This window comes from Pseudophryne corroboree, chromosome 1, assembly GCF_028390025.1.
Source record: "Pseudophryne corroboree isolate aPseCor3 chromosome 1, aPseCor3.hap2, whole genome shotgun sequence".
NCBI classification, from domain to species: Eukaryota; Metazoa; Chordata; class Amphibia; order Anura; family Myobatrachidae; genus Pseudophryne; species Pseudophryne corroboree.
The window spans coordinates 1,079,072,463-1,079,216,641 of NC_086444.1; the positions used below are offsets into that span (position 1 = coordinate 1,079,072,463).

General features: G+C 45.2%; 1 long non-coding RNA gene across 1 annotated transcript; it reads left to right on the forward strand.

Annotated features, from left to right (window-relative positions):
- Window positions 1-35,635: 35,635 nt before the first annotated feature.
- LOC134990571 (uncharacterized) lies at window positions 35,636-104,108 on the forward strand. The gene is made up of 3 exons (XR_010195390.1): window positions 35,636-35,740; window positions 70,519-70,636; window positions 103,878-104,108. It is a non-coding gene; the product is annotated as an uncharacterized LOC134990571 (long non-coding RNA).
- Window positions 104,109-144,179: the final 40,071 nt, after the last annotated feature.

The window sequence follows — 144,179 nt, forward strand, 5'->3', positions numbered from 1 at the left end:
GAGCCAGCTGTAGGCAGACAGGTGGGTCAGAAACACTGCCCCGGGAGCCGTCTGCTGTCTAACTGGAGCAGCACAGCATTGCCGGTAAAAAAACCCCACCCTGCTCCTCTGTAATTCTTCAGCACCCCCATAAATCCTGCACCCGGGGCACATGCCCCCTTAGCCCCCCCCCCACCCCCACCCCTAGTTGCGGCCCTAGTTGCGGATGGCTGGTGTGGGAACCCCTAGGCACGATAGAATGGCCTCCCCCTTCCCCACCACCACAATTTTATTATTTTAATTGATTGGTTATAAGCCAATTTAATAGAATAATAAATAAAAGCCACTGGGTAACAGGGTGAAGCAGAGGGTAATGGGGAGAGAGTAATACCTTGGAGAGGTTGAGGCTGACAGGACAGGGTGATGGGGAGATAGTGACACAGGGGAGAAGCAAAGGGTGAGACAGTGAGTATGGGGAGATGCAGTGAGAGACGTAAAGGCAGAGGGTGACAGAGAGAGGCAGTGATTGATAGATAAATAGAATATGTTGGCAGATAAGAACCACTTGGCCTATATATTATGCCCATGTACACGTACTATTACAAACAATAGTTAATTTTTTCAGGAGCCAATTAATTTACAAATATATTTTTGGATTGTTGGAGGAAACCGAGTACACGGAGGAAACCCATGCAAGATCGCCAAGAATATACAAATGCCACACAGTTAGGTGCATGATGGGAATGGAACCCAAGTGCTCTGAGGCAGTAATGCTGACCACTACACCATCCGTACTGCCTGATGCAGCAAGCACATTACCATCCCCAGTGTGTCTAACCCCCTCAAGGAGTGCAGCAAGCACATACCCCCTAGTGGAGCAGTAAGTATGACCCCACTGAGAGCAGCACAGTGAGTACAAGTACATACCCTTAAACCATTAAAGGAGTGAATATTCCGCCTTTCAAGTGGTACAGCAAACACATATAACTTTCCTAATGGCACACAGTGAGTATGACCCCCTCAGGAGATGTAGTAAGCATGACCCACCCGTAGGCAACATAGTCAGCCCATACCCCTTCCACAAGTGGCACATTGAGTACAACCCCCCCCCCCCCCCCCCCCCTCAGGAGGTGCAGTGAGCATGTGTTTGTGTGTGTGAGTGTGTATATATAGATATATATAATATTATATAATATATATATATACACATATATACACACACACACACATATATATATATATATATCACGTGTCATGCAGGGGGAGCAAGCAGTAGTGAGATTGGAGACACATGATTACACAGATATGCTGACGTCAGCCGGCGGTGAGCTCTGGGAACAGAGGAGACTGTTAGCCGCTCTGACACTTGTGACTGCGCTGTGGTAGCCACTTTCACTGCACCATGTGAAGGTGCCCACCCACCGCCGCATCAAAAAATAAAGGGTGTACCCGCGGCTGTCCCGACAGTGAAAGTCGGAGCTTGGCCGTGGCCACAGAAACCACTGGACCACCACGGCACTGGTAGAAGAGGTCCGGGGGGCACTCAGAATCATCATTATAAATATAATTTAAAACATTTTTCAAACGACATTGGGGGCACGTGCCTTGGTGTCGCCCCTGAATCTGCCACTGTATTGTACAGTTCAGTGGACATATTTTGCAGTTACTGGTACATTTCAGCCTGACAGTACCAGCACAAGCATCTAAGTGCCGCTTCCCAAAAGGTGTCGTCCCTAGGCACATGCCTCATGTGCCTAATGGGAAATTCAGCACTGCTGGCCGGGACTCACTGGCAGTTAGTGTGGCTGCTCTATGTGAATTTTGGACTGTGCCGCAGCCCCACCTCTGGAACCGCCACTACTTGGAATTAACTATCCCATAACATGTAAGTGTCCTTGCCCCAGTTTTCAGCAATGTGAAACCTCTCCCTGCATTTTCTAACAGGCTAATGAGCTGGGATGTCCTCTAACTCTCTGTACCGCTTTCCTGGCAGAATGCACTTAGCAGCATCACCAGTACGATGACTTCCTCATGTAAAAGATGTCCCTGGATTATAAACTAACATACATACTTACAGGAGAGAAAAGGTTATAGAGGAACATAATTCACCCAATGATATGACAAAACTATTAATGCTATATATAATTGTCCACTTACGTGAATTATAGGAGAGTCCGCATAGTTGCATGGTGCGCTAATAGAAAACTGATTATAGCCAGTAGACAGCAGTCACATATCCTAAAAGTTAAATCTAGGCTTACAAAGTAGAAAAATATCAGTGTTATTGCATATACTCCATCCTGTACAAAAGCATGATAATAGCAGCAGTACTCATTCACAATATATTGGCTATAGAGAATAAAACTAGTGATGTGCACCGGACATTTTTCGGGTTTTGTGTTTTGGTTTTGGATTCGGTTCCACGGCCGTGTTTTGGATTCGGACGCGTTTTGGCAAAACCTCCCTGAAAAGTTTTTGTCGGATTCGGTTGTGTTTTGGATTCGGGTGTTTTTTTTACAAAAACCCCTCAAAAACAGCTTAAATCATAGAATTTGGGGGTCATTTTGATCCCATAGTATTATTAACCTCAATAACCATAATTTCCACTCATTTCCAGTCTATTCTGAACACCTCACACCTCACAATATTATTTTTAGTCCTAAAATTTGCACCAAGGTCGCTGGATGACTAAGCTAAGCGACCCAAGTGGCCGACACAAACACTTGGCCCATCTAGGAGTGGCACTGCAGTGTCAGACAGGATGTCAGATTAAAAAAATAGTCCCCAAACAGCACATGATGCAAAAAAAAAAAGAGGCGCAATGAGGTAGCTGTGTGACTAAGCTAAGCGACCCAAGTGGCCGACACAAACACCTGGCCCATCTAGGAGTGGCACTGCAGTGTCAGACAGGATGGCACTTCAAAAAATAGTCTCCAAACAGCACATGATGCAAAGAAAAAAAGAGGCGCAATGAGGTAGCTGTGTGACTAAGCTAAGCGACCCAAGTGGCCGACACAAACACCTGGCCCATCTAGGAGTGGCACTGCAGTGTCAGACAGGATGGCACTTCAAAAAATAGTCCCCAAACAGCACATGATGCAAAGAAAAAAAGAGGCGCAATGAGGTAGCTGTGTGACTAAGCTAAGTGACCCAAGTGGCCGACACAAACACCTGGCCCATCTAGGAGTGGCACTGCAGTGTCAGACAGGATGGCACTTCAAAAAATAGTCCCCAAACAGCACATGATGCAAAGAAAAAAAGAGGCGCAATGAGGTAGCTGTGTGACTAAGCTAAGCGACCCAAGTGGCCGACACAAACACCTGGCCCATCTAGGAGTGGCCCTGCAGTGTCAGACAGGATGACACTTCAAAAAATAGTCCCCAAACAGCACATGATGCAAAGAAAAATGAAAGAAAAAAGAGTGCAAGATGGAATTGTCCTTGGGCCCTCCCACCCACCCTTATGTTGTATAAACAGGACATGCACACTTTAACAAACCCATAATTTCAGCGACAGGGTCTGCCACACGACTGTGACTGAAATGACTGGTTGGTTTGGGCCCCCACCAAAAAAGAAGCAATCAATCTCTCCTTGCACAAACTGGCTCTACAGAGGCAAGATGTCCACCTCCTCCTCATCCTCCGATTCCTCACCCCTTTCACTGTGTACATCCCCCTCCTCACAGATTATTAATTCGTCCCCACTGGAATCCACCATCTCAGGTCCCTGTGTACGTTCTGGAGGCAATTGCCAGTGAATGTCTCCACGGAGGAATTGATTATAATTCATTTTGATGAACATCATCTTCTCCACATTTTCTGGAAGTAACCTCGTACGCCGATTGCTGACAAGGTGAGCGGCTGCACTAAACACTCTTTCGGAATACACACTGGAGGGGGGGGCAACTTAGGTAAAATAAAGCCAGTTTGTGCAAGGGCCTCCAAATTGCCTCTTTTTCCTGCCAGTATACGTACGGACTGTCTGACGTGCCTACTTGGATGCGGTCACTCATATAATCCTCCACCATTCTTTCAATGGTGACAGAATCATATGCAGTGACAGTAGACGACATGTCAGTAATTGTTGGCAGGTCCTTCAGTCCGGACCAGATGTCAGCACTCGCTCCAGACTGCCCTGCATCACCGCCAGTGGGTGGGCTCGGAATTCTTAGCCTTTTCCTCGCAGCCCCAGTTGCGGGCGAATGTGAAAGAGGAGCTGTTGAGGGGTCACGTTCCGCTTGACTTGACAATTTTCTCACCAGCAGGTCTTTGAACCTCTGCAGACTTGTGTCTGCCGGAAAGAGAGATACAACGTAGGTTTTAAATCTAGGATCGAGCACGGTGGCCAAAATGTAGTGCTCTGATTTCAACAGATTGACCACCCGTGAATCCTGGTTAAGCGAATTAAGGGCTCCATCCACAAGTCCCACATGCCTAGCGGAATCGCTCTATATTAGCTCCTCCTTCAATCTCTCCAGCTTATTCTGCAAAAGCCTGATGAGGGGAATGACCTGACTCAGGCTGGCAGTGTCTGAACTGACTTCACGTGTGGCAAGTTCAAAGGGTTGCAGAACCTTGCACAACATTGAAATCATTCTCCACTGCGCTTGAGTCAGGTGCATTCCCCCTCCTTTGCCTATATCATAGGTAGCTGTATAGGCTTGAATGGCCTTTTGCTTCTCCTCCATCCTCTGAAGCATATAGAGGGTACAATTCCACCTCGTTACCACCTCTTGCTTCAGATGATGGCAGGGCAGGTTCAGGAGTGTTTGCTGGTGCTCCAGTCTTCGGCACGCGGTGGCTGAATGCCGAAAGTGGCCCGCAATTCTTCGGGCCACCGACAGCATCTCTTGCATGCCCCTGTCGTTTTTTAAATAATTCTGCACCACCAAATTTAATGTATGTGCAAAACATGGGACGTGCTGGAATTTGCCCAGATGTAATGCACGCACAATATTGGTGGCGTTGTCCGATGTCACATATCCCCAGGATAGTCCAATTGGGGTAAGCCATTCTGCGATGATGTTCCTCAGTTTCTGTAAGAGGTTGTCAGCTGTGTGCCTCTTATGGAAAGCGGTGGTACAAAGCGTAGCCTGCCTAGGAACGAGTTGGCGTTTGCGAGATGCTGCTACTGGTGCCGCCGCTGCTGTTCTTGCTGCGGGAGGCAATACATCTACCCAGTGGGCTGTCACAGTCATATAGTCCTGAGTCTGCCCTGCTCCACTTGTCCACATGTCCGTGGTTAAGTGGACATTGGGTACAACTGCATTTTTTAGGACACTGGTGACTCTTTTTCTGACGTCTGTGTACATTTTCGGTATCTAGTGTTCATTCTAGCACCCTGCACCTTTCAAAACATGTGCAGTTCCTCTTTCCTGCCTGGGGTGTCGCTCTCTGCTCTGGTGCTTCTCAGCACACTCTGGTCTGTATTTCAGTGCTCAGATACAGACCAGAGTGTTCTGAGAAGCACCAGAGCAGAGAGCGACACCCCAGGCAGGAAAGAAGAACTGCATGGATTTTGAAAGGTGCAGGGTGCTAGAATGAACACTAGGTATCGCCTGCCTAGAGAAGTGGAACCTAGATGGTATTTGGTACCGGGGACACAGTACCTCAAGCAATTCTCTAGTTCCCTGTGAATTAACACGTTTTTCACCACCCAGGCTGCCAAGGCCTGAGTTATCCGTTTTGCAGCAGGATGACTGCTGTGATATTTCATCTTCCTCGCAAAGGACTGTTGGACAGTCAATTGCTTACTGGAAGTAGTACAAGTGGTCTTCCGACTTCCCCTCTGTGATGACGATCGACTCCCAGCAGCAACAACAGCAGCGCCAGCAGCAGTAGGTGTTACACTCAAGGATGCATCGGAGGAATCCCAGGCAGGAGAGGACTCGTCAGACTTGACAGTGACATGGCCTGCAGGACTATTGGCTTTCCTGTGTAAGGAGGAAATTGACACTGAGGGAGTTGGTGGTGTGGTTTGCAGGAGCTTGGTTACAAGAGGAAGGGATTTAGTTGGCAGTGGACTGCTTCCGCTGTCACCCAAAGTTTTTTAACTTGTCAATGACTTGTGATGAATGCGCTCCAGATGACGTATAAGGGAGGATGTTCCTAGGTGGTTAACGTCCTTACCCCTACTTATTACAGCTTGACAAAGGCAACACACGGCTTGACAGCAGTTGTCCGCATTTCTGTTTGTCACACTCGCGGCGCTGTGGCTGCCCCGCTTACCGCTCCGGGTGCGCTAGGTCTCCCGGCGGTCGCCGCCCCCGGTGGGCTCCGGGTTGTCGCGTCTTGCTGGTGCTGCCTTCGGCGGGTTCCCGGGGTGTGGGCGCCGCCATTGCGCCCGGCGTCCAAGGAAGCGTGGTGGGCGGGTGACGTCATCATCCCCTTCCGCCAATTGGGAGAGAGCGGGAAGTTCAAAGGAAGACGCCGTGCAGGGCTCCAGTGCCTGAGTATCGTCTCTACTATGATCATCAGTGCTAGCAACGTTCAGTGAGTTCTCTAACTGAACGTCTCCTGAGTTCCAGCGTTTGCAGAGTATCTCCCAGTGGAACATTTCCTGTGCTACCAGCATTTGCAGAGTATCACTCAGTGGAACATTTCCTGTGCTACCAGCGTTTGCAGAGTATCACTCAGTGGAACATTTCCTGTGCTATCAGCGTTTGCAGAGTATCCCTCAGTGGAACATTTCCTGTGCTATCAGCGTTTGCAGCGTATCACTCAGTGGAACAAACACTGTGCTACCAGCGTTTGCAGAGTATCACTCAGTGGAACAAACACTGTGCTACCAGCGTTTGCAGAGTATCACTCAGTGGAACAAACACTGTGCTACCAGCGTTTGCAGAGGATCACTCAGTGGAACATTTCCTGTGCTTCCAGTGTTTGCAGAGTATCACTCAATGGAACAATCACTGTGCTACCAGCATTACAGTGTATTACTCAGTGGAATATTCACTGTGCTACCAGCGTTACAGTGTATCACTCAGTGGGACATTCTCTAAGCTACAGTGTTTCTCTTAGAGGGACACCTCCTGTGTTTCCAGTATTACATGTTATCTCTAAGTGGTACTCCTCCCATACTTCCAGAGTTACACTGAATCTTAAATCCTCATTTATTTCTTCAACATCGCTCTCAAGTTCCTCATTCTTCAAACATCGCTCACAAGTTCTTCATTCTTCTGTGTGCTTCACCATCATTCTCAAATCCTCATTCATTTCTTCAGCATCGCCCACAAGTTCTTCATTCTTCTGTGTGCTTCACCATCGTTCTCAAATCCTCATTCATTTCTTCAGCATCGCCCACAAGTTCTTCATTCTTCTGTGTGCTTCACCATCGTTCTCAAATCCTCATTCATTTCTTCAGCATCGCCCACAAGTTCTTCATTCTTCTGTGTGCTTCACCATCATTCTCAAATCCTCATTCATTTCTTCAGCATCGCTCACAAGCTCTTCATTCTTCAGTGTGCTTCACCACCGTTCTCAAATCATCATTCAATTCTCTAGCATTACACGCCAGTTACTACGGCTAGTACTGCATGAGGAAAACCTACATCCGGCCCTCCCTGCTCCGGCCCAGCTGTGGTTACTCTTCCCAACCATCGGAAGAACCCCCGAGTTCTCAACACTCCGAACCCAGGTCAGTGACACTGTTGAAATAATTCCACACCGAAGAGGTGATTTTTTTTTGTAATTTGACCAGGCATGTCAATGGCCATATTCGTCCCACAGACAACAGGTGTCTCCCCGGGTGCCTGGCTTAAACAAACCACCTCACCATCAGAATCCTCCTTGTCAATTTCCTCCCCAGCGCCAGCAACACCCATATCCTCATCCTGGTGTACTTCAACAGTGACATCTTCAATTTGATTATCAGGAACTGGACTGCAGGTGCTCCTTCCAACACTTGCAGGGGGTGTGCAAATGGTGTAAGGCACCACCTCTTCCCGTCCAGTGTTGGGAAGGTCAGGCATCGCAACCGACACAATTGGACTCTCCTTGGGGATTTGTGATTTAGAAGAACGCACAGTTCTTTGCTTTTGCCATCTTAACTCTTTTAAGTGTTCTAGCAGGAGGATGAGTGCTTCCATCCTCATGTGAAGCTGAACCACTAGCCATGAACATAGGACAGGACCTCAGCCGTTCCTTGCCACTCCATGTCGTAAATGGCATATTGGCAAGTTTATGCTTCTCATCAGACGCTTTTAATTTTGATTTGTGGGTCATTTTACTGAAATTTTGTTCTTTGTATTTTACATGCTCTCTACTATGACATTGGGCATCGGCCTTGGCAGACGACGTTGATGGCATTTCATCGTCTCGGCCATGACTAGTGGCAGCAGCTTCAGCACGAGGTGGAAGTGGATCTTGATCTTTCCCTATTTTACCCTCCACATTTTTGTTCTCCATTTTTTAATGTGTGGAATTATATGCCAGTAATATATCAATAGCAATGGCCTACTACTATATATACTGCGCACAACTAAAATGCACCACAGTTATGGATGGACAGTATACTTGACGACACAGAGGTAGTAGAGCAGTGGCCTACTGTACCGTACTGCTATATATTATATACTGGCAGTCAGCAAAATTATGCACTGTCCTCCTACTATATATACACCGCACCACTTAAATGCACCACAGGGATGGATGGATAGTATACTTGACGACACAGAGGAAGGTAGAGCAGTGGCCTACTGTACCGTACTGCTATATATTATATACTGGTGGTCAGCAAAATTATGCACTGTCCTCCTACTATATATACACCACACAACAACTAAAATGCACCACAGGTATGTATGGATAGTATACTTGACGACACAGAGGTAGGTAGAGCAGTGGACTACTGTACCGTACTACTATATATATAGATATACTGGTGGTCAGCAAACTGTGCAAAACTGAAATGCACCACAGGTATGGATGGATAGTATACTTGACGACACAGAGGTAGGTAGAGCAGTGGACTACTGTACCATACTGCTATACTGGTGGTCACTGGTCAGCAAAATTCTGCACTGTCCTGTCCTCCTATACTACAATGCAGCACAGATATGGAGCGTTTTTCAGGCAGAGAACATAGATATTTTCAGCACACTCAGCACAGATATTTGCAAGCACACTGAGCACAGATACTTGCAGCACACTGAGCACAGATACTTGCAGCACACTGAGCACAGATACTTGCAGCACACTGAGTACAGATATTTGCAGCACACTGAACACAACTGATAGGACGCTGCACGTCCTCTCCCTATCATCTCCAATGCACGAGTGAAAATGGCGGCAACGCGCGGCTCCTTATATAGGATACGAATCTCGCGAGAATCCGACAGCGGGATGATGACATTCGGGCGCGCTCGGGTTAACCGAGCAAGTCGGGAGGATCCGAGTCTGCCTCAGACCCGTGTAAAATGGGTGAAGTTCGGGGGGGTTCGGATTCCGAGGAACCGAACCCGCTCATCACTAAATAAAACACAGTTATTTTTGTAGCGATGACTGAGGCACATTCAACACAAAGCCTGGCTGCCACCATGTGCCAGGAATATATATACAGTACCAGTGTTATGCTGAGCCAGATGAAAGTTGTGGGCAACTAAGTTGTGGGAAGGTCCTACCAATGACATTGTCATTAAGATACTGTATGCTGGCAATATTATAAAAAACGTATAATGTGTAGATACTCCCAGCACCACAAATGTGCTAACACACCGCAGTGCCCCCAGTTCACATAATACCACACAGAAACCCCAGTTCATATATGCCACAGGGCCCCTACACTGGTGATGTAGCTGTGTGTCTGGGCCCCTAATGACCTCCCCGGCTGCCCTGCTGTTTTTTCTCAGAATATTTGAAAGCCTATTGTTCCTCACAAGCTGCTTCAGACTGAAGAGGTTATATACTGTATACAGTACATAAACATGGGGAAATGCAGCCACACAGTACATCAAATTTGTACGTTAACCAATCCACTTTTATTATTATGGTCTGTGCAGGTACATTATGCAAACTTACTGACGTCATACAAAGTATATATAACAAATAGTAAAAATGTCACCTGAAAACACAAATTCCCATGTTCAGCACAGAAGCTGCCACTCTGAGTGACACACTGCTAAACAGTGGCTGGCTTTGACATGGGGATTAGCTGGCCCACTACAGTGTAATGGCTTGACTGTAGTGTCGCAAGCCATTGCTTTGCATAATTAAATAACATAAAAATATAAATTTGCTTGACTAGTATTGAAAGTATTTGTTCTCCAATACATAATTACACCGAAAATGAAAAAAAAAATACATTTTACACTAAATAAAACCAGATCTCACTGCCTGTCTGCAGAAAGACCAATGAGGGCAGTCTACCTCACTAAGGGGGACATTTACAAAGCAGTGATAAGAGTAAAGAAGTGAGCCAGTGGGGACATTTCCCCGTCAACCAATCAGCAGCTCTGTATCATTTTACAGTAAGCAAATTATAGATGTTACTTCAGTGCTGATTGGTTGCCATGGGCAACTTCTCCACTGGCTCACTTCTCCGCTCTTATCACTGCTCCGTAAATGTCCCCCTAAGGACCAGGAGTGAGCAGGAGGAACTTCAGAACACACAAGGCATGGGGTAAGCAACCTTTTGTGATACAGTTTTACTGAATTCTCAGGTCTAGGTGGAGTTATCCCTAATATACTTTTACTGAACTAAAACAACACAGACCTGATTGATTGCTGTTGACTGTGAACATTAAGCAATTTGTCCTCCTTATATACTGCGAGGTCCCCCTCTTACAACGTGCACTCTGTTATAAATCACCCCCTAGGTAGCATGTTGGATGGCAACGGAATCTCTAATGTTTGACATTAATTCTGATAGCTCCTTTGGTTCATTAGCTGCAGGATACTTGTCAATGTGCATAGTAAACCATCAATTATTTAGAAGGCTTTTTAACAGGCATTTAAGGTTATGATAATCTACAGTACACCCAGTGAAAACCAAAGCAACATTAATGCTCTGTCAAGTTGTTGTCGTTGTTGTTTTGCATCATGATTATGTTCATGTATTGCTTTGCATTGTGTAATGTATATTACCCATTTCTGGTGAACATAAACACAAGACCACTATTCCAAAACGGCACTAGAACGTCAGCAGAGTGTTCTTACTTAGTGGCTTTTCAATTTGCTGCTGGAAAAGTGCATCATGCACAGAGCACTCAAGGTCGATGAAGGGCATCATGCCAGTTACAGCTTCTCAGACCTGGTCAGACCCAGCAGTTTGGCCTATCGATGATTCACCAGATATGTGGCAGATCTGGCCACAATATTGGATGAGCTGCCAGATCTGAAATTATCATATTAAATTTCCTAGTTCAGGTTGGGAAATGATGCCATACTTACACTAATCTGCACCATTATGCAACCTGCTTTTCAAACCTGTATGGAGGGGGCGTGATCTTGGTTGAATGGGAGTGGCCTCACGAACGACTCTGTATTCAGCATTTTAGGGGCATGCCTAGTGCTCCCCGAGCAGCTGGACAGCTCCTGGCTCACCCACCTGCACTGAATAGATACCGTGCATATGCACACGGCATCTATTCAGGGATCATTCGCAGAGCAGCGGGTGATCAAAGACTCTCCCAACTGTCCCCCCCCCCTCTTCCCCCCCCGTCTGCCCGCGGGACGCTGCAGCCCACGGGTGGGACAGCGGGACAGTGTCCGATTAGCAGGACTGTCCCACTGGAATCAGGACAGTTGGCAGGTATGGTAATGTAAGAGACCCGGCGGGCCTTCTGGCGCAACGCTGTCGGCACTCGCGAGTGCCGTACTCACTCCGCGCCCGCTGCTAACTCTTACCTTCGGGTCAGTGATGATCCCGGATCCCTCGTCCCAGTCGGTGGCCCTTTCGTCTGTCCGTCTGAAAGAGAAAGGCAACTGCGCTAAGGCCCCAAAAGGGCACTGGGAAAAAGGGGGGGGGGGGGGGGGAAACAATCGGGAAAGCGCTCGCTGAGCTAAGAGATGGTCATCATCGGCACTTGTGGCCTCAGACTGGTTACACCCGCGTGCGAAGCACGGTGGGTGCAACCCGGACGGAAACGCCCTACGAAACCAGGGGGTGGGGGTGGGAGGGGTCACGTACGGTACACAAAACGGACTCGAGCAAGCTGTCCTCACCGGGTATATGTTGGTCCCCTTGCTGGCCCGATGTCTTCGGTCTCGGCACCTGGGACGAACTTCAAAACACAACAACAACAGCAACAACAACGACAGCAACAACAACAAACGGCACCTTACCTTTCCGAGGGACCTACCGGTGGAGTGCCCGTGCACAGTCACGGGTAGTACACCCCGCCCCGTAACTAGTATACGACGGCGCTCGATGCTAGCGCGTACGCAAGGCGGTGCGGACAGGGTATAGAAATATGAACAGTGTACAATGGTAACAAACACGATGCTGTAATGATAAACAGTGCACTACGGTAACAAACACGATGCTGTAATGGTAAACAGTGTACTACCACTGGTGCGGCACACCCAGGGTAGTAATGGGGCCTAGCGTCCGCTGCTGCTCAGGCCGTAGCCTGCCTGACTGTGGGGGCAATGTGGGGGCCTAGCGCCCAATGTGGCTCAGGCCGTAGCCTGCCTGACTGCAAGGGCAATGTGGGGGGGCCTAGCGCCCAATGTGGCTCAGGCCGTAACCTGCCTAACTGCGGGGGCAATGCGGGGGGGGCCTAGCGCCCAATGTGGCTCAGGCCGTAGCCTGCCTAACTGCGGGGGCAATGCGGGGGCCTAGCACCCAATGTGGCTCAGGCCGTAGCCTGCCTGACTGCAAGGGCAATGTGGGGGGCCTAGCGCCCAATGTGGCTCAGGCCGTAGCCTGCCTAACTGCGGGGGCAATGCGGGGGGGGCCTAGCGCCCAATGTGGCTCAGGCCGTAGCCTGCCTGACTGCAAGGGCAATGTGGGGGGCCTAGCGCCCAATGTGGCTCAGGCCGTAGCCTGCCTAACTGCGGGGGCAATGCGGGGGGCCTAGCGCCCAATGTGGCTCAGGCCGTAGCCTGCCTGACTGCAAGGGCAATGTGGGGGGGCCTCGGCCTAACGCCGGCGTTGGTGGTGCGGTGGGAGCAGACCCGGGGACGGTACCTGCGGGAGAAAAGGGCCTCACTGAGGGCTTACCTGCTCACCGACGTCCGGACCTCCGACTCCAAATCCTCCGCTGGGCCGCCTCCGCTCACCGCGCCGACGTCCTCCGTTCACCCGCCGTCCGAACACACACCCTCTTCCTGCCGCGTGCGGGCGTTTAAAACCCCTGCCGCGCGGCTCTCTGGGATGGGTGACGCGGCAGGTCCTCATTGGCCCGCCGCGTCGCCCAGTGATGACGCGCCACAACACGTGGGCGCGCCCGCTGCTGCGGCGGGCGGCAGCGGGGGAAGGAGGTTCCGGACCAGTGGTGGGGGGCGGAGTGGGACGCGCCCGCACTCCCACACTTCCCCCCGCCTTTTCCTTTGTGGTCCTCACAAAGACGGGGTTGTGTGACCACTCGAAGTCGGGGTCTGCGAAGCGTGGTGGGGGTACTCCCATGGTGGAACGGGCCGATCTCCGGACCGGTGTGGCTTGTGGCAGGGGGGTTGACGTGGGCTCCCTGGGCGACCCTCCCTGCCTTGCCGGGGACGAGTCAGTTGTCGGCTCCTCTGTGGGTGTAGGGCTGGTTGCCGTGGTTGCCCCCCCCCGTGGTGCCGATGATGACCATCTCTTAGCTCAGCGAGCGCTTTCCCGATTGTTTCCCCCCCCCCTTTTTCCCAGTGCCCTTTTGGGGCCTTAGCGCAGTTGCCTTTCTCTTTCAGACGGACAGACGAAAGGGCCACCGACTGGGACGAGGGATCCGGGATCATCACTGACCCGAAGGTAAGAGTTAGCAGCGGGCGCGGAGTGAGTACGGCACTCGCGAGTGCCGACAGCGTTGCGCCAGAAGGCCCGCCGGGTCTCTTACATTTGGCGTAGCTGGCAGGATCCGACATGTCGGTCCCAGCAACGTCCCCGGCGCCGGATTGGCCCGGTCTGCCCCTCGGGACGGCCATCCATTTTCTGTCTAGGTACGATGGGTGGAACATGCCCCTCGAGGAGTGGAAGAATCAGCTGGACTCTGTCATCCGGCTACACCGCCTGCCAGTTTCAGCGTACGTGGATCTGGCCCTACAGTTCCTCCAAGGAGAAGCCAGGGAGACCGTGCTGCTGTGACCGGAGGAGCAGAGGACGGACCTCGACGGGGTATACAAGATCCTCAAGGACGTCTACCGGGAGAGGTCCACGGCAGATGGGCTCCGGAGGCGCCTCTTCGCGCGATTCCAGACGGAGGATGAAACTATCTCCCAGTTTGCCAACGCCTTACAGAAGTGCGCGCAGAAGATCAAGGCGCGTCCCGACGAGAAGTGGTTGACCGGAGATGCGGACTCCGGCCTCCGGGACCGGTTCGTGGCCGGCCTGAGGAATAAACAACTGCGAAACCACCTCCTGGACAAGATTGAGGCTCAGCCCACCATGACCTTCCCCGACGCGCTGGAGAGGGCCTTGACCAAGGACCAGGATGCAGAATTTGGGTCCTGCGTCATAGCTCTTCAGCAGGCCCAACCCCTGGCGAAGGCCCAGCCACCACCACCGCCCCCCCAGCCAGAGGTCAGTCCCCTGGAAGGGTGCGTCAAGGACCTGACCAATGCCCTCCTACTAGTCCAGGAAGAGATGTCCAAACTGAAGCGACGGGTGGAACAATCGGAAAGCCGCAATGTAATTCCGGGAGGCAGCACCAGGGACGCCGAGGAGGAGATGGGAGACTCCTTTCAACGTCTACGCCGGCGGGAGGAGCCGCGCAGACGAGCGGAGGACACCCGACGGAGGGGACCCCGGGAGATGGCGTGTTGGGAGTGTGGACGCCCAGGGCACTTCGCGCGGGAGTGTCCAGAGGCCCGACGCCCCCGGAGCGATCGCAGGAGGGCTTTAAACTAACATCCCTCGCAGTTGCGGGCAAAACTGCGAGGAACAGAGACGACTGTGTGGATATCGCCCATTCCTCGGACCTAATTGGAGAATGCCCCACCGTGATAGCGCAGCTAGATGGTCAGAGCCAACGCTGCCTGCTGGACACCGGTTCCCAGGTGTCCACCATGTCCGAGAGATGCTTCCAACAAGACTACAGCCACTTGAAGAGGACGGACGTGGGAGACTGGATAACCCTCACGGCCGCCAACAACTTGCCCCTCCCAATCCTGGGGGTTGTGTGGCTCGAGGTGGAACTGTATGGACAATCCCTTGGAAAGAAAGGAATAATGGTAGTCGCCGGAGACGAGTTAAGGCATGGGCCCATCATCCTGGGGACCAACATATTGCGAGACTTAGATCAAGCCCTGGCCCAGGAGAACGGCCCCCGATATTGGAAATACCTGGGGATACAAAAGCCTGTACAACAGGCCCTACAGAGAGTGGTCCAGCTAGGCGAGGGGTTGTCTGCCCGAGGCCTGGGCCCCTTGGGGCGAATTAAGACCCACCACAACCAAAGGGTAAAGATACCCCCCCGACAGGAGGTAGTGTTGGACTTCCCCGTACGGACGCAGCACCGCCTGGAAGGTAAGGCGGTACTGATCGAGCCCTGCTGGTTCAGCCAGTCCGGTGCCGGGCTGGTTGTGGCCCGGGTCCTGGCCGTGGTCCGGAACGGCATGGTCCCCATCCGGATTTGTAACCTGGGGGACCTCCCCACCCATATTCCCCCCCGGACCATCCTCGCACAGGTGGATGCGATCCCGGCGGGAGGCGTGGAGACAGGACGAGGCCTAGTCCTGGATTCGGATGGCCGGAATCCGTGGACACTGGCCGTGAGCCTGGAAGAATCTGAGGAACCCACTGCCAGCTGGAACGGCCAAACCATACTGGCCCAGATGGACGTCTCTCTGGAACAGACCAGCCCCTCCGACGTCAAAAGACTAGAACGGATGCTATGGAAGAGGCAAAAGGCGTTCTCGCGGCACGAGGAAGATTTCGGCTACACCCGAGAATTGGAGCACGAGATCAACACGGGGGACAACGCCCCTGTCCGGGAGCGATACCGGCCGATCCCGCCCAAATTGTACCAGGAAGTAAAGAGCATGATCCGCCAGATGCTGGACAACCAGGTTATTCGAGAGAGCAAAAGCCCCTGGGCGGCCCCCATCGTACTGGTAAAGAAAAAGGATGGCGCGCTACGCTTCTGCGTGGACTACCGGAAGCTCAACCACTGCACCGTGCGGGACGCGTACCCGCTGCCCCGGATCGAAGAATCTTTGGCAGCACTAGGTAAATCTCGCTATTTTTCAACATTAGATCTGGCCAGTGGGTACTGGCAGGTGCCGGTAGCCGAGAAGGACCAGGCCAAGACCGCCTTCATCACCCCCATGGGACTGTTCGATTTTTGCAGGATGCCCTTCGGACTCTCCAATGCCCCGGCCACGTTCCAACGCCTCATGGAACGCTGCCTGGGGGACTTGAACTTCGATGCGATTCTGATCTACCTCGATGACATCATCGTGTTCGCCCCAACGTTGGAGGAACATTTGCGGAGACTGGACTTGGTCCTGCAAAGGTTGGAGCAGTTTGGGCTTAAACTAAAGCCAAGGAAATGTCACCTCCTCAAGCCCAGCCTTGAGTACTTGGGCCATGTGGTCTCCCAGCAGGGGGTCCAGCCGACCCCCGACAAACTTGCCGCAATCCGTGGGTGGAAAGCTCCAACCACTGTGACGGAGGTGAGGGCCTTCTTGGGACTGGTGGGTTACTACCGAAGATTCATCAAGGGCTTTGCCAAGATTGCCGGACCCTTGCATGACCTTCTTCGAGGGGTAGCGACAGACGCCCGGAGGAAGGCAGTGGAATGGGGGCGAGCCCAAGACGACGCGTTCAACCAGCTTAAAGACGCCCTCATGCAGGCCCCGGTCTTGGCTTATGCGGACTTCGACAAACCGTTCCTGGTCTATACCGACGGAAGCCACCAGGGGTTGGGGGCGGTGCTCTCCCAAGTACAGGACGGCCAGGAGCGGGTGATCGCCTACGGAAGCCGGAGCTTACGGGACTCCGAACGGAACCCCGATAACTACAGCTCGTTCAAGCTGGAGTTGCTGGCACTAGTGTGGGCGGTGACCGAAAAGTTTGCGGAGTACTTGACAGGCGTGGACTTCGAGGTCGTAACCGACAACAATCCCCTGGCCCACCTCAGCACAGCCAAACTAGGGGCTCTGGAGCAACGCTGGGTTGCCCGACTGGCAAAATTTCCCCACAAAATAAAGTATCGCCCAGGGAGGGACAACGCCAACGCGGACGCCCTGTCCCGGTTTCCAGTGGAAGGCCCCACAGGCCCCACCGACGAGGAGCAAGAGGGACTGGAGATTCCAGACCTCACCAGGGTCGGACCAGCCCCCCAGTCCCGGCAGGCCACCAGCTGCGGTCTCCTCCTGCAAAGAACCCCCAAGGATTGGGCCACCCAACAGGAGCAGGACCCCGTCCTGAGAGCTCTACGCGACTGGAAGAAGGGAGGGCACTGGCCCTCCAACCGAGAGAGGGAACAGCTTGGAGCAAACGGGCAGAAAATACTACACCAGTGGGATCGGCTGGCGATCCAGGAGGACGTATTATGTCGGCGCGCCTACCTGGAGCAGGAACTTCGCTATGTGTGGCAGATCGTCCTCCCCGAAACTACAGCCCGGGCCTTGGCGACAGAGGCCCATGAGGAGGGGGCCCACTTCGGGGTGGCCAAGACACTCCAGTGGATCCGCCGGCAGTACTTCCTACCCGGACTCAAGGGGGTGGTGGAGGGCGTATGCCGAACGTGCGAGAGGTGTGGGGTGACCAAGCCCAGCGAACAACGGGCCCCTGTCCAAACCATCAAGACAAGTAGGCCCCTGGAGCTACTGATGGTGGACTATGTCTCCCTAGGGGAGTCGGCGGCCGGATACCAGTATGCCTTGGTGATGACGGATCACTTCACCAAGTTCACCGTGGTGGCCCCCACCCGGGACCAGACAGCGGAGGGGGCCGCCAAAGCCATCGTGGAGCAGTTCATCCGGAAGTATGGGTGCCCCGAGCGCATTCACTCGGACCAGGGGGCGTGCTTCCAAGGCCGGGTGATGGAGCGACTCTGCCAGACCTATGGCATGCAGAAGTCCCGGACCACCCCATATCACCCTCAGGGGAATGGGGCCTGCGAGAGATTTAATCGGACCCTCTTACAGATGCTGAGGACGCTAGCACCCGAGAAGAGAAGGCGCTGGCCCGACTTCGTCCAGGAGTGCGTGTGGGCATATAACAACAGAATACACCGGACCACAGGCATTTCCCCCTATTTCATGTTGTTTGGCCGACCGGGGCGGGAGCTGCAGGACCTTGACTTGACCATACCGCCGGGGGACGACCAATGGACCGAAGGTGGATGGGTCGAGGAGCAGAGACGTCGCCTAAAGACGGTGGCAGAGATGGCTGAGTCCCACATCAGCTCCGCTGAGCACCCCCAACCTCCCCAGGCTCAGATGGAACCCCTCGAGGTGGGTCAACGGGTCCGGGTCCGGGAGAAACGGCCCAAGAACAAACTGAGCGAGAGGTGGGAAGTAGTGCCCTATGTGGTGCAGCGGCAGGCAGCTCCCGGCAGTCCAGTCTACCAGGTGCGAGCCGAGGACGACAGCGGTTGTACCCGCACCCTACATCGAGACATGCTGCGCCCTTGCGAGCCACAGGCCCCAAGGGGCGAAGCAGAGGAACCAGTGCGGTGCGACCCCCCAGTAGCCAGGGTGGCCCCAGAGGAACCAGCCGCCACCCTGGGGCCAACACTCTTCGACTTATGGGGACCCCCACCAACTCCAGCGCCACCAGTCAGCCCGACCACGGGGGGGGGCAACCACGGCAACCAGCCCTACACCCACAGAGGAGCCGACAACTGACTCGTCCCCGGCAAGGCAGGGAGGGTCGCCCAGGGAGCCCACGTCAACCCCCCTGCCACAAGCCACACCGGTCCGGAGATCGGCCCGTTCCACCATGGGAGTACCCCCACCACGCTTCGCAGACCCCGACTTCGAGTGGTCACACAACCCCGTCTTTGTGGGGACCACAAAGGAAAAGGCGGGGGGAAGTGTGGGAGTGCGGGCGCGTCCCACTCCGCCCCCCACCACTGGTCCGGAACCTCCTTCCCCCGCTGCCGCCCGCCTCCGCTCACCGCGCCGACGTCCTCCGTTCACCCGCCGTCCGAACACACACCCTCTTCCTGCCGCGTGCGGGCGTTTAAAACCCCTGCCGCGCGGCTCTCTGGGATGGGTGACGCGGCAGGTCCTCATTGGCCCGCCGCGTCGCCCAGTGATGACGCGCCACAACACGTGGGCGCGCCCGCTGCTGCGGCGGGCGGCAGCGGGGGAAGGAGGTTCCGGACCAGTGGTGGGGGGCGGAGTGGGACGCGCCCGCACTCCCACAGTAACATAAAGAATAATAAACTACTGTAATGTGTTATGGACAACACAGTGTTGTAGTGATTAATAATCCTGCATCATGAGTACAATTCCTTGGTGTTCATCCCACCTATCTAATCGTTCTTTCAGTGTTCATTTCTCTGAATCCATCTCCTCTTCGCTACCTCTGTCAGTTGGATTACGACAAGCAGGGGCATATTAAGAGAGGAGGGGCCCATGTGCAGTCTCCGTCCGGGCCCCTCTCCTCTGTAGCTGGCAGTACAGTGGACTCTGAGCACTAGGAGCACCAGAGTCCCAGGTTTCTGGGAAAATAAGACAATTCCTGGCGCTGTGATTACATAGATATGTAAGCTGCTCTCTCAGAGGCAATGGTTCTTTACCCCTATAATAAAAACTAAAAAACAAACAAACGAGAGAGCACTAATCACATCCAAGGTGGATTTTCATTTTTCCAATTCCAATAATTCAGAACTTATTGCCGGCCGGCAGTACATAAACACATATTAAAACATGAAATAATATAACCATAAAATCCTAAAAATCAATTAATCACTAATTATACCCAGAATTATTCAATACATGTGCACATGTAGGTATAGTTGCCCCACTTTGTTGAAATTACTTTCCTTATTTCTCAAGTGTCCAGGACTTAAAATATGTATCCAGTAAAACGGATAATATGTATACAACTTGTATCCAACAATGGGGTAAATTTACTAAGATTCGTAATTTCCGAAAAAAGGTCAAAGTTCAATCACGAATGACATCGACAGTGTAAAACTGCAACTTTTTGAATTGATTACGATGGATTTACTAAGCTGTCGTATTCGGGTTTTTCTTTGCTTCCGATGTCGATGTCATTCGTGGTTTTTTACCTATTTTTACGGCAGTGATTAGCAAAACACTGCCGACTTTTTTTACAATCAATCTCGGCCGGATCTGTGTGATCCGTGCTGGGGTTTATTTTTTTTTATTTTTTTTAATTAAACACTGTAAAATAATAAAAAAAAATGCGTGGGGTCCCCCCTCCTAAGCATAACCAGCCTCGGGCTCTTTGAGCCGATCCTGGTTGCAAAAATATGGGGGAAAAAATGACAGGGGTTCCCCCATATTTAAGCAACCAGCATCGGGCTCTGCGCCTGGTCCTGGTCCCAAAAATACGGGGGACAAAAAGAGTAGGGGTCCCCCGTATTTTTAAAACCAGCACCGGGCTCCACTAGCTGGACAGATAATGCCACAGCCGGGGGTCACTTTTATATAGTGCCCTGCGGCCGTGGCATCAAAAATCCAACTAGTCACCCCTGGCCGGGGTACCCTGGGGGAGTGAGGACCCCTTCAATCAAGGGGTCCCCCCCCCCAGCCACCCAAGGGCCAGGGGTGAAGCCCGAGGCTGTCCCCCCCCATCCAATGGGCTGCGGATGGGGAGGCTGATAGCCTTTGTTGTAAAAGAAAAGATATTGTTTTTAGTAGCAGTACTACAAGGCCCAGCAAGCCTCCCCCGCATGCTGGTACTTGGAGAACCACAAGTACCAGCATGCGACGGAAAAACGGGCCCGCTGGTACCTGTAGTACTACTACTAAAAAAATACCCAAAAAAAGACAAGACACACACACCGTGAAAGTAAAGATTTATTACATACATCCACACAAACATACATACATACTTACCTTATGTTCACACGCAGGTCGGTCCTCTTCTCCAGTAGAATCCAAGGGGTACCTGTTGAAGAAATTATACTCACGAGATCCAGGGGTCCAGGCTCCTCGGGAAATCCATGGGTAATCCACGTACTTGCATAAAATAAGAAAACGGAAAGCCGAGCCACGAACTGAAAGGGGCCCCATGTTTTCACATGGGACTCCTTTCCACGAATGCCAGAAACCCACTCTGACTGATGTCTAAGTGGGTTTCTTCAGCCAATCAGGGAGTGCCACGTTGTAGCACTCTCCTGATCGGCTGTGTGCTCTTGTCCTCACTGACAGGCAGCACACGGCAGTGTTACAATGTAGCGCCTATGCGCTACATTGTAACCAATGATGGGAACTTTCTGCCCTGCGGTTGACCTAAAGTGACGTCACCGCTGAGCTGAAAGTTCCCATCATTGGTTACAATGTAGCGCATAGGCGCTACATTGTAACACTGCCGTGTGCTGCCTGTCAGTGAGAACAGGACCACACAGCTGATCAGGAGAGTGCTACAACGTGGCGCTCCCTGATTGGCTGAAGAAACCCACTTAGCCAGAAGGCAAAGTGGGTTTCTTGCATTCGGGGAAAGGTGACCCATGTGCAAACATGGGTCCCCTTTCAGTTCGTGGTCGGGACACCGTTTTTTTATTTTTGGCAAGTACGTGGATTAACCCTGGATTTGCCGAGGAGCCTGGACCCCTGGATCTCGTGAGTATAATTTATTCAACAGGTACCCTTGGATTCTACTGGACAAGAGGACCGACCTGCGTGGGGCCATAGGTAAGTATGTATGTATGTGTGTATGTAAGTAATAAAATTATACTTTCACGGTGTGTGTGTCTTGTCTTTTTTTGGGTATTTTTTTAGTGGTAGTACTACAGGTACCAGCGGGCCCGTTTTTCCGCCGCATGCTGGTACTTGTGGTTCTCCAAGTACCAGCATGCGGGGGAGGCTTGCTGGGCCTTGTAGTACTGCTACTAAAAACAATATCTTTTATTTTACAACAAAGGCTATCAGCCCTCCCATCCGCAGCCCATTGGATGGGGGGGGGACAGCCTCGGGCTTCACCCCTGGCCCTTGGGTGGCTGGGGGGGGGGGGGACCCCTTGATTGAAGGGGTCCCCACTCCCCCAGGGTACCCCGGCCAGGGGTGACTAGTTGGATTTTTGATGCCACGGCCGCAGGGCGCTGTATAAAAGTGACCCCCGGCTGTGGCATTATCTGTCCAGCTAGTGGAGCCCGGTGCTGGTTTTAAAAATACGGGGGACCCCTACTCTTTTTGTCCCCCGTATTTTTGGGACCAGGACCAGGCGCAGAGCCCGATGCTGGTTGCTTAAATATGGGGGAACCCCTGTCATTTTTTTCCCCATATTTCTGCAACCAGGATCGGCTCAAAGAGCCCGAGGCTGGTTATGCTTAGGAGGGGGGACCCCACGCAATTTTTTTAGCAAAAATAAGCACTTTCACACCCCTTCCCACTGATATACATGCACGGATCTCATGGATCCCTGCATGCATCTCAAATCACGGATAAAAAAAGCAGGTCTGTTTTTTTTTAGGACTTTTTTACGAGTTGTAATTTTTCACGGCAGTGTTTTGTGTTTTTTTGCTTTGCACTTCTTAGTAAATGACCGAGATTCATACTTAAACAGCCGCGTTTTGACCGATGGTGTATTCATTCGTAATTTTTTACCTGAACTAGCAAAAAATTACGAATGCCCTCATCACTGCCGTGATTAGTGTTTAGTAAATGACCGAGATTTACCGAGATGACACTTTGATGAAAAAACGGCATCTCGGTCAAAATCGTGAGCTTAGTAAATATACCCCAATGTATCAATTATACTCAGATATACTGCTCAACAGCTTCCCAGACTCATACTGGAACATATGAATGAGTGTTAATTTTGTTATACTTCTGTCCATAAGTCCGTTAGTCTGATTGATGAGACATGTGTTAGTAATATTAAGTAAACTGCATCCTTACTCCCAGCTGGTTAGCGGTATTAAGGTAATTAATGCAAAGCTGATAAATAATAGTCACTGTGCTGCAGCAATCTCTAAATAAAAATGTAGGAATACCATACATGCGCCTCCGTTTAATCACGGTGCAGGTGATGTTCCTCCTGGCTACTTTCTCATAGATAGCCTTTTATGGAGTGGATTCAACCATATGCTTTAACCACGGAAAAAAAGCTTTACCCTCCTGGCCGGTGCTCGTTTCCTCGACCTTATCCGGAGTCCGTAAGCAGATGAATGAACCAGCGTTCCCCTCCTGCAGGGGTGCGATACAGCCGACCAGCTGATATGTTTCGGTCCGCTGTAGTCTGTGGTCTGTAACCGGAGGTGCTGACAGACGCGTTTCCCCACCTACTACCAAGCATCGGTGGCTTCCTCAGTGTCAATGGCCATTTTTCCAATGATTTTCCTACTGCACATGCACAAAATGCAGGGAAAAAATTGCCGAAGTCAAAAATATTACATACACACTCCAAACAGATGGGTCTCTGTTCATGCGTGTTGCGCATATACGGTAGCATACGCATTCACACAGAGTAGCCACAAAGACATATACAACATATTCATACAACACATAGACAAAACATGTTTTGCATCATTATGTATTAAATTATATAATAGAGTTTAACATCAGATATTTATGTATTATTGGAACGGAACAAGATAAACATGTCATGCTTGGTGTCAAAATGATCAGGGGAATGAGTGTGTTAATTTGACAGCTATGGGTAGATTGTAGCACATTGCAATGATTAGTTATGATTAAATGTATGAATATTAAGCCACAATTCTAAAGTGAACAAAGACAGCATGTGTGCAGAAAGAAACCAGTGGCTAACACCTATAATTACATCATCAAATCAGACATTGCTTGCATATGAACTGACCAATAACACATCATGAACAAGAGATCTCCCTCCCCTGGACCAATAACAGAAGACTCAGTCCCAGACATGTACTTCCCCCAATACACAGTATATAGGTATTTCCCCTCACCCAAGAAGTTCTGTTTTGTTTTTCATTGCTGTTGGTGCATAATCAAAGATGGAGCGGACTGTGCATTGAGGGACAGGGTGTAGTATGCTGGCTGTAATTGATCCTTATGTAACTACAACTGCTTCTTGTGTAATTGTAACACTGTAACCATATATATACTGTACATGTGTTATATTGTATGCATACCCTTTTAATATCAAATGTATACATCTCTGAGCGTTGGACCTCAGTAATACAATGTGTGCGTGTACTTGTTTTCTCTTAAGCGATGTAGTGTTTGCTATGTACTGCGCACTTTTATTGTATATGGTAATAAGATGCGCCATGCGTCCGCAGCATATATTAACACTGGCATTTTAAATGTTTATTTAGAAATAATCAGAAATTCACAGTTCTCAACAGTGATAGAGGTATCAGGTTGGTAACTTCTATTGGCCGGTGGAAATAAAAGTAGCACTGTTTTGGAAATATTAAGTTTGAGGTGGCGAGATGACATCCAAGATGAAACAGCAGAAAGGCATTTAGTGACCCTGACCAATACAGATGGTGACAAATCTGGGGAGGATAGGTAGATTTGAGTATCATCTGCGTACAGATGATGCTGAAATCCAAAAGAGGTGATTAGTTTCCCAAGAGTTGAGGTATAGATTAAGAAAAGCAGAGGACCTAAGACCGAGCCTTGTGGTACTCCAACTGAAAGAGGTAGCGAAGAGGAGGTGGATTCAGATAAGTGAACACGGAAGGAGCGATTAGATAGGTAGGATAGGAACCAAGAGAGGACTGTGACTTTAAGACCTAGGGATTGTAGTGTTTGTATGAGAAGAAAATGGTCAACAGTGTCAAAAGCAGCAGAGGGATCTAGAACAATAAGAAGTTAGTAATTGCCTTTGGACTTTGCAGTGACTAGATCATTCACTACTTTAGTCAGTGCTGTCTCTGTGGAGTGCTGGGAATGAAAGCCTGACTGAAGTGGGTCAAATAAATTGTGTGATTTAAGAAAGTGTGTGAGGTGAATGTAGGCAAGTCTCTCAAGTAGCTTGGAGGGGCATGGGAGCTGAGAGATAGGACGGTAGTTTGAGAGAGTGTTAGGGTCAGAATTTTTTTATCAGAATGGGAGTAATCAGTGCATGCTTGAACAGTGAAGGAAAGATACCAGTAGAGAGAGAGATTACAGATGTTAGTTAAGGTTGGGATGAGCACGTTAGTTAAGGTTGGGATGAGCACAGGAGACAAAGATTTACTTACTTGTGAGGGTATAGGCTCAAGAGGAGAGGTAGTAGAGTAGCAGGCTGAGAAGAGTGTTGACACTTCATCTACACTTGTGGGATCAAATGAGGAGAGAGTGCCAGAGGGTTCAGGAAGAGAATTGAGCAGGTCACTGGCTAAGGAAGAGCATACCATTTCATCTCGGATCTCATCAATCTTGTCCTTGAAGTAGGAAGCAAGATCTTGTGCCTTGATAGTGGCTGGTGGGTTGGGTGAGGGAGGGTTCAGAAGTGATTTAAATGTATTAAAAAGTCATTTGGGATTAGATGCTTGAGCAGAGATGCGAGTTTGGAAATATATTTGTTTGTTTGGCAGAGTCCAGGGCATTATGATAAGAGTGGTAGACAGTCTTATATGTGAGAAAGTCGCTAGGAAAGTTTGTAAACTCCACTAGGGCAATCACTAAATAGGGGGATACCCTGTGCCCCTGTGGGCCAGTTCAACCCTGCATAATTCCACATGGTAATGCCCATAATTTCACACAGTAATGCACCTTACACATACGCCCCACATTAGTAATGCCCATAATACACATAATGCCGCACAATAATGCACCTTACACATATGCCCCACATTAGGGGTGTAGTATGGTATACCGGCGCCGGGAGCCCGACCGCCAGCATACCGACAGTGTGGCGAGCGCAAAGGAGCCCCTTGCAGGCTCGTTGCGCTCCCCACGCTGCGGGCACGGTGGCGCGCTACGTGCGTCACGCTATTTATTCTCCCTCCAGGGGGGTCGTGGACCCCCACGAGGGAGAATATCTGTCGGTATGCCGGGTGTCAGGATTCCGGCACCGGTATACTGTGCACCGGGATCCCGGCATTCGGCATACAGAAGAGACCACCCCCAATTAGTAATGCTAGTAACTTTTTTTTATAAAACTTACTTTTGCTTGCTGGCAAGCTTGCAGTGTGCGTGCCCATGCAGCTCCCTTGATCCGTGACTGCATTTTGTGAGATGGGGTGTCAGGATGAGTGGGTGCGTGTTTGCACTCGCACTCGTTAAATGGCACTCGTGCAAGGGATGTGACCTCACAGGGTATGCCGTCCTTTGCAAGCCTCACCCTTTATTTTTGCTTACTAGTTGGACACAGATACTGCCAGATACTGCCATACCTGCTGGTTATACAAAAGACCAGTATCAAACATGTAGCAACTGTCCATTCTCTTCACTGTTCAGTGTGTTTGCTGGTGTCTGTTACTCCCACCAACAGCATGCCCTTTATTTTATACTGCGGGAGAGATATGCTCTGTTCTCCAATCTGACACATCCGAAAGTCACGCTGCACTGACCTTTCATATAGAAATAGCGCAACGCAACTTACTGACCATGTTACAGTGCTGGGGGCAGGGGAATTTTATGGCATGGACTGACTGAGAAATAAAGTGTTGGGAGAACACTGCCCATATTATGTCCCTGCAGACACCTGGGGTTTGCACAGGGATAAGGGACACACACAGGATGGCAGGGTCCCCCTCCCCCATGTGCACAAGCAGTACATAGTAACATAGTTTCTGAGGTTGAAAAGACAATTTGTCCATCGAATTCAACCTGTTAGGGATCTCCTACACTGTAATATTTTTAGGACTAATTTTAACTGTGGTAAATGTTTAGCCGTTATGTCTATTACTCTATTTTTTTTATTATTACTATGGTGCATGATTGACCCACCATAGCCCTGTATATCCTTATCCATTAGGAATTTATCTAGCCCATTCTAAAAACCAATGACTGAGGCCACCATTACTAATCTCTCAGGCAGGGAATTCCAAATACGTATTGTCCTTACTGTGAATAAATCTTTCCGTTTCTGTGTGCAAAATCTCCTCTCCTCTAACCTAAGTCGGTGTCTTCGTGTCCATTGTGATGATCTAACCAAAAACAAATCTCCTGCTACCTCTGTGTATTGTTCCCATAAGCTTGCAAGCAGGGCCTTCCTACCTCTATGTCTGTCTGTTTTTACCCAGTTTTGTTCTATTACTGTTGTTCTAATTGTAAAGCGCAATGGAATATGCTGCACTATATAAGAAACTGTTAATAAATAAATAAATAAATAAATAACAAGTCATGGGCATTCACGCATGTCGGAGGGAGTTTAAGGGACTGTCTGCATTCTATTTGACAAATGTAAACAGCAGTGTATACAAGTACTGATTGAATACATTTGGAAAGTAACAGATAGTTTGCAGACTGTCCCTCCCAGCATGAGATACTGCAGGGACATGCTTGGATGCCCATAGACATGCATGGATGCCCTAGTAAAATGCTTAGCCTGCCTATAGCTAAGGTCGGCTCTGCTTATTGACTTCAAGGAACTCCTGTATTCTATCCCTTAAAATACCTTCCAGTACTTTTCACACTATAGATGTAAGACTTACTGGTCTCTAATTACCCAGTTCATATTTACTTCCCTTTTTAAATACCGGCACTATTTATTATTAATTTCCTTTATTTATATGGCGCCACAAGGGTTGCGCAGCGCCCAATTACAGAGTACATAAACAAATAATCAAACAGGAAAACAGCAACTTACAGTTGATGACAGTATAGGACAAGTACAGGGTAAATAAACATAGTTACATCCACTGGAATAAGTATCAGGTGGCAGAATACTGCTGGATTTGGAGCAGTTGAAGATTATTAATGTAAGAAAGGATAAGCATATGAGGGAAGAGGGCCCTGCTCGTGAGAGCTTACATTCTAAAGGGGAAGGGTAGACAGACAGGGGTGACACAGATGGGGTACATAGAGAGCATAGAACAGAGGGGTAGGATGAGATTTGGCTGGGTTTGGTGAAGAAGTGGGTCTTGAGAGCCCGTTTGAAGTTTTGTAGAGAGGTGGAGAGTCTGAGGGGGAGAGGTAGGGAATTCCAGAGAAGTGGTGCAGCACGTGAAAAATCTTGGAGGAAGGAGTGGGAGGAAGTAATCCGTAGGCAGGAGAGTTGGCGTGCATTAGCAGAGTGGTGGGGGGAGTGTAAAGGGAGATAAGGTCAGAGATGTAGATGAGAGAGGAGTGGGTGAGGGCTTTGTAAGCACGTGTGAAGCTTGAAATGGTTTCTGAAAGGGAAGGGGAGCCAGTGAAGGTCTAGTAAGAGAGGAGAGGTGGACGTAGTGCGTTTGGTGAGGAAGATGAGCTGGGCAGCAGCATTGAGGATAGATTGGAGTGGAGAGAGGTATTTGTCAGGAATGCCAGTCACAAGGAGATTACAGTAGTCCAGTCTGGAGATGACCAGTGAGTGGATAAGAGTCTTAGTAGCATCCTGGGTCAGAAAGGGTCTGATCCTGGAAATATTTTTTAGATGAAAACGGCAGGTTTGTGAGAGGTGCTGAATGTGTGGTTTGAAGGAGAGGGAGGAGTCAAGGATTACTCCAAGACAGCGCACTTGGGGGCTAGAGGAGATAGTAGTGCCATCAATAGATAATGAGATTGTAGGAGGTGAGGTTATGCTGGAGGGAGGGAAGATGATCAGCTCGGTCTTAGACATGTTAAGTTTAAGAAAGCGCTGGGACTTCCAGGAAGAGGTAGCAGAGAGACAATTGGAGATACGAGTGAGGAGAGCAGGGGAGAGGTCTGGAGAGGAAAGATAGATTTGGGTGTCATCAGCATAGAGATGATATTGGAAACCAAAATAACTAATGAGCTTACCTAGTGAGGACGTGTAGAGAGAGAGAAGAGAAGAGGACCAAGGACAGAACCTTGGGGTACCCCTACAGTTAGTGGAAGTGAGGGGGAGGTGGAGTCATGAGAGGAGACAGAGAATGAACAGTCAGAAAGGTAGGAGGACAGCCAAGAGAGGGCAGTGTCACGCAGACCAATAGAGTGAAGGATTTGCAGTAGGAGAGGATGGTCCACAGTGTCAAAAGCAGCAGAGAGATCAAGTAGAATAAGTATAGAGAAGTCTCCCTTAGATTTAGCAGCATGGAGGTCATTGCATACTTTTGTAAGGGCAGTTTCAGTGGAGTGGAGAGGACGGAAGCCAGACTGGAATGGGTCAAGCAGTGAGTGTGAGGAAAGAAAGAAAGGAAGTAAGGCGGTTGTAGACAATACGCTGAAGGAGTTTGGAGGCAAAGGGAGGAGAGAGATGAGTCGGTAGTTGGAGAGAGCGTTTGGATCAAGGGTAAGTTTTTTATGAATAGGAGAGATGAGTGCATGCTTGAAGGCAGAGGGGATAGTGCCTGATGAGAGGGAGAGATTGTGAAGGTGTGAAAGATGGGAACAAGCAGGAGAGAGGTAGCAGAGGAGGTGGGAGGGGATAGGGTCAAGTGGGGAGGTGGTGAGGGGACAGGAACAAATGAGGGCCATGACTTCCTCTCCAGATGCATGGGAGAAAGATGTCAGAGTAGGTGCGAGGGATGGGGAGGGTTGGTAAGGGATGGGAGAAGGCTGGTTACTGATGGTCTGGTGTGATGTGATGTCCTGACTTATGGAGTCAATTTTGGATGTGAAGTAATTGCAAAGTCAAGAGCAGAGAGTGAGGAAGGGAGACGAGGTGGAGGTGGGCAGAGGAGTGAATTGAGAGTGGCAAAGAGGCGCCGGGGGTTGGAAGATGGGAGGAGATGAGGTTCTTGTAGTATGACTGTTTAGCAAGAGAAAGGGCAGCACTGAAGGATGAGAGCATAAGTTTGAAATGGAGGAAGTCAGCCTTAGAGCGTGATTTCCTCCAGTGTCGCTCAGCAGTACGTGAGCATTTTTGCAGATATCTGGTGCATTTGGTGTGCCAGGGTTGAGGTGTTAATTTGCGACGGTGAATAGTGGTTGGTGGAGCAACAGAGTCAAGAGCAGAAGTAAGGGATGCATTGTATGTGGAAGTGGCTTGGTCAGGGCATGAGAGAGAGAGAATAGGAGAGAGAAGTGAGTCAAACAGGGAGGAAAGGAATGTGGTGTCAATAGTTTCAATGTTACGCTTAGTGATGGTAGTCCTAGGAGGTAGAGATGGGGAAGTCGAGAGAGATAGGTTAAAGGAGAGCAGGTGGTGGTCAGAGAGGGGAAATGGGGAGTTGGAAAAATCTGAAATATCACAGCGGTGAGTGAAGACCAGATCCAGTGAGCTCCCATTCACATGGGAGGGTGAGGAGGTCCACTGGGAGAGACCAAGTGAAGAGGTGAGATTAAGCAGTTTAGAGGCAGGGGATTGTGTGGGGATGTCAACAGAGCCGGATTAAGGGAGGAGCCCTGGGGATATGCACCACATTAGGATTACATGATAGCAGTCAATCAGCCAGCACCGCGGGATAAGGAACGAAGCTGACTGACGATGACGAGATGCTGCTGGGCAGAGCTGCACACTTGTGCTCAGAGGCCGGGCCGACTGAAGAGGTGGGCGGCAGGTGGAGTTCGGAGAGGGACAGAGAATGAAGTGAACTACTGGAAGACTCAGGGGAGTATGCTACGTACAGGACGTACCAGTGACAGAGTGGCCCGCTGGTGCTGGTGATCATGGCTGCAGCCTGCTTCTTCTCACTAACTGGCAGTCTCAGATGGCTGCCTGGGCACACTGGAGCTGGGATCATCAGCACCAGATGGTCCCTCTGTGGTTTTCTCATTAGAACTAGGTTTAATATAGGGGTTGTATGCCTCCTCTCATGCTCAGTCCTGACTCCTCCACGAGTTGCCCCGCCCCCAGGTCTCCTGTAGCTCTTATTTTCTCTCCCGGCTGCCCTGCCTGTGCTAGACACAGGCACTCGGATGCAAAAAGTTCCTCAGCTGTGCCTCTGTTCCAAGCCCCCCCAGGCCTGTCTCTGCCCCCCTCCTACTCCATGTATGTCTTTGCCCCCCTCCTACTCCATGTGTGTCTCTTCCCCCCCACTCCATGTGTGTCTCTGCCCCTCTACTACTCCATGTGTGTCTCTGTCCCTCTCCTACTCCATGTGTGTCTCTGCCCCCCCCCCCACACTCCATGTGTGTCTCTGCCCCTCTACTACTCCATGTGTGTCTCTGCCCCTCTCCTACTCCATGTGTGTCTCTGTGCCCCCCCCCACTCCATGTGTGTCTCTGCCTCCCTACTACACCATGTGTGTCTCTGCCCATCTACTACATGTGTGTCTCTGCCCCCTTCCTAATCCATGTGTGTCTCTGCCCCCCTACTACACCATGTGTGTCTCTGCCCCCCTACTCCATGTGTGCCTGTGCTCACCTTCCTACTCCATGTGTCTCTCTGCCCACCTTCCTACTTCATGTGTGCCTCTGCTCACCTTCCTACTCCATGTGCCTCTCTGCTCGCCTTCCTACTCCATGTGTCTCTCTGCTCACCTTCCTACTCCATGTGTGCCTCTGCTCACCTTCCTACTCCATGTGTCTCTCTGCTCGCCTTCCTACTCCATGTGTGCCTCTGCTCACCTTCCTACTCCATGTGTCTCTCTGCTCGCCTTCCTACTCCATGCTCCTACTCTGCTCACCCACCTATCCACACCTTTGCCACATTTTTCACCAGGGCCTTTGTCCCCTCAATATGTGTTTCTGATACTTCCCCCCCTCTGTGCCTATGCCCCCTTTGCCATATGTACCTCTGCTACAATCTCCATTTACCCCTACTCCGTCTATGTATACCTCTGCCCCTTTCCCCATCTGTAGCTCTGCTACCTCCTCCTGTGCGTCTGCCATCTGCACCTCCCTATGGGTGGTGGCTGACATCAGAAGTGGCGAAGACCAACAGAAAAAGACTGTGCCGCGCCACATAAATTATCTTAAGGATGGCAGGTAAGCACAATTTCCACTGGTATTGGTTTTATATTTCTATTTTATATTTGTGTATGTGTGTGTATGCAGTGTGTATATGCGTGTGTATGTATATTATATATATAGAGAGAGAGAGAGAGAAATACCAGATGATCTCCCAGCCAGGGAAATGAAGACACGCCACTGCAGGACTTTATAGTAGATAAAGGTTTATTGTCAACGTTTCGGGATCCGCAATCCGGTCGTCACCTGACAACTGGATTGCGGATCCCGAAACATTGACAATAAACCTTTATCTACTATAAAGTCCTGCAGTGCCGTGTCTTCATTTCCCTGGCTGGGAGATCATCTGGTGTTTATACATTTCTACAAGGGCACGCAGACAGTTGCATCAGTATTGTGAGTGCCGATCTAGCTGCTTCTCTCTCTCTCTCTCTCTGTGTCTCTCTCTCTCTCTCTCTCTCTCTATCTCTCTCTCTCTATATATATATATATATATATATATGCAAAAGTCAGTGAATGGCACTCCAAACTCACTCCCAATCCTCAATGCCCGGGCGCCCGCAGGGATTTCAGATAGAACAGCAGGTGGGTATGCGGCACTCATAGGTCTTATATATTACAGCAAAGCCGTTGAAAAGATCAGCGGAATGCTGTTTGAGCTGGTCAACGTTTCATTTTAATCTCTTAAAATTTCGTCCGTTCGCACCACATTCACCATTGAATGATTTGTCTACTGTGTGCAGTGTGCGCAGCCCAGGACTTACTCCCCCAGGGCGATGAGAACATGCTGATGGGGCCAGAGCTGACGTCACACACCCTCCCTGAAAATGATTGGGAACGCCTGCGTTTACCCCGACACACCCAGAAAACGGCCAGTTACCACCCACAAATGGCCTCTTCCTGTCAATCAGCATGCAAATGGCTGTCGCTGACTGGCGAAGCCGGTTGTTGTTTGCCGACGCACGTGCGCATTGCGGTGCATATACATGCGCAGTCTATTGCTGATCACCCGCTGTGCGAAAACGCACAGCAGCGATCAGGTCTGAATCACCCCCATAGTGCAGTATCTTTTAAAACACATATAGCTTTACTTCAATTTTGCACGTACACATAAAGAGTTAAAGTGGGCTTCTCATAATGGAGGTTATTCATCCAGGGCACAATGGGTTAGCCTCAGTCATTAGTGGCAGCGGGCTTCTCCCGACACACGTCCGGCTCTTTGCACAGCCTGCGTATCTTGCGCTCGACTCCCAGCTTCCAACTTCCAATTCTCCACTGCTAATCGCTGTAACATAGAGGTCACTTTGCCTGTGTCTCTCCCCAAATGTGTTTCAGCCTTAGCCTTCATCAGTGGGAAGCCTGAAGAAGGCTAAATGTGAAATGCGTTGACGTCGGCAGCAGAAGGTGGTCATAATTTTGTGACTCGACTATATATATATATATATATATATACAGGGCCGGACTGGCCATCTGGCACTTCTGGCAAATGCCAGAAGGGCCGATGGCCACGTGGGCCGGTCCAGCGCTCACTGAGACACGCTGCCGCTCAGTCCGGCGGCAGCGTGTCTCAGCTGTCAGGGGAGGAGAGCGCGCCAGCGCGGCTATGTCTCTGGCGGCGTATACTGGACTTCAAACCAGCCGCCTGTTCGTGAGCCAATCAGAGCTCGCAGACCGGTAGCCAATCAGGAGCCGGCGCTGCCGGTCCGCGAGCTCTGATTGGCTGCCAGCAGAGAGAGCAGCAGGAGAAGTAGTGTCAGAGGGTGTAATCCAAGTTTCAGTAATGGCTAGTAGGTGTAGGGGGTTGGAAATGAAAAGGTCATGAGTGGGGACCAGTTTGTTACAAACAGATCTGGCATTCCAGAGGGCACAGGATAGAGGGTATGAGTTTGTGGGAGAGATGTGAATGAGATTATCAGGGTTGCTGTAGCGATGAGGTGAGATTAATTTTGAGGGCAGGGATGATGAGAGAGTAGTGATGGTACAGGTGCCTGAGCTAGGAGGGGAACTCCAGGAGGTGGGCAGGGAGGGAGGTCAGTGTGATGTGGATGTGGGGAGGTGACAGGGAAGGGAGAGAGGGAGCAGGGCTGAGTTGTGGAGTAGCAGAACCATGGGGCAGAGGTGAATGAAAGTGGGGTAACAGGAAAGTAGGGGGAAGGAAACAGAGGGATGGATGGGGTGACAGAGGAGGAGGTGTAGGAGACTAGGGTGGAAGGATAAAGATACTTTATTAGGTAGACACTGAGTGATGTGGGGAGTATAAGGAAGCCTTGACATAGTGTTAAGTAGGTAAATAGGTTGAGGGAAAGTGGAAGTAGGTGAGAAAAGCAGTGCAGGCTCAATGGGTGTAGATTTGGTATGAAATGAGTCAAAAGCATAGATAAAGTGGGTGCAGAAATGTATTTGGAATGTAAGAAATGAAAGGATTGTGAGAGGGTTAAGAAGCAATGGTAATTCTGTTTGATTTTTTTAAGTGTTTGTAGATGAGATGAACTCACAATTGTCCCAAAGAAGATCTTTGTGATCCTGATTATGGATGGAAACTTGATCTTACATATGTTCCTTTCTGCAAATGGGTTGCATAGTGTTCACAGAGTGAAAGTTGGAGGGTGATAATTTTGCATATACAGTTGATATTGATAAGTAGTTCATCTGTTGTTGTTTGTGTTGTTTGAGGTTTTCTTTCAGTTTTTCATCCAGTTGAAGTCCAGGCTAAGTCCAGGCTTTGATATTAAAATTATATATCTACTCCCTTTGAGCCTACTCCCTTTGAGTCCTACACCCTGGATCAATCAGCCAGGCTTACAGACCCTCCAACATGACCCGCCCCACTAGGTACAAAATGCTCTGTTCCTGGACTTCCCTCTTAATTTATGATTTCCATCACCTGTGGTGAACTAGTTAAATGATAAGAAAGCTGTTTCTTCACAGGTGATGGCAATAATAAATTAAGAGGGAAGTCCAGAAACAGAGCATTTTGTACCTAGTGGGGCGGGTCATGTTGGAGGGTCTGGGCTTAATCAGCCAACTATACTCTAATATGAACTAACATTAACATGTGTAAGGTATAGGTTCACTGATTAAAACCCCACCCATTGCCCAACACCCACTGGTGGGCAATAAAAGCTAAAACAAACAAATAATGATATGGAAGGAGGACATTCCAAATTCTCCAAATATCTAACAATTAAACAGCCTAAATTCTGCATATAACAATAACTCCAGATTACCTAAGCAAAACAGACACTGCAGTCTATAGTATCCTAGTTCAATGTGCAGCTGCTGAGAGTTGTAGTAATTGTTTTGATTACCTAAGCAAAACAGACACTGCAGGCTATAGTATCCTAGTTCACTGTGCAGCTGCTGAGAGTTGTTGTAATTGTTTTGATTACCTAAGCAAAACAGACACTGCAGGCTATAGTATCTTAGTTCACTGTGCAGCTGCTGAGAGTTATAGTAATTGTTTTGATTACCTGTAGGTGAGAGAATAAGATGTTAGGGGGAGATCGCAGTCCAGGCTTTGATATTAAAATTTATATCTACTTTCTTTGAGCCTACTACCTTTGAGTCCTACACCCTGGATCATTCAGCCAGGCTTAATCAGCCAACTATACTCTAATATGAACACTACTTCTGCTATATGCCAGTCTTTGGGAACCATGCTTGATGTAAGTGAGTAATTAAAAATCAAATATAGGGGTCTTGCTAGTTGGGAGTGTAGCACCATGAGAACCCTCGGGTGTATTCCGTTGGGACCAGGTGACATATTGAATAACGTCATAAATGCATGAGTGCTTGCTATATTGTACCACCATAAGGGGCATTTGTACCATGTTTTTGTGCAGAATTTACAAACATTTTGTGCTACTTTAAAAAAACTGCCCATGTTTACTTCTTCTGTATGACTCTTCATTTATCTGGAAGTGTATTTGAGACCAAAGAAAATAAAATGGAGTACACAGTAGAGACACATATAGTAAAAATAGTCCTGATGTAAATCTCATGATTCATTTAATACATAAATTAGGCTAAACAGAAGAATATGGAGAATTGGGCTGAGAGTGATTCAGCAGAGTCAGCTCCCATACCTGGAAGCAGGTATACACCTAAGATACGTAACATGAAGTGCGCAGAAGGAAGTATTTATGTTCATAAATTAACTTTAAATAACTAAAAACATCATACAGTCATTGGCCCTGATTCATGTTTGTAAGTAAAGTAAATTTGTGTCTGGAACAAACCATTTTGCCATGCAAGGGGAGCAATATATTAATATTTTTTCTGTGCAGGGTAAATACTGGCTGCTTTTCCATGTAGTCCACAAATGTTAGACAGCTTTATTTTCACACTGCTATATAGATTTCAGTTTGAACTCACCCCATCAATCTCTCTGCACATGTTACATCAGCCCCACCTGCAGTGTAACATGGTTTTGCCCAGTTACTTGCTTTTTTTGCTTTACTTACTGTAAAAACATGAATCAGGCCCATTGTTGACAAAGATGCTGCAAGGCAAAATAAAATAAACCCATTTCCCTCCAGTATATGTGATCAGTAATCCAATTTATTTTATACATTAAAAAAAAAACTCAAAGTGCTAAATAATAACAGTTAAAAAAAGGTCCTTTTCTCCTACACGTAAGAGAAGTGAGAGCAATTTTCATGAAAATAAAGCCTGTCGTGCCACTAGGAGGATGTGACGCTGTACTGTAGAGGATGAAGTTGTTTACCTTAAACCAATGGCTGACATTTGACAAACCTGATATTATTAGGGCATCAGGTAAAGATCTACTACACCTGCTGTGCAAATTGTAGAAGGTGCACTGTCTAAACCAGAGGTTCTCAAACTCGGTCTTCGGGAGCCCACACAGTGCATGTTTTGCAGGTAACCCAGCAGGTGCACAGGTGTATTAATTACTCACTGACACATTTTAAAAGGTCCACAGGCGGAGCTAATTATTTCACTTGCGATTCTGTGAGGAGACCTGCAAAACATGCACTGTGTGGGCCCCCGAGGACCGAGTTTGAGAACCTCTGGTCTAAACTCTATTAAGCTGATTCTGAGTGAGAACAAAGAAAAAAAAAAAAAAAAGCAAGGTTACTCACATAGGTAAAACCACGCTGCAGGGCAGAATTAAAATGTGCAGAGAGATTTGAGAGAGACGTATCCAAACTCAAATGTAACTTGTTGGGTAAAACTAAAGCTGCCCAGCATTGTGAGCTACATGCACAAGCAGCCAGTATTTTCCCTGCATGCAAAAAAATAATGATAATATGAATGTATTTGCAACACTTACAGTGCAACATGGTTTGATCCACATCCAGATGCAAAGTTCCTTTTTTTATTTGTTCACAACTCTAATCAGCCCCCATGTGTCCTGTTTTATGGCTCTACTACAGTTCCCAAACTCTGTCCTCAAGGCACCCTAATGCGCCCTACACACTGGGCGATAACACTGCAAGATATGAACGATCTCGTTCATTAATGAACGAGATACCGTTCATATCTTTCAGTGTGGAGGCACCAGCGATGAACGATGCACGGCCCCACGCTCGTTCATCGCTGGTGGCCCGTCGCCTGTGCATGCAGGCCAATATGGACAATCTCGTCCATATTTGCCTGCATTGCTATGGAGCCGTGTAACGGGGGGAGTGAAGAAACTTCACTCCCCCCGTCACTTCTCCCCCCGCCGCCGGGTCGCCCGTCTGCCGTATCGGCGGTCGGGCAGCTCGGCGGCGTATCGCCGTGTCTGTAGGGCCCATTACAGTCCAGGTTTTAAGAATATGCATGTCTGAGCACAGAAGGTTATATGAAAGTGAGTGGGGTACAATTAAATCACCAGTGCACAAGCATAGATATCCTTCAAACCTAGACTGTTGAGGTGCCTTGAGGACCCAGTGTGGGAAGGTGTAGTATGGTTTGTCATCAGTTATCAGGTCATCACTAGCATGTCGACATGGGCGTACTGTCAACATGCAGCATGTCAACAGTGACAATGTCAACATTAATTATGTCTGCCCGGAACTGTCAACAAACCGACCCTGGTAGTATAGCGGTGTCTTACCTTCTCTCAGCTCCAGCATCTCCTTGCAGGTCCTGGCAATCATGTGAGGATCATGTGAGAGGAGCAGCGTTTCGAAGAGTGTTTCTCCTCCTACCTCTAACCTTCCCTCTAGTCAGTGGCATCACTACGGGTGTGCGGGCCGCACCTGCCAAGGGGTGACACTAAAATGCTGGCTCCCCCTCGGTGACAGGAGCCAAGTACTACACTGTAACACTAAGTGCTGCACTCAGCTCCTGTCACAGTGTTGGAGCCGGCACTGCAGTCAGACAGTCTCTGGGGGCAACCCAGTATCTCCAGGACCCACGGAGTGATGAAAACGGGGTTCGGGCCACGAGGCCATGCCCCTTCTCGTTTGGCTATGCCCACAAAGCACAGTGACACCCCTGCCTTTAGTACCTAACCCTACCCCCCCTCCCATCCCCACAGTCTAACCCTAACCTCTCCCTGCTGTCCAACCCAAACCCTCCCGTCGGCGCCTAAACCTAATCGTCTACATTTCACATGGCAACATTTCAGATATTGACATTGGGGGTCATTCCGAGTTGTTCACTCGTTATTTTTTTGTCGCAATGGAGCGAATAGTTGCTAATGCGCATGCGCAATGTCCGCAGTGCAACTGCGCCAAGTAAATTTGCTATGCAGTTAGGAATTTTACTCACGGCATTACGAGGTTTTTTCTTCGTTCTGGTGATCGTAATGTGATTGACAGGAAGTGGGTGTTTCTGGGCGGAAACTGCCCGTTTTATGGGTGTGTGCGAAAAAACGCTACCGTTTCTGGGAAAAAAGCGGGAGTGGCTGGAGAAACGGAGGAGTGTCTGGGCGAACGCTGGGTGTGTTTGTGACGTCAAACCAGGAACGACAAGCACTGAACTGATCGCACTGGCAGAGTAAGTCTCAAGCTACTCAGAAACTGCACAGAGAAGTCTTTTCGCAATATTGCGAATCTTTCGTTCGCAATTTTGATAAGCTAAGATTCACTCCCAGTAGGCGGCGGCTTAGCGTGTGCAAAGCTGCTAAAAGCAGCTTGCGAGCGAACAACTCGGAATGACCACCATTGTGTACCTGCTGACAGTTTGAGGATGTCGATCTAGTGCCTGTTGACAGCTTGAACCATGTTAATGTTCTGATGTCGACATTGTGGTGTCGACATTATGGGGGTCATTCCGAGTTGTTCGCTCGCAAGCTGCTTTTAGCAGCTTTGCACACGCTAAGCCGCCGCCTACTGGGAGTGAATCTTAGCTTCTTAAAATTGCGAACGAAAGATTCGCAATGTTGCGATAAGACATCTCTGTGCAGTTTCTGAGTAACTCGAAACTTACTCTGCATCTGCGATCAGTTCAGTGCTTGTCGTTCCTGGTTTGACGTCACAAACACACCCAGCGTTCGCCCAGACACTCCTCTGTTTCTCCAGCCACTCCCGCGTTTTTCCCAGAAACGGTAGCGTTTTTTCACACACACCCATAAAACGGCCTGTTTCCGCCCAGAAACACCCACTTCCTGTCAATCACATTACGATCACCAGAACGAAGAAAAAGCCGTGAGTAAAATTCCTAACTGCATAGCAAATTTACTTGTCGCAGTGCGAACATTGCGCATGCGCACTAAGCGGAAAATCGCTGCGATGCGAAGAAATTTGCCGAGCGAACAACTCGGAATGACCCCCTATGAACGTCGGCATGGTTACTGTTGACCATTCAAACAGTTACCATTTAGAACCCACTGTTCTAAGCCCTAAAGATAAAAAATGAAGGAAGTGTAACTGTGCAGTGTTCTTCTAATTTATTAATGTACAATGACATCTGTCACAACCGCGGGTGGTCTTCAGTATGCCGAATGTCGGGATCCCGGCGCACAGTATACCGGCGCCGGAATCCCGGCACCCGGCATACCGACAGCCATTCTCCCTCGTGGGGGTCCTCGACCCCCCTGGAGGGAGAATAAAATAGTGTGGCGCGCGTAGCGCCACCGTGCCCGCAGCGTGGCAAGCGCAGCGAGCCTGCAAGGGGCTCCTTAGCGCTCGCCACGCTGTCGGTATGCCGGCAGTCGGGCGCCGGTATGCTGGTCGCCGGGAGCCCGAGCGCCGGCATACCATACTACACCCACAACCGCTAGGCACATTCCTCCAAGGCAAACATGCAGATTCAACATGTATAGTTGCCAAACCAAGGTTCCGCATGTATCAATTATCTAGGTGAGGTGGCATAAACACTAAACTGTCAGCCCATCAGTATGGTTCTAGGTGACCACACATCAAGTACTCAGTATCAGTTCTAGTCATATTTACAAGAGATATTTATTACCCTGTACAATGTGTTCATTTCATGTAGTGTTTCTGAGGATAATCTTATGACTGTTTATAAGCGCAGAACGTAGAAACAAAGACATGCAAGGACTGCATTGACTACGACTCACACAATGCAGAGGAGGCAATGCCCGTTACATTCAGGAGCCGCAGGGGTGAAATGTCCTGGTGGGGGCACTAAGTGCCAGTCACAACACTGAGATTATTCCATCCCCCTCTATGCCTTCTATGCCTTTCAGCTTCCCTGCAGGCAGCACTTTGGGGAGGCAGATCCCATAAAAGAACTGTATGAAAATTATAATATGAAGTCCATAGTATGTCCATGCAGCCGTGATTAGTCAGAGAGCGATGTTCAGCTCTAGCACCTTGTAATGGAGCAGGCATGTATTGTTGTATAATATGATTTTATGATATAGGGATGGATGTGCTAAGCCCTAAAAGCAATAAAGTGGCGGCCAATCAGCTCCTAACCGCCATGTCACAGGCCCTGGTTGAAAAATGACAGGAGCTGGTTGGTTAGTAGTTTATCACTCTCCACATTATCACTTTTCACGACTTAGGGGTCTATTTACTAAGCCTTGGATGGAGATAAAGTCGACAGAGATAAAGTACCAGCCAATTGGCTCCTCACTGACATGCCACAGGCTGTGTTAGGAGCTGGTTGGCTGGTACTTTATCTCCATCCCTTTTATCTCCGTCCAAGGCTTAGTAAATAGAACCTTTAGTACATCTGGCCCTCAGTCTTGAAAAACCCAGGCCTCTAGCTAACATGCAAGCTTCTGAATAGCATGGCGGCTCGCAGAGAAGCACTGGGACCCATGATGAAATCAGTACCCCAGTGTTCATGCATTCCAAATAGTAGGTTATCCTATGGAGGGCTAGTTACACATCTGTGCTAGGGACGTGCGGTGAGCTAAATGGCTCAGGAGGCACTGGCTAACCCCAGAGCCAGATTTACATGCAATATATGAGCCAAAGGGTACATCTGGGCATTATACACAGGTGCAGCATTATAAACTCCTGGAAATCTGGTGAGTTTGGATTAGAGATGTGTGGAAAGGATACACAGGTGAGGCACTGCCTCCCCTGACATATTCTGTGCATAGATGGTGTGAATGCAGTTGAGACAGAATGGTTATTCTGTTAATGATATGAGACCCCAGGCCACCTGTTGGCTACTACTGGTTAGGTGATATCATATATTTGGTTTTGCTGCTTGGTTTAAGTAGTCCAGCCATTTATTAACAGGTGTCAGGAGATAAGAGCATGCATCTATCCCCCACAGTATTATAATTTTCTCTGGAATATAATGCAAGGTAACTGTCAGTGAAGAAATGCAGAGGAGACACCAGTTGGGAAGTACCATTTTCTTGTGTTTCTGCTTGTACCAACAACAATATACACAACTCTGAGTGATGGTGGAAAGCAGGGTCAGACTGGCCTACAGGGGCACAGGGGGAAACCCCCAGTGGGCCCTACTCCTCTCTAGGGTTCAGGTTCCAGGCTATGCACTAATTCAGGCCTGGCCAACCTGTGGCTCTCCAGATGTTGTGAAACTACACATCCCAGCATGCCCTGCCACAGTTTTAGCATTCCCTCATAGCAAAACTGTGGCAAAGCATGATGGGACTTGTAGTTTTACAACAGCTGGAGAGCCACAGGTTGGCCAGGCCTGCACTAATTATACATATGTTACATTATACTGCACACGACTATGGTGTATTTTCTGCAGTGCATTTCTGGTATTAATCTGGTACATTATCGTGCAGGCACTATGAGTACTTACTATATATATTTATCAAGGGGCCTAATGGCTAGGAAAACCAATGTGGTGACTGACCACAGCCCCTCTGGAGACTGGCCACGCACCCTAGCATGGGCCCCTACCATTGCATTCCCCTGGTGGGCCCTTCATGCCCCAGTCTAACACTGGTGTAAAGTAAGTCATGACTGAAAAGCACAGAAGGAAGCCAAAAAGATGTATCTAGGAATAGACGTTGGAGACTGTGTCAAAACCAATACATTTAAGTTATTTGTAGGTAACCACATTTGATTGTGTTCATCATGAAGGTAATAACCCCCTCTTCTCTTGTAATGACATCATACGTGCCACTGCCGGCACTCTGACATCAACGTACATGCCTACCCTCTGACATCACCATTCATGCCTGCACTCTAACATCACTATACATGCATGTATTCTGACATCACTATACATGCCTGTCCTCTGACATCACCATACATACATGTATGTACTCTGACATCGCCATACATGCCTGCCCTTTGACATCACCATACATACCTGCGCTCTGACATCACCATACATGTCAGCGCTCTGACATCACCATACATGCCAGCACTCTGACATCACCATACATGCCTGCACTCTGACATCACCATACATGCATGTACTCTGACATAACCACACATGCTTGTGTTCTGACATCATCATTCATGCCTGCTGTCTGTATTCACTACACCTGCATGTGCTGTGACATTGCCATACATACATGCACTCTGACATCACCATTTTGCATGTGCTGTGATATTGCCATACATACAGTACATGCGTTTAGCTATGACAGAGTTGGGGGGGCTTTGAAATTGAAGTATTCGGAGTATGGAAACTGAACGTAGGAACATCTGATTTGATCAGTTTGTATTTGTGTGTATATATATATATATATATATATATATAAAACAAAAAGGCAGCGATAAACCAACGGTTCGGGGTCCTTGAACCCCTTTATCAAGGACCCCGAAACGTTGGTTTATCGTGACCATTGTTTGTAATGCTTTGATCTATTACACGTTTGATTTATTCATCGACGGAGTGCTGCTGCCTTTTTGTTTTCTATTGTAATGCACCTTTTGCTGCGGAGGGCACCCGGATTTATGAAGCACACTAGAGTGCCGGGCATTCCTGTATTGTATGTATATATGTATATATATATATATATACATACATATATATATAATATTTCTCGTTGCTGAAGGTTTCATTTAATAACCAACATATATTTTAAGTAGGTTTATTATTATTATTATTATTATTATTACAGCTTAGTTAATGTAATTAGTTATAGTGATTTTTGGTTTCAACCCAGTTATTTCTTTCATTTTATAGTTTATGGGTTTTTTTCATACTGCTCTTTAATCACATCCACACTTTAGCTGTATGTAGATAATATAAGGGGCCTATACAGACATTAATAATGCATACTGCTCACAGTGGAAAGGCTCTAGCCTCCTTTTCTGTAGTTAATTCTAAGTTTTCATGTGCATTAATCACCAGTGTACAGCTCCACAGAATATGACAGCACTTTATAATTAAGATGAATTTGGCCTTTAGTATGTAGCCCATCTCTACATTACTAACTGCATCCCACCAGACAGGGTCTCTAGCACTTGACCATAAAGAGCGTCTGACCTTGGAGCGATGGGGGGGTGGGGGGTCGGTAACTGGCAGGTGATCTGTATGTAGATGACCCTCTATGATATTCACGCAGCCTATTGTGGTGTTAATTATGTATAATTGAGGCTGGTGTATGACAATAATAATTTATATTAATAAATATGAGGCCCAGCCTTCTGCTTGGGCCTACTGTTCCTTGCAGGTGTTTGCCGGTCTCTTGAGTGTCTCTTATATAGTTAATGTAGTTGCTAAGCAGGTGCTTTGAAAATACAAGAAAATATAACAGACTGGAATAAAACAAAAGGTTGTGTTTGGGTTAAACTTGCAAGCATGGAGAATTGTTTGGTTGAAGCAAGGTCTGCTTCTGCTGGGATGTCACATTTCCTGTGGTGAAGCCTGCATCGGCTGCTAATAGAGGTCTAATTGATGGGTGAAGTCCCATTTCCTCGCTCTCTCCTTTATTGCTCCATCCAGTCTGTTGAAAAATATAACCTTAATCTGATTTAGCAATTCCTCCAGGATTCAGTGCAAGCCTGCAGCACAGGAAAATCGTTATTAAAAAAGTTACCGGGGAGGCGTGGATTCACTACGCTGCCTTTTAAAATCCTACCAGGGTCCTGACATCTAACACTTTCTTTTTTTTTTATAATCATTTAAGTTGCATTATTATTAATATCATATAATATCACCCATTGTCTCTGAATACAAATGGGATCTCCAGCCTGCCTAGAGGTACACAAAGCTCACTCAGCACGGCTAGCAGTGCAGTTCATATTACTCAGTCACCGGTATAACCTGATAACATGTACATCATATTACTCACCAGCGTTATAACCTCATCATACTGTATATACCTGCTGTGTTATAGAGACTCATTCACTATGTTGCTTAAAAGGATATAGTGTTAATTTGTGTATTACACAAAAAAAGATCTTATTGGATTGTGGATTCAGTGAATAGCATTGTTTGCAAAATTGTAAATTTAATACAAATGTTTTCAAATGTGCGCCCATCAGTTATATAATAAATAAATAAATCAGTCAATATCTCAAGTGTGTTATTCTACGTGGTTAGGGGTATAACTGGTTCCTGAGTCACAATTGGTAGTTCAGGCATGTTTTATAAATTGGGTTAGTTTATTCATCATATTATATAATGAACTTTACTCTGCAACTCTATTAATAACATAATGCTAAGTGCTCTTTCTTGACAAACGGTTCTATGTACCTGAAACTTAGTTTATAATGACTTTGCAGAAACAACCATGATCAGGTTGGAAAAATGGTGCATAATAAACAAGAACTGAACAGGTTGTGCTACCTTGGGCATGGGGGGTGAATACAATCTAAATTAGTGACTGTGTGCCCACTTACCCACAACACCATCCAGAACATTTTTAATGGACAAATGTGTAGATAATGACCAACTAGAAAGAAAGACAAATATAAATGGTATATATAATAATTTCTGTCCCCTGTTCAATTTTTCCTATATTTTTGATGTATCATAAATACATATGATAGAAATTGCTAAGTGTATAATATATATTGATATTATTATTATTATTATTATTATTATTATTACAGGTTGAGTATCCCTTATCCAAAATGCTTGGGACCAGAGGTATTTTGGATATCGGATTTTTCCGTATTTTGGAATAATTGCATACCATAATGAGATATCATGGTGATGGGACCTAAATCTAAGCACAGAATGCATTTATGTTTCATATACATCGTATACACACAGCCTGAAGGTCATTTTAGCCAATATTTTTTATAACTTTGTGCCTTAAACAAAGTGTGTGTAGTACATTCACACAATTCATTTATGTTTCATATACACATTGTACACACAGCCTGAAGGTCATTTAATACAATATTTTTAATAACTTTGTGTATTAAACAAAGTTTGTGTACATTGAGCCATTAGAAAACAAAGGTTTCACTATCTCACTCTCTCTCAAAAAAGTCTGTATTTCGGAATATTCCGTATTTCAGAATATTTGGATATGGGATACTCAACCTGTATTATTATAATAATAATAATAATAATAATAATAATAATAAAAATCACCTTTTATTTATATGGCGCAACGAGGGGTCCAGAGCACCTTACAAAATATATAAACAGGTAACAGTGCAAAGAAAATAATGAAAAAGACAATCTATAAAAATACTGCAACATATACAGTCAAAACACCCACAGAAGCAGTACCAAGAGAGCCCAAAGGTTCTGTGCTGTTGTTAGTAATTGGGAGGTGATGATAGTTTGGTCAGGGAAGAAAAAAATCACAAAAGGAAAGAGGACCCTGCTCGTTAGAGCTTGCAATTTATTGATATATTGTATAACAGTTCTATAATCTCAACTATTGATGACTAAGTTATATATAATATATCTCAATGTGGGTGTTCTCTTTCAACATTCTAGTTTCTTCTTGAAAATATTTTTCATTTTTGTATAATACAGAACTACAATATAATAAAAATGATATACTAAGACCAAATAAAAGGTAAAAGAAGTTAAGAATATTATAATATATAAAATGTAATACAGATGCCTTAGAGAGCTTATACTACTGGATATTTGAATATATAGGTAAAATAAATATGTGATAGCATACTTGCTGAAATGATGATACTATATTGATCTTAATCAGGGATTTTAGATGGTAGATGGACTTTCATCAAAATATGGCATGGGTTGATGAGCAACATTTTAATTCTTTTTTGAGTGAACAGAGCTACCCTGCCATTTCCGAAAAATAAAGACAATCCAGACCTGAAGTAATTTATTATTTATTACCAGTTATTTATACAGAGCACATAATTTATTTTCCCTACCACATGTACACGCGCACACATTCACGCTAGGGTTAATTTTGTTGGGAGCCAATTAACCTACCAATATATTTTTTGATTGTGGGAGGAAACCGGAGCACCCAGAAGAAACCCACTCAAGCACGGGGAGAAAATACAAACTCCACACAACTGGAGGAGTGGTGGGAATTGAACCCATGACCTCAGTCTTGTGAGACAGTAATGCTAACCATTACACCATCCGTGCTGCTTTATATATAAAATGCTCAATATAAGTATATTTGTATTTCACTGCATAAATGATGTAGCTGGGAAACTGCTCATACATAAGTTGTCTGCAGCCTTACGAGCGGAAGAGCGTATTTGCATTGTGACGCTGGGCATTGGTGGGTAGGATGACCTGTTTGTCTGCGGCCCTTTCATCCTTGTGCCTTGAGTTAGTGATAGGGCTGTGCAGGCATTCTACGCCTATACAAACTGCATTCACTCCCCTTGATAGGCCTAATGAGGCGAAACACCATGAAGGGGATTTGAGCCAGCCACAATGATTGATGAATCTAGGGGCAAGACTGAGCCTTTTCTGGATAAAACCCCATAGATTCCCTAATAAAGGCTGGCTAGTGGAAGGGCTGGGCTTCCTGAAAAGACTAGTCGTGAACACATTAAGGCAAAACAGAAAGGGAAGGTGCTGTGTTATTATCTAATCAGTTTATCCACTGAGCCACCAGCAGCAAGAGGCAAGAGAGTGCTGGATAGGAAGTGAGGCGGGTGAATGGGGAAGTCTGTAACTCAGACAGAAACTCTAGCAGCCTTCACCCCCTCCTTCTCCAGCCCACCAGATGCCTGAGAACCCAGCATGAGACCTGGGTACAAACTCCAGGGTTCCCTGCGAGTTGGTGGCTGAGAAAGGCCTCTAGGAAATCTGAAAAGGGATGCAATGGATGGTATTATTTATTTACACAATATTGTCCCTGACAATGACACCACTGTGAGGCATGAAAAGCGCAGACTGTGCACCAGCTATTTATATAACGCGTCCGAGAGTGTGTGATGGACAGCAACCTGCGATATAAATGGAACAGATACATGGGACATGGCTAAATGTATTCATATGCTCGCAAACAATGGATAATGATTATTCAAACTTTCCTGATAACAATACATTTCACTTCACTATTTGTACATAGTATTGCTACATCTACTATATGCTTTATACTATGTGTACTTTTAATAGTACCATGATTTGTTATGCAATAAACTACTAGACTGCTCTAGGACATTCATTATTATATTATCAGCCTCATTATTATTATTTTATATCAGTATCAGAAATAATAACATTATAAAATGATAGCGTTCAGTAAAAACACAAATGCACAAGCTGTATATAGTTAAATCAGCAACAAGTTGAACTAGATTTGCAGAGTATAAACATAATTAGTATTAAAAAGACTAATAATAATTATAAAAGTAATACATGTAGGTCATGCGAAATAGCCAAATAGAATTGTTTATGCTGATGAAATGGCTGGTACAGTATTACGGTGGCATAGTTGTGTACCCCCGAGACTAAATCACCGCTGCTCTCCCCAAAGCAAGGTATAGATTCCAATTAAAGTCTGGAATTCTTTTCTGTCCATAACATGGGCAAGGAAATGTATCATAGGTACATGCAATCTTCTCGCTAGTCTGGTGATGAATAACTATCTACATATCATTCAACTATATTCACCAGAAAAAGCAGGCAGTTTGGACAGATTTAGAGCATATTATTCATGTGACATAGACTGAGCAGATTTATGCAGGAGATACTATTGTATTGGCATACAGCAGGTCTGAGGTAAAGAAGCCAGAAATAAGATATTATAAATAGAAATATTTGCTTAGACTTTTGCCTATCCCCTTTCAATGTCCCACAGGTCAGTTCGTATGACAGACAGAAAATATCCAGTTGCTGAGCTGGGTGATAGAAGTTACATGCAGCTCCTATAGAGTGTGGAGCTGCTGCAGGCCCACAGCCAGAAGCCAGCAGGCAAAATCAAACAGCCACGCTTCAAAAGGCGAGAAACAGCCACCGCTGGATCCATAACTCTAAGCCTCCAGATATGGGGTCATCTATCAATACCACCCCACTGTCATATACAACATTTGTCTTGTCCCACACTGAGCTGCTTGTGTCTGCCAGGGGGGTGACACTATAATACACGTATACAAAAGCACAATGCAAGCAATAATCTCCTGCCCAGTGTCTTTCTTCCTTTAAGTGCTCTTACACGGCTCCTTGCAGCAGGAGAGGCTTGGAGGCTGTGAGCCCATTTTGTCCTCACATGGGAGGGAGAATGTCTCTTATGAGATTACCTTCTCCAGCCTGAGCTCCAATCCCGGGAGATAAGAACACGCGCAATAAATCGCTTATTACACACATTGTGGGTACACTGAGTAAATGTCAAATGAAGAAGTACAACAGGCGCACTAGTATATGAATTCTACATTTGTGTAACACAGTAAGGCTGGCGTCATTAACCATTTCATTACCAAGCTGAAAGTAAAGTGTTGATAACTCTTCTGCACATTTGATAAAGTTATTTCATTGTTATTCATATGCAGTTATTATGCTGGTAGATTACTCTTTTTTTAATAATGTGATCTAAGTTTTTATGGTGAAATGCATATTGTTTGATCGATTTAGATTAATTTTACCTGATTTAAATTAGTCAATTGAAGTACCATTTTAACCACATAATTCTGGCTGCAAAATGACATAATTTAGTATACGTTTATGATGTATAGTAAACTGTATAAACCCTTAAAACAGAAAAATACATATACAGATAAGTTATATAAATCACTACAGTTGCTTTGCCATTGAGTACAGATATTTATAAAGGTGGATCCAATGGAATGTAAACACAAAGACGGCTTCTGTCTGTCTTTCTCTCTCTCTCATCTCTAATCTCTCTCTCATATTTACCTATCTCTCATCTTTCTCTCCCACACGCAATCTTCACTCCCATCTGTCTCTCTCACTCTCTCTATCTCTCAAATACCTCCTTTCTTTTATGTATCTCATCTCTAATCTACCTATCTCACCTCTTTCTTTATCTTCTTACTCACTCTCTCTCTCTCTCTCTCTCTCTCTCTCTCTCTCTCTCTCTCTCTCGTCTCCAATCTCCCTCTTACCTCTTTCTTTTTTCACCTATCACTCATCTTCCTCTTTCACATTCTCTCACTCCCATCTCTCTCTCTCTCTATTAAGTCTCTTTTCTTTCCTGTCTCGATTATCTCTCATCTCTTATCTACCTCTCTTACCTCTTTCTCATCTCTATTCTCCCCCTCTCTCATCTTTCTCCTCTTACTCATCTTTCTTTCTCACTCTCCCTCTCATCTTGCAGTCTCTTCTAATTCGCCTTCCTTTCCCACATTCTCCTCTCACTCTCATTTCTCTTTCTCTAGCTCTCTCCCTCTTCTCTCTCTCTCTTTCTCTCTCTCTCTCTCTCATCGCTCATCTCTTTCTCCCTCTCTCTTTTCTCCTTTGACTCATCTTTCTTTCCCACACTCTCTCACTCTCATTTCCCTTTCTCTCACTCTCTCTCTTTTCCCCACTCTCCTCTCTCTCTCACTCTCTTGTCAAGGGCAGTCTCTATCCCTCACACATGGCATCCCTCCCATCCTGAAAATAATTGTGGATAATTCAATGTTCAGATTCGATAATGGATGCTCAAATAAATATGAGAATTCCAAGCAAATTTGTGCAAATGAAAAAAGATTTCCTCTGACATAATGGCATGGTGCAAGGCTGTGTGTAATGAGCTGTAATTTGTCTGCAAGAGCATTTAAAAGGGGGTTGATCCATCCAGCGTACAAACGCAGCCACAGATCAGAGACTGCAAGCAATGAGCCAGCCTGCCTGGTCTCGGAGGAAATTACAGCACAAGCAAGCCAGATTTCTGACAACTTCCATAAATTATTTCAGATTTTCATATTTCAAATTTCATCTGCATTCATCATGTGAGTTTGACTAGGGAGGAAGAAAAAAAAACCTTAGGAGGAGCTTGGCTAGCATTCTGTGTAGCAGTCCCAGGAGCCTGCCCTGGGACTGGGTAATTCAATTTAGCAGTGATTTGATTATTCTTGCTGCAGTCTACTGCCAATCTGAAGTATTGTGCTTTCTCTTGTACTTAACCTCGCTGCCCTGTGCCTGCTCCAGCCTGCATGCATCTCTATGTATTGCAGAATATATTTGAACAATCAAAGTTGGGAGTTATTATTTTCTTTTCCATTGTCCATCCTTATAAAAGCATACATCTTTCACTAGGCTCCATCTTCCCAGAAATCCGATTACCGCTTTCTCTTTTTTTTCCCTTTTGTATGTAATATTATTTACTATTTTCAGTGGAAAGTGCCCTGTAATTTAGGTGAGGAATATAAAATCATTACAATGGTTCTCTGATGATGCAATACATATAATTGGGAATCATTTGTAAAGGAAAAGAATCGCTGAAACTGGTAGAAAAAGGGGAAGCCTAGGGGGATACATTACAGAATAGGTGTGGGCAGATAATGAATATCTCTGTTGTCTGAAACGAAACATACTGTGCATTTAAACATGTTGTTACTCTATAAGTGGTTGGCCACTGATTGGCTACTATGGCCAGCAATTACAACTCGTAACGCAGTATTAAGCATATTTAGACAAGATCAACACTCTGACACCTGTATTCAGTCACCTGTACTCATGCCGCAGGCTTGGGAGTGGATAATGGTTTTTACTAGAATTAGCTTTTATTTATATGGCACCATATAGGGGTCTGCAGCGCCTTGCAATGTACATAGACAGAACAGTGCAAACATTAAAAGACTCATATATTCATAGGCGTGCGCAGAACATTTTATTAGGGGGTGCACCATATTAGGGGGTGCACCCACTTGGCATCTCTAGCACCACCTATTGGGCGTGTCTAGCACCACCTATTGGCACTCAAAGCAATATAAATATATGCCCCCATAGTGCCAGATACACATATGCCTCCAGCAGTGCCCCTTACTCAACACTCCCAGCGGTGCCATATACACATATGCCCCCAGCGGTACCAGATACACATATGCCCCCAGCAGTGCCAGATCCACAAATTCCCCCAGTGGTGCCAGATACTCAAATGCCCCCAGCAGTGCCAGGTACATATACCCCCAGTGGTGCCAAATACATATGCCCCCAGTGATGCCAGATACATATGCCTCCAGCAGTGCCAGATACATATGCCCCTAGCAGTGGCAGATACACAAATGCCCCCAGTGGTGCCAGATACACAAATGTCCCCAGCGGTGCCAGATACACATATGCCCCCAGCGGTGCCAGATACATATACCCCCAGCAGTGCCAGATACATATACCCCCATCAATGCCAGATATATATGCCCCTAGCGGTGCCAGACACATGTGCCTCCAGCGGTGCCAGATACATATGCCCCAGTGGTGCCAGATACATATGCCCCTAGTGGTGCCAGATACATTTGCCCCTAGTGGTGCCAGATACATTTGCCCCTAGCGGTGCCAGATACATATGCCCCCAGTGGTGCCAGATACACATGCCCCTAGCGGTGCCAGATACACAAATGCCCCCAGCAGTGCCAGATACATATGCCCTCAGCTGTGCCAGATACATATGCCCCCAGTGGTGCCAGATTCACATGCCCCTAGCAGTGCCAGATACATATGCTTCCAGCGATGCAAGCTACATATATGCCCCTATTTGTGCTCACCCTCCTGCTGCCAGTACCGCCGATTCCCATATCTGACGCTGAGGGGAGGCGAGTGCACCGTGCGTCTCTCCTGCGCCTCACTTCACAGAGTCCCTGTCTCTGGCGGCCATTTGAAAGATAGCGACGGCTTGTAAGTTCACGGGCCGGCAGCCAACCAAGGGCCGGTCTGCGAGCTCTGATTGGCTGACAGCCACAGACATTTTAAATGACTGCCGGAGACGGGGAAACAGTGAGGGTCAGGAGAGACGCGCGCAGCGCTCTCCTCCCTTCAGCGTCAAGAGACGGAAATCGGTGGCAGCAACAGGCGTGTGTGCGGGGGATGCCGGACATGTGCGCACGCCTATGCACATATTGCAGTACATAGCAGAATGCTAGCTATTAACATTATGGTATTATGCAGTCATAATACCCACAAAGCAGTGTAAAAGCAGTGCCGTGGCTTACCTCTCAGAAGTGCCGGCAGACCTTCATCAGGGATTCCGGCAATTGGTATCCCGTCTACAGCAATTTTGATCCATGTTGGGTATTCTGAGCCATGGCGGGAGTCCATCGTCACTATTCCGACTGCCAGAATTCCGGTCGCCAGGATCCTGACTGTATCCCCTATAGAGAGAGACAGAGTTTGATGGGAGAGGGAGAGAGTTCCAGTGGTGGAGAGCAGAATGGAGCTCTCTCTTTAAGAAATTAATTTTACAAACATTTATTTTCTTGCCACAAAATTCTAAACTAATGGTTCTTATTGTGCATCAATGTTTAAAGGACAACTGTATCAATGTTTAAAGGGCCTTGGGGGTATTCAGAGATGGACACAGCCACGCGTCTGTACATAGTGGCCGCGTTCATCTGGTCTGCACACTGGCTGCAGTGTGCATGCATAACCCTTCCTGAAGGGATTGCGGCATAGCGGGCAATACAGGGGCGTGTCATAAGCATTTTCAGGGCAGCTGAATGATGTCAAATGCAGCCACTCCGATAAAAATTGGTGGTGGACACCCCGTCAGCGTAGCCAGGGCTCCACCTTAAATTGATGCATCCGCTTCGTGAGGTGGCGCCACACATGCTGGGCGGCCTTGCCTTGTGCTAGGCGGCCCCCAGCATGTGAGGAGATGGACGCAGATCTTGCTGCATATGCAACGATCTGCGTCCATCTCTGAATAACCCCCCTAATTCAGTAATGATTGCATTTGCAAAGCTGTTTGCAGCAGCTTTGCAAATGCAGTTCTTAGCAATGCAAATGCAGGAGGAGATGTATATGTAAACCATACTCAGAATAGCAGTTGCAGTGCGGCTTGTGAGGCCAAAGAAACTGCGTCCGGGACTCTGGGAAATAGGGGTGACACGCCCCCGCTTTCTCCATCGCCGGTCCACTCCCGTCCCACCCCCCAAACACCTCTGCCTCTCAATCAATTCTTTGCCTAAACTTCCTCACCGCAATGCTGTTTACACGATGCTAGAGCACAAAACAGCATCACAGAGCTAGTTTTGTCGGATTCCTGCTCACAGCCCCCCCCCCTCACTCCATTCACATAACTACATCCTGTTAATTATCATAATCTATTTCTGGATAGATAGATAGATAGATAGATAGATAGATAGATAGATAGATAGATAGATAGATAGATACACTTAATGCAATTATCAGCTGCCAGAGTTTTTAAGGGAGGAAAACCAGTTATTATGGTATATTACCAGACCATGCCAGTGAATCCAGTATTCTTTAGCAGGTACAAGTTCATGCAAGATGAATGTCTCCTCCCTTGCATGGTTAAGAGTGCTGGTACTCCCAAAATTAAATACAGATGGTTCAACCAGATAAGTAGAATAGTCCAGTGTAGGTCCACATCTATCTTTGTTCTGGGAATTGCAGTACCAAGTGGCCCAACTAACGCATTTCGTTGGCATTAACTTGCAGCTTTACTAAAGGTTGAATATGTCTCTGTAATTGTGTATATGTGTAACTGAGTAACTTTATACTGTATATGCGTAACTGAGTAACTTTATGCTGTATATGCGTAACTGAGTAACTTTATACTGTATATGCGTAACTGAGTAACTTTATACTGTACATGTGTAACTGAGTAACTTTATACTGTATATGCGTAACTGAGTAACTTTATACTGTATATGTGTAACTGAGTAACTTTATACTGTATACTGTATATGTGTAAGTGAGTAACTTTATTCTGTATATGTGTAACTGAGTAACTTTATACTGTATATGCGTAACTGAGTAACTTTATACTGTATATGCGTAACTGAGTAACTTTATACACTGCTCAAAAAAATAAAGGGAACACTAAAATAACACTTCCTAGATCTGAATGATTGAAATATTCTTATTAAATACTTTGTTCTTTACATAGTTGAATGTGCTGACAACAAAATCACACAAAAATTATCAATAGAAATCAAATTTATTAACCCATGGAGGTCTGGATTTGGAGTCACACTCAAAATTAAAGTGGAAAAACACACTACAGGCTGATCCAACTTTGATGTAATGTCCATAAAACAAGTCAAAATAAGGCCCAGTAGTGTGTGTGGCCTCCACGTCCCTGTATGACCTCCCTACAACCCACACAAGTGTCTCAGATTGTGCAGCTCATCCAGGATGGCACATCAATGCGAGCTGTGGCAAGAAGGTTTGCTGTGTCTGTCAGCGTAGTGTCCAGAGCATGGAGGCGCTACCAGGAGACAGGCCAATACATCAGGAGACGTGGAGGAGGCCATAGGAGGGCAACAACTCAGCAGCAGGACCGCTACCTCTGCCTTTGTGCAAGGAAGAACAGTAGGAGCACTGCCAGAGCCCTGCAAAATGACCTCCAGCAAGCCACAAATGTGCATGTGTCTACTCAAAAGATCAGAAACAGACTCCATGAGGGTGGTATGAGGGCCCGACGTCCACAGGTGGGGGTTGTGCTTACAGCCCAACACCGTGCAGGATGTTTGGCATTTGCCAGAGAACACCAAGATTGGCAAATTCACCACTGGCGCCCTGTGCTCTTCACAGATGAAAGTAGGTTCTCACTGAGCACATGTGAAAGACGTGACAGAGTCTGGAGATGCCAAGGAGAATGTTCTGCTGCCTGCAACATCCTCCAGCATGACCGGTTTGGCAGTGGGTCAGTAATGGTGTGGGGTGGCATTTCTTTGGGGGGCCACACAGCCCTCCATGTGCTCACCAGAGGTAGCCTGACTGCCATTCGGTACCGAGATGAGATCCTCAGATCCCTCGTGAGACCATATGCTGGTGCGGTTGGCCCTGGGTTCCTCCTAATGCAAGACAATGCTAGACCTCATGTGGCTGGAGTGTGTCAGCTGTTCCTGCAAGACGAAGGCATTGATGCTATGGACTGGCCCGCCCGTTCCCCAGACCTGAATCCAATTGAGCACATCTGGGACATCATGTCTCGCTCCATCCACCAATGCCACGTTGCACCACAGACTGTCCAGGAGTTGGCGGATGCTTTAGTCCAGGTCTGGGAGGAGATACCTCAGGAGACCATCCGCCACCTCATCAGGAGCATGCCCAGGCGTTGTAGGGAGGTCATACAGGCATGTGGAGGCCACACACACTACTGAGCCTCATTTTGACTTGTTTTAAGGACATTACATCAAAGTTGGATCAGCCTGTAGTGTGTTTTTCACTTTAATTTTGAGGGTGACTCCAAATCCAGACCTCCATGGGTTAATAAATTTGATTTCCGTTGATAATTTTTGTGTGATTTTGTTGTCAGCACATTCAACTATGTAAAGAACAAAGTCTTTAATAAGAATATTTCATTCATTCAGATCTAGGATATGTTATTTTAGTGTTCCCTTTATTTTTTTGAGCAGTGCACTATATATGCGTAACTGAGTAACTTTATACTCTAACTGAGTAACTTTATACGGTTTAAACTGGTGCAGAGAACAATTGTGACTGTTGGTGCTGCTAACACTAACCCATTAATTTTCCTTTTCTAAGAGCCTTATTCAGAGTTAGAACTAAATGCGGCCCACGTTGCACTGCTTTTTGGTGTGAATGCACGTCTTTTCTTATTGCATGTTGTACTTGCAACTGTATATGACCAGGGGTCTGGAGTCAAAGTGCATGGGAGGGGCCGAGTGGACGGTTTTGGTGGTGGGAGGCCGGTATTGTGTACCTTCACCTATGGAATCTAGAAATCTTGCACCGGCCCTCCTTACATATGCCACTGTTACTGTTTGTAAGTAGAGCCAATCTCCAGTAATAGACTGTAAAGTGCATGTTACTACATTCTGTTTCTTCCATGTCTATGATGCATTATAAGAGGGGGCATGGCCTTCACTGCCCAAAAAAACATGACCATCACACTTAAGTGGCTGTCATAACTAGGGTTGCCATCTGACTTATCTATTATACAGGATCATCCTTTATTTGAAAGGGACATGCTGTGTCACATATTGGTTCAATAAGGGACCCAGTTTGTCCCATTTTCAGGTCTGGTGCGGCTGCTGGCATCCGACGGTGACTATGTCAGCCTCTAGTGCAGAGTGAGTACAGTGCTCTCGGCCTATGCGTGATGGCAATGAGAGAGTCACTCATGCTGCAGCCACACAACAGGGTGCAGGCAGACAGAGCAAAAGGCTGAGAAGATCGGAAGAGCGCCTATACACAGCATGGCCTCTCCCTACCGACATGTGATGAACGGAAGGACACAGACTTTTAGCTGCAATAAAGGTGAGATTTAAATCATTATACCTAACACTTTATTTTGGGCAAATGCCCTTATTGAACTTTCTGGCTCATACACTGGTACATGTCCCCTCCTTTTGTAAGTAATAGTCAGCACCCAATTACTGCCACATTAGAGGATGAGTTTGTCGAAGTCAAACATATTACATACACACAACATACAAACTCCAAACAGAAAGGTCTCTGTTCGTGCACATACACGCAGCGTGCACAGGATATATGGTAGCATACGCATTCACACAGAGAAACCACAAAGACATATTCAACTCATATTCATACTACACATAGGAAAAAAAACATGTTTAGCACCATTTTGTATTAAATTGTATTTATATAATAGAGTGTAACATCAGATATATATGTATTATTGGAACGGAACAAGTTAATTATATCATGCTTAGTGTCAAAATGATCAGGAGAATGTGTGGATTAATTTGATAGCTATGGGTAAATTGTAGCACATTGAAACGATCAGTTATGACCAAATGTATGAATACAAAGGACTTCCTGAGACTTGAAACTGTCTTCACAGCATGGCCCTGGGGGCAAACACATGTGTTTGCAACATAGGACAAAAGCCCTCACACTGACCTATGAGCCGTCGAGTTCTTGAGAGGTCTGGCCTCTGGACCAATGGAAGAAGATGAAACTCACTGTTGTATACACCCATTATTTTACTGTATAAAAATAGGGACCCAGAAGCAGGCAGCTCTCTGATACATTCTCACACACACATATACACTCTCTCTCTCTCTCTCTCTCTCTCTCTCTCTCTCTCTCACACACACACACACACACACACACACACATATTTATATATGTTATTTTGTATGCATAACTTTTTATATCAAATACATATATCTCTGAGCATTGGACCTCAGTAATACCATGTGTGCGACTACATGCTTTCTCTTAAGGGACATAGTGCTGCAATGTTCAGTGCACTTTTATCGTATATAGTAATAAGATGCGCCTTGCGTCCGCAGTATATATTAACGCTGGCATTTGAAATGTTTATTTAAAATAATTAGAAATTCACAGTTGGTGGCTCGCAGTCAGGATATCACGTACTTAATGATGTGCTGTACAGATGCGCTGTGGTCTACCAGCTAAGGATGGACGCATGTAGATGCTGCTGAACCGCATTCGTTTTTTTGCGTTATCAGTAAGGCGCTGAAGTAAATCAAGTGACAATAGATTTCTTTGCTGCTTTTGAGTGTGACAAAAACGCACAATATTAGAAATGCTACAGCGTACTTTTTATTGTTGCTAAACGAGGTTCAATAAGTCATATTGTGTTTGATTCAGATTGGACTGTTTATCTGTTAAGTAAATTTAAAGAGAATTTAAAAGTTGGTGCATGACGGATATAGCTGTGTTAGCATGCTGCGTCCTATTTGCATACTGCTAAAACAGAACTGAAGTAGTAAAGCTTTGTTCGTGCTGAAAAAGCAGCATGTGGAAATTTTTGTTACCATGCAGTGGGAATTGTTCATTAGGACGACTTCCGGTGCTAGTATAATTTGGGATTTATTTGTGACAAAGGATAGAGCTAGTGTTTGTGTATTCTGGCCGCATGGTGTGGACACCATTTTGTGTCCAAGCACATGGCTTGGAAGGGGGAGGAGCAGTGGCCATTTTGGGTCTAGTGTAAGGTACAGTAATGAATAGCTGTATTGGTCTTAAAAGCCACATAACATAAGGTCACTCTCTACCCACTTAGCTAACAGCTGACTTTCAGCTATTCCTGAGAGCCATTGTTAAACAATCTGTAGCCTTTGTCACAATGTAAACAATATATATGTACAAATCCAAAATCCAATTAAAAGCTACCAATGAATTTAACTAACCCATGCCATAGTCAATTATAAATAGTGTTTCAATTAGATCTAGTGAGAGTAATAGTGAGAAAAATACTTAGATTGATGTAATACACACAGATGAGAGTTAAGCTGGCCATACATCAGAACGATATCTTTCCAACCAGCCAACTAGTTGGCTGGTTGGAAAGATAATGTGGCAGTGTGTGGGAGCAAACGATTATCAGCCGTTTGCTCCCACACGCTGAAAAACGGACAGAAACGGTCTGTCCAACTAGTTGGGAAAATCAAACCTGTTTGATTTTCCCAACCAATCGTTCAGGTGTAGGGGAAACTTTCCCCCCAACTGAACGATAAGTAGGCGGACACTGCCTGCTAGTGTCCGCCTACTACGCGGCAGCATGAAAAGCCCCCACCCCCCCAATCACCTGTGACAGCGGGCTGTGCAGTTCGGGGCCTGAAAAGGGGGCGGAGCTACGGCGGCACGAGGGGCGGAGCTACACGGAATAGAGGGGCGGAGCTACACGGGACCAGACAGGGTTGGTTCTATATCGGAGTGGCTGAAGGGACCTTGTGACGTATTGAGGGGAGGAGCTACGTCACCAGGGGGAGGAGCTACGGGCGAACAGGGTACCCGAAAAGTACCCTCGCGGGCTCGCTTCGCTCGCCACGCTTCGGGCACGGTGGCTCGCTCCGCTCCGCTCACCACCTAATTACTAAAGGTAATAGTTGGTGGCGTGGATAGTAGAGGAACTATCCCGCTGGCCTAGCTCCTCCCCCTTGCATCGTAACTCCTCCCCCTTACGGAAAAGGTCCCTTAGCCCACTTGATTCTAGCATCTACCGACCAGACAGCTTTGCAGTGACGGCCAGCCAGACTTGGTAAGTGGAGGGTGAGAGAGAAGTGAGTGTGTGTGTGTGTGTGTGTGTGTGTGTGTGTGTGTGGTGGGGTGTGTGTGTGTGTGTGTGTGTGTGTGTGTGTGTGTTTGTATATATGTGTGTGTGTGTATAGTAGAGGTGTGTGTGTGTGTGTGTGTGTGTGTGTGTGTTTGTATATTTGTGTGAATTGTGTGTGTGTGAGGTATGTCTGTGTGTGCGCGCTTTATGGACGCCACTGCTGGGGGGGCCATTACATGCAAGGACGCTACTACTATAGGGGGGGCATTACGTATAAGGACGCTACTATTGCTGGGGGGGGGCATTACATATAACGATACTACTGCTGGGGGGGCATTATGTATAAGGACGCTACTATTACTGGGGGGGCATTACCTATAACAATGCTACTACTACTGGGGGGCATTATGTATAAGGACGCTACTATTACTGGGGGGGCATTACCTATAACAATGCTACTACTACTGGGGGGCATTATGTATAAGAACGCTACTACTACATGGGGGCATTACATATAACGATGCTACTACTACTGGGGGGCATTATGTATAAGGAGGCTACTAATACTGGGAGGGCATTACATATAAGGACGCTACTACTGGGGGGGCATTATGTATAAGAACGCTACTACTACAGGGGGGCATTACATATAACGATGCTACTACTACTGGGGGGCATTATGTATAAGGAGGCTACTAATACTGGGAGGGCATTACATATAAGGACGCTACTACTGGGGGGGCATTATGTATAAGGACTCTTACTACTGGGGGGCATTATGTATAAGGACGGTGCTACTACTACTGGGAGGGCATTACATGTAAGGATGCTACTACTACTGGGGGGGCATTATGTATAAGGACTCTTACTACTGGGGGGCATTATGTATAAGGACGGTGCTACTACTACTGGGAGGGCATTACATGTAAGGATGCTACTACTACTGGGGGGGCATTATGTATAAGGACTCTTACTACTGGGGGGCATTATGTATAAGGATGGTGCTACTACTACTGGGAGGGCATTACATGTAAGGATGCTACTACTACTGGGGGGGGCATTATGTATAAGGACGGTACTACTACTGGGGGCACATTACGTATAAGGGGGGTCATTCCGAGTTGTTCGCTCGGTAAATTTCATCGCATCGCAGCGTTTTTCCGCTTAGTGCGCATGCGCAATGTCCGCACTGCGACTGCGCCAAGTAAATTTGCTAAGAAGTTAGGATTTTTACTCACGGCTTTTTCTTCGCTCAGGCGATCGTAGTGTGATTGACAGGAAGTGGGTGTTTCTGGGCGGAAACAGGCCGTTTTATGGGCGTGTGGGAAAAAACGCTACCGTTTCTGGGAAAAACGCGGGAGTGGCTGGAGAAACGGAGGAGTGTCTGGGCGAACGCTGGGTGTGTTTGTGACGTCAAACCAGGAACGACAAGCATTGAACTGATCGCAGATGCCGAGTAAGTCTGGAGCTACTCAGAAACTGCACAGAGATGTCTTATCGCAATATTGCGCATCTTTCGTTCGCAATTTTAAGAAGCTAAGATTCACTCCCAGTAGGCGGCGGCTTAGCATGTGCAATGCTGCTAAAATCGGCTTGCGAGCGAACAACTCGGAATGACCCCCAAGGATGCTACTACTACAGGGGTGGCATTACGTATAAGGACGCTGGATCAGATGAGTATAATTATCTTTTATTTTCAGGTACCCGTGGATTCTACTTGGAGAAGAGGACCGACTGCTTTGTGTCAACATAGGTAAGTATGTGTGTGTCGACATGTGTGAAATAAAGTTTTACTGTCACGGTGTGTGTCTCCTGTTTTTATTTGGGTATTTTTTTTCCATTAGAACTACAGGTACCAGCGGGCCCGTTTTTCTCCCGCATGCTGGTATTTGTGGTTCTCCAAGTACCAGCTTGCGGGGGAGGCTTGCTGGGACTTGTAGTACTACTGGAAAAAACAATATTCTTTCAATTTTCTCAAGGCTATCAGCCCCCCATCCGCAGCCTTTGGATGGGGGGGACAGCCTCGGGCTTCACCCCTGGCCCTTGGGTGGCTGGGGGGGGACCCCTTGATTGAAGGGGTCCCCACTCCCCCAGGGTACCCCGGCCAGGGGTGACTAGTTGGATATTTAATGCCATGGCCGCAGGGCACTGTATAAAAGTGACCCCCGGCTGTGGCATTATCTGTCCAGCTAGTGGAGCCTGATGCTGGTGTAAAAAATAGGGGGGACCCCTACTCTTTTTGTCCCCCGTATTTTTTGCACCAGCACCAGGCGCAGAGCCCGGTGCTGGTTTTAAAAATACGGGGGATCCCCTGTCCCTTTTTTCCCCGGATTTTTAGAACCAGGACCGGCTCGAAGAGCCCGAGGCTGGTTATGCTTTGGAGGAGGGACCCCACGCAATTTTTTTTCGGGGTTTTCCCATTCCATTTAAAAAAAAATATATATATATATATATATATATATATATATAATCTTTTTAAAAATATATAAATAATACTTGTGCCTCCAAAAAAGAGGGCACCAGGCAAGCTGTACATTTTACTACATTGGGAGTGCCGAATATCTACATCTTATATATATATATATATATATATATATATATATATTTGCCTTGGCAGCCCAACCATGCTGGTATCCATAGTTCAGTACAAAAATAAGTAAATCTAATAAATGTATGGTGGTGAAAGAAAAGCCCAGTTTCACTGAAAAAAAGACACTTCTGCATGTTTTGAAATTAAAAAACAAAACAAAACTGAAGAACTGTAGGCAGGCACTGTCCGCCTACTTCGGTGACATCACAAGTTGGACAGAAGTTGGAAGGTTGGTTGGTCTGATGAAAAGTTGGTTAGATGTGTGGAGCACTGGTAAAAAGTTGGTGAGATGTGTGGGGCACTGTTTTAGTTGAACAGACAAGTTGGATGGTTGGAAGTTTGGAGTGTTGGAGAAAAGTTGGTCTGATGTATGGCTAGCTTTATTCCAGGATTTGTTTTAGACTTGGCAGATATTGTGTGTAAAATAACCCTCTGCTTGTTACAAGATAAGCAATTGAAATGTTAATGAACCTGTTCAACTACTCTGGAATAGCAAGCATGTGAACAGCAAATTAGGGCTGCTGTGGAAACACATTCAGTATGTGTGTATAAATACATGTGCTGTGTGGGGGTTTCATAGAATAAATGTATGTATATATATATATATATATATATATATATATATATGTGTGTGTGTGTTATATTACTATTATTATATGGATACATGTATATTTATATTATTGTAGGTTCTGCTAGACAGCTATCCAATCTGAATCATAGCATTTAAATTATAGTCAATAGCCATATTATATTGAAGTGTTTTAAATTGATTGTTAAAGTGTTATTGTTAACGAAAATTTGCAAATATTTGCATTTCATAAGTGAAGCTCCGTTCCTGCCTAAAAGTTTAGGTAGCACTTAGCGAAATTTGTCTGGCAGGGGACTTCCGGTGCTCGAAGTGAACGTGGAAGCATTTATCTAACTGCTACAATACAAGTACAGTGTTTTTATTGTATTACTAGAGTTGGGTAAGAGTGTGGCAAACTGCGTGCAAAGGTACGCAGGGAAACACATTTGTGTACACAAGTATACATGTGTCATAGTACAATAGTACGTGGACTCGTATACAGTGACGCACGGGTACACACGTGGACGCACAAATAGCGGGAAACGTGAGTGCAAATTTACGCAAGCACAAGTTAGCCGCATAATAGAAATTGATTGTTAAGGTGGGATAAAACACATTTTAAACAGGTAACTATCCGATTTTAAAGCAGATTACTATAATACTTTGTTTAAAGTGTAATACCTCTGGGGGGATGTTATCAATCACTGGTAAATTATAATTTTTTTTCTGTACAGAAAATCTAAAAGTGTGGGTTGTTGAAAAGTAAGTATGAGTGGATTGAATCCCGATAAGCGGGATCTCGTCGGTGAGGATCTGAGTAAGCAGTCACGTATTTATTGGTATTGAGGCACGCAGTGTGCGTGTTTTTAACGGTAAAACGTGCAGAGGAGCATGATTTTTGATGTTACGCTCCGGCTGTGGAGCGCAGCTTGTGAATTCGACTCCCGTGATCGTAGGGCGTATAGATAACAAGTATCTATAAGCTGTGCGATTGGACCGCACGTGTGTGTATGTGATACGCAGTGCAACGTGATACCATTTGTGTAATTTCACGCAATTGTGTCATCATACGTGCTGTGTTAGCATATGCAGAGGTGATTTGTGTCAAGAGAAGGAATTTTCGCTGACTCTCTCAGGAAATATTCCTGGTGGAACTCCATAGGAAGGCTTGGTGACGTTTCTCAAGCGGAATTCCTGTGGAAAGAAACCAAAAAGATCAGGCCTTTAACCACCACTGAAAAAGGCGGGGTATTAATTTATTGCTGTTAATACGTCATACTTCTAGTGCTGAGGGGTCTGGTAGGGTCCTCACTGGGTAAGTGGAGCGACCACTACAGTAGTGGACCGTGGTACTGTCCAGAGGAGACGGAGCAGGTGAAAAGCGCTCAGAGGACTTTTCACCGTCGTCTTGCGTTGGCCACTTAGTGCTTGTGTTTAAAAAGTCCACAATGGGAGCTAAGTGTGCACGTGAGAGGCGTTCAGGAGCCAGGGTTCAGGCTGAGGAGCAGAGACCTAAAGGGTCCGCTCGGTATATTGTGATGCGTAGGAAATATGGTCCATACGCAGAGGCTTTTTGTAATGATTGAGTACGTATGAATGGTGAAATATAATTTCCAGTAATTGGTGGTTTTGATCCTGAGGTATTGCAGGTAGTATGTTTAACCAAAGTCATATAAGACAAGAACGAAGACATAATAACTGTTTGAACTTGTAACAACAATGGGGAGAAGTAAGTAAAAAGAGAAAGCAAGTACACCACCATATGTGAATGTGGAAGCAGTTACAGCCAGTATACAAACTATAGAAAATAAAAATAAAAATATGAAAAATATAAATGTAACCTATAATATGTACTAATGAATGTCAAAAGTTTTATTTAGGCTGAGACCAGTGGAACTGGTAAGTATGGAGCCATTCCAGTATATATAGTAAGACCCAAAAAATAAAATAAAAATCAAGAGAGTAATAACATAAATGTAGAACATCCTGTCCGCACATTAGTATTTCCCAGTAGGAAAGTGGACAGGGAAGGGGTAACCCCCAGGGTACTTCTTTTTAACTACCACATGAGAAGTATTCATTTTTAGGAATGCCCTTGTCTAGATAAGCTCGGAAATGTTTGTTGGACCATGTACAGACCGTTAATACAGGATGAGAAGAATTAAATGAATACTTCGCATGACCTAGAAGCTTTTTTTTTTGTAGTCCTAGAAAATTCTTTGTTAGGAAAAGATCACTGATAAACAGTAATTCAGCAAATGGGAGTAACGAGAAGAAGTGCAACATTACCCTTTGACAAAACCTGCAAAAGTTACGATTGGGCCTCTATGATGCTAAACTCTTTTCTTTTCTCCTAGCAGCAGTGGCCCCTGACTAACTTAATCGACAGAGATTTTGTTGTGTAAATTGAAATGTGAAATACATATATTGTACTCCTGCTGAGGAAGTACAAGGTATGTTAGATACTCCTCAAAGACTAATGTTGCATTCCACTGTTCTAGATTCATGTCCATCACAGGTAGAGGAAATTATCTCACAGATACCGGGTTCCCTATGAACTTAGGATGGACAGGACACTGGATTGATGGCTGAGGTAGTCCCAGTAGTGACACAGCAAGCACAAGATTTAAGGGGGTAGACCAAGTATTTAAGACTCAATTCCCCGTAGTGCCCAATCCAGTTGTCATTTTAATAAAATCCTCTCCACCTCTACAAACTTTACTGTCACCAACTTCTTTTCTGTTTTCTTCACTGTTTCCTCTTCATCTTTGCATTCACAAAGGGGGTACAATACATGGACCCGCCTCTCCCGAGGTTGCATTGACAGCCTGAGTGTTTTCTCCCAAGCCTTGCATAGCTGTTTACAATCCTTTCAGCCTGATAAGAGATCAGTATTGATATGACTTTATTACTGTGCTCCGATACATTTGTGTCTTCACTGGCGGATACTAAAAACTTTTGTTTCATCTCTTCCAGACAGGACACAAGGTCTCAAAGGATAAACTGCAGTTGTGTAGGACAAGGGTCAAATACTTAGGACGTAGTACTGATACATGATTTTACAGTTCATACACCACATGCCGTATTGGTCCTTCAAAATTCTGGCCAAACCCGGTATGTCTCATCAGCACAAAAGGGAGCTGTCACTGAATGACACCAGTATATTACTGCATGTGCCTTGTAATGCACAAAGGGTGGAGGATGAGAATACTGGTGAAGGGAAGTTTTGTATAGACACTGATATGCATGATGGTATGGAATATCTGAATCAGACCTTTACTACGAGACCAAACATAAGTGACAGCCCGTTGGTGAACGCAGACCTGATATTTTTTTTCTCCTCTAGAGATGTTTGTACTCTACATTGCAAATACACAACAGTTAAATTAATTTGTGTTCCCTACAAGAAAAGGAGGCCTGGAAGGCAAAGGGGTATGGTCAGGAGTCCTCAGGACTCTGGAGAGATGGACAAGGTAAGCCAGTAGCCCTCAGGGCGTATCTCCCAAGCCTAGCTGAGGCGGCACAGGGTCTGACTCACCTATGGTAAGGAGGTATGTGCAAATTGGTAAGAGCTTACTGGTGTGCACCAGGGTTCTCTTCTCAGGCAAGCAGGAAAGCAATGACCTGTCTTACTTGCATGAGGAAGAACATTTGGTAAGGTAGTACTGACCGAGCCATCCCATACTCCTCCTGCAGATGGACCTTTTCAGGTAATACAAATTGACTTCAGACAGTTAACACCCTGTAGGAATGTGAACTATGTATTGGTGTGCACTGATGTTTTCTCAAACTGGATAGAGGCATTTTCTGCCCCCACAAATACTGCTGTGTTTACCACAAAGAAAATTGTGCAGAAATTTGTGTGTAGATATAGTATCCCTAGGATTTAGAAGCAAAGTGATGGCTGAAACTGGACTATTGTGGTCATAGACACTGCCACTAGTGTTATGTAGCATCGGAACCACTCCCAGATCCCCATTTAATGAATCACCCTCTATGAAATTTGTGTTTTGTGTTTTGTTTTGTTTTGTTTTGTTGGACAACATCATGTCATGATCGATCTGCACCATGATCAGAAATACACCAATGAGGTGACAGTACAGTACCTTATTGAGATGAGCCAGCATTTGAGAACCTAACAAAAGAGCTTGAAACTGTTGATTCCTGATATGCCAACTACTAACTGTCTTGATTGTGAACCAAGAGACTGTGTGATTATTCTTACGCTCAGGTTGCCTAATAGACAGATGGGAAGGACCGTACCAAGTTTTGTTGACAGCACGATTTCAGTGAAAGTAGCCGAGAGAGAGACTTGGGTCCACGATTCCCATTGCTAGAAAGTCGTTAGTCTGGAAGGAACTCGTAAAGGGAGTGAAATCGCAGAAATATCACTCAAGAATCTGTTCCGCAAAGACTGAGAGGCGACACTGTTGCACACTACCTGAGCGTACTAAAGGATTACAGAAAGACCAGTCATAGTAATGGATTTGCTATAAGCAAGATTTGTTTTGTTCTATCCTTCTTTTTCTTTTGACAAACAGTTTTTTTCCAGGACATTCTATTTTTGTGAGGTTTCATGAGGAGTCGAGTGTGGGACTGGAACTGGTTCTGGAGAAAGGAGTGATGTCTTTATAGGATCCCAGGATCAGCCTATCACTTTGTTTAAAGCCAGAGTAAATCAAAGGTCTAGTAGTTACGGAGTTCGGAGGTAACGTGATAGGCTATTGTCTGAGGAATACTGTATGTTGTAGTTTCTGTGACCCCATAATTGAAGATGAGTGCATCCAGAGATGTCAGTCTAGCAATAAGGCAGCATTTGACAGACATCCCTTGAGTGATTACCACTCACTAGTGGGTAAGGTCTTAAACCAAACGAAATGTTGGATGTGCTCACAGGTACCTCTAAGACAAAATAATGCAGGATTAGTGCCACATTCTTTAGAGTTAGTTGAGGTAACCAGGAAATTGGGAGGTAATCAGGAAATATCAGACAATGGCCTATTCACACATAGCAGATAAAGAGCTAATTATGAGTGTCTCTCCCCGAACTTCGAAGGTTTATGTTATCTAGAAAGGACACTACCTGAAATAATAACCCTTGTTCAATGATGAAACAGATTTGGTATACGACCCAGAAATTGAAACAATGTTCAGGGAGTGATAGAAATATATACCATGAAAATTTTATATGTCTCTTTCACGACTTGTTTGTGTTTTCTCCCTCTACCCAGCAAAATCTCTATCGAATCCAAACATCAGTGTACAAAGACGTAGGTACATGTATGTATGCAACGTTCGTTCAGATCAGACATCATAGGCTATAGCACTGTCCCAGCATACTCTATAGGTTGAGTGTCGTCCCACACCCAACCAGTGGTCCTGTGACAGCTGAGCGCATATAGAGGATGTCTCGTCCTCTTCCCTGTCTTCCCCAACTATAGTCAATGTCTGATTTGCAAAATGAATACATACGTGTGTCTAGGTCACCAGTTATGTGTTTGAAATTTTTTTTGTAAATTTATAGTTTAGTGTGACAGTTATGACAGTTATTGTTTACTGTCAAAGGGTGGACTGTCAAAGTAAAAAATATTACATACACACAACATACAAACTCCAATCAGAGAGGTCACAAACAAATAGAGATAAAGCGCTTATGGTCACTAATGAAATGAGTAGGTCAGTACAATCCACATATCAGATGAACACATGCATTTAATAAAAAAAACAATTCATAACAACATACACAATTAAAAAGTTCTGTTTAAAATCCTATAGGCCTATATGAGATTAGAAGGGACTACTACAAAGGAACAGGTCAAGCAGACTCTTATTGATTTCTAATATTATTTCCATTTCGGGAGCAGCATTACATGCAGCAATTTTAAACAGAACTTTTGAATTGTGTATGTTGTTATGAATTGTTTTTTTAATTAAATGCATGTGTTCATCTGATATGTGGATTGTACTGACCTACTCATTTCATTAATGACCATAAGCGCGTTATCTCTATTTGTTTTTGTGCTGTATGTTGAGGTCTGACCAACCTCTTTTTATTTAGCTGCTGTGTTGAACCTCCCCACCCAGCGCCAGGAGTTGATTTCCCTAGGGTAATTTTTCCTTAATTCTCCAATCAGAGAGGTCTCCGTTTGTGTGCATACACGCAGCATGCACAAGATATACGGTAGCATACGCATTCACACAGAGAAACCACAAAGACATATTCAACTCATATTCATACAACACATAGGAGAAAAAAAACATGTTTAGCACCATTTTGTATTAAATTGTATTTATATAATAGAGTGTAACACCATCGTATTATTGGAATGGAACAAGTTAATTATATCATGCTTCGTGTCAAAATGATCAGGAGAATGTGTGGATTAATTTGATAGCTATGTTTAAATTGTAGCACATTGCAACAATCAGTAATGACCAAATGTATGAATACAAAGGACTTCCTGAGACTTGAAACTGTCTTCACAGCATGGCCCTGGGGGCAAACACATGTGTTTGCAACATAGGACAAAAGCCCTCACACTGACCTATGAGCCGTCGAATTCTTGAGAGATGTGGCCTCTGGACCAATGGAAGAAGATTAAACTCACTGTTGTATACACCCATTATTTTACTGTATAAAAATAGGGACCCAGAAGCAGGCAGCTCTCTGATACATTCTCATTCACTCTCACACACACATATACACTCTCTCACCCCCCCCCCCCCACACAAACACACAGACACACACACACACACACACACACACACACACACACACCCTTATCAGAAGTCTCCTACCCGATGACTGGCTGCCTGGAAAACTTGCGTATGTATATTGGCTGTAACTGATTCTTATGTAACTGCAACTGCTTCTTTTATAACTGTAACTCTGTAACCATATTTATATATGTTATTTTGTATGCATAACTTTTTATATCAAATACATATATCTCTGTGCGTTGGACCTCAGTAATACCATGTGTGCGACTACTTGCTTTCTCTTAAGGGACATAGTGCTGCAACGTTCAGTGCACTTTTTTCGTATATGGTAATAAGATGCGCCTTGCATCCGCAGTATATATTAACACTGGCATTTGAAATGTTTATTTAAAATAATTAGAAATTCACAAGTTAGACCCAATTATAACAGGCATTGCATTTTAACTAAGCAGGAGGCTAGAGTGACAGGGGGCAGGAGGCTGGAGTGACAGAGGGCAGGAGACTGGAGTGACAGGGGGTAGGAGGATGGAGTGACAGGGGACAGGAGATTGGAGTGTTGGGCGCAGGAGGCTGGAGTGATGGGGCATGAGGCTGGCATGATGGGGTAGGAGGCTGGAGTGAGGAGGCATGAGGCTGAAGTGACAGGGCCAAGAGGCTGGAGTGACTGATGTAGGAGACTGGAGAGGACACAGGGGGCAGGAGGGGACATGCGGCACGAGTCTGGTTGGACCTCTGTTGTTTGATGATGACATTGGTTATATCCCTATACCAACAGGTATCTTCCGGACCATGTGATCTCCAACATGAATAGTGAATACCAGCTGAAGACATTGTCAGCCCAGAGGGGATCGATTTCTTCAGCGGTTCCCCATTGCAGAGAAACCACCATATAGGTAAGGTGTATTTTTATTTAGTACATCCAAATAAATGGTATAGCCTCTTTGACCAGACCTGAACTTGTTCGAGGGGCCCGGCAGGGGCCTGGGACAGGTCCTGGGGGGGGGGGGGGGGGGTAGGGGGCATTGTCCCTTTTGCAGTGCTGTTGAGGGGACGAATCTTGACCTTTACAGCTGTATTTTTTCAATTTTTTTGAAAAAAGAACATGGCCATGCCTTCTGCTTTTGCCCCCCCCCCCCAGCCATCCTGTGTTTTGCCAGAACAACGGTGGTAACCCTAGTCATCATAAACCAAGTTGTAGCTTTTTGTATATCCTCTTTGATAACTAATTTGTGTGCAGATCTGCTGTAGGTTATTCAAAAATTACAACTGTTATTTAAAAGAGTATGGGGTAGAGTTTATGAAATAGCCTGTGAGAAATAGGCAACACAAATTGGCCACTAGATTTTAAACATTAATTAAAAAAAAAGTAAAACCAGGTTGTGTTTTTAAAAAAATCTGCTTTAAAGCTAGTGGTTAATTTGACATCTCAAGGCTGATGGCAACTCACAGACTATTACTGTTACCCCTAATGATGGTCATTTACAGCTTGCTTTTTTTTAACTAGGTTAAACAATGTTTAACCTGTGTTAGTTAGATTCACATCCATACCCCCCAATATTTCCACGTTATGACCATGCCTAGTTCCGAGAGAGCTATCGGCATTGTATAACCCTAAGTACTCTGGAATGGGATTGTTGGATTAACCCTATTAGGGCCAACACTCATTAGGTCGACAACTATTGGTCGACAGGCAGTAGGTCGACACCCTGAAAAGGTCAACATGGTCAACAGGTCGACATGGCAAAAGGTCGACATGAGTTATTTGAGTATTTTAGGTGTTGTTTTGTTCGTAAAGTGACCGGGAACCCCAATTAGTGCACCGTGTCCCCTTGCACTGTGTCCCCTTGCTTTGCTCACCATGTTTCGGGCAGGTTACTATTCCCAATCGTAGTCCACGTGGATCGTAAAGGATTAAAAAGTTAAAAAAAGTAGTTGTTTTTAAAAAAAAAACTCATGTCAACCTTTTCATGTGTCGACCTTTGCCAGGTCAACCTAATGCTCATGTTGACCTTTTCCAGGTGTCAACATAATGCATGTTGACCAATAGTGGTCGACCTATTGAGTGTCGACCTAAGTAATGTTGACCTAAGGACCGTATCCCAACTGCTCTTGCTGTTATAACGGCTAGGGGAGTTATGTAGTAAACATGGCACTTGTCCATTCAGGAGATCCCTGATTGTATAATAAGCATGAATTTACATTTCTTGTATTTGGGGCTGATTCAGAATCAGACAAATCTGCAGAAAAGGACACATCTCATGACTGTGAATTCACGGGTCTGTGAAAGCATCACACTATGCGAAGTAGAGAATAGCTCCATCCGAGTCGCACCTCGAGCGTGTGGTGTCTAACATGACATGGGTCAGCGGCTACTCAGACGCATGGAACATCTGTGTCTCTTGGGAGTGTCATGGGACTGTCAGGGGCATGTAGCCCTAATTCCATACTTCTTTTAGGTATCTGTACGAAGCTGGATGCCCGCTTCAGATGGATATTATGCACCAGACATGAGGTTGGCGCAAGTGCTTATGTATTGATGGCTGCAACTAACCGGTGGGTGAAGCTGCTCAAATAGATGGATTGCCGCATAGATAGGCAGCTACTCGCATCAGCATAACCTCAAGGAAACCTCATAGAGTATGCTGCTATGGCCAGACGCAAAAGCGGCACGAATGTGAGATGCAAAAGTGTCACTCATGTGTCCGACTCGCACTGAGCCTAGGTGTGTGCTGGCAATGCACCGCTTCATCTGAATATGGGACCCTATTCAGTAAGGATCGCAAATTCTGCTAAAAAGCATTTTCTGTGATCAAATAGTTGCTGCCCAGAAATAGAGAAAATACGCCCATCATAAAAATTGCAAATGCATCGCAATATGCGGGCTGATCGAAAAACCATTTGCAATTACCGGAACATCAAAGATTTTTCCTATCTGCGCCAGGCAAGGTCGTCCACAATTTTTGATACACAAGAGGCTGGAAGTGGTCATCGCTGACGTCAGAGGCCCTCTTTAAAAACGCCTGGGCACACCTGCGTATTTTCAGACACACCCAGAAAACTGCAGGTTTACGTCCAGAAATGCCGGCTTCCTGTCAGTCAAACAGTGGCTGCATTACATTGCGATCACGATGTGTACACATTTTTGCTAGCGCTTGCGCAGTGTGAGTGATGCGCATGCGCAGTCATTCGATAATCGGCCAGATTGCAATTCACAAATTGTGCAATCCTTACTGAATGAGGTCCATGGTGTGGTCCCGTCATAAATGGGATGATAGGTGCCTTGCTAGCAGGGTTTGTACAAGAGCGTACATTCCCTTTAAATCCTACTATTTACAAATCCAGCAGTCACTTCCATTCCATTATATATTATTGTAATAGTATAGTCTGTATAAAATGTATTTTACCAAATGCTTGTTTCTGCTTATTGTTTTTTACTGTGATAAAAAAAAATCCAATTTAGACTTGTCAATTGAATTGAGTTCCACCAATATACTCGGATTATAGGATCATATATTTTGTTGTAAAGTATCAATAAATCCGGTTGAAGGAAAATAAGCCAATACATACTTGGAGAAGACTTCTGCAAGGAGGGGAATAAAGCACTGAAAGGTATACTAAAGCATATTAGGGAATGTTTGTCTTTCCCATGCCTGAACACACAGGGAAGATAATTCAGAATAAAATGTGTTAGTTCTTGAGAGATATATAACAAACTGAAAGAAATGGTGTCCGGCTTAATGGTGTCGGAATTACTTTTACAGCAGTTAGCCGAAAGACACCTTGGTGGGTATTTACTATAAGGTTAACTGTGTTCGATTGACTGAAAAAGTTGCAAAGTTAAATTCCTCCCAGTTTAGAACTGTAGATAAAATGTACCCATTTGACTGACAGTAGCACAACATTGTATGCAATATAGCCTAGATATATATATATATATATATATATATATATATATATATATATGCATATACAGGTTGAGTCTCACTTATCCGAAATGCTTGGGACCAGGGGTATTTTGGATATGGGATTTTTCCGTATTTTGGAATAAATGCATACCATAATGAGATATCATGGTGATGGGACCTAAATCTAAGCACAGAATACATTTATGTTTCATATACACCTTATACACACAGCCTGAAGGTCATTTTAGCCAATATTTTTTATAACTTTGTGCATTAAACAAAGTGTGTATACATTCACACAATTCATTTATGTTTCATATACACCTTATACACACAGCCTAAAGGTCATTTAATACAATATTTTTAATAACTTTGTGTATTAAACAAAGTTTGTGTACATTGAGCCATCAAAAAACAAAGGTTTCACTATATCAATCTCACTCAAAAAAAGTCCGTATTTCGGAATATTCCGTATTTCAGAATATTTGGATATGGGATACTCAACCTGTGTGTATATATATATATATATATATATATATATATATATATATATATATATATATATATATATATATATATATATATATATATATATATATATAGGTACCAGAGAATTGAGTGGCACTCATAGACTTTATAACCCACTAGTCACCGGCGTGGACAAATAGTCATGAAGCCAGTGATAGATTCCAACGTTTCATGTCTTTTATGACATTTTGTCAAGGATACAACCAGAATACATAGAAATACAAACTTTTATAGTAACTCACCCCAGTGTAACGCGCTGCCGTCCCGCTCTCTGCTGTGGCACGACGACGTAATTCTCATGCGCGTTAGCGCTGACGTCCCGGCTCCTAGCAACGAGGTGGGCGGCTGCCGTGCTCCCATCACCCTGGAAACACAGATAAACAAAATGTAAAAACAAAACATGTCAGGATGGCTGCAGAGAACAAAAACAAACCCATCAAAAACAGCTGTAACGATGCCTACTAGACACATATAACTGTATTTAAGTATGCCAAAATCCATCTATATGGCTAATAAGTTACATGCAACAATTTAACGAACATTGATCATTTAGACCCAAAGGATGCAGGGTCTGCAATTTATGTATCCACATCGCTTCCTTCTGGAGCAAGAGGCGCCCCCAGTTCCCCCCTCTGCTATCTAATGGCACATGGTCAATCATCTTGTATCTTAGACTAGCTAAATTGTGTCTGAGATTCATAAAGTGTCTGGCAACAGGTTGCTCTTGATCAGTCCCTTCCAAAGCCTGGCGAATTGAAGTTCTGTGCATGGCCATGCGCTCCTTAAATTGCCTGATAGTTTTTCCAATATACAATAGCCCGCAAGGGCACTTGATGTAATAAACAACATATTTTGATGAGCATGTCAACGGGTATCTGATATTAAACTTTTTGCCAGACCTGGGATGAAAGAAAGTGTCCCCTGTGTCCAGATAGCTACAGGTAGTACACCCTAAGTGTCACGATCCGGGTATCTGGACGCCATTACTTACCCTTCAGATGCCTCCTAAGGCTGGCTCAGCGTTCCAGGACCGGATCCCATCTGTTATACTGATGTCCACATTCCTGCCTCCTCTCCTGTCACTCTGAGACGCGCTCACCGCAACGCCTGTTACATCCGGAATGGCGTCTCCCGCGGCCTCCGCTGTGCCCGCGTGGTTAAATGTGCACTTATCAGTCTGGCGTCTCCTGTCTCCTGTGGCCGGCGCCGCCATTACTGTTTTAATTCCCACATGGATTACAAACCAAACTTCCCTCCAAGTGTCTGCATGGGCGCAGCCATCTTGGATTCTGTCATCTGTTCATTTCCACCAATCTGCTGTTTGCAATGTTAATCTGCATAATTGCCTAGCCAATCCCTTCCTTGCTGCAGGTATAAGTAATCTGTGCCTGAGCAAGGAAGGCGTCAGTGCTTTGGTTGTCAAACCTAGTTCCAGTTTGTCTCTCCTGTGGTTGTTTTCCAGGTTCCAGTTCCTATCTCCAAACCTCCACTAAAGAGATCCGCACCAGCATTCCACCTGCGGTGTAGCCTGACTCTCCTATCCTCTTGGATTCATCTGCTTCCAGCCATAGATCCACCTGCTTACAGCAATCAGCTTCCAGCAGAGATCAGCTCTTCTTAAAGTGCCGGTACCCTTTTCTACAGATTACCATTTATCACCGGTATTATTATTTCACCGCTCTCAAGCTCCATATATCATTTCATATTTAATCGCTCTCAAGCTACATTTATTATTTAACTGGTTCCAGCCAGTATCCACTCCGTGCCAACATCAGTCTGGTTCCAGCCAGTATCCACAGCAGCCGTTTTATCCACAGCAGCCCAGCTCTTCCTGGAACACCAGCTGGTACGATCCTGGGCTATCTCCATTGCTACAGTCGGGCCTGGTAAGGACTTTCCAACTAGAAGATTATAAGAACTATCTTATACTACCAGAGCCCTGTGGCCCTTGCCACCCTGTAGTACCCAGGAACTGTATTATTTCCCTGCTGAGTTTTATGTTTTCTTATTTGCTGCTGTGTTACGGAGTATGTCATAATAAACATCATTGACTTTTATCCTGGTTGTCGTGGTCACGCCTTCGGGCAGTTATTCTACATGTTACTTACATGTCTAGGGGTCTGATACAACCTCCCAGGTTCCGTTACATCTCAGCCCCTACAACTGAGGCTGCCTCCCATCAGCTCAGGCCCTCAGTTGTGACACTAAGCAACGATGATTGCACTGGTTTTTGTTAAAAAATGTCCCGGAGGTTTTGGTTTTAATTTAGCGACATCATTATGAACCACATAATTTATTTTTATTTTTTTACCTCTACGCTGCCCAATCATAAGGTGCTTGTTGTAAAGAGCGGGTAACTCCTGTTCTGTGTTAACTAGAGGCCAGAGACGCTTAGCCGCAGCATTGATGTTACTGCTGGCTGTAGAGAAATCAGTGACCCAAATGATGGAGTCTTGAAGTTTAGAGGATCCTTGAAATTCCAGAGCCTTGGCTCTCGGAGTAGACAATGCCATCAGCATCATTTGCTTTAACGATCTAGGATTGTATCCTCTGGCTATAACTTGTTCATCATTAAGTTGAGTTGTGTTTTTAGATCTTGTGTGTCACTGCAAATTCTCAACGCTCTCATAAATTGCGAAAATGGAAGTCCTTGTTTGAGGGACCTAGGGTGATGGCTCTCGGCTCTCAGGAGGGTGTTGCGATCAATTTGTTTGTGGTACACAGAGGTATGAAACATGCCATTATGAATAGAGATGGAAACCCTACCACTATCTTTAAGAATGAACTCGATACTCTTCTTGTATCAGCAGTCCAAGACAACATCATCACTAAAAAGGTATGTGACTCCCTCATAATAGAACATCCTAGGATTCCATTGATTTATACCATACCTAAGCTGCATAAAGATGCCACGAATCCCCCGGGTCGGCCGATCATTTTGGCTAGGGATTCTCTGTTTTATGGAATTTCCAAGTTCTTGGACACATATCTGCAACCAGTAGTACAACATGAAAGGACATTTTTAAAGGACACTACGTCCTTTTTGTTAAAACTATTGGAGATTTCTACGGTCGAAACACATTGGTGGATGGCCACTATAGATGTAGTCAGCCTGTATACAAGCATCCCGCACAATAGAGGTTTGACGGCGACCAGGCGACTACTTACGAACAATCCACACTATCAAGGTCTGGATTTAGATTTTTTTATGAATCTTCTCGAATTAACGTTGACAAGAAACTATTTCCAGTATGATGGAAAATTCTTTATCCAAAAACTGGGCTGTGCGATGGGATCTTGCGTGGCACCCAGCTACGCGAATGTGTTCATGTTCGCATTGGAACAAGATCTATTTTTTGTTGATCAGAATTTTTCACCGTTCATCCACAGCTACCATCGTTACATAGACGATATCTTTGTCCTTTGGACTGGAAGTAAGGAGCTGTTCAGCTCCATGATCGAGTCCATCAATCAGATAGACGATTGCATCAAGTTCACATACAACATCAGTAACAGTAATATACATTTTTTGGATGTTTCCATCTCTATTCATAATGGCATGTTTCATACCTCTGTGTACCACAAACAAATTGATCGCAACACTCTCCTGAGAGCCGAGAGCCATCACCCTAGGTCCCTCAAACAAGGACTTCCATTTTCGCAATTTATGAGAGCGTTGAGAATTTGCAGTGACACACAAGATCTAAAAACACAACTCAACTTAATGATGAACAAATTTATAGCCAGAGGATACAATCCTAGATCGTTAAAGCAAATGATGCTGAAGGCATTGTCTACTCCAAGAGCCAAGGCTCTGGAATTTCAAGGATCCTCTAAACTTCAAGACTCCATCATTTGGGTCACTGATTTGGGTCACTACAGCCAGCAGTAACATCAATGCTGCGGCTAAGCGTCTCTGGCCTCTAGTTAACACAGAACAGGAGTTACCCGCTCTTTACAACAAGCACCTTATGATTGGCCAGCGTAGAGGTGAAAACATAAAAAATTATGTGGTTCATAATGATGTCGCTAAATTAAAACCAAAACCTCTGGGACATTTTTTAACAAAAAAAACGGGCAATCATCGTTGCTTAGGGTGTACTACCTGTAGCTATCTGGACACAGGGGACACTTTCTTTCATCCCAGGTCTGGCAAAAAGTTTAATATCAGATACCCGTTGACATGCTCATCAAAATATGTTGTTTATTACATCAAGTGCCCTTGCGGGCTATTGTATATTGGAAAAACTATCAGGCAATTTAAGGAGCGCATGGCCATGCACAGAACTTCAATTCGCCAGGCTTTGGAAGGGACTGATCAAGAGCAACCTGTTGCCAGACACTTTATGAATCTCAGACACAATTTAGCTAGTCTAAGATACAAGATGATAGACCATGTGCCATTAGATAGCAGAGGGGGGGACCGGGGGCGCCTCTTGCTCCAGAAGGAAGCGATGTGGATACATAAATAACAGACCCTGCATCCTTTGGGTCTAAATTATCAATGTCCGTTAAATTGTTACATGTAACTTATTAGCCATATAGATGGATTTTGGCATACTTAATTACAGTTATATTTGTCTAGTAGGCATCGTTACAGCTGTTATTGATGGGTTTGTTTTTGTTCTCTGCAGCCATCCTGACATGTTTTGTTTTTACATTTTGTTTATCAGTGTTTCCAGGGTGATGGGAGCACGGCAGCCGCGCACCTCGTTGCTAGGAGCCGGGACGTCAGCGCTAACGCGCATGAGAATTACGTCATCGCGCCACAGCAGAGAGCGGGACGGCAGCGCGTTACACTGGGGTGAGTTACTATAAAAGTTTGTATTTCTATGTATTCTGGTTATATATTTGACAAAATTAGTGATGAGCACCGGAAATTTTTCGGGTTTTGTGTTTTGGTTTTGGGTTCGGTTCCGCGGCCGTGTTTTGGGTTTCGAACGCGTTTTGGCAAAACCTCACCAAATTTTTTTTGTCGGATTCGGGTGTGTTTTGGATTCGGGTGTTTTTTTCAAAAAACCCTAAAAAACAGCTTAAATCATAGAATTTGGGGGTCATTTTGATCCCAAAGTATTATTAACCTCAATAAGCATAATTTCCACTCATTTTCAGTCTATTCTGAACACCTCACACCTCACAATATTATTTTTAGTCCTAAAATTTGCACCGAGGTCGCTGGATGACTAAGCTCAGCGACCCAAGTGGCCGACACAAACACCTGGCCCATCTAGGAGTGGCACTGCAGTGTCACGCAGGATGGCCCTTCAAAAAACTACTCCCCAAACAGCACATGACGCAAAGAAGAAAAAAAAGAGGCGCAATGAGGTAGCTGTGTGACTAAGATAAGCGACCCTAGTGGCCGACACAAACACCTGGCCCATCTAGGAGTGGCACTGCAGTGTCACGCAGGATGGCCCTTCCAAAAAACACCCCCCAAACAGCACATGACGCAAAGAAAAAAAGAGGCGCAATGAGGTAGCTGTGTGACTAAGATAAGCGACCCAAGTGGCCGACACAAACACCTGGCCCATCTAGGAGTGGCACTGCAGTGTCACGCAGGATGGCCCTTCCAAAAAACACCCCCCAAACAGCACATGACGCAAAGAAAAAAAGAGGCGCAATGAGGTAGCTGTGTGACTAAGATAAGCGACCCAAGTGGCCGACACAAACACCTGGCCCATCTAGGAGTGGCACTGCAGTGTCACGCAGGATGGCCCTTCCAAAAAACACCCCCCAAACAGCACATGACGCAAAGAAAAAAAGAGGCGCAATGAGGTAGCTGTGTGACTAAGATAAGCGACCCAAGTGGCCGACACAAACACCTGGCCCATCTAGGAGTGGCACTGCAGTGTCACGCAGGATGGCCCTTCCAAAAACTACTCCCCAAACAGCACATGACGCAAAGAAAAATGAAAGAAAAAAGAGGTGCAAGATGGAATTGTCCTTGGGCCCTCCCACCCACCCTTATGTTGTATAAACAGGACATGCACACTTTAACCAACCCATCATTTCAGTGAAAGGGTCTGCCACACGACTGTGACTGAAATGATGGGTTGGTTTGGACCCCCACCAAAAAAGAAGCAATTAATCTCTCCTTGCACAAACTGGCTCTACAGAGGCAAGATGTCCACCTCATCATCATCCTCCGATATATCACCGTGTACATCCCCCTCCTCACAGATTATCAATTCGTCCCCACTGGAATCCACCATCTCAGCTCCCTGTGTACTTTGTGGAGGCAATTGCTGCTGGTCAATGTCTCCACGGAGGAATTGATTATAATTCATTTTAATGAACATCATCTTCTCCACATTTTCTGGATGTAACCTCGTACGCCGATTGCTGACAAGGTGAGCGGCGGCACTAAACACTCTTTCGGAGTACACACTTGTGGGAGGGCAACTTAGGTAGAATAAAGCCAGTTTGTGCAAGGGCCTCCAAATTGCCTCTTTTTCCTGCCAGTATAAGTACGGACTGTCTGACGTGCCTACTTGGATGCGGTCACTCATATAATCCTCCACCATTCTTTCAATGGGGAGAGAATCATATGCAGTGACAGTAGACGACATGTCCGTAATCGTTGTCAGGTCCTTCAGTCCGGACCAGATGTCAGCATCAGCAGTCGCTCCAGACTGCCCTGCATCACCGCCAGCGGGTGGGCTCGGAATTCTGAGCCTTTTCCTCGCACCCCCAGTTGCGGGAGAATGTGAAGGAGGAGATGTTGACAGGTCGCGTTCCGCTTGACTTGACAATTTTGTCACCAGCAGTTCTTTGAACCCCAGCAGACTTGTGTCTGCCGGAAAGAGAGATCCAAGGTAGGTTATAAATCTAGGATCGAGCACGGTGGCCAAAATGTAGTGCTCTGATTTCAACAGATTGACCACCCGTGAATCCTTGTTAAGCGAATTAAGGGCTCCATCCACAAGTCCCACATGCCTAGCGGAATCGCTCTGTGTTAGCTCCTCCTTCAATGTCTCCAGCTTCTTCTGCAAAAGCCTGATGAGGGGAATGACCTGACTCAGGCTGGCAGTGTCTGAACTGACTTCATATGTGGCAAGTTCAAAAGGTTGCAGAACCTTGCACAACGTTGAAATCATTCTCCACTGCGCTTGAGACAGGTGCATTCCACCTCCTATATCGTGCTCAGTTGTATAGGCTTGAATGGCCTTTTGCTGCTCCTCCAACCTCTGAAGCATATAGAGGGTTGAATTCCACCTCGTTACCACTTCTTGCTTCAGATGATGGCAGGGCAGGTTCAGGCGTTTTTGGTGGTGCTCCAGTCTTCTGTACGTGGTGCCTGTACGCCGAAAGTGTCCCGCAATTCTTCTGGCCACCGACAGCATCTCTTGCACGCCCCTCTCGTTTTTTAAATAATTCTGCACCACCAAATTCAAGGTATGTGCAAAACATGGGACGTGCTGGAATTTGCCCAGATTTAATGCACACACAATATTGCTGGCGTTGTCCGATGCCACAAATCCACAGGAGAGTCCAATTGGGGTAAGCCATTCTGCGATGATCTTCCTCAGTTGCCGTAAGAGGTTTTTAGCTGTGTGCGTATTCTGGAAACCGGTGATACAAAGCGTAGCCTGCCTACGAAAGAGTTGGCGTTTGCGAGATGCTGCTACTGGTGCCGCCGCTGCTGTTCTTGCGGCGGGAGTCCATACATCTACCCAGTGGGCTGTCACAGTCATATAGTCCTGAGCCTGCCCTGCTCCACTTGTCCACATGTCCGGGGTTAAGTGGACATTGGGTACAACTGCATTTTTTAGGACACTGGTGAGTCTTTTTCTGAGGTCTGTGTACATTTTCGGTATCGCCTGCCTAGAGAAATGGAACCTAGATGGTATTTGGTACCGGGGACACAGTACCTCCAACAAGTCTCTAGTTGGCTCTGCAGTAATGATGGATACCGGAACCACGTTTCTCACCACCCAGGATGCCAAGGCCTCAGTTATCCGCTTTGCAGCAGGATGACTGCTGTGATATTTCATCTTCCTCGCAAAGGACTGTTGGACAGTCAATTGCTTGGTGGAAGTAGTAAAAGTGGTCTTACGAGTACGACTTCCCCTCTGGGATGACCATCGACTCCCAGCAGCAACAACAGCAGCGCCAGCAGCAGTAGGCGTTACACGCAAGGATGCATCGGAGGAATCCCAGGCAGGAGAGGACTCGTCAGAATTGCCAGTGACATGGCCTGCAGGACTATTGGCATTCCTGGGGAAGGAGGAAATTGACACTGAGGGAGTTGGTGGGGTGGTTTGCGTGAGCTTGGTTACAAGAGGAAGGGATTTACTGGTCAGTGGACTGCTTCCGCTGTCGCCCAAAGTTTTTGAACTTGTCACTGACTTATGATGAATGCGCTGCAGGTGACGTATAAGGGAGGATGTTCCGAGGTGGTTAACGTCCTTACCCCTACTTATTACAGCTTGACAAAGGCAACACACGGCTTGACAAATGTTGTCCGCATTTCTGTTGAAATACTTCCACACCGAAGAGCTGATTTTTTTGGTATTTTCACCAGGCATGTCAATGGCCCTATTCCTCCCACGGACAACAGGTGTCTCCCCGGGTGCCTGACTTAAACAAACCACCTCACCATCAGAATCCTCCTGGTCAATTTCCTCCCCAGCGCCAGCAACACCCATATCCTCCTCATCCTGGTGTACTTCAACACTGACATCTTCAATCTGACTATCAGGAACTGGACTGCGGGTGCTCCTTCCAGCACTTGCAGGGGGCGTGCAAATGGTGGAAGGCGCATGCTCTTCACGTCCAGTGTTGGGAAGGTCAGGCATCGCAAACGACACAATTGGACTCTCCTTGTGGATTTGTGATTTCGAAGAACGCACAGTTCTTTGCTGTGCTTTTGCCAGCTTGAGTCTTTTCATTTTTCTAGCGAGAGGCTGAGTGCTTCCATCCTCATGTGAAGCTGAACCACTAGCCATGAACATAGGCCAGGGCCTCAGCCGTTCCTTGCCACTCCGTGTGGTAAATGGCATATTGGCAAGTTTACGCTTCTCCTCCGACGATTTTATTTTAGATTTTTTAGTCCTTTTTTTACTGATATTTGGTGTTTTGGATTTTACATGCTCTGTACTATGACATTGGGCATCAGCCTTGGCAGACGACGTTGCTGGCATTTCATCGTCTCGGCCATGACTAGTGGCAGCAGCTTCAGCACGAGGTGGAAGTCGATCTTGATCTTTCCCTATTTTTGGAACCTCAACATTTTTGTTCTCCATATTTTAATAGGCACAATTAAAAGGCACCTCAGGTAAACAATGGAGATGGATGGATACTAGTATACTTATGGATGGACGAGCGACTGCCGACACAGAGGTAGCTACAGCCGTGGACTACCGTACTGCGTCTGCTACTAATATAGACTGGATGATAATGATATAAAAAATATATATATATCACTACTGCAGCCGGACAGGTATATATTATATAATGACGGACCTGCTGGACACTGTCAGCACTGCAGACTCCTAAAGTAAGCTACTAGTATCAAGAAGATAGAAAAAAAAAAAAAACACAACAGGTAGGTGGTATACAATTATGGATGGACGAGCGACTGCCGACACAGAGGTAGCTACAGCCGTGGACTACCGTACTGCGTCTGCTGCTAATATAGACTGGATGATAATGATATAAAAAATATATATATATCACTACTGCAGCCGGACAGGTATATATTATATAATGACGGACCTGCTGGACACTGTCAGCACTGCAGACTCCTAAAGTAAGCTACTAGTATCAAGAAGATAGAAAAAAAAAACACCACAGGTAGGTGGTATACAATTATGGATGGATGAGCGACTGCCGACACAGAGGTAGCCACAGCCGTGGACTACCGTACTGCGTCTGCTGCTAATATAGACTGGATGATAATGATATAAAAAATATATATATATCACTACTGCAGCCGGACAGGTATATATTATATAATGACGGACCTGCTGGACACTGTCAGCACTGCAGACTCCTAAAGTAAGCTACTAGTATCAAGAAGATAGAAAAAAAACAAAACACAACAGGTAGGTGGTATACAATTATGGATGGACGAGCGACTGCCGACACAGAGGTAGCTACAGCCGTGGACTACCGTACTGCGTCTGCTGCTAATATAGACTGGATGATAATGATATAAAATATATATATATATCACTACTGCAGCCGGACAGGTATATATTATATAATGACGGACCTGCTGGACACTGTCAGCACTGCAGACTCCTAAAGTAAGCTACTAGTATCAAGAAGATAGAAAAAAAAAACACAACAGGTAGGTGGTATACAATTATGGATGGACGAGCGACTGCCGACACAGAGGTAGCTACAGCCGTGGACTACCGTACTGTGTCTGCTGCTAATATAGACTGGATGATAATGATATAAAAAATATATATATATCACTACTGCAGCCGGACAGGTATATATTATATAATGACGGACCTGCTGGACACTGTCAGCACTGCAGACTCCTAAAGTTAACTACTAGTATGAAGAAGATAGAAAAAAAAAAAAAACACCACAGGTAGGTATACAATTATGGACGAGCGACTGCCGACACAGAGGTAGCTACAGCCGTGGACTACCGTACTGCGTCTGCTGCTAGTATAGACTGGATGATAATGATATAAAAAATATATATATATCACTACTGCAGGACAGGTATATATTATATAATGACGGACCTGCTGGACACTGTCAGCAGAATGCGTTTATAGAATAAAAACAGCACACGACGAGTGTTTAACTTTTTCAGGCAGACAATCACAATATACTGGTGGTCACTGGTCAGTCACACTGGCAGTGGCACTCTGGCAGCAAAAGTGTGCACTGTTAAATATATGTACTCCTGCTATAACTGCTCCCCAGTCTCCCCCACAATTAAGCTGTGTGAGCAGTGAGCACTCAGCACAGTCAGATATACATAGATGATGCAGCACACTGAGGCTGAGCACAGATATGGTATACTGTGTCACTGTGTATCGTTTTTTTTTCAGGCAGAGAACGGATTATATTAAATAATAATAAAACTGCACTGGTGGTCACTGGTCAGTCACTAGTAAACTCTGCACTCTCTGAGTACTCCTAAGCTCCAGTCAGTGGCGGAACAAGCAAGCGGTGGGCCCAGGTGCGACAAAATGCTTTGGCCCCCCCCCCCCCCCATCCAAGTCCACCCCAGGGGCAGTGCGCGCCGTAGGCGCGCGCAAAAATACATAGTGGCGTGGCTTCGTGGGGAAGGGGTGTGGCCACAAAATAATACCAACACAGTAGTCTCCATTATTCAAATTACGCCGCACAGTAGCACCACTACACCAGGTAGAGACCCTTTTACACCTTACAGCGAACAGATTCCTCTTTTTACACATTACAGCAGACAGCGTGCCCTTTTTACACATAACGGCAGACCGCGTGCCCTTGTTACACATTACGGCAGACAGCGTGCCCTTTTTACACATTACAGCAGACAGCGTGCCCTTGTTACACATAGCGGCAGACAGCGTGCCCTTTTTACACATTACGGCAGACAGCGTGCCCTTGTTACACATTACGGCAGACCGCGTGCCCTTGTTACACATTACGGCAGACAGCGTGCCCTTGTTACACATTACGGCAGACAGCGTGCCCTTGTTACACATTACGGCAGACAGCGTCCCCATTTTTACACATTACGGCAGACAGCGTGCCCTTGTTACACATTACGGCAGACAGCGTCCCCATTTTTACACATTACGGCAGGCAGATTCCCCATTTTTACACATAGCAGCAGGCAGATTCCCCATTTTTACACATAGCGTCAGGCAGTCCCCCTGTTTTACACATAGCGTCAGGCAGTCCCCCTTTTTTACACATTACGGCAGGCAGATTCCCCTTTTTACACATTGCGTCGGGCAGATTACCCCTTTTTACACATAGCGGCAGGCAGTCCCCCATTTTTACACATTGCGGCAGGCTGATTCCCCCTTTTTACACATTGCGGCAGGCAGTCCCCCCTTTTTACACATTGCGGCAGGCAGTCCCCCCTTTTTACACATTGCGGCAGGCAGTCCCCCCTTTTTACACATTGCTGCAGGCAGTCCCCCCTTTTTACACATTGCTGCAGGCAGTCCCCCCTTTTTACACATTGCGGCAGGTATGCCCCCCTTTTTACACATTGCGGCAGGTAGTCCCCCATTTTTACACAGTGCGGCAGGTAGTCCCCCATTTTTACACAGTGCGGCAGGTAGTCCCCCATTTTTACACATTGCGGCAGGCAGGCACAAGAAAGAAGGAAAGAAGGAAAGAAAGAAGGAAAGAAAGAAAGAAAGAAAGAAAGAAAGAAAGAAAGAAAGAAAGAAAGAAGAATTATACTTACCCTCTCCGCTGGCTCAGGCTCCTCGGTACAGCGTCAGAGACGATTCCCGGGCTGGAGAGGAGGAGGAGGGAGGCTGAGAAGGGAGCCGCAGCAGCGCTGTGTTACTGGTGGAGGCGCTGCTGCTGCTGCCCCTCTGCTTCCCTATAGGCTGTTCTCGGAAGACAGCCTATAGGGAAGCAGAGGGGCAGCAGCAGCAGCGCCTCCACCAGTAACAAAGCGCTGCTGCGGCTCCCTTCTCAGCCTCCCTCCTCCTCCTTCCCCCGTCTGTAGTACCGCTGCTCCTCTCCTCTCCTCTCTTCGCCGGGCGGCTGTGCGCTGCGGGCAGCGGTTGCCCGCAGCGCACAGCGGCATGTAATGAGTCAGTTTGACTCATTACATGCTTGGGCCCCTGGACAGAGGCGGGCCCCAGTGCAGTGCACTGCCTGCACTGCCGGTAGTTCCGCCTCTGGCTCCAGTAAATCAAGTGTCTCACTCTCACTATCTATTTCTATTCTAAACGGAGAAGACGCCAGCCACGTCCTCTCCCTATCAATCTCAATGCACGTGTGAAAATGGCGGCGACGCGCGGCTCCTTATATAGAATCCGAGTCTCGCGATAGAATCCGAGCCTCGCGAGAATCCGACAGCGGGATGATGACGTTCGGGCGCGCTCGGGTTAACCGAGCAAGGCGGGAAGATCCGAGTCTGCCTCGGACCCGTGTAAAAAGCGTGAAGTTCGGGGGGGTTCGGTTTCCGAGAAACCAAACCCGCTCATCACTAGACAAAATGTCATAAAAGACATGAAACGTTGGAATCTATCACTGGCTTCATGACTATTTGTCCACGCCGGTGACTAGTGGGTTATAAAGTCTATGAGTGCCGCTCAATTCTCTGATACCTGTTCAATTTGCATGGAGTGAGCACCATAGCCATTGGAACTGTATGACAGGAGTGACGGTCATTTTCTTTAGTATCTATATATATATATATATATATATATATATATACAGGTTGAGTATCCCATATCCAAATATTCCGAAATACGGAATATTCCGAAATACGGACTTTTTTGAGTTAGAGTGAGATAGTGAAACCTTTGTTTTTTGATGGCTCAATGTACACAAACTTTGTTTAATACACAAAGTTATTAAAGATATTGTATTAAATGACCTTCAGGCTGTGTGTATAAGGTGTATATGAAACATAAATGAATTGTGTAAATGTACACACACTTTGTTTAATGCACAAAGTTATAAAAAATATTGGCTAAAATTACCTTCAGGCTGTGTGTATAAGGTGTATATGTAACATAAATGCATTCTGTGCTGAGATTTAGTTCCCATCACCATGATATCTCATTATGGTATGCAATTATTCCAAAATACGGAAAAATCCCATATCCAAAATACCTCTGGTCCCAAGCATTTTGGATAAGGGAGACTCAACCTGTATATATATATATATATGATTGTGTATTGCACTGGGGAACTGATTAAAGCTTGCCAGTCATAGAGAAGTAGAGATTTTACTTATCATTTTGGGGTAATGGAGGTGTGAGGTGTGGTGCCTCTGGACTGGCTGAGCTGGATGGCCTTAGTGTGGCATACCTTTACATTCTATTAACACTTTTCACTTATTCATTTTTTAACACTATTTCTCTATTTTAATTGCATTTCATTTTTGTATCACTTTCTCTATAGCTTCGGCTTCCTAAATACTAATTTATTAACACTATAGTTTTTTCACTGGTATGCTACCCTGGGCTTTCTGGCTTATGCTGGTGTTTTGTGGTGCCACACCCTGCACCTAGATATAGCGCTAGGGACCCCAAATATGCAGAGACGCCTTGATGCGGCTTTGGGGCTTATTCACACATTTGCGCAAATATGTGTAACGAAGTTCTCTGGGTTCTATTATTATGTGGAATTTATATCTGGTTACGGTTATCATTCAGGGTGCTGGGGGAAACAAATGCCTTTTTTTCTTGCTTAGAAATACCCCTCCCTTTCGAGCACCTGAATGATATCACTATTCTAATTGAGCATCTACCAATATATATATATATATATATATATATATATGATTGTGTATTGCACTGGGGAACTGATTAAAGCTTGCCAGTCATAGAGAAGTAGAGATTTTACGTATCATTTATCTTGGACCTTCCAGTAGAAAATAGCAAGAATCTGATTGATTGATTGATTGATTGATTGATTGATTGCTATGAGCAACTTCTCCACTTCTATAAACCTTTAGACATTTTAGTAAATATACCCCCTAGTCACCACTCTGTAAAGATAATTTCAAAAATCCTAAACTGCAGTTGTGCAGAGCATTTTTAGAACTAAATCCACATAGGTTTCATATCCTTGACAAACCTACAGAGGTTATGAGCCACAATTGTATAATCTTCTCCCCAGGGTATGACAGTAGTAAAGGGGTATCTACTGATGATGTCATAACACTACAGAGGACAAAAAAAGGGGCAGATGTATTATGCCTAGAGAAGGCATAAGGAAGTGACAAACCAGTGATAAGTGCAAGGTGATAAACACACCAGCCAATCAGCTCCTAACTGTTCATTTACATATTAGAGGTGATTGGCGTTTATCACCTTGCACTTATCACTGGTTTATTACTTCCTTATGCCTTCTCCAGGTTAATACATCTGCCCCAAATGGAGAAGTTGCCGATAGCAACCAATAAGATTCTACCTATCATTTCATAGAATTTACAAGATTAATGATAGCTATGCTGTGATTGGTTGCTTTTGGGCACCACTTATACTTTTCATCTTTAGAAGGAGCTTGGTCAGGCAGGTAACTTCTCAGATGTTTTTTATGCTCATAAGATGTAAAAGACTGATGATTTGCAAATATTACTTGGTTTAAGAAGTGGAGCAAGGCAGAAGGGTTTGGATTCGTCAGTCGTGATAGTGACGTTTGGAAGGCTAAAAGGCACTGCTCACATTTTGATAGAGAGGAACAGAGTTTCTTTATGAGAAATTCAGATGTTGCCATTTTAAACTAGTTTAGGGGCAACCTATAAATAGTACATCACTGTGTCTTCCTAAAATGATGAAAAATACTTTATATATGTTATTAATAGAATAAAGGAAATTCAGCTGCCTTACATTTAAAGAATAAGATTGAATTATTTTGAGAGTATTTGTGCAACTTGGAATAACAGAAGGGCGTCATAAGCCTGGAGTGGCTTAAACAACAAGGTTGGTAGTGAGTGCTGTGGGTGTGGGGAGTGACTGGCTGCTCTTAAGATTCTGGCCATGGATGTTGTGGTGGGGGAGGGTGGGGGGGGGGGGGGGGGTGGGGTCTGGGTGCTACAAAGGTGTTGGTGGTGAATGCAAATGGGTGGGTGTCTTGATGCTGCTGAGATGTTGGTAGTTAATGTGGAGGGGGGGTTCTGGGTGCTGCTGGAGTGTTGCTAGTGAATGCAGGGGGCATTTTACTGTATATGCTGCAGTGGTGAATGCATACAGAATGGGGTGGCACCAACAACTATCTCACCTCAGGCACCTGGTATGTGCTTACACACAACACCATTTTATAACAGATATGCTAGTAAAAGTAAAAGAGAGAAATATATAGGACTATATTTATAGACAATTGCAATAAAAGGTTTTTAGGAAATCGCCACTCTTCCTGACCTCATAATTTAATTTTTGCGCTATTTTGGGACAGACCAAGTTATGACACTCTGTCCCGCTGAACACTTAGCAAGCAAACAAAGACATTTTTTGTAATAGTGAAATGCATTAACATTAATATACATGCACTGATTTTGCGATCTCTTGACGTCAGGTGCCGATCCGAGTGGGAAGAGTCAACACATGCTGCGATTTTCTCTGCTCTCCTTCCTACAATGCTTTCAAGTTATGGCATTATTTTTCAAGAGATAAGTTTCGGAGAAGATAAAATTTTCCCTTCCCCATAAATTGCGTTATTGAGCAGCCCGGATAATGACATATGGGGGCTGCATCAGTAGGCAAAGCCCAATGAAAACTCTGAGAAATTGGGGATTTCACCAGATCTTTGTGTTTATTAGAGAGGGAAAAGTGAAAAATGTTGTTACACATGCTAAAGTGCTGGAGAAAAGACAATTTTAGAACAATGCAGTAGTCCCAGCACTTGAATCACAGGCAGTGCTGAAAGTAGGGTGGTACGGGGTAGTACAGTGTACCATTAAGAAATACGGTGCCGGTACGCCATACCACCAGCCCACTGCCAGCCCCTGTGCCCCTCCATAAATGGCCAATGTCTTGGAGGAGACAGACGCTAGTGGTACTATTTTACCTCTAGCGTCTCTTAGAGGAGCGTAGCCCGCCCAGTTCTACCCGGAAGTGCGGATTCCAGGAGCGCTGGCACACTGTGCACCTGCCGCTTGGCAACAAGTATGTAACCCTTGGGCAACGAGCTTAGAAACACCTAGCAAGGATCATGAAACCCCGAGCAAGGAGCATGTAAACCCCGGCAAGGAGGATGTAACCCCTGGCAATGAGCATGTAACACCTGTCAATGAGCAAGAAACCCTTGGCAATGTGCTTGTAGGGCGGTAAGTCCTACTAGGGTCATTATGTGTGTAAGTGGCACTGCAGGGGGCATTATGTGTGTAAGCGACAGTAGTGGGGCATTATGCATGTAAGCAGCACTGCAGGGAGCATTATGAGTGTAAGCGGCACTACGCGGGGGCATAATGCGTGTAAGTGGCACTGTAGGGAGAGAATTGTGCGTGGAAGCAGCACTACAGTGGTCATTATGCGTGTAAGCAGCACTAAAATGCCATGGGGGGTGCAAAATTTATAATTCAGCCACTGCATGTATAGCATTACCCACAAGTGCTGCGAAAGCTGGCACCACCAGGAGAAGATGCAGAAAGCTGTATCTTTGCCATGAAACCCCTGGCAGCAAGTAATTAGAAGCCTTACTGTGGGGCATACTTTGTAAGGGGCATTTTTGTGTGTGGGACATAAAATGGTGTCTGCCACATAACTGTGTTTGGCAAATAGTCTCTGTAAAGCGCTGCGAAATATGTGTGCACTTTAGAAATAACTGGTAATAAATAATTAAAAAGGTAATAGGCATTATGGTGTGTGGTATAATATGTAATGGACATTACGGGGTGGTATAATGTGTAATAGGCATTACGGTGTGTGGCACAATGTGTAATGGACATTACGGTGTGTGGTATAATATGTAACGGGCATTACAGGGTGTGGCATAATGTGTAACGGGTATTACGGTGTGTGGCATTATGTGTAATAAGCATTACAGTGTGTGACATAATGTGTAATGGGCATTACGGTGTGTGGCATAATGTGTAATGAGCATTACGGTGTGTGGCATAATGTGTAATAAGCATTACAGTATGTGACCTGCGCAGTAGATTGGAACACAACTCCACTGGCTAGGGAGGAGAGGTCTCAGACGGAGGCTGCACATGCCCCCCCCCCCCCCCCCTCTCTTAATACGCCCCTGTGCGGATCCATATATATTGAAGTAAAATTTTCTAAAATAAGTCTGTTTTGTAGATTTACATCGTTTTTACTTTTGATACAACCTGCACTATGGGGCAGATTCTACGTTGCACCCAAAGTGGCTGTAGTTGCAGGCAGCTGCAGACGCCTAATTATACTACTTTATGCTAATGCAAGAATCCGTAGGGCTAATGCGGGAGTTTGTATATCTGCAGGTGTAACGCCGTGCCGCCCATTGATTTTACACCGGCCACACCTGCATCATTAGTATCTGCAATTGCACCAGCCATTGACTTACGGTGATGTGAGGCAGGTGTGGCAGAGCCTTTCCTGTCAACCATATATAGAAATACGAAAGCCCTCACTCACTCACTCACTCACTCACTCACTCACTCACACACTCACTCATCACTAATTCTCTTACTTACCGATATGTTATGAAGCTGAAATTTAACATAGTAATTCTTCAGGTGGGAAATAGGAAAACTGCATAATTTAAATTTTAATAAACCTCCCCTAAGGGGATGAAAAAGGGATTGACATAATGACATCATTACCGATGCATGGCTTGTGTTGCATGAAGGATAACACCCAAACCGACAATAAGATCAAAATTTGGATTGCACCTCCAGTGTGTAGAATTTAATAAACTACAAAAATGGTTCTGTCACTTTTTACCGTATCTGCTACAGGTGCTCCTCGGGTAACGCCAAGAACCATGGATTAATATTTACTTACATTAAGGTGTCTCAAATTTATCTCTCTTTAAATTTATCAAATTTTAACACTCATTTGTATTTACAATCGTAAAATCAGAAACTCCTGTGCAAAGTACAGGTAGAAATAGTACTAACATACCAGGGTTTTGATTATAAAAAGTATATGAAAAATACAAAGAATATCAGGTCTATTCATGAAGCAGTGAAAGTGTGGAGAAGTGAGCCAGTGGAGAAGTTGCCCATGGCAACCAATCAGCATTGAAGTAACATTTACAATTTGCTTACTATACAATTGTATGGAGCAGCTGATTGGTTGCCATAGACAACTTCTCCACATGTTCACTTCTCCACTCTTTTCACTATTTAATAAATAGACCCCAATATTAGAAATATCTTCTTGTATTATTCTAATCATTTCTATAGTCAAAACTCTGAAGTAAAAAGTCTAAAAAGTCTATGGCAGTCGAGGCAGTGCCTCCCCTGAATAACTTTCCTGCACATCTCTGATCAAAACTCACCAAATTTTCAGAGTTATATACTGCTGCACCTGTGTGTAATGCCCACATGAACCCTTTGGCTCATATATTGTGTGTTAATCTAGCTCTGGCACTAGCCAGTGCCTCCACAGCCATTTACCTCACCGCACATCCCTGGCACCAGCCCCATGCTAGGTGTAAGAGATCTGTCAAACAGAGACTTCCCTTCCGCCTACGCACATTCAGAATAACAGAGAGCTTTTGAGACACTCCCACACCCCAAAAGTGTGGCGGGTTTCGTGCGGATTTGATCGGGCAAATCCGTTCGGCAGCAGTTGAATTCCCCCTTTGTTCAAGCTAAAGTGAGTGGTATGTGTCTATGCAATGTATCACATCATCAGTTCCATTCCAGTCACTGGCCAACTTCTATGTGCCAGAGTGCCGGGATAGATTCAGTTTCATATTCAATTCTGGTGTTCATTGCATGGCGTGATGCCTCTCTTTCAATCAGTATCCGGTCAATAGATCTACACTAAAAAGGTCTACAGTCAATAGGTCTACCACTAATGGTTGACATGCATTAGGTTGACGGGGTCAAAAGGTCAACATGGCAATGCTCGACACACATATGGTAGACACAAGTTTTTGTTTTCCCCCCCCCCCCCAACATTTTCATAATTTACCATCCACGTGGACTAGGATTGGGAATAGTAACCTTGCCCGAAGCATGGTGAGCGAAATGAGCCAAGCGAGAGGACACAGTACACTAATGGGGCTTGTTTATGGCAGAAAAGTGACACAACACCCAAAAAAAACAAAAATAAAATTATGTCTACCTTTTTCATGTTGACCATTTTCATGTCGACCTTTCCTACTGTCTACCTATTATATGTCAACCTTTTGGCCCTGTCGACCTAATGCATGACTACCATTAGTGGCAGACCTATTGATTGTAGACCTTTTTACTGTAGATTTAATAATCCACACCTCTTCCAATTAACAGGTTCACTATATTGTTTACTATATGATACAGTACATTACAAAATAACATATCTTATATCAATTAGCTGGTAAATCTTATATTATTATGTTATGTTTGATCAAGTAAACCTACAAGGAACTCAAATACATAAAATGTTATTTTGCATCTAGAAATGCTGATAAAGCAGAAAATCTTATAAACTAAATTTACAATGCGCTCAGAGTTACGATTATCTTGAATCGCTCATTTATTTCACTTATATGGTGCTCCCTCTGAGTTTGCAGCAGTTATAGATGACACACACACTGTTTTACAAGATTTTTAGACCATCTGGACTAAAAGCAATGAGACAAAAATGCAATATATTGCACATAACGTCTTATTAACATATTAGGAAACCTCAAGGTACCGTTCATCTAAACCAGATGTTCTGCTGCATAGTCATCATAGAGGTAACCTTGATATTACAGCTCACACATTACTGTCTTATGTCTGTCACTTGTCCTTAGTATTAGGAGAGAAAGACTGAGACATTGATGTTCCCAGATTTTCCTCTTCTGTATTGTACGCTATTGATGTGGGGTCTTGTGGAACCTTACAATCTACTGTCTTAATGTCTTTGAGAACATTGTATTTTTCTATGCAAGGTGGTTTCACCACAAAAATCAAGCATAGTTTTATTATACTATCCTTATTGTAATGGTATTAAATCCAAATTATTTATAATGCACCTAGGTATTGTCAGCATTTAAAATAATTGGGTGGCTGTATATGGAGTTTCCAATACACAAGGGGGTAAATTTACTAAGGTGGGAGTTTTTTTTTAGAACTGGTGATGTTGCCTATAGCAACCAATCAGATTCTATCTATTATCTTCTAGAAGCAGCTTGATAAATGTTAAGTAGAATCTGATTGGTTGCTATGGGCAACATCACCAGTTCTAAAAAACTCCCACCTTAGTAAATTTACCCCAAGGACTCAAGCAGCAGAATAAGGCGGGCTTCTGGGTATGTTTCCATCATCTTTATTAACGCACACAATTTATGTTGGCGAGTGGCTTTTTTTCTCCTTATTGTTAAGGTTTCACAAGAATAATTTGTAAACGTTCAAAAATTCAACCCTAACTTATAAATGCATCAGTATTAGCTTAAGCCTGCACCAAAAATACTTTTATACTTTTATTATACTTTTAAAAATACAATTAATAATTGAACTTTGAAAAGCATCTGAAAAATAAGCTTCATGGAAGACAACACCACAGTAGTAAAGCGCCTGTTGAGGAGGAAGCTGGCAGTGGCCATGCACACCCAACCCAGAGATAGACTCCCACGACCTTCAGGCACTCAGTACTCTCTTGCTGCAGTTAATGTCCCTATAATCCCCAGTCTATTAATTGTTAACAAAGATGGGGCAACATCTTTTAGTAAACAACTGGAGGTCCAATATGCTAATGTGTCCACAGCAGAGTGGATGCTTATCATCTAGATGTGGATCTATGTCATACTTGCCTACCTGACCCTCTCCATGAGGGAGAAAATGCTGTGTTCCTGGACTTTCCTGGTAATGTATGATTGCCATCACCAGTGGTGAAACACCTTTCTTATCAATTAACTAGCTCACCACAGGTGATGGCAATCATACATTACCAGGAAAGTCCAGGAACAGAGCATTTTCTCCCTCATGGAGAGGGTCAGGTAGGCAAGCATGATCTATGTGATAGCACCATGAGCTGCAGCACCTAATGAGCAGGTGCCATTTGCTATAGGCTACCCAGTCTTGAGTAGTTTGTCCTAAATTTTAGGATGTGTTGGGAACATTGATTACCAGTGAAGTTGTTTGAGATGACCTGCAGACTCAAAAACCTTCCAGTGAGGGAATAAGGTAAATATTTGGTCTCCACAGTGCAAGGACATGCAGTGAAGGCTTATCACGGAGTAGGCCATGAGGACTATGTAAGTGATTGGGTAATTAAAATGTTCTCTCAGGGCCCGGCAAACTTACAGAAAAAAGTTCTGGGGCATAACCATGGGGAGTGAATACAGCAATGAGTAATTTTCCAACCATGGTGAGAATGGGGAAAGGAGCTGTCTAAAGACGGGGAGGGCTGAATTACCTATTTTGCTGGGAACTGGTCTATGGCCAGTGCGAAACAGAGATGAAGCTATGAGTGCTGAACTAGGAGATTTCCATGTTTGGAGAAGATGTTTTTTATGCAGACCAATATTTAATATATATTTCTGACAGCAGCCAGCACCAAAGGACTGTAATTAGAACATATCCTGTGGGCTTTTAACTACCCACCACTCCATCCCATCCTTAGAAGCTATCAGAGATAATTGAAGCCCATGCTGTAGAGAAGGTTTTTTATTTATCTAGAGACATAAGGGCAGATTTAACAATGAGTGATATTCTAGTTATTACTCATTACTATCTTAAATGGTTCTTCAGCCAATCAGCTTCTAACTTTAATTTTTCAAACACATGACAGTTAAGAGCTGATTGGCTGGAGCACAGATTTAGTTTAGTAACAAGTGCTAACTAGAAAATCACTCATTTTTAAATCTGCTCCTTAGTCAGTGCTGCCAGTGAGTCTCCACCTTGTTAATTCTTCTTGCGCACAACACATTGGCTTTAGACCCAAATAATGGGATAAACTGAGATTCGATTGTCTAGGTCAGGCATGTCAAACTCGTGGCCCTCCAGCTGTTGTGAAACTACAAGTCCCAGTATGCTTTGCCAGCATACCTTCCACTGATCAGCTGGCAAAGCATGCTGTGACTTGTAGTTTCACAACAGCTGGATGACCATGAGTTTGACATGCCTGGTCTAGGTTGTAGTGGGTGAATTGCAGTAACTGGTAGCCAGACAGAACACTTAGTTCAGAGATGCTGGGGTACGGGGAACTGTAAAGGCTGGTCACAAGTTTGAGATGCAAGTGGGGTGCTATGGCAACCGTCTGGAGGCTGAGATGCAGGGTACAGAGATGCGGAGGTGGAGTTGGGTGCTGCAGTATCGGTGACAATGATTACAGCAAAAGTTAGGCATGACTTGATGTGCAGTAGAGTGCTGTGGCATATGCAGCGTACAAGGAGACAGGTGCAGCAGAAGTACAATGCAGGCTGTAATGCAGTCAGAGACCAATGGACCATATAATCTATTCATAGGCTTGAAATGCAGCAGTATGCTGATGAAGTTGGTCACAGGCTGGAGGTGCATCAGAATGTTGCAGTGGAGAATGCTGCAGTACAGGAAGAGACCCAGTGAACTATGAAAGCTTGTAACATTACATAGTATAGTAGAATGCTATGGTGGCTGTGGATAAAGAAGCCAGGGGTCAGCAACAGGAGGTAGGTCAGCAGATATCAGAAAACAGGAGCCTAAATTGCTGTAGGTTACATATTTTTGTGTAGAAGCTAGTCAATAACAGAGCATGGTGACTCCTAAAATAGTGCAATAATTATGGAGAACAAGGGATGGAGTACTGAAATAATACTCAGCATGGAATCTCTTTCTTCTTCATGCAATGGAGTTTTATAGAAGACACAGAGTCTGGAAGTTGAACTGATAAAGATACAGTAGTAACTGGTGACAAGTAAAAGGGACCCATAGCTTTCATATTCAGAAGTCATCAAGGAAGCCAGGAATATGGCAGTTATGGACACTCACTAAACAGATGTGGTTCCAGAAAGATGATCTCGGAGGGATACCTCCAACACCTTGAAGCTAGTCTCCAAGAGGTACCACATTAGCTTCAACTAGCCTACAAGATTCTAGACCCTCATTTTGTAGATTTGCCCAGTGATGCTCTTACCCCTAATAGTAGGCTGTCTCCCATGTTGAGCAGCAATAAACACAGACCTGACAACATGTATTTTTAGGAGTGTATTATTAGAATTATTAGGGTCTGTAACTTACAGAACTAATAAGAACAGAACAAACAACTTATTTACAGAACTAATAAGAACAGAACAAACAAACAAACAAACGTATTTTGAAAGATTCTGTTCCAATCAGACCCCTAAATTAAATTGTAATCCTGTTCCCAGTCTCTAGCATATTTAGGGAAGGCAGAGTGCATGTGTTCAATCAGATGTTTGTATCCTCTTGAGAGAGAATGTGCCGGGTGCAAAGGAACTCAGATAGATTGAAAGAACTGAACAGTGAAACGTCCACCACAGAAATGTTATAGCCTATAGTATTGGCAGATAAATCCTGTGATAATAATTAACAACTCGGATGCTCTAGTGCTTGGTTCTGTCCTTAATCCTAGTAGTTTAGAATAGAAGTACAATCTCATTGTGTTGGATTATGCCATCCAGTATCCTGAGGTTATGGTCCAGTCATCAGTCACTGTGGAAAAGTTAACAGATGCTATGTTAAAAGTGATTATTAAAGTAGGATTCCCGAGAGAGATTATATCAGATTAGGGTTTGTAGTTTATGAGTGAACTGGTCCAATGTCTGGTCAAACTGCACCATACCACACACAAACTAATGGCCCATTCAGGTACTTCACCAGGATTTTAAAACAGATGCTGCATTAATTTGTGTCTTTGAAGTAGAGATGAGCGGGTTCGGTTCTGAGAGAACCGAACCCTTTCCGGACTTCACCACCTGAGCCCGGATCCGAGTCAGGCTCGGGTTTTCCCGCCTGACTCGGAAACCAGAACGAGGCAAAACGTCATCATCCTGCTGTCGGATTCTCGCGGGGTTTGGATTCCATATAAAAAGCCGCGCGTCGCCGCCATTTTCACTCCAGCATCTCAGTGTCCTCAGTGTCCGTGTCTTGTGCTGCATCTGTCCAGTCACAGTGGTTGTGTCCTCTGCTGCCATATGTCCAGTGCTGCTGTATAAGTCCCTTGCAGTGTTGCTGTGTTGTGCTGCATCAGTTTAGTGGTGGTGTATTGTGCTGCATCAGTCCAGTCTCAGTGGTGGTGTCCTCTGCTGCCATATGTCCAGTGCTGCTGTATAAGTCCAGTCCATTGCAGTGGTGCTGTGTTGTCCTGCATCAGTCCAGTGGTGGTGTCCCTGTGCTGCCGTATATGTCCAGTGAACCTGCCGTATATGTCCAGTGATCCTGCCGTATATGTCCAGTGATCCTGCCGTATATGTCCATTGATACTTCCGTATATGTCCAATGGTACTGCCGTATAAATCCAATGATCCTCCTGTATAATTCCAGTTATCCTGCCGTATATGTCCATTGATACTGCCATATATGTCCAGCGGTACTGCCGTATAAATCCAGTGATCCTGCCGTATAATTCTAGTGGTACTGGCGTATAAGTCCAGTGCTCCTGCCGTTTAATTACAGTGGTAAAGGCGTATAAGTCCAGTCCAGTGATACTGCGGTATATGTCCAATGATCCTGCCGTATATGTCCAGCGGTACTGCCGTATATGTCCAGCGGTACTGCTGTATAAATCCAGTGATCCTGTCGTATAATTCCAGTGATCCTGCCATATAATTCAAGTGGTACTGGCGTATAAGTCCAGTGATCCTGCCGTATAATTCAAGTGGTACTGGCGTATATGTCCATTGATACTGCCGTATATGTCCAGCGGTACTGTTGTATATGTCTATTGATACTGCCGGATATATGTCCAGCGGTACTGTTGTATATGTCCAGCGGTACTGCCGTATAAATCCAGTGATCCTGACGTACAATTCCAGTGGTACTGGCGTATAAGTCCAGTCCAGTGATACTGCCGTGTATGTCCAGTGATACTGCCGTATATGTCCATTGATACTGCTGTATATGTCCAGCGGTACTGCCGTATATGTCCAGTGGTACTGCCGTATAAATCTAGTGATCCTGCCGTAAAATTGCAGTGATCCTGCCGTATAATTCCAGTGATCCTGCCGTATAATTCCAGTGATCCTGCCGTATAATTCCAGTGATCCTGCCATATAATTACAGTGATCCTGCCGTATAAGTCCAGTGATCCTGCCGTATATGTCCATTGATACTGCCGTATATGTCCAGCGGTACTGCCGTATAAATCCAGTGCTCCTGCCGTATAATTCCAGTGATCCTGCTATATAATTCCAGTGGTATTGGCATATAAATCCAGTGATCCTGCCATATAATTACCGTGGTATTGGCGTATAAATTCAGTCCAGTGATACTGCTGTATATGTCCATTGATACTGCTGTATATGTCCATTGATACTGCCGTATATGTCCATTGATACTGCCTTATATGTCCAGCGGTTCTGCCGTATATGTCCAGCGGTTCTGCCGTATATGTCCAGTGGTACTGCCGTATAAATCCAGTGATCCTGCCATATAATTCCAGTGGTACTGGCGTATAAGTCCAGTGATCCTGACTTATAAGTCCAGTCCAGTGATACTGTCGTATATGTCCGGTGATACTGCCGTATATGTCCATTGATACTGCTGTATATGTCCAGTGATCCTGCCATATAATTCCAGTGGTATCCAGTGATCCTGCCGTATAATTGCAGTGATCCTGCCGTATAAGTCTAGTGATCCTGCCATATAATTCCAGTGATCCTGCCGTATAATTCCAGTGGTACTGGCGTATAAATCCAGTGATCCTGCCATATAATTACAGTGGTACTCGCGTATAAGTCCAGTCCAGTGATACTGCCGTATATGTCCAGTGATACTGCCGTATATGTCCATTGATACTGCCGTATATGTCCAGCGGTACTGCCGTATAAATCCAGTGATCCTGACGTATAGTTCCAGTGGTACTGTTATAAAAAATCCAGTGATCCTGCCGTATAATTCCAGTGATCCTGCCGTATAATTGCAGTAATCCTGCCATATAAGTCCAGTGATCCTGCCGTATAATTTAAGTGATCCTGCCGTATAATTCCAGTGGTACTGGCGTATAAGTCCAGTGATCCTGTCGTATAATTCCAGTAATCCTGACGTATAATTACAGTGGTACTGGCGTATACGTCCAGTCCAGTGATACTGCCCTATATGTCCAGCGATACTGTCGTATATGTCCATTGATACTGCCGTATATGTCCAGCGGTACTGCCGTATACGTATTTATCACCCGGAATCATAAAGCTACATGTAGCACATGTACATCTGAAACAACCCCATTTTTTATTAGCTAAAAAGTGAGTGGCTTTATTGGGATCACTGATATCAGTACGAACAAGTAGGTCCCTGAGATTTTTTTCACGGGTATAACATGGCATTATCGACTGTTGTCCCAAGTGGAGGGACTTATCTGTTTGTATGATTGGCCATCTGTTCTTAGTGATTTTTTTGATATCAGTGGATAAATCATTATATCTGCTAACAAACGGGAATCTGTCAGATGATATCCTCTTAGCCTTTTTCTGTAATAGAGTGGACCTGTCAAGTTTAAGAACCTTGTCTTTAATGTTACATAAACTCCTAAAATCATAACCGCGTTCCACAAATTTCTGTACCACTTCATCAAGTTGCCTACACGCCTCATCTGGATCAGAATTTATTCTGCGTGTCCTTATCATCTGGGAATAAGGTAAACCTAATTTAAGTTCACGAGGGTGGTTACTGTTAATGTGTAAAATAGTGTTGCGGTCTGTAGGTTTGTTAAATACAGATGTGTTCAATCCTTCTGGAGTTACTGTAATCTGAACATCCAGAAAGTGGATCTGTGATTGACTCATCTCCACTGTAAGTTTGACTGGGCAGTCAGAATCATTGTGCAGGTTAATAAATGATCTGAACATATCTTCAGTGCCCTGCCAAATTAAAAACAGGTCATCTATATACCTCATATAACAGATAACATTAGAGCAAATTTCTTGATTAGAGAAAAACAAATCCTGTTCAATATCAAACATGGGGTTGTTTCAGATGTACATGTGCTACATGTAGCTTTATGATTCCGGGTGATAAATTCCCACATCCACATTCAGGTAGGATATACCAAATCAGACACCATCTCACCTGTAATAGCACATATGTGGTCTATCAGATCATTTGTCCTTGCGGACTCTCTTACATCGGGAAGACCCAATGCAAATTTAAAGAGAGAATGTCGGCACATAGGTCGGCAATTAGAGCTGCCATTAATAGTGGTAAGAGTGAACAACCTGTTGCCCGACACTTCCTAACCAATAAACACAGCATAGCAAGTTTAAAGTATAGAATGATCGATCACATCCCCCCCTTACGTAGAGGTGGTGATCGCAATCGACTTCTACTTAAACGTGAAACAGAATGGATACATAAGTTGGAGACAGTCAGTCCCCGTGGACTTAATGAAACAATCACATGGTCCATGTTCATATAAAATCTCTAAAATCTCAAGAATATGCTTGCTCTGGTATAATATGTGGAACATCATTGAATAATCATTGCCCGATGCACCTAATTTAAGCAAGGATACATTTTGCATATATGATTATATCACACGCTATGTCATTCTCTCTTCCAGTGATGTTGTTGTGTACATTATGGTTGTTATGGTGATGGTGATGTCACGAGCATGCGCCGCACAGCCGAAGTGCGGACATGCTGTTGTGGGTGATTCTGACGTGAGCTGCGCCCCGCTTCCGGTCCGGCGGCGGCCGTGGAAACGCGTCAGACACTGCCTGCTGTTCACTGGGTGAGGTAGCAATTTAAGGTAAGACTTTGTTTGTTTGTACTTTATATCCTGAAGACGGTAATACACCGAAACGTTGATATACAACTTTGTTGAGCTTGTCATTTTTCCTGAGTGCCGCACCTGCTTGCTGTGTACATTTTGCTGGGGATACCAGCATGTGAGGGCACCTGGATACGCTATAGTTATATGGATTCAGCGAGTGCCAGCTACTGTGCATGTGATATATATATATATATATATATATATATATATATACAAGAAATGTCCAAGGGAGCTATATAATACAGTCTGTAAAACTGAATGAATACCTCTTCCAATTTTTGACCACAATTTGTTAAAAGAACTTTAATTTATTTGCATCTAAGCACAAAACAATATATCTCAATCGATACTATTGCTGCTTCAATGTCCAATAGTTAACACATCCACATTAAAATACAATACATCCAATGTATGAATAATAAAATATAGACAGTTTGTTGATCCAATGAAGTTTCTTTGGTTAATGAATGTCTGATGTTCTCAAATCCAAGCTATACCCAATGCGTTTCGTCCAAAGGGACTTCATCAGGGGCTCATATCTAGATGGTAAACATATGGACGATATAAATATTTATATAAATCAGGCCATAGTGGTCTCATCATACGGTAGAAATTGTGTACATGCAAAATGCATCAGAAGAGTTCTATGGGGCAAATAACCAATTTTATGGTCGTGTTGTTCCCACAGTAAAAGATCTAAAAGAACCATATCACTATAAGAATTTAATTATTTCTAAAATTAATAAATGAATATCATAAAACTACAGTGATGGTTTCCTCAGCTCCTTCTCTGAATTATCAAACTGTCATGTACCACTCTTCCTCATCATATTTTTTATGATATTAATTTATTAATTTTAGAAATAATTAAATTCTTATAGTAATATGGTTCTTTTAGATCTTTTACTGTGGAAACAACACGACAATAAAATTGGTTATTTGCCCCATAGAACTCTTCCGATCCATTTGGTATGTACACAATTTCTACCGTATGATGAGACCACTATGGCCTGATTTATATAAATATTTATATCGCCCATATGTTTACCATCTAGATATGAGCCCCTGATGAAGTCGTTTGGATGAAATGCGTTGGGTATAGCTCGGATTTGAGAACATCAGACATTCATTAACCAAAGAAACTTCATTGGATCAACAAACTGTCTATATTTTATTATTCATACATTGGATGTATTGTATGTTAATGTGGATGTGTTAACCATTGGACATTGAAGCAGCAATTGTACCAATTGAGATATATTGTTTTGTGCTTAGATGCAAATAAATGAAAGTTCTTAACAAATTGTGGTCAAAAATTGGAAGAGGTATTCATTCCGTTTTAAAGACTGTATTATATAGCTCCCTTGGACATTTCTTGTGTGTATGCCATTTTGTGTACTCTATCTAGCAGAGAGTACGTCACAGGGTTGAGCTCCCTTATAGCGCAGTATTGTGTCTATACCACACCTTCTATATATATAAATATATATATATATATATATATATATATACATACAGTGTATCTGGAAAGTATTCGCAGCACTTCACTTTTTTCCGCATTTTGTTATGTTACAGCCTTATTCCAGAATGGAATAAATTAATTTTTTCCCTCAAAATACTACACACAATACCCCATAATGACAATGTGAAAACTTTTTTTTGAGATATTTGCAAATTTATTAAAAATAAACCAAGATAAATAAACTAAGAAATCAAATGTACATAAGTATTCACATACCTTGCCATGAAGCTCAGAATTGGGCTCAGGTGCATCCTGTTTCCACTGATCATCCTTGAGATGTTCCTAGAGCTTAATTGGAACCCACCTGTGGTAAATTCAGTTAATTGGACATGATTTAGAAAGGCACACACCAGTCTATATAAGGTCCCAAACTTGACAGGGCATTTCTGAGCACAAACAAAGCATGAAGTCAAAGGAATTGTCTGTAGACCTCGGAGACAGGATTGTCTCGAGGCAAAAATCTGGGGAAGGGTACAGAAAAATATCTGCTGCTTTGAAGGTCCCAATGAGCACATTGCCCTCCATCATCCGTAAATGGAAGAAGTTCAGAAAAACCAGGACTCTTCCAAGAGCTGGCCAGCCGTCTAAACTGAGCAATCAGCGGAAAAGGGCTCTAGTCAGGGAGGTTACTAAGAACCCAATGGTCACTCTGTCAGAGCTACAGCATTCTTCTGTGGAGAGAGGAGAACCTTCCAGAAGGACAACCATCTCTGCAGCAATCCACCAATCAGGCCTGTATGGTAGAGTGGCCAGACAGAAGCCACTCCTTAGTAAAAAGCACATGGCAGCCCACCTGGAGTTTGCCAAAATGCACCTGAAGGACTCTCAGACCATGGGTAACAAAATTCCCTGGTCTGATGAGACAAAGATTGAACTCTTTGGTTTGAATACCAGGCGTCATGTTTGCAGGAAACCAGGCACCGCTCATCACCAAGCCAATATCATCCTTACAATGAAGCATGGTGGGGGCAACATCATACTGTGGGGATGTTTTTCAGCGGCAGTAACTGGCAGACTAGTCAGTATAGAGGGAAAGATGAATGAAGCAATGTACAGAGACATCCTAGATGAAAACCTGCTCCAGAGCGCTCTTGACCTCAGACTGGGGCGACGGTTCATCTTTCAGCAGGACAACGACCCTAAGCACACAGCCAAGATATCAAAGGAGTGGCTTCAGGACAACTCTGTGAAGGTCCTTGAGTGACCCAGCCAGATCCCAGATTTGAATCCGATTGAACATCTCTGGAGAGATCTAAAAAATGGCTGTGCACCGACACTTCCCATCCAACCTGATGGAGCTTGAGAGGTGCTGCAAAGAAGAATGGGCAAAACTGCTCAAAGATAGGTGTGCCAAGCTTGTGGCATCATATTGAACAAAGACTTGAGGCTGTAATTGCTGACAAAGGTGCATCAACAAAGTATTGAATTAAAGGCTGTGAATACTAATGTACATGTGATTTCTTAGTTTTTTAATTTTAATAAATTTGCAAAAATCTCAAAAAAACTTTTTTCACATTGTCATTATGGGGTATTATGTGTAGAATTTTGAGGGCAAAAATGAATTTATTTCAGTTTGGAATAAGGCTGTAACATAACAAAATGTGGAAAAAGTGAAGCGCTGTAGATACTTTACTGATGCATTTTATATATATATATATATATATATATACAGTGTGTATATATATATATATATATATATATATATATATAGAAATGTCCTTATAGAGAGGGGTATGTGTCCATCCACTCCCAATGGTAAAGGAACAGGCGGCACTCCAAGGGTCTTGTGAAAACAAACTTGTATTCAAAATGGTGAATCAAATAAATGGCATATTATGGCCAACGTTTCAGCGCCGCGCAGGGCGCTTTTTTCAAGGCAATATGCTGTGAAACAAAACCAAAAAACATGAAACATGATATATATAAAATCGAGGAAATGAGAGGCGGCACGCGGATACTTCAAACAGCGGCATAACGTGTACATGCCACTACATGTACATAACATCAACGTTTCGGGGACCACTGTCTCCGTCATCAGGATAAACAACTGTGCAAACAAGCGGTGTATAAATAGACAAAACTTACCCCCCAAGTAGATACCCCCACCAGCGTTCACCGACGGCCACGCCGTTTTCGCTTCCTGTCTGGCGTCCCGATGCGCATCAGTTGATGCGGAAGTAACGTCATGGTTGCCAGCTGGGTGGCCATGGCGACGCTGTAAACAAAATGACAAATCATCAGTGTAACACAGTGCAACAGTCAGTAAAGTGATGCCCAATCACTGATTCATATACATATGCAGTGAACCTTAAATTAACATTAAAATGTATAAATATAAACCACCTGTGTATATACAACTCGCGGGAACCACGATGGGTTCAAATTTGGTGCATGCCTATTCGAACATATTTATGCAGCAATATGAGGAAGAACATATTTTCACCAAATACTCTGAACAAATCTGTTTTTATAAATGCTTTATAGATGATTTTTTTTTCTCATTTGGAATGCCGGTGAAAAAACTTTCAACACTATGGTCGCTGATCTGAACTCGCTGGATAGTCCAATTTATTTTACCTCTGTAGTGATTTAACTTTGGACTTCCTTGATATGAAAAAAAATCAAAAATGAGATTGGCTTATAATATACACTGTTTTGTAAACCAACAGATATAAACACTTTATTTTGGGCCACAAGTCATCACCTGAACTTACTTAAATCTAAACTTCCAATTTCACAATTTTTACGTGTTCTGAGAAACAATTCCGATAGCAGCATTGCTGAAATACCGCTACAGGAATGCTATGACCGCTTTTTTGAGCGTGGATATGCAAAGGAGACTATTAATCAGTGCCTCACCAGGGCTAAAGAACGATTCTATGGCCCAATAGGAAAACTGCCCAAAAGGGAGTTAAAATGCAACTGCATGGTCCTGAATACTAGATGCGATACCAGCATGAAACAAGTGCATAGATCTATTAGAAGACACTGGCCAATCATCACCACTGATGAGGCCTTTAAGAAACTTCATAAAGCACCACCACTGCTGAGTGTGTCTAGAGGTTGCAATTTGAAGGATATGCCATTAAGACCTATGCGATCGAATAAGGTGACTGAAGGCAATTGGCTACTGAAACAGAATGGTTGGTTCCGATGCTTAAAATGCACTACATGCAGAGCTTTAATTGTCGGAAAATACTTTTGCCACCCACATAGTGGTCAGAAGATATATCTTAGACATCATCTAACCTGTACACTGGATCACATTGCGTACTATTTGGTTTGTCCAAGTGGTTACATGTATGTTGGTAAGACCATCAGGACATTTCATGAGCGGATGAACCAACATAGATCCTCAATTAGATTGGCATATGCCATCGGGTCAACAGATAAACCAGTGGCTGCTATGTAGGTAATTATATTCCTGATGTGGGCAGAAGTCCACTATGTTAATGGTGTTGTGAGGGCGGAAGTAAAAGTCTGGTATACTACCTATATTATTTATATGAGAATACTAACATTTTGAGGGAGATAATCCAGCCTTCTATATTGCCTGTTAATAATTGATTATTTTGTAAATGCTCTGAGTATGGATAACGTTGTGATCAGCGCTATACATGGGAGCCTGGCGAAAGTGGTGTTGTGTGTCCGGACGTGTGAGCGGAAGTGACATCAGGTATGGTCCCGGCCGGTGGGGCTGAAACTATCCTGTTCGGGCACACAACACTGACACCAATGCTTGGATGCTGGAGGCATGGGGCACCAGCGATACAGTCTTCTGGTATTTTTGAAATGTATGTAAGATGTTATAAGTGCAAAAGTTTTGGGCACATGAATTTAGGTGCAGACATGCAACTTCTGGTGACATCATTGGCATCCGGAAAAGGTCCCTGAAGTGATGGTGTAGGGCATTTGTTGGAGCGGTGGTCATGTTGAAGCTATGTTGAAAACGTCTTGATAAAGGCCAGTGCTTATGGCTGAGACATTGACTTTACAAAATAAATGATATGTGAACTTTTTTGCATTTAAAAAACTAGCCCGGTAAGTGCACTTCATCTTTCCATGTCTTTATATATATAAAAAAAATACAAAAAAAGGTATCCCAGTGCACTAATACATATAGAGTTGTCAATACAATATATGGTGGGCTTGAAGCGAAGCCACTCGACGTGGCCAATCATGTGTTCAATTTTACCAGGGGTTTTTCTGTAATGCGTTCCCTTGGATGAAAACCCTCTCACCAAAACAGATCACCCAGAAGAAATAATATAATAATATCAGTGTTTTTCAACCAATATTGTTTTGTTGTATCAACAATATAAAATATCATTTAAAATTAGAATGCCAAAAAGATCCATATACATGTCATAATACAATAGAAGGTGTAAATATCCCCTCACCTTAGCAAAGGTGTGAGCTCTAGGTGGAGATTAGAATTGCAATGACACAATGGACACAAGTTGGTGAACCATACGCGTTTCGTCTCATTGACTTCATCAGGGGCATATAGCAATTAGATCTCATGAAGATTATGCACCAGTATGTTCCTACAAATGGGTCACCAGTCAGTCAGGAGTCTGACTGGTGACCCATGTGTATGCACATACTGGTGCTTGTGCAAATTTTCTGTTTGGAAGTATTGGTCACTATTAAGCGAAAATATCACCTATTTTTGAGCATCTGTAGATGCAATATATTATGCACGATTGGGATTGTTTTACCTTATGGATTTTATATTTTTTTACCAAATGAGTCTATGTTAGAACTTTAAAACTGAATCTGAGAAATGGCTGTTCATAATCTTCTTGAGTTCTAATTGATATATGCCCCTGATGAAGTCAATGAGACGAAACGCATTGGATTCTCCAACTTGTGTCCATTGTGTCATTGCAATTCTAATCTCCACCTAGAGCTCACACCTTTGCTAAGGTGAGGGGAGATTTACACTTTCTATTGTATTATGACATGTATATGGATCCTTTTGGCATTCTAATTTTAAATGATATTTTATATTGTTGATACAATAAAACAATATTGGTTGAAAAATACTGATATTATTTCTTTTGTGTGATCTGTTTTGGTGAGAGAGTTTTCATCCTAGGGTACACATTACAGAAAAAAACCCTGGTAAAACTGAACACACGATTGGCCACGTCGAGTGGACTCGCTTCAATTCCACCATATATTGTATTGATAACTGTATATGTTTTAGCGCACTGGGATACGTTATTTATTGCTATACGATATTCTAGGTCCGAACTAACAGAGGACCTATCCATAGTGCTGCTTCTTAGCACAAATTCAGGAGTATTTTTTGTATTTAGTATATATATATATATATATATATATATATATATATATATGTATATATACTGTTTACCTGTACAGTGCCATCGCTGCTCCTACTACTTCTATTGTAACACTATAAAATGCAAAATCAGATGCATTAACATTGCCTGCAGTGCCAGTGCCACCTGAAAAGTTCCGCTGCAGTCACTATACATATATATAATGCACACACATTTTTAGCTGTCCTCCCTCCACCATTAAATTGGTTATGTGTCTACTCCACTGACAGACTGCGCTGGGAAAGGTGGGATTATAAAGAACACCAGTGTTTATGTGGTGTTGGCAGGGCATATATACTCCAATATTTATATCCCACTGCCACTCTTCCACATTTAGTTACACATGTCTCATAGTGGTATCTTAAATGGGACTTTGGGGCTTCCTGAATGGATTGCACTGTATTCTGTTACAAGTCATATTATCCTGTCTATTCTAAAAATGGAGAAATGCCACCTGATCATTGATTTATTGAATCACAAATGTCACATAAAAAATATATTTGCTTTTGCATTGGAACTTTTTATAAAATTGTATAACACTACAAGATACATTGTGCGATTAGCTGTCATAGCAGCAGCATGGAGAGAAAACAAAGGTAGACGGAAACATTTTTTCCTGTGTGTGTTTTCTTATTTTTTTCATCATTTGCACCTCGATGAGATTCCCTCTAAGTATGATCTGTAATTTGGTTACAGTGCTTTTGTAATGGCTTGTATTTTGGGAAATGAAGACAAACGGCTTAGACCTTGAGAACACATGGGCTACTTAGATAGATGGCATCTGTGTAGGCCTAGCAGTGCCTCAACATTCTATAGGGAAAAACAGAGCCAGGTGCATTTCTCCCCAAATTGAATTAGTTGCAAGATGCCACATCCAATTGTAGCAAATTGATGTGAGAGTTTGTGATGTCTATAGCAGATCTTACAACAAAGGTCAGCATGCATAGACATAGACAACAGGCTGGCATATGAAACTTGTGGTTTAAAAAACTGCTATGGCAGAAGCAAGGAAATCCACAATGTAATCAAGCTTGTAAATCTGCAAGAGAATTTGCTTTAATCATGTGTTTAATTGTATTTACAATACAACCATTCATATATTTAATAATGCAATAATGTAAATTCAGGATTCGGTTTACAAGCACAACACTCCGGTGTCAGCAAAACTCATTTTATATGGATTACACACATTTACTTATCGTACAAAGGTGGGAAGTGTTGATGATTCTGTCTCGAGGTTCATTATAAAAATACAACTAAAATCATTCCAATATGATAGCGTTATTGATTGTACTATTTGTTCCCAAATATTTAAGATGGCACTAACAAATTTAGATTTAATCTCAGCTATTTAATTACCAAACTTTGCTTAATTACCAGTGAACCAAATATAATACAATAAAATCTATATTTTGTTAATAAACATACTATGGCAGCAAACTGCAGGAACAAAGCAAAATAAACAGTACATCAATAAATCAGTGTACGATTGTTTTTGTGAATGTATCAACCTGTTTTTATTTTGTTTTGCTTTTGGAGTTTGATCACCTTTAGTACCAACAGATATTAGTTATTGGTGTTGCTATACGGTTTCAACCTAGGAACATAATATGTGAAGTTACTACGGGGGGAATTCAATTGAGGGTGAATCCTTTCGGCCGGTCGAATATGTGTGGCAGCTGCCATGCTTTATGGCAGCGGAATCTTGCTCAAATCAAAAGTTTTCGCAACCCCATAGTGTAGCGAGCACTTTTGAGCAAATTGGGTTGCGAATCGGCCAGGCGAAGGGGGCGACAAGATATCCAAAAATGGTTAATGATTCCTTAGTGTACACTTAAGCAGCATTCCGACCTGATCGCACGCTAGCTATTTTTTGCAGCGCTGCGATCAGGTCAAAATTATGCAAAACTGCGCATGCGTATGCACCTAAATGCACAGGCGCGTCGTACGGGTACAAAGCAGATCGTTGCTGGGCAAAGAATTTAACGAAGAATCCATTCGCACACCCAATCGCAAGAAGATTGACAGGAAGAAGGCGTTTATGGGTGTCAACTGACCGTTTTCAGGGAGTGGTTGGAAAAATGCACTCGTGTCCAAGCGTTTGCAGGGCGGGCATCTGACGACAATTCCAGGACTGGACAGGCTGAAGTGATCACAGCGGCTGAGTAAGATCAGACCTACTGAGAAACTGCACAAAACGTTTTTAGACCGCTCGGCTGCACAAGCGTTCACACACTTGCAAAGCAAAAATACACTCTCCCATAGACGGCGACTATCTGATCGCAGCGCTGCAAAAAATAGCTAGCGTGCGATCAGGTCGGAATGACCCCCTATGTCATATAAATGTACTCTCTCCAACCCTTCACCAATATACATGTATCAAAAACGATTATCACACATCAAGCGCTAAAAGCATAAATATCACCATTTCCTTTTTGGTAGGTTTAGATTCTCAATTCCTCATACTGTATGCTCTTATGCAATTCCCCAAAAAGGAAAAATAAAAGAAAAAGCATATAGTAAAGCACAGTTTTAATATACATATAAAAATCACAGATATAAAACATAAAATAAACATCCACAATGTGGGGATACTAAAGTGGCTGTAATATTGCAATTACCGGCTGCTTGTTAGAACTGTTAACAGGCAGTTATTAGGAGCATGTGAACAGGTTTACTTCTGAATACCTGTCTGCGGCACACTCTGGTCATCAGCTGTCCGGTTCTCCTCCGCATTCGCCACCGGTCCTCCACAACAAACCAACGCGTTTCAACTCAGTGAAACGGTTCTTTTTCAAGGTCCAAGGTGAACCTAGATGCTTTTCCTTTTATCTTTCCTTTTTTGAAGAATTGCATAAGGAATTGAGAATCTAAACCTACCAAAAAGGAGACGGTGATATTTATGCTTTAACCAATAAATATGTTCCCTTATTTGTACATATAATAATTTCCTCAAAATCAAAATTTGACAAGTAGCAAAATAATTGATAGATTTGATAAAAGTCAAATTCAGGAACAGAATCATATTATGATTGTGATCTACAACAGGATACAGCATGATTTTCTGACAGTCAGGATCCCGGTGGTCAAAATACCGATGCCAAAATCCCGCTATCAAGCACAGTGTGTACCCTGACGGGCTTGCTGTCCTCATCACACTTCGGGCTCGGAGGCAAGCTTTACTCGCCACACTATTATATTCCCCCTCAGGTGGTGGCGTGGCATGGACCACCACCCTAGTGGGAATACCTGGGATGGCGGTTGGGCTTTAGACCGCTGGAATTTTGAATTCTGTTAGGATTCCGGCATCAGCATTTTGACCACCGGGATCCCGACTGTCAGGAATGTAACTCCATCCCCTACAACATATGTCCAAAGTGTAGGTATGGATGCTGATTTATTAAACTAGAGATAGGTAGAGATAAGTTCAGCTAGTATAAACTCTGTGCACCTTACAGTTTTTAGGTAAAAATGTCCACGTAGGTGTATAGAGCTGGTGTTAAAGTAGATGTATTTGCAATCACTCATATCAGGTGTAGTATTAATGATAAATGGATTGGGAATCTTTAAGCATCTCTGTTGGATTAGAGTGAATTGTCTCAAAGAATATTTGATTTTGGATTAGTCAGTTCACATTTGCAGCTCCTGTAGTGAGCTCAATCACTGGAAATGGCTCCAGCAAAATAGGATAATTCTGGTGCGTTTCATTGCACATGGGCAACTTTTGCAAAAGAAAGATTTATACACAAGAAAGAATGTGCAGAAATCTCAGGAAAGACCCGATAGGTCATATATCTTTTTTTTTTCCAAAATATTTTTATTCCGACTTCTCACATAACAAAAATGAAAATATAGCAATTTGAGACAGAGAATATTGAAATAGTAAGGTATAACAGTGCGAACATAGGGTTGTCCTGCCAGAGGACAATAGGATATGAAATATTCAGTCTCACAATAGAACAAGGAGAAATCAAAAACACATTTTAAAAATTTTCCACAGGTAAAACATTTAAACATTCCAATAAAAAGAACGTGTGTGTAACAGATAATAGCGGAGAATAGAATTTATGAGTACATTATAAGAAGAAAAAGAGAAAGAACATATAGGGATACATTTACTAAGCAGTGATAAGAGTGGAGAAGCGAGCCAGTGGAGAAGTTGCCCATGGCAACCAATCAGCACTGAAGTAACATCTATAATTTGCATACTATAAAATTATACAGAGCTGCTGATTGGTTGGTGGGAAAATATCTCCACTGGCTCACTTCTCCGCTCTTATCACTGCTTAGTTAATGTACCCCATAGAGTGATAATTTTCACCAGTACAGATACATTGCATCAATTTCTCCAGATATAAACACAATAACTAAAATAAAATAAAACTGAAAATATTTAAACCTGCCAGAAGTCACGGGCCGTCGATCCATCCACAGAGACATCTCCAAATCTGGGAGATCAATCTCCCAAGCAGCCCGGTATACAATAAAACATAGAGAAAAGCAGAAAGAAAACTAGAGAAGAAGTATGAAGGTATAGTAGTCAAAGGCCTAAGGGATTTGGATGGTCTATAGTGTGAAGTTAATACCATGAAGTAGACTGGAAGCAGTTTTGAATTGCCTGTTTAGTGTGTACGGGAAGTGTTTGAATGTAGTTATCCCAACATTGGAATAGAGTTGGAGTGAGTTTTTCCTTATGGATAGATGCCTCCAGCCAGTCCATGGTAAATAAAAAAAATAATCTAGATGTCACCATTGAGAGAGTGGGAACAGAGTTATGAATCCACTGTTGTAGGATTGCTTTCCTACTAACCGCTGACAATATCACAAGAAGTTTTTTATTGGTCCTAGGGATGTCTGCCTGATCCGCTAAATATCTAAACAGTGCCCAGGATATAGTGCAATGAAAAGATATGCCAAGGGTCGCAGTGCCATATCGATGTACCTCATGCCAAAACTGTTTTACCAAATCACAATCCCAAAAGCAATGTAGAAGATCCGCCCCTTCTGTTAAACATTTAGTACATCTCGCCTCTTCCGAGATGCCCATTAGATGTCGGCGTTTAGGTGAGATATAATCTCTATGGAGTATTTTATAGGCCATTTCTTGATATGAGCTAGCTGGAATAAGCTTCAGAGTTAACTGAAAATGGTTTAAGAGGGAGTCAGGGGTGACCGATGGAACATGGGAGGACCATTGGGACAGCTACGGAAGATCCACGTCTGGGTCAATTTCTAGGCAGATAAGTGCATATATAGTCGAGATGGAGTAGAAACCAGAGTGGAGAAGTGTGGTAAGGGGATCAAGAAAGTCATGCTCTGTCAGTTTGGGCAAAACAGTTTTAAGGTAGTGGATTGCCTGAAAGTAAGAAAACTCCTGTCGAGGGTGTAAGCCATATTTATCCTTCGCTTCTGCAAAGGAAAGTGGGAGGCGGGATGCATTAAGTAAGTTGCGTAGGTTACATATACCAGAAGAATGCCAGGTAGTGAAGGGTCTTAAGGCCCTCCCCTCCTGAAACTCCACGTTGCCGACTAGGGGTAGCGAAAGTGAATAAAAACATTGAAGCTTAAGGGGTTTCCTCGCCATTCTCCACGCTTGTATAATAGGAAATAGCAATAGATTATCAGTTATATTCAAGGTCAATTTGGAAGGTCGGGCATGGAGAAGATAACTGAGGGATAGAGGAATGCAGAATTGAGAGTCCAGAATGGAATCCGTGTAGTAGTTGTTATCGCCAAGCCAATCCATGGCAATGCGGAGGAGACAAGCAAGGTTGTATTGTTTGATATTAGGTAGGTTAACTCCACCTCTGGATATCGTTTGGGATAGTTTTTTCATACTGATCCGAGGTCGCTTGCCAGACCAGATAAATTTGGTAATGGAGGCATTTAGTGAGGACAGATCCGGACTAGATAATAATAAAGGAGTCATCTGCAAGATATAGAGAAGTTTTGGGAAGCTGGCCATCTTGAACAGGTTGCAGCGCCCCAGCATGTTAAGAGGGAGGGCCTGCCAAAGGCCAAGCTCAGTTTTTATCTTAAGCAAGACCGGGGTAATATTGTATCAGTATAAATGAGAGGGATGAGAGGGGAGTGCCACTCCTAGAAAGGTTATATAAGCAGTCGCCCATTTAAATGGAAATGTGTCCCCCTATCCCGTTCTCGCCTGTCCAAACATGGCCAATGCCTCTGACTTCCCATAATTAATAGAAAATCCTGCGAAAGAAGAAAAGCAGTCAATCGTGGTAATCAACCGAGGAATCGAAAGGTGAGGGTTGGACATAAAAAGAAGAAGGTCATCAGCGAACGCCACCACCTTCAGTTCCTGAGTGCCCACTGCAATGCCCCTGTAATCCGTATGCAACAGAATATATCTTATAAGGGGCTCTAACGCCAAATTAAAAAGAAGGGGAGATAAAGGGCATCCTTGTCTGGTGCCTCTTTCCAACGTGAAAGGGGCGGATGTCACATTGTTAACGAAAACTTGCGCTACAGGGTTAGTGTATATGGTCTGCACTAAGTTACAGAACAACGTGCCAAAGCGTTGGTGGGCAAGGACTTTAGTCAGATGAGGCCAGGCGATCTTATCAAATGCCTTTTCTGCATCTAGATTTATAATAATATTACTTTTGGCTTGACAGAGATGAGTGTGAGATATTGCAGCTAAGGCCGCTCTTATTCCCCGGGTAGATTGTCTACCCTTGACAAACCCAATCTGTGCAGGAGAAATCAGGCGGGGCAAGCAAGTCTGCAGTCTGTTAGCCATTATTTTAGTTAAGATTTTAAAATCCTGGTTGAGGAGTGAGATAGGGCGGTATGACCCTACCAGGGTGGGATCCTTACCGGGCTTCGCAAGCACGATGAGCCGTACCTCATTAAAACGAAGGGGAGTCTCTCCTCTCGTTAGGACATGTTATATAGCTTAGTTAGTACCGGAAGAATATCAGCACTCAGCATCTTATAGAATTCGGCACAAAGCCGTCAGGACAAGGGCTCTTTCCATTAGGGAGAGACTTAATGGTGGCCCGAACCTCATCATCGGTGACAGGAGCATCCAACAAGTCCCTCGCTTCCGACGTGAGTTACGGCAACTGTGTTTCGTTCAAAAAGGACTGGCCATCGACTGCACTGTCAGTGCCCATAGTATACAGAGATTTATAAAAGCGCATAAAAGCAGAACAAATATCATTGGGATTAGAAAGAATAGTTCCAAAGCTGTGTAATGCATCCACCCATGTTTTGGTCCGAGGTCCCCTGACTACATTGGCCAGAAGCTTCCATGACTTATTCCACCATCTATGAAACCTATTCCTGCCATAGTCATAACTTGTTTGGGCTTGTTCGGTAAGAAAAGTGTCATAAATTTGTTTTGCCATGAGGTACGTTTCCTTGTGAATCAGACTATCGCATCGTATATAAGCACGATAAGCCTGTGTGAGCTCCGCACTCAGCTCTTGCAATTTAGAATGACATTTCTTACGCTTAGAGTTGACATAAGAAATAATGTGTCCTCTGAGGACAGCTTTAGAGGCCCTCCAGAAAAGAGGAACATTAGGTTCTTGTTCCAAATTGTCAGTGACATAGTTAAGCCAGGTGTGTTTAAGATGTAGTAAAAAGTCCTCAGAATGCATGAGATATGCCGGGAATCTCCAACATTTGGAGACACACTGGGGCAAAGCTAAATGCAGGGACAAAGATATGGGGGCATGGTCTGAAATAATTATATCCTTAATTGAAGTGTGAGAGACTTTAAAGAAAAGGTGTTTAGATAAGAATAGATAGTCAATGCGAGAGTGAGTGGAGTGTGGGTGTGAGTAGAAAGAGTAATCTTGATGTAGGGGGTGATGGATACGCCAAGGGTCTAGTAAAGCAAGTTGAGAACAGAAAGAGGAAAGAAGATTAGGAGATGGTCCGGGTCTTTTAGTACTCACCCCCGATCTGTCCATGGATGGATCGACGACCGTGTTGAAGTCACCCCCTAAAATCAAATTCTGACCGCCCCAAGATCGAACTCTCTGGAGAACTTCTGCAAAAAAGAGGTTGTTAGATCCGGTAGGTGCATAAAGCTTCAAAAAGGTATATACCGTATCATCTATGGAGACATCTAACAAGATAAATCTACCCTCAGGATCAATAAATTTTTTAAGGATTGAATACTGGAGAGTCCTGTGAAAGAGAATAGCAACACCTCTGTTTTTGTTGGTATAAGGGGCAGAGATACAATCACCAATCCAAGGGGCTTTTAGGGAAATATAGGAGTCATGTACCCAATGTGTCTCCTGTAAAAACACAACGTGAGGGGTCATACGAGAGAGGTGTGTGAGTACCTTTTTGCGTTTAATGGGACTGTTAAGACCTTCTACATTCCAGGATATTATGTTAAAATCAAAAAGTGGGGAAACTACCGGGCCAGATGATTGCGGAGCAGTATGGTCAGTCATACTACCCTATCCCTATAGATGGAGAGTAGGCGTCAAAATTACATAGGTAAAGCGGTGTCCCTCCCAGTCCCAGCGAGCAAGGAGGGGACAACCTATGGAGGATCGTGACCTATCATCCCAGCAGGCACAAAAATAACTAAAACAAACAAACAATAACATCAAACCGACAAACATGAAACAAGTAGAGGCATAACCCCTGGCATACATAGATGGTATGCCGACATCATACCCTTAACACCATGTGACCCATAGGTGATAGCAAATGAAAGGGAGAGCAAACTTCAATAAAAACTCAATAGTCAAGTATCAGGAGAAGCAAAATGGGCCTTCGCCGACAGTGGATCATCGAAGAAAAGTGGTTTGCCATCAACAAAGACTCGAAGGCGGGCTGGATACAACAGTGAGAACTTGACATTATCTTCAAATAGTTGTTTGCACAGTGGGGCGAACTCTCTGCGTTTGTTAGCGACATAGGTGGAAAAGTCCTGGAATATAAGTAATCTTTCTCCCTTGTAAAGTAGACTTTCCGATTTGCGATAGTGATCTAAGAGCCTGGTTTTGTCCGCATAATTGAGTATTCTCATAATAACAGGTCGAGGGCGTCCAGCAGAATCTCTATGCTCATGTCCCAGTCTATGAGCCCGTTCAATGGCTAAAGGCGAACCGTGAAGATCCATGTCCAATTTGTCCGGCAGCCAGTAGAAAGAAGGTCAATCAGTGCATGAGCCCTCACCGACTCCGGACTGCCCACCACCCTCAGGTTATTTCGACGGCTCCGATTCTCCAGGTCATCGAGCTTATCAGTGAGGCCCCTAATTTCCTTAGTTTGGGACTCAATAGTGGCCTGCGCAGACTGCAGGTCGTCCTCCAACGTTGAGACCCTCTGCTCGACATCATCCAAGTGGCCATTATGTTGAGTCAGTTGGTCAAGGTGGAGTCTATGGCCTCCTTAATGCCTGCCAGCTTCTCATCCAGGAGAGTCCCCAACACCGCTGCAATATCTGTAGGTTTCATTTTAGGTTGTTTAGTAGTCGCAGTGTTAGTACGTTTCCGTTGGGAACGATAGCGAGTGGTGGAGCAGTCAGAGTCAGAAGAGTTTCTGTGGAAGGTGTCCTCGCGAACGCCTGGAGTAGGACCAGAGGAGGACAGAGGTGTGGACACCAGGAACTTATCCATGTGAGGTCAGAAGAGACAAAGATACATTACATGTGGTAATAGTTGGTGCAGAGAGTAGATTAGGAAGGGTCACAACAGCGAAAGGGGTAATCTAGAGAGCTACATCACAAAGAGGTAGATAGGCATGCCAAAGTTCCATGTGGCTGAGGCACGTAGGAGCAATGTGTCTGAGGTATACACGTTACATCTCGACGTGATAGAGCGTTATAACTGGAAATGATGACGATGAGCAAATCATGAATATATAGTGCAATAGATAAAAAAAGTACCTACAGCGCTGTTCTTTGTTGCGTCGGTCACCAAGGAGAATGTGAATCAAGTATCCAGTTGTAATAGCTCTGTAATCCGTGAAATAAAGTGAGTGTACCACAATGCCGGTATTGCCTAACCTTTTCCCAAGGTGCTGCGTGGCGTTCTGTGCTGCGCTGGCGGCTCCTCTCTAATGCACCAAAACATCTACATCGAAGCTGGCAGAGATTCCAGTCCCGGCAGTCTCCAGCCGGTGTTCGGGGAGAGATGTTGCCAGGTCACAGATATGGTATAGTGGAAGCTGAAGGGAGAGCAGGCATCAGGGAGCTCAGGGTCGGCATGTAGGGCAGGCCCTGTCAGGGGGTCGTTTAGCGGGGCAAGTATTTGCAATTCTTCCCAAGGGCTCCAGATTACCCACAGCCAGCCAACAGGGGTGTAGATATCAGCAAGCAGCCAAGTGCAGCTGGAGCCTGAAGGCCTAAGATGGCCGCCGCAGCACCCAGGAGACAGCCTCTTGAGGTTGGTGCTCCCTCTGGGCTGAGTGCCTAGCTGTTGGAGGCTGCAAGGAGTCAGAGAGGCTGCCAGGTTATGAGGGAGCAGCAGGAGAAGGTCCGGAGCCCCGCCGCGTGCGATCGCGGGACATCCGCGCCCCGAAGCTCAGGACGCGGGTAAGTGCCACACGCGATTCCCTGGCTTGATGGCGCGCCTGGGCCGCATCTTGCAGGGACCGGGCAAGCAGTCCCCCGGCTCCGCAGCCGTCAGCGGCCGGTCAAGTTAGATGCTAGGGAGAGTGGGGGAACACAGAGGTCTGAATGCCAGGTAGTGGGCACCAACAAGGGGGTGAAATATAGATTTATAGCAGGAGCTCTAAGGATTCACGATCTCTCCCCAGTGCTGCTAGGCCAGGTCATATATCTTAAGAAGAAGCAGACAGTCATCACAGTGGTAACAACAATGCCCATCCATTCCTGTCAAAAAAGTCTCTAATTATTGTCTGGGCAATATTTTTCAAGCCTTCTTTATGAAAACCTGGATAGCTGGCCCGGTATCCAGATGATAGATTGACAATCAAAAGGTCAGCAGTCAATAGGTTGACACCAAATGGTCAACATGCATATGGCCGACATGGGACATGGTCAAAGGGTGGACAGGTTCAAATGGTCGAAATGACAATGGACGACATGAGGACAGTGTTTTGTTTTTTTCTACTTTTTCATACTCTTCCATCCATGTGGACTACTATTGAGAATAGTAACCTCTGCTGAGCACAGCGGTAGCAGAGCGAGGCACCTTGCTTGAAGTATGGTGAGCTAAGCTAAGCGAGCCATAAGAGGGGAGGCGGTACACATGCTGCAAGGTAAAGTTTGATGGATGTATCAATAATCGCATGCAGGGACAGAGCTTGCGAGTAAAAAACACATAGCTGATTACCGGAGCCAGGTCATTGCACAACTTTCCCTGCCGGGTGGCAGAGAAAGCTGTGCAGAAGTAGGCATATAGCAATGATCCCATGATTATTCCAGATGAAGCTGGCATCATTATCACAGGGCTCATTGCGGTTGGGGGGGTTCACGTTTTGTTTTTTTTTGTAAATTTGCCCAGATCATATTTCCCATTATAATGGGGAATGCGATCTGAATACTAAACAAAAATACGAATTAAAGGGCTTAGAGCAGTTTTTTAATGAAACGTGCTCCAAAAGCCCTTTAATATGTTTGAGCAAAACTAAAACAATGCATCTCCTGTGTGTCCCTCCTGTGTCTCTGGCGGCAGTGGCGTGTCTGTTAAATGAAGTGCCGGGTCGTGAGCTCTGGCTCACGAACCAGCACTTCATTTGACAGACACGCCGCTGGAGACACAGGAGGGATACACAGGAGAGGAGCGCACTGTGCCCTCCCGCTCCTTCCCAAAACAGCAGCGGGAAAGCCTGGGGATTTGGGAGGGTGTGTAACTGGCACTGGTGGGGCATATTTGGCACTGGGGGGGCATATTTGGCACTGGGGGTATATGTGTACCTGGCACTGGGGGGGGCATATTTGGCACTGGGGGGTATATGTGTACCTGGCACTGGGGGGCATATTTGGCACTGGGGGTATATGTGTAGCTGGCACTGGGGGGACATATTTTGCACTGGGGTTATATGTGTACCTGGCACTGGGGGGGCATATTTGGCACTTGGGGTATATGTGTACCTGGCACTGGGGTGGCATATTTGGCACTGGGGGGGCATATTTGGCACTGGGGGTGGCCTATTTAGCACTGGGGGTATATGTGTACCTGGCACTGGGGGGGGGGCATATTTGGCACTGGGGGTATATGTGTACCTGGCACTGGGGGGCATATTTGGCACTGGGGGTATATGTGTAGCTGGCACTGGGGGGACATATTTGGCACTGGGGGTATATGTGTACCTGGCACTGGGGGGGCATATTTGGCACTTGGGTTATATGTGTACCTGGCACTGGGGTGGCATATTTGGCACTGGGGGGGCATATTTGGTACTGGGGGTGGCCTATTTAGCACTGGGGGTATATGTGTACCTGGCACTGGGGGGGGGCATATTTGGCACTGGGGGTATATGTGTACCTGGCACTGGGGGGGGGCATATTTGGCACTGGGAGTATATGTGTACCTGGCACTGGGGGGGCATATTTGGCACTGGGGGTATATGTGTACCTGGCACTGGGGGGGCATATTTGGCACTGGGGTATATGTGTAGCTGGCACTGGGGGTATATGTGTACCTGGCACTGGGGGGGCAGATTTGGAACTGGGGGTATATGTGTACCTGGCACTGGAGGGGCATATTTGGCACTGGGGGTATATGTGTACCTGGCACTGGGGGGCATATTTGGCACTAGGGGTATATATTTACCTAGCACTGGGGGGGTATATTTGGCACTGGGAGTATATGTGTACCTGGCACTGGGGGAGCATATTTGGCACTGGGGGTATGTGTGTACCTGGCACTGGGGGCATATTTGGCACTGGGGGTATGTGTGTAGCTGGCACTGTGGGAGCATATGGTGCACTGGGGGCATATGTGTATCTGGCACTGTGGGGGAATTTCTGGCACTGGGGGCGTATGTGGCACTGGGAGCACAGCCCTAGCAACAAGCATTACCCCCTGGTTACAAGCACAACACCCAGTGCATGAAACCCCTGGCAACGAATAGTACCCCCTGGCAACAAACTTGAAACCCAGCACATGATACCCCTGGCAACAAGCATAACACCTACCGCATGAAACCCCTGGCAACGAGCATGACACCCTGAGCATGAAAACCCCTGGCACCATGCATGGAACCAAGAGCATGAAACCCCTGGCAAGGAGCAGGTAATTTAAAAGTAATTAGAATCCTTACTGTAGGACTTAATGTTTAATGGGCATTGCGGTGTGTGGCATAATGTATCACGGACATTGCAGTGTGTGTCATAATGTGTCACAGGCATTACGTTGTGTGGCATACTATATCATGGGCATTGTGGTATGTGGTATAATGTCTCAGGGGCATTGCAGTGTGTGGCATAATGTATAACTGGCATTGGGGTATGTGGCATAGGGTATAACGGACATTGCGGTATGTGTCACAGGCATTACAGTGTGTGGTATACTATATCACGGGCATTGTGGTATGTGGTATAATGTCTCAGGGTCATTGCAGTGTGTGGCATAATGTATCACGGACTTTGCGGTGTGTGTCATAATGTGTCACAGGCATTGTATGTGCTATAATGTATCAGGGGCATTGCAGTGTGTAGGATAATGTATAACGGGCATTGCGATGCGTGTCATGATGTGTCACAGGCATTACGGTGTGTGGCATAATGTGTCGGGACATTATGGTGTGTGGCATATTGTGTCATGGGCATTATTGTGTGTGGCATAATGTCTAAGGGCCATTGCAGTATGTGGCATAATGTATACTGGGCATTACTATAAGGAGGAAAAATTACAAATAATGTAAGGGGCATAAATCAGGATTATTTTTTTTCCTGTGGTGGCCAACGTCTGTGCTTGCAGGCTGCAAAACTGGTGTATAAGGTAGTCTTTTCCTGCAATGCCACGCCCCTTTATGCAAAGCCACGTCCATTTCAAGAAGGCCACGCCCCTTTTTGCAGCGTGCGCAGATTCATCACTTTACTAGTGGCAATTATGGGGGGGAGGGGGGGTACCAGAGAATGTACTGGCTTGGGGGAGAAAAATTTCTAGTTACGCCACTACCCTTAGACTAATTAGTAAAACAGGGCTAGCATACAAAATGTAACCCCTCTCCTAACTGATTAGTTTCTCTGTTAGAGAACGGCCACTAAAGCTGGGGTTTCACAATGGACAACAATGGCACCTGTCAAAGGGTGGGATATATTAGGCAGCAAGTGAACAGTCTTGAAGTTGATGTGTTGGAAGCAGGAAACATGAGCAAGCATAAGAATCTTTGAACTTCAAACTTAATATTTCCAAAACAGAGTTAATTATATTTCCACCGGCCAATAGCAGTTACCAACCTGATATTTCTATCACTATTGAGAACTCTACAATCAACCCTACACCACAAGCTCGCTGCCTAGGTGTCATACTTGACTCAGAACTGTCCTTTGCTCCACACATTCAATCTGTCTCAAAATCATGTTACATGCATCTAAAAAACATATCCAAAATACGATCACACCTTACATAAGACACTGCTAAAACCCTAATACATGCTCTCATTATCTCCCGAATTGATTATTGCAATAGTCTTCTTACTGGTCTTACTAAGAAGAGACTCTCATCATTACAATCCACTCTGAATACAGCTGCGAGGTTAATATTCCTCGCTAGACGTTCATCGTCTGCAGACTCACTATGTCAGTCCCTCCATTGGCTACCTGTAGTCTACCGTATTCAATATAAAATACTGTTGCTTACACACAAGGCTATTAACCATACTACACCAACATACATCTCTTCGCTTATCTCAAAATATCTCCCAACCCGACCCCTTCGCTCTTCACAAGAACTACGTCTCTCATCCACACTCATTACTTGCTCCCATGCACAATTACAGAACTTTCTTCGGGCTGCACCCACTCTGTGGAATGCCCTACCACGTACAATAAGACTCTCCTCTAGTCTTCAAACCTTCAAGCGTTCCCTGAAAATTCACCTATTCAGACAAGCTTATCAAATTCCAGAACCGCTCACATTACTTTCATAGTTTTACTATCCAATTATATCCCCACAGTACAGTCCACACATCCCGCACATATTTTCTTTCTTCACTCTCCCTCCCTCCTGACCCTGGTTCATCACTGCTGTGATGTTATATCACGCAGCCTACCAAGAACCTTTACAATCTGATGGACAACTATGCAATAAATAGCACCTATCCTTGTGTATCAATGCCTATTTTCCCATAGATTGTAAGCTTGCGAGCAGGGCCCTCCTACCTCTATGACTGTTTGTTTTTACCCAGTTTTGTCATCTAATTGTGTTCAGTTGTAAAGCGCAACGGAATTTGCTGTGCTATATAAGAAACTGTTAATAAATAAATAAATAAATATTTGAGAAGGGCCAAATTGTGATGGCTAGACCACTGGGTCAGTGCATCTCCAAAACGGCAGGTCTTGTGGGGTTTTCCCAGTATGCAGTGGTTAGTATCTACTAAAAGTGGTCCATGGAAGGTCAACCAGTGAACCCATGACAGAATCCTGGGCACCCAAGGCTCATTGCTGCATATAGGGAGCAAGGGCTAGTCCATCTGTCCTGATCCCACAGAAGAGCTACTGTAAGCACAAATTACTGAAAAAGTTACTGCTGGTTATGATAACAAGATGTCAGAACACAGGACATTGCAGCTTGCTGCGTTTGGGACTGCGTAACCACAGACCAATCAGAGCGCCCAGTGCCCATGCTGACACCTGCCAAAAGTGCCTACAACGAGCATGTAAGCATCAGAACTGGACAACGGAGCAATGGGAGAAGATGGCCTGGTCTGATGAATCAAATTTTATTTTACATCATGTGGTGCACCCCTCCAAATTTCCTAGCTTTTAAAACAATCAAGCATGTGTGGAATGTGCTGGAAAAACAAGTCAGAGCCATGTAGGCCTCAGCTCACAACTTACAGGCCTTAAAGGATCTGCTGCAGTGCTAACGTCTTAGTGCCAGATCCCATAGGGCACCTTCAGAGGTCTTGTGGAGTCCATGCCTCAGTGGGTCAGAGTGAGTGTGGCAGCACCAGGGGAATCCTACACAATATTAGGTAGGTGGTTTAATGTTATGGTTGTAATAGAGATTATTAATCCTTATGCAATGAACTTTGGGGTATGAACGATGGAGGAAAAGTACACATGTACCGGTTAGTTTCCAGCACAGCAAATACTCCCCTCACGCCCACACTCACACTAATTCCCCCTTCATTACTCAGGCAGTCATAGGCCTGGGAGATCTGTGTCTTCCCCCTCACCATCCTTGAAACACATTACTGACTTGCAGCTGCAATCTACCTCTCCCTCTTACCTCACTGCTGGGCCAGCCCCATTTAGGTTAGAACCTATCCCCGGTGAGTGTGAACAGCAGAAGCATATCTAAGCAAACCTCCCATCCTCATTCCCTATGACCATTACTGAGGGGCAGCCAAAAGGTCAGAGGATGGCTCGCGCTGGGAGTATTGCTGCACTAGATGCTCCATCACATTCCTTAAAAGAGCTATGTTCATCTGGGCTTATTAGGGCACCCAGTGTTCAGGGTATATCTATTAAAGTTGCACTAGTCAAGGACTTGTGGCATTATTTCAGCTTCCAGTTAGCCATGAAGACAACAAGTACCCATCAGCTGTGGAGTGACTTTCACCCAAACAGACATTTCTGAGTTAAGTCTGGAACAAAAATCTTATTTTATGTATACTTTGTGAACAATTGTGCTCTTTGTTCTGCTCCAGCTACAGCTAGACTTCCAAAAGCTCATCTCGTCAGGCTGCCTCCTGCCATCCAAAATGCGTGGGGTGTTCAATAGCTGCACCTATGATAAGCAGGTACTCAGTTCAGTGGTGAAGTGTTATCTAGATTTAGCCCCATAAAAGCCACACCACCGTGGATAGCAGGCTGGGCTTAAAAGAGGGAACCCAAATCAACTACGAGTCACTTTCCAGATGGATTTTTCCAGGATTATGCCAATGTGTATATCAAGGCCTCCCCAGATTCTGCTTTGATTTGTCGACCAAAGCAGGTGGATATTGAGCTTGGTCCCTGCCCAGCGGGCAGAGTGTGGTTTGTGGTTGGAATAGTACTCTGAAGGATATTATATATATATATGTATATATATATATATAATGGGCTTTCAAGACATACTTCTTCATTAAACCCAGGCATCTTTAATCCTAAACCCTCTGTTACATGTTCACCTCTACCCCATCTGTGTCACCCCTGTCTGTCTGCCCCTCCCCTTCAGAATGTAAGCTTTCACGAGCAGGGCCTTCTTTCCTCTCTCTTAGACTACTTTCTACTCCATACTCCGTTTATCGGCACCTAATCCCCGGCTTCTGCCACCCTAATGATTATTTTAATGTCCTGTCCACTAATGCAACAATGTTGTATCCTGTACTTGTCCTACATTGTCAAGTCGTTTTCTTGTCACCAGCAATGGATGTGGTCTTCCTAGATCTATCTAAACTTGAACTCTGGGCGTCTAAATGGAAAATGAGGTTCAATACAGACAAATGCAAGGTTATGCATTTTGGGACTAAAAACAAACTTGCATCCTACATATTAAATGGGGAACGCCTAGGGGAAACAGAGTTGGAAAAAGATTTGGGGGTATTCATTGATAATAGGCTTAATAACCATACACAATGTCAAAACGCAGTAAAGAAGGCAAGTGCATAAAAAGGGGAATTGAGACAAGGGACTCGGATGTAATCATGCCGCTTTATAAGGCATTGGTACGTCCGCACCTGGAATATTGTGTTCAGTTTTGGGCACCATTGTATAAAAAAGACATCAGTGAGCTCGAAAGTGTTCAAAGGCGAGCTACTAAATTGATTAAAGGCCTAGAAGGACTGGACTATAAGGGAAGACTTACTAGGCTGAATATGTATACACTAGAAAAGAGGCGCCTAAGAGGAGATATTATTAATATCTTCAAATAAGTAAAGGGACATTACAAAGAGTTATCAGAGGAATTATTTATTAAAAGAACACAGTTTAGGACACGTGGCACTCGCTGCGACTGGAGGAGAGAAAGTTCCGAACGCAACGGAGGAAAGGGTTCTTCACTGTTTGGGCAATCAGGATGTGGAATTCCCTGCCAGGGAAGGTGGTAATGGCGGACTCTGTAATTGGATTTAAAAAAGGAATGGATAAATTTCTGAATGAAAATTATATCCAAGGTTATAATACTTAAAATATCAACGTGGTTAATCCGGGGGTTACATGAGTTATAGTAGCTAACTAGTCATAAAACATTATTCAGCAAGTCAGTAGAATCATCACAACTTAAAACAGGTTGAACATGATGGGCAATTTGCCTCTATTCAACCTCAAATACTATGTTACTATGTTACTATGTTGTCTTGCCCTCATTTGTTTATGTATTTTATTAGGTGCCATATAAATAAATAAAATAATAATAATAATAATAATAATAATAAGGTATAGCATATAACACACCTTCAGGTGACCAGCCAGCATTGAGTATACACATGGAAGTAAGCATTAGCCAGGAATCCTCACACATTCCCCAAAGCAGACAATATCCGTGTTAATATGCTCCCTCCAGCCCTTATTTTTATTTTAACAATTTCTTCACATAAAATAAAAAAATTTCACTTTACCCAAGTCCATAGGCGTGCGCACGGGGGGTGCCTGGTGCGCACAGGCACCCCCTAATGTCCGGCACCCCCTGTCACAGACGCCTGTGCAGTAATCGCTTAGTGGTCAATTCCTGCCCCCACCCGCGCTCGGTGTCCGGCCATCAACGGTAACCACCGAGTCCCGCCTCCGCCTCCTTGTACTGCACAATGACGTCACACCACGCGTCACCTGTAGGTCCGCCCGTCAGCCCGTTTCTGATTACCTTCCTGCCGCGAAGAGCCTAAGCCGGCTGCTCTCCAATCACAGAGGCCTGGGCTCAGTGAGGTGGGATTTCCTGTGCTAGCAGGTCAGCTGTTCTCTCCATGTCTGTCTCTGCTTCTCCCCCCTCCCCATTCTCTCTCTCTCTCTCTGCCTCTCCCTCTTCCGTGGATCTTGCAGTCAGTGCCCTTCTCTCGCCCCTGGTGCCTCTCTCTTGGGATCTAATTAGTGCTGTGTAACCTACAGAATGCCCAGCAGCACTGAAAAAAGGTTTAAACCTGCAAAATCCCTGTCTCCACTTCCGCTGCCCTATTAGTGGGATCCACCACTTCATTTTTTGTTTTTACATACTGTAAGTAAAATCTATTTTATTCCGTTTCACATTCATTGGAGTGACAGCTGCGGGTGGGGCGCTGCATTTGGAATAGTGGGTCACTATATATAATGTGGCAATAGCAGAGAATGTAGGGCCATAATGTACTCTGCCAGTGTAGCTGTTGTCAGGGCCGGTTCTAGCCCTTGTGGTGCCCCGGCCGAAAATAGGGGCCTGGCTTCATAAAGGGGCATGGTCAGGTATGCCCCCTGTAGACTTGTGCCCCTAATTAATTAATACTCACCATCCCCGCTCCTGATTCCCGACCGCTGCTTACCTCTATCTCCATCTCCGGCCGCCGGCGCCGCTCCTCTGATCTATGGGAAAGACGTCATGACGTCTCTCCCATAGCACAGCATAGACATTAGAGGTCAATTATGACCCCTAGTGTCTATGTGCCGCTCCCACAATTCCGTGCGGTGCATCGTGCACCGCACAGCTGTGACAGCACAGCACCGGGGGGCACCACCAGTAGCGGATCTTGCTACGGCGACGGCGCCCTCCAGAAGGCGGTGCCCCGGGCCAAAATCCTGTGTGCCTGTAGCAAGATCCGCTACTGACTGTTGTGTGGCTATTACTGCTGTGTGCCTTATGTTACTACTGATTCTTCTATTGTGTCACATAATACTGTGGAAGGCTTGGCAGGAAGGAGCGCTTTGGGATCACACATATGCGGCATCGCCGGATGCCGCAGAACAAGATTCGTCCAGGGTCAGAATGGGATTTCAAGTAGAACACGGTGCGGCAGAGCCACACTGTGTGAACACATACATGTATGTGTTTTACTTGAAATCCGGTCGTCCCGTTATCCTGCTGAACCGCAGCGAGCTGCCGTTGGATATGGCAGCTGCAGTACCGCCACATATGTGCAGTCGCCACATAGGAGTCCATGTGCAGGCTTCTTCCTGCCAAGCGGCTCCCACTGAACGGGACCTGCTAAAACGCTTTGTGCAGCTCAAGCCTTAGCAGTTCTTCTTACTGTGGTGCCTGCTTGGCCTCACTGACATTGTCCACCGACTCACACAGTCATAAAGGTGAGGGCAGCTACCAGTGAATGGGGGAAGGGAGGCAGGCTGAAAGACACAGTGAGTGGGGGGGTGGAGGTTGAAAGACACAGAGTGAATGGGGGGTGGAGGTTGAAAGACACAGAGTGTAGGTGGGCAGGCTGAGTGGCACAGAGTGAAGGATAGAAAATGATACACAAACAGGCATCTTCCGGACCATGTGATATCCTACATGAATAGTGAATACTGACTGAAGATGCCGTCTGGCCGGGGAGAATACATTTCTTCAGAGGTTCCCCGTTGTGAGAAACCATCATATAGGTAAGTTGCATATGGAGTAGAAAGGAATGCCAATAGGCAATGTTAGACACGCCCAGTAATTGGTGCTAGCTACGTCCCTCCGCCGGTGCACCCCCTAATAAAATGTGCTGCGCACGCCTATGCCCAAGTCCTCTCATCAAACAATGTAAGTAGCACTACAGACACTGCCATCTTTTATACCCCCTATCTGCACTGCGCCTGTGACACGCACTCTGAAATACAGTGTGTGAGGAGCCTGCTGCCGCTGCCTTATGGAGGAGTAACGAGAAGATCCAGGTTAGTGGTGGTGGGAGGGGCAGTAACAAAAACACAGGCTGCTGCTGCAGAGATATATGAGTGGGGGGGAGACACAGCCTATTGCTAATACGGGAAGGTGTGTGCACAGACTGCTGTAGAGGAAGGCAAATTGCTGCCTTGTCCCAGGTGACAAAAATCTTAGCTTCGGCCCTGCCAATGGGGCTTATTCTGAGTTGCATGGATCTCTCTACAGAGATGCAAATGACAAGTTGTTGCATACATAACGCATGCACAGAAGCCCGTCCTATTCTGAGTACGGCATAAATTGACCAGACCTGTCTTTCTGTGAAATAGGGCATTTGGGGCAGGAGCAATCTCTCGAATCACCCTTTACTTGTGGGATTGTTATGGACATGTATGAACAGCTCTGTGCGCAATTCTGAGTCATGGATAGAGGGAAGGGAAGCCTGTTCTGACAGATCCCTTGCACCTAGGATGGAGCTGGTGCAAGCACTGGTAGTAATAATGACGATTGAAGTGGCAAGCATAAAATTGATGGGTGACATGAGTTTCCACTTGCGGACGCACAGCCCCCTGCATTAGGTGAATGGATACTGGTCTTAGCATAAAGGAGTAACACAGGTACTGCAGCTGCCTGCAACTACAGCCACTCTGGCATGGGCGCTGAAATCTGTGCCGGGCCCAGGTAATGCCAATGCAGTGAGGTGTGTCTTCTTGACCCCTTCTTATGAAATATTCACTCTAGACAGGTGGGGGGGCGGGTAGGCCGGATGCGATCGATCACCACCCGCATCAGGAAAAGAGAGGAGTGACTGCCTCTGCAGCTGCCTCTCTCCCCAGTGCAGCACACAGCAGTCACTCCCCTCTCTCCCTGCCCCAAGCTGCTGCTGTCTACAACAGAGAAGGGGGGAAAGCAGCGGGATCATCCCACCTCTCAGTGCCACTGTACTCTGTGTGTGAATCAGCCCATATGTGGGCAAAATCCTATTTTGCCCCCCCCCCCAACAAATGGGAAAACATTATTCTTGTTCAAAAATCTAATAAGATTCAGAAATTATATGATGAGCATTGCATCCCTCACTTAGAAACACTTTCCTAAACTAGAGATGTCATCTCCTGATTTCATTCCTGGGACTTTCTAGTTTTGAAAAGACAATAATCTTTGCTTTGCAGAGTTTACACTTAGACCTTTTGCTGGTTAGGTGTTATACTTCAAAATTGGCCACATATATGCAGCAGTTTTGAGATGGGTTTTTCTAGTGGCAAGCTGCCAGTGATTTGGCTAAACTGTAGACAGTTTGGTTGTTCATCTCCAGCCGGTTTAAAAGCACCATCCAAACCGCCAACTAGTAAATCCAGCAGTTTGTAGGGGATGGACGGTGGGTAGCAATCACCACCAAACCTACCCTTTAGTAAATCTACACCCAGGTCTCGTTTTATGAAGGAAGCTAGATATTATTTCATGCAATGTTTACATTTTGTATTATTTGTCTCTTCAGATTTTTCCATCTGTCCACGCACACACAGGAAAAATGCTACAAAGTTGCTGATCTCTTCGCCACGATACACGTTGTATGTACCACATGTTCATCTATGCAAAAGCCTGGCTGTTCGCTCTATGCGTCTACCATGTGACAGAAATGAGTTCCAATGTCTGAAAATATTCTGTGTAGTGTGATAAACAATTAAAGGAAAAAATGTTTAAATAATAACACTAATATTAATCAATATAGTGCAATAGTATTGAATTGATATATATTTTGGTGATTCTAACAACTTAAATATTTTAAAATATAGGGGTTGGCATCTAATACAAACTCATTAATTACTTATTGATCCTACCTGCTATTGAGTTGTGCAGGTCATAAGCCTATTAGCTATTAGATATACTGAATTAGCAGACATTATATTGCTGTGAATATGAGTTGGGATGGTTTCTCTAGAGTAAAGGACATTTGCCAATTTTTGCCAACTTGTGTGATCCAATCCACCTGTCAGCACCGAGGACAGAGCAATAGATCATGGCGCAGTCATCTCTCCAGTCTGTCAGTACAGGAGAGAGTACACTTACAGTGAGCTGACCTCTGACTCCCCGAAGTCTTTGTATTCTGTGCAGCAAAGGGTTTCTGAAAAACATCAATTAGCCCTGTCTGGTACACAACAGGATCAATAATATTATTACACATAATCTGATTACCTAAAGCAGTATTATGTTTTCTTTTGTGTTATATACGTTATATGTTATAAATATTTTCTATAAAATCAGAAATGTGGGCAATGCTATCATTATCCAGAGTATAATATGAATTATGTTTATGGGATATAAATGGAGTGTGTTTTTATATAAGGACACACAACAGGGTTTGGTTTGAGGATTTGAGGTCTTTGTTTTAACAGATAAAAAATATAATTTCTCTGAAACCACAAAAATACACTATGGGCATGATTCTGAATCGCACACGATGTAGACGCTAGACATAGTTATGGATTTATTGTGTTTAGACAGAGTCGCACTTGCAATTTCAGATGCAGATGTGTGTTCCTGGGCGGTGACTGGGAGGTTCCTAATCAGATGCACGAGATGGTCTGTCTTGTTATGGTAGGGTTATGGGCCTCTCCCCATCAGACTTACCACCTCTCTACAAGGGATGTAGTTATGTGACCGCCGTTCAGGAGACCGCAGATCACAATACCGACCCCTACATCCCGCCCACTCAAACTCCCGACAGTCGTCATGCCAACTAACGGACTATTCCCACTCGTGAATAGAACCTGTGGCAAGCCCAGCTCACCACCGAGCCAGCAAAGGGCTTTGTTACGCTCATGCCCCCTCCCCCCCCCCCCTGCCGGCATTCTGCGGCTGGGATCCCGGCATCAGTAACACAACCCCAACTGCTTAACAAACAGGCTCTCAAGACCCACTTCTTCATCAAACCCAGCCATCTCTCATTCTAACCCTCTGTTCCACTCCCTCTGTCTACCCCATCTGTGTCTGACTCTGGACCCCCCATCCCCCTTCAGAATGTAAGCTCTCATGAGCAGGGTCCTCTCTCCTCATGTGCTCTTCCCTCTCTTGCTTAGACTATCTTCTACTCCAGACTCCCTACAATGACACCTAACCCACAGTTCCTGTCCCCTAATGATGCAGAAATGTTTATATACCATGTACTTGTCCTAGATTGTCATAAGTGGCGGATTTAGGGGGGGGGGGGCACCCAGGCACGTGCCCCCCCTGTCATTTAGGATATATTCATAATACAGACGCTGCATGGGCTGTGGGGACCGCATGCAACCTGCGGTCCCCACAGCCCATGCAGCTACTGTATTATGAATATAGAGTGTCACCAGGAAGCAGGGCTGGCCGGAGCGGAGTAGTGTGGTCACAGCGGCGCCGAGATGTGCACCGGAAATTTTTCGGGTTTTGTGTTTTGGTTTTGGGTTCGGTTCCGTGGCCGTGTTTTGGGTTCGAACGCGTTTTGGCAAAACCTCACCGAATTTTTTTTGTCGGATTCGGGTGTGTTTTGGATTCGGGTGTTTTTTTTAAAAAAAACCCCTAAAAAACAGCTTAAATCATAGAATTTGGGGGTCATTTTGATCCCAAAGTATTATTAACCTCAATAACCATAATTTCCACTCATTTTCAGTCTATTCTGAACACCTCACACCTCACAATATTATTTTTAGTCCTAAAATTTGCACCGAGGTCGCTGGATGACTAAGCTCAGCGACCCAAGTGGCCGACACAAACACCTGGCCCATCTAGGAGTGGCACTGCAGTGTCACGCAGGATGGCCCTTCCAAAAAACACTCCCCAAACAGCACATGACGCAAAGAAAAAAAGAGGCGCAATGAGGTAGCTGTGTGACTAAGCTCAGCGACCCTAGTGGCCGACACAAACACCTGGCCCATCTAGGAGTGGCACTGCAGTGTCACGCAGGATGGCCCTTCCAAAAAACACTCCCCAAACAGCACATGACGCAAAGAAAAAAAGAGGCGCAAAGAGGTAGCTGTGTGAGTAAGCTAAGCGACCCTAGTGGCCGACACAAACACCTGGCCCATCTAGGAGTGGCACTGCAGTGTCAGGCCGGATGGCCCTCCTAAAAAATACTCCCCAAACAGCACATGACGCAAAGAAGAAAAAAAAGAGGCGCAATGAGGTAGCTGTGTGACTAAGATAAGTGACCCTAGTGGCCGACACAAACACCTGGCCCATCTAGGAGTGGCACTGCAGTGTCACGCAGGATGGCCCTTCCAAAAAACACTCCCCAAACAGCACATGACGCAAAGAAAAATGAAAGAAAAGAGGTGCAAGATGGAATTGTCCTTGGGCCCTCCCACCCACCCTTATGTTGTATAAACAGGACATGCACACTTTAACCAACCCAACATTTCAGTGACAGGGTCTGCCACACGACTGTGACTGAAATGACGGGTTGGTTTGGACCCCCACCAAAAAAGAAGCAATTAATCTCTCCTTGCACAAACTGGCTCTACAGAGGCAAGATGTCCACCTCATCATCATCCTCCGATTCATCACCGTGTACATCCCCCTCCTCACAGATTATCAATTCGTCCCCACTGGAATCCACCATCACAGCTCCCTGTGTACTTTGTGGAGGCAATTGCTGCTGGTGAATGTCTCCATGGAGGAATTGATTATAATTCATTTTAATGAACATCATCTTCTCCACATTTTCTGGAAGTAACCTCGTACGCCGATTGCTGACAAGGTGAGCGGCGGCACTAAACACTCTTTCGGAGTACACACTTGTGGGAGGGCAACTTAGGTAGAATAAAGCCAGTTTGTGCAAGGGCCTCCAAATTGCCTCTTTTTCCTGCCAGTATACGTACGGACTGTCTGACGTGCCTACTTGGATGCGGTCACTCATATAATCCTCCACCATTCTTTCAATGGTGAGAGAATCATATGCAGTGACAGTAGACGACATGTCCGTAATTGTTGTCAGGTCCTTCAGTCCGGACCAGATGTCAGCAACAGCAGTCGCTCCAGACTGCCCTGCATCACCGCCAGCGGGTGGGCTCGGAATTCTGAGCCTTTTCCTCGCACCCCCAGTTGCGGGAGAATGTGAAGGAGGAGATGTTGACAGGTCGCGTTCCGCTTGACTTGACAATTTTCTCACCAGCAGTTCTTTGAACCCCTGCAGACTTGTGTCTGCCGGAAAGAGAGATACAACGTAGGTTTTAAATCTAGGATCGAGCACGGTGGCCAAAATGTAGTGCTCTGATTTCAACAGATTGACCACCCGTGAATCCTTGTTAGGCGAATTAAGGGCTCCATCCACAAGTCCCACATGCCTAGCGGAATCGCTCAGTGTTAGCTCCTCCTTCAATGTCTCCAGCTTCTTCTGCAAAAGCCTGATGAGGGGAATGACCTGACTCAGGCTGGCAGTGTCTGAACTGACTTCACGTGTGGCAAGTTCAAAAGGTTGCAGAACCTTGCACAACGTTGAAATCATTCTCCACTGCGCTTGAGACAGGTGCATTCCACCTCCTATATCATGGTCAGTTGTATAGGCTTGAATGGCCTTTTGCTGCTCCTCCAACCTCTGAAGCATATAGAGGGTTGAATTCCACCTCGTTACCACTTCTTGCTTCAGATGATGGCAGGGCAGGTTCAGGCGTTTTTGGTGGTGCTCCAGTCTTCTGTACGTGGTGCCTGTACGCCGAAAGTGTCCCGCAATTCTTCTGGCCACCGACAGCATCTCTTGCACGCCCCTCTCGTTTTTTAAATAATTCTGCACCACCAAATTCAAGGTATGTGCAAAACATGGGACGTGCTGGAATTTGCCCATATTTAATGCACACACAATATTGCTGGCGTTGTCCGATGCCACAAATCCACAGGAGAGTCCAATTGGGGTAAGCCATTCTGCGATGATCTTCCTCAGTTGCCGTAAGAGGTTTTTAGCTGTTTGCGTATTCTGGAAAGCGGTGATACAAAGCGTAGCCTGCCTAGGAAAGAGTTGGCGTTTGCGAGATGCTGCTACTGGTGCCGCCGCTGCTGTTCTTGCGGCGGGAGTCAATACATCTACCCAGTGGGCTGTCACAGTCATATAGTCCTCAGTCTGCCCTGCTCCACTTGTCCACATGTGGTTAAGTGGACATTGGGTACAACTGCATTTTTTAGGACACTGGTGAGTCTTTTTCTGAGGTCTGTGTACATTTTCGGCATCGCCTGCCTAGAGAAATGGAACCTAGATGGTATTTGGTACCGGGGACACAGTACCTCAATCAAGTCTATAGTTGGCTCTGCAGTAATGATGGATACCGGAACCACGTTTCTCACCGCCCAGGATGCCAAGGCCTCAGTTATCCGCTTTGCAGCAGGATGACTGCTGTGATATTTCATCTTCCTCGCAAAGGACTGTTGGACAGTCAATTGCTTGGTGGAAGTAGTAAAAGTCGTCTTACGACTTCCCCTCTGGGATGACCATCGACTCCCAGCAGCAACAACAGCAGCGCCAGCAGCAGTAGGCGTTACACGCAAGGATGCATCGGAGGAATCCCAGGCAGGAGAGGACTCGTCAGAATTGCCAGTGACATGGCCTGCAGGACTATTGGCATTCCTGGGGAAGGAGGAAATTGACACTGAGGGAGTTGGTGGGGTGGTTTGCATGAGCTTGGTTACAAGAGGAAGGGATTTACTGGTCAGTGGACTGCTTCCGCTGTCGCCCAAAGTTTTTGAACTTGTCACTGACTTATGATGAATGCGCTGCAGGTGACGTATAAGGGAGGATGTTCCGAGGTGGTTAACGTCCTTACCCCTACTTATTACAGCTTGACAAAGGCAACACACGGCTTGACACCTGTTGTCCGCATTTCTGTTGAAATACTTCCACACCGAAGAGCTGATTTTTTTGGTATTTTCACCAGGCATGTCAATGGCCATATTCCTCCCACGGACAACAGGTGTCTCCCCGGGTGCCTGACTTAAACAAACCACCTCACCATCAGAATCCTCCTTGTCAATTTCCTCCCCAGCGCCAGCAACACCCATATCCTCCTCATCCTGGTGTACTTCAACACTGACATCTTCAATCTGACTATCAGGAACTGGACTGCGGGTGCTCCTTCCAGAACTTGCAGGGGGCGTGCAAATGGTGGAAGGTGCATGCTCTTCACGTCCAGTGTTGGGAAGGTCAGGCATCGCAACCGACACAATTGGACTCTCCTTGTGGATTTGTGATTTCGAAGAACGCACAGTTCTTTGCTGTGCTTTTGCCAGCTTAAGTCTTTTCATTTTTCTAGCGAGAGGCTGAGTGCTTCCATCCTCATGTGAAGCTGAACCACTAGCCATGAACATAGGCCAGGGCCTCAGCCGTTCCTTGCCACTCCGTGTGGTAAATGGCATATTGGCAAGTTTACGCTTCTCCTCCGACGATTTTATTTTAGGTTTTTGAGTCCTTTTTTTACTGATATTTTGTGTTTTGGATTTTACATGCTCTGTACTATGACATTGGGCATCGGCCTTGGCAGACGACGTTGATGGAATTTCATCGTCTCGGCCATGACTAGTGGCAGCAGCTTCAGCACGAGGTGGAAGTGGATCTTGATCTTTCCCTATTTTTGGAACCTCAACATTTTTGTTCTCCATATTTTAATAGGCACAACTAAAAGGCACCTCAGGTAAACAATGGAGATGGATGGATACTAGTATACTTATGGATGACGAGTGACTGACGACACAGAGGTAGCTACAGCCGTGGACTACCGTACTGCGTCTGCTAGTGTAGAGATGATAATGATATAAAAAATATATATATATCACTACTGCAGGTATATATAATATAATGACGGACCTGCTGGACACTGTCAGCAGACTCCTAAACTACTAGTATGAAGAAGATAGAAAAAAAAACCCCACCACAGGTAGGTATACAATTATGGACGAGCACTGACGACACAGAGGTAGCTACAGCCGTGGACTACCGTACTGTGTCTGCTAGTATAGAGATGATAATGATATAAAAAAATATATATATCACTACTGCAGGTATATATAATATAATGACGGACCTGCTGGACACTGTCAGCAGACTCCTAAACTACTAGTATGAAGAAGATAGAAAAAAAAACCCCACCACAGGTAGGTATACAATTATGGACGAGCACTGACGACACAGAGGTAGCTACAGCCGTGGACTACCGTACTGCGTCTGCTAGTATAGAGATGATAATGATATAAAAAATATATATATATCACTACTGCAGGTATATATAATATAATGACGGACCTGCTGGACACTGTCAGCAGACTCCTAAACTACTAGTATGAAGAAGATAGAAAAAAACCCCCACCACAGGTAGGTATACAATTATGGACGAGCACTGACGACACAGAGGTAGCTACAGCCGTGGACTACCGTACTGCGTCTGCTAGTATAGAGATGATAATGATATAAAAAATATATATATATATCACTACTGCAGGTATATATAATATAATGACGGACCTGCTGGACACTGTCAGCAGACTCCTAAACTACTAGTATGAAGAAGATAGAAAAAAAAAACCCACCACAGGTAGGTATACAATTATGGACGAGCACTGATGACACAGAGGTAGCTACAGCCGTGGACTACCGTACTGCGTCTGCTAGTGTAGAGATGATAATGATATAAAAAATATATATATATCACTACTGCAGGTATATATAATATAATGACGGACCTGCTGGACACTGTCAGCAGACTCCTAAACTACTAGTATGAAGAAGATAGAAAAAAAAAACCCACCACAGGTAGGTATACAATTATGGACGAGCACTGACGACACAGAGGTAGCCACAGCCGTGGACTACCGTACTGCGTCTGCTAATATAGAGATGATAAAGATGATAGAGATGAATAAAAAAAATATAACACTACTGCAGGTAAATATTTATATAATATAATGAATGACGGACCTGCTGGACACTGTCAGCAGAATGCGTTTATAGAATAAAAAAAAAAAACACCACAGGAGTGTTTAACTTTTTCAGGCAGACAATATACTGGTGGTCACTGGTCAGTCACACTGGCAGCAAAAGTGTGCACTGTACTCCTGCTATAACTGCACCCCAGTCTCCCCCACAATTCAGCTGTGTGAGCAGTGAGCACTCAGCACAGTCAGATATACATAGATATATCATGCAGCACACTGAGGCTGAGCACAGATATGGTATGGAGCGTTTTTTTCAGGCAGAGAACGGATTAAAAAAAACTAGCAAAACTCTGCACTGACTGTACTCCTCCTAACAGCTCTCCCCAATCCTCCCCACAATAAGCTAAGCAGCAATCAGATCAACTAACTACTAACAGTAACTATAAACGGAGAGGACGCCAGCCACGTCCTCTCCCTATCAATCTCAATGCACGTGTGAAAATGGCGGCGACGCGCGGCTCCTTATATAGAATCCGAGTCTCGCGATAGAATTCGAGCCTCGCGAGAATCCGACAGCGGGATGATGACGTTCGGGCGCGCTCGGGTTAGCCGAGCAAGGCGGGAAGATCCGAGTCTGCCTCGGACCCGTGTAAAAAGGCTGAAGTTCGGGGGGTTCGGATTCCGAGGAACCGAACCCGCTCATCTCTAAGCGGCGGATTGGGATGCCGGTACATACTACCAGTCGGCCAGCTTCCCTGTTCACTTCAGTGGCCATGCTGCTCCCCCTTCGCTTTGGCTGGCTCCTATATCCGCGGCTGCGGCGATAAGAGCTTCTGCGCATGCTCAGAAACCCATTCAAGCCGGAGCCGCGGCAGTGAAGACTAGAGAGTGTCTGCTGGCTGCTGCCCTCAAGGCAAATAACCAGCGGCAGCGAGCGCACCGAGGAGCCAGGTATCCAGGGCCTGACAAACAGTGTTATAGCACGGGGCACCCTGGAGCAATACATCCCTTGATCACCAGCAGCCTGTAGGAACTGGAATCGCGACCAGAAGCATATGCAAGTTAGTGCCGGCGGTGACGCTGATCACCCGTGAGTATGTCTGACTTTGCAATGTGTCCTCTCCCTGCACACTGTATAAGATGGGACTGTGCTATGATAGGAGGTCAGGGTTTGGATGCCTAGGAGAGCTGCAGGAAAGTTATTCCTGAATCCTCAGTGTCAGTTTGTGTATATCAGTAAGTCAGCATCTGTGTCAAGATCTGTTTGTCAATGTATCAGCATCTGTGTGTCAGTGTCTGTGTCAACATCTGTCTGTGTCAGTGTGTCAGCATGTTTCTGTGTGTCAGTGTCAGTGTCTGTCTGTGTTAGCGTCTGTGTGTCAACAGCTGTCTGTCAGCATGTTTCTGTGTGTATCTGTCAGCAACAGTGTGTCAGTATCTGTCTGAGTGTCAGCACCTGTGTGTCAGCTTCTGTCTGTGTGTGTCAGCCCCCTAGAAAGAGTACCCCCAATCCCCCCCACCTGTCCCTTACCAGACCTGCCCCGCACACTCACCCTATCCCCGCACACTCACCCTGTCCCCTACCAGACCTGTCCTTGTATACTCACCCTGTCACCCACCAGACCTCTCCCCGCACACTCACTGCGTCCCCTACCAGACCTGTCCCCACACACTCTCCTTCCCCTACCAGACCTGTCCCCGTACACTCACCCCGTCCCTTACCAGACCTGTCCCCGCACACTCACTCCATCCCCTACCAGACCTGTCCCTGCACACTCACTCTGTCCCCTACCAGACCTGTCTCCTCACACTCACCCCGTCCCTTACCAGACCTGTCCCCGCACACTCACTCCATCCCTTACCAGACCTGTCCCCGCACACTCACTCTGTCCCCTACCAGACCTGTCTCCGCATACTCACCCCGTCCCGTACCAGACCTGTCCTTGTATACTCACCCTGTCACTCACCAGACACCAGACCTGTACTCCATGCCCACAGCGTGATAAAAATGAGGTTGTGGCTCGTTGGTATGGCACTGTGACGCCACAACCCTTATTATGAGACCACACCCACCTTCCCAGGAGCGTGCGCAAAAGTCCCCCCCGCCTTCCCCTATCATGGTGCCCCCCCTGTCATTTTGTTCTGGATCCGCCACTGATTGTCATGTACTCTAAGTCGCTGTTTTTCTTGTTTTGCTCATTAGTTTATGTATTTTGTTAGGCATTGAGGATCCCTTGTGGTACCACAAAAATAAAGGATAATAGCAATAATAATAATTTTATATATATATAGATATATATAAGTGGAAAGAATGGAGGCGGCACTCACGCAGATTTGTGCAAATGTAGAAAGGTCAGTTTAATGTACCGACATGTTTCGGGGACTAGCCCCGTCCTCAGGGCCTTAACAATCCAAACTGATTACAAAACAAACATTTATACCCAATCCAGAACAAACAATCATGTGGGGATCAAGCTCACCTGCTCACTGGCGCCACGAGGATCGTCCGGACGCCCTGCAGCATTACCGCGTCGCCCTCTCCTGACGTCATCCAGCCGCGCCATTGGTCCGTTTCCGTGGAGACGTGACACAGCGCCCGCTGGGCATCAGGGGGTTCTCGGCGGTCTCGTGCTGCTGACCCGTGACGTCATCGGGCGGCGCTGAGCACGGCGGTAACCTAGGTGACCAACATGAACAAACAAGAAAAAAACACAAGTGTATAATATACAAATAAATACCACGTGCATGATATCTCTAAATGCTCTAACACTTAGAAAGCTAGATCTATCACAAACAGCATATATATAAAAATTCAGTAAATAGATACATTACTTAATACGACAATTATAATAAACGGGGTCAAATGGAGTAATTAGCAATATGGTAATGCTCTAACGTAACATGGCCACCAAACAATGATATTGTAACATGGCGACCATCATCATAAAGTAAGCTATCTTTGAACAGACTATGTAGTTACAAAAAACACTGAAGGCCTAAATTGTTAAGGCCCTGAGGACGGGACTAGTCCCCGAAACATGTCGGTACATTAAACTGACCTTTCTACATTTGCACAAATCTGCGTGAGTGCCGCCTCCATTCTTTCCACTTGTTTATGAGGTAACAACTCTGGGAGGGCACCGCAGATCCATTACCTTCATAGAGGAGTGCCGGGACTTTCTACCATTATCATTTGATAGGAGTCGTTGTTACCCACAAGTGATTCTTATCTCTGCCAAGGCACCATCTCCTTTTAATAATCACAGGACTGTCGCTTTCATGAGGATCTTTTGAAAGCTGTTTTCTTTTAATTCACCTGGTGTTTTGTCCCTGATATTTACGCTCTGACCACGGATTGCGGCCTACTGCAGACAGCTCAATCGTGGGTCAATATGGATAGCAATGCGGCTATTGAGTCTTCCCTGGACCTGATGCAAAGGGATGCCAGTGAGCGCCTCAGCTTCTCTGACATTGAGGCTAATGCCATACTTGTAGAGAGACGTCTGGATGATGATCCCATCAAGAGTACCTGTGATGAACTTTATAAAAAATGGTTGCGGATGAAACAAAGGGAGGTGGATTTCCTCTATCATGGAATTTCTTTATCCGACTACTATCGGAATAACCTCATACCACGCGGGTTTAGGATCCGCAATTCACCGACTATAGGACGATTCAATACAGCCTTCTGTCGATGTTGGGTTGCCATTTTAAATAAGTGTTCCATGGACCTCCTGCTGCTAGTTGTGGAAGAATCCACTAGGGAGCTTAACCTAGTGAGAGAGCAACTGACACAGTTTGAAGGTGAACACAAGCCCACATTACAGTTGGATACCCAAACAGACTGGGTTAGTAAATTGGGCACGCAAATTGAACAGTACCGCCAAGATCTGGTGCGATTTAAAACAGATAAACTTGTCGCGGTACAGAGAGACTACCAGCAAAGACAAGTTTACCCTTGGCTAGGAGGCGCAAGGTCATCCCAGGAGCATAAGCAACCCAAATGGCGGTCAACCTCCCGGAGAGAACAACAGACGGGGGTCAGTTCTTCAGCCAGTGACTCTGAAGGACAGTCTGGCACAACATCACAGTCGGAAGGGCCTCTCCCTTTAGGCCCCGGAGCACAGGGAATTGGCACCCGCTCCAACCGTACCCCACAGCCAGGAAGAGGGCGAGGACGCGGAGGGCAAAACAAAACCAAAGGATCATCCGCACAAAAACCACCGCGAGCTTAAAAGAATTGGTATTTAATTTGTCCTCGGTTCCACTAACAGTCCAGGAATACCACTTATTAGCCAAGGGACTTTCATTCGTACCCACAGTCTTCCCAGACCCATTGGAGAGTAAGGTGGAGACACACCGCCTGGGTCGAACTTTGAGGCGACAAGAATACTTCAATGCACAGCCTTCGGAGAACACGGTCTCAAGTATTCCAATACAGTTAAGGAACATAGCCCCTAGATCTAATTTTGATCCCCCAAGTCTCAATCCGTCTATCAGGACATTTCTACGCATGTTAGAGACTGAGGACATTAGCCATACATCAGATCATGTACACCTTAATCTCTCTAGGTCTGAAATGGCCACATTGCGTGATATGTCCCTTAGAACAGACATAGTCGTCCGTAAGGCCGATAAGGGTGGGTCCATCGTGATCCAAAACCTTGTTGATTATGTCAAGGAATGTGAGCGGCAGCTCAATGACACCAAGGTTTATAAGAGACTCACGATGGA